This window comes from Nannobrachium achirus (genome assembly GCF_963921795.1).
Source record: "Nannobrachium achirus genome assembly, chromosome: 9".
Lineage (NCBI taxonomy): Eukaryota > Metazoa > Chordata > Actinopteri > Myctophiformes > Myctophidae > Nannobrachium > Nannobrachium achirus.
The window spans coordinates 29755292-29899470 of record NC_137818.1 but is presented as its reverse complement, the minus strand read 5'-3'; the positions used below and the strand labels follow the sequence as shown (position 1 = coordinate 29899470).

Genomic DNA, 144179 nt, shown 5'->3' with positions numbered 1-144179 from the left:
CATATTTAAATGTAAATTAATACCCTACTGGCCTACTCCATCATAACTTTTTTTCCCCCCCTCCACTATAGTGTGTGTATGTTGTTGTGTCTATAGACACAACAAATATTTTCCTCCAGTGACACCATCTGGAATAAATTGGTCAGCCCAATTTGGCAGTGTTTCAGATACGAACTGCTCAGAGGTCTGCACAGTCGGGCTTTGAAAATCCTGTGCATTTTAACCTTCAGTATCTTGATTACTATTTGTGGCATCCATCCACTCCTAGCATTTACCAGTGACTCTTCCAGATGGCCTTACATCATTCATTGCACTGTACCTGAAAGGGTGTCAACTGGGAACTCAGGCAGCAATAAATGTGACAGAGCCTGGGAGTCAGCCATCAGACATAGTAGACATTGGCCCAAAAGTAGCAGTCACCACAACTGACTCACTGGATGCAATTAATGCCTTCCCATCGACCCAACGCTCAAACAATTCCTGCTCGCCAGCCAAGTCCCCGAATTACAGGAACAGTTTGTGATAAACGTGCCCCCCCCCCTGCACACACACACACGCACGCACGCACGCACGCACGCACACACACACACACACACACACACACACACACACACACACACACACACACACACACACACACACACACACACACACACACACACACACACGTAAATTATTATGTAAAGGCCTTTTTCAAGTACTTACCCTAATCTCCTATATGGTGCTGGAACACTGACCACCCATTTTCCATATTTTTCTCACTTATCACCCTTCACATCCATGGTGTGTTCTCTTTTGCAGACCCAGAGCTTTTCAATGAGTCTATTGTCAGTAATTTACAAAAGAGGAAATGGTCATAATTCTTAAAAAAATGGCAGATTTCAAACATCTTCGGTTTCAAGCATTTGTATTCAAACTAGAATTTACATTTTTTGAAATGTGTCCCATTATTGTGGCGAATGCATTCAGCAATTAGGACAGGTGACACTGGTGGCTATTATTGTCACAGTGGAGCCACTCTGGAGCCATTTCACCTTTGCAGTGCATTGTAGCATGGAGCCAGACATAGCTTGTGCTAGTATCTCAGCACTGACACAAATTAGGACTCCTGCCAGTCATTCATCATAAAGTGTCAACATGTCCTTGAGCAAGAGACTGACTGAAAGGCCTCTCAGATCCTTTCCCTCAAGTTGTAGAAAAACCCACATTGTCCATTGTCCCGAGCAAGCCATAATACTACATAACAAGAAGGGAAAAAAGAAAAGAAAACATGACTTTAACCACTTAAACCCTATACTTTGTTGACCGGTACTACTAGGTGACCTACTTTTTCCCCTCTATATCAATGCTTTTTACCAAAATTAGAGCTTGTAGATTGACCATTTTCACTGAGTGTTTCGAACCGGAACAGGGACACTAGGTTTCATGTGTTTATTTTCATTTGGGAATCGTAACAATTCTGAAACAGGAAATGATTCTGCCACAAGCTGTGTGCGTAAGTGTCAACCTATTTATTTTCCCCAGCTGCGTCACACTTCCGTTCTTAACTTGACCGTCCTGTGTGCTTTGAAGCATTATCTCTGTTTTTGGTATCCTGTAAACAAATACATTTCCCACCACTGCTTCACCTCTGTCCCCCTTGAGGTACATAAATAGGCAGAGGTGTAAACTGTATACAGAGAGCACACAGGCACATGCACACGCACGCACGCACGCACGCACACACAGACACACATACACTGATGGCAATCCCATCTTCCCAGCTAATTACGCAGGATGATGTGTTGTCGTTCAGATGTTTATCTAGGCAGAACAGACGTGGCCAAGAAGCTGCTTCCCATTTTCCCACTGGGCTGCTCAACCATCTGAGTTAGGATTAGGAAGCGGCTGTATGTCAATGTGAGCGCACATTTTTCACACTTTGAGCACTGTGTTCCTGACAGGAAAGATTGTGGGGGCCCTCCAAGACGGAGGCCACCTGGTCCTCCTCAAAGTGATGGGAAACCTCGCCTCTTTATTTGTTTTATCCACAACTTTCCAACATCCCATTGTGCGTTGCGCAGAATGTGCAGGCAGCTTCCGACGCCGCAGCCGAGAGTGATCTACAAGCTCACAATGGTTGCATCTGCGACGCGACGTGAGCTTGTATGTCTGCTGTTAACCGGAAGTGTCCCGCAAATAATGCTACAGCAAATTATCGCGGAAACAGGTGGATAAGACTTGAGAATAGAGTGTTGCAGCGGAAGTGCGGTTTCCTGGTTCCACATAAAACAAACGTTAATATTAATTAGATATATGCCTACGTCACTTCACAGAAATAAAACAGAATGAGCTAATATTTAATGAGTGGCGCCAAAGATTTCTTTTCTACACAGAAACCGGAAGTTCACAGAAATAGCTACAGAGACAGCAGAAAGCTCTGAAACCACAAACATATGGGCCAATTGAAACATAATTATATAGGCCTATATCATCGCTCCCTATCACAAGTGACTCATTGATATAATATATATTTATAGAAGTGATTTTGTGTTTCATGACTCTTCAAGGCCTGTTCAGAGGCCTCACTAAAGACCAGTGGTTCTCAAACTTTTTTATTTTATTTCAAGGACTTATTTTACTAGACAACCATATAGGCCTACAGCTCTCTTCTGTGTTACTTGTGGGGTTGAAATCTCTGGGCTTTTCAGTAGAGTTTTATGACTTTATGTTGTTGATATGAGACAAAATGATGTGTGTTATTGTCAGATACTCCCCAGATTAGAAAGTAGTGAGTTGGAACTTGGTAGACACTCCCTAAGCAGGCTTCACGCGCGCTCTTTAAAATCCTCCCCGACCTCCAGTTTCCCCGCCCCCTTCCCCCACACCTGCTACCCCATACCTGCCCCATACTCTATGCTGCTACCTCTAAATATAACCTCCATGATTTTTAGAAGTTAAATTATATTGTAAGGCACCTCATATGGAAATAGAGTTGTCAGTGTTGTCACTTGTCAGGGAGTGGAAATCATAGGTGGAAATAAGTACCCTGAGAGTCACGTGTTACTGCTTTGGGAGTTTTGTTTACAACTGAGTTTACTCTCAAATGGTGAGTTAGCTACCCATAGCTGCTTAGCATTAAGACTTCTATGTAGGCTAATAATTACTATTTGTAAAACAAAGACTAGTCTCTGTCTGGATAAAACATGTTGTGTGCTGTGACAAAATTGTGTAGGCGTTTGGTTGTGTAATCTTTTGTAATGCCACCACCAGATAATGAGGACAAAGGAGGTAAAATATGGGCGTTCTCACCCCTACCCCCTGCACAATGTCTGTAGAGAGTCCGTATCTCATTTGGCTTAGAAGCAATAAAGTTGAGTAGCTCTGTGATGTATTATTAATATCTGTCAACTGTCAAATATAAAACTAACTTCACAGAGGCTACTTTGACTGGCTGGAAATTAATCCTGTTCACTTTTATTTAGACTGTCTGGCTCTGGAATACTGTAGGCTGTGTATGTTGTACGTGTACGTTACGTAAGCTATACTACTAGGCTCTGTATGTTGTATGTGGACGTAATATGATTACTAGGCTGTGTATGTTGTGTTGTGGCTGCTGCTGTTGAATGTATAGTTCTTGTGACAGGGTACATAATACATACATGTACTGTCTGTATGTGACGCATGGTTACTTCCATTTCTTTCTTTCTACAGACAGAGAGACAGACACTCAAGGCGTATGGTGTCCCTCTCATACCTACTAGGAGCCATGTACACAGGTACCAGAGCCAAGGCCATGACCCAGGGTTCTATCTCCTTATCCATGGGTTCCAAAGCTTGACACTGGCCATCACTTAACAACTGATGAAGTCAAATAGAAGACGTCTCAAGGTCGGAACCTTTTTTTTCTTCCTGGCTGCTGCTGCTTGTAAGATAAAACAAGATAAGATAAAGATCTTTATTTGTCACTGTATGGAATATTGACCAAACAAATGTGTTTAGTACATCCACATAAACAAATGGCAGCATCGACAAAGAAAGAAACATTGATAGAGCAATAAGAAATAACCTTTATTTCTTGCTAAGCTGCTGCTTGTGTTGTATGATGTGTATACAAATGCGATTCAAGCTGTTGTTCTATTTTGAAGGCTGATGTGAATCTACAGTGTGTTGTTTCTGTTGTTGAAGGTAGTGCATGCAACATGTAGGCCTAGCTCTTGGTCACTTTAATTATCCTATGTCCTAGACTTTAAACCATTGTGCTGTGTGCAACCCACACCATACAGTTGTTCTTTGTTCATTCTAGAATATAACGGCTTATTTGCCATAGTTGTGTGTGGTCTGTAACAGTGTTAGGCCATGGCTACACGGAGCTGGATATTTCATATATCCTGTTTTTTCAGATATCCACATAGAAAAATATCTAGGTCCACACGGAGCTGGATATTTTATATATCCCGTTTTTTCAGATATCCACATAGAAAAATATCTAGGTCCACACGACAAAGATATCTAGGTCTAACAAGCACACACACAGTAAAGTCTTCAGAGATATCCGGGTTCCCTGTCTACACGGATCCAATGAATCGGATATTTTTCAATGTCTTCACTTATTTATCTGGGTTAAAAAATATCCAGCTTCGCAGCCGAAATATCCAGCTTCATGTGGCTGCAAGCCCCAACAGCACAAAAAAATGTCTAGCTTCAGAAATATCCAGCTCCGTGTAGCCATGGCCTTAACCTCTAGGTGTGCTGTTTTAAATAGCGGACAGATAAGCGTTTTATCATGTTTTTGAAATACATAGGGCACACTTTTGTTGCTCTGGATGATGCCAATTTGGAAAAGGTTGTCCACGTGTCTATTATTAACGGTAGGCCTGATTGTAGCAAAGATTTTCGACAAAATAACAAAATCCATAGACTAGGAAAATCAGGGTAGGTTGAGTGTCCATGCCTTTGCTTTGCTTGTCAGGAGCTCTGACTTGCTAAATTAATTGGTATATCAATGATTTCCCCCTTTCTTGCATCTCTATCACCTGCCTTCACTGTATACTCACAACAAACTAGTAATCTTATCAGCATTTATGTGTAAAGTTTACTGTAAATGAACATCGCCCTATACATGAAGACAATCAAATAATAAATGTGTGGCAAACAAAGTTATAAAATCCAGCAATAAGTGGGTTCCACACGATACGCGGTCAGCCTCCTAGGGCGCTCTACAGACGGGCAGCGGTTGCCGCAGGGGCTCCCGCTTGGATCTGCGGGGACCGCGCCGCGATGATACACAAAAGGGCACTAAACACACTCACTCTGTGAGTTAACGCTGCGGGGTATTTCACAAAGATGAACACAATTCATCTCTCACCGCCCGCGTAAGCATGCACAAACGAACACGCTCGGCCGCTCGCGGGGATTTTCACGAGACTGCGCCCGCTCGCCTCGCCGCCTCTAAACTTCGCTGCGCGGCCGAAATAGCCACCTGCCTCTCATTGAAAATGAATTACTAGGAGGCGGTGACCGCGTATCGTGTGGAACCCACTGAGCCCCTGCGGCAACCGCTGCTCATCTGATTCTGAAGGGCCCTTAACTCTGTCCCAGTATATCATTGCATTATAAAGTGAATAAACTAATAAGCACTTGTGCAAATGGGTAGTACAATTATACCAATAACAAAAGCAGAGAAGTTTTATATTTCCTATACAAGAAGGTGCACATCTTTGTTCCACAGCTTGGTGGTTAAAACGGCTCCACCAGCTTTTGATTTATCATTTGTAATAAGAAACAGGACAGCTCTAGACGACCTGAGAGACTTAACTGACTCATATTTTATGAGCAAGTCAGAAATGTACTGTGCCAGGCTATTTAAAGCTGCATAGGCCAGACAGTCATTTTTAATTCTCACTGGAAGCTAGTGCAGTGATTTAACCATGCAGTTAAACCCTATACTTAGTTGACCGAAGTCCCTCAAGGCTCTATAATGGGGCCCCCTCCTGTTTTCATGCCACAATAAATATATTTAACCATAGAATAAGGTTAGGTTACATTTTCTCATTCCAGTAAAGACAAATATTCAGAATGAGTTAGTCCACTTTGGCAAAACAATTGACCAAACTGAAGGCCTTTGTGCCAAAAGTGAACAACTGTAGATGTGCTGGAAAGAATGTGTGAATGTGTGTAAGTTAATATGACTATGAAACAGTTTAGGTGAGGTAACACCAGTGCCTATGAAACCATCCCTGGCATAAAGGCCAAAACAACGTGAAACTATACTGTGCTCAAAGAAAGAAATGGAGAACTTTGATCTTTACATTTGTATGCAGTTATTGTGAAGTAAAAAACATTTGATTGAATACTTTATTAACAGCAAATTTGCAAATGGTACAGTGGTAGGATTTTACAATGATGATAAAAGTATAACACAAAAAGCCCTAGGGGCTTGGGGTCTAATAAATAGTGTTGCCTTAATTATTTTGAGCAGTATACAGTTTGATTTTAATTCCTTTAATGTTGTAGATCAAGACTGCACCTAAGGATTTTGTCTGTATTTGTGTTCAACCATACCACAATGCCAGTTCATTTGTTTTAACAGAACAATGTTAAAATTTTACTAAATTGAAGTATTTTAATAACACTGAGAGAATCATGGCAATGGCCTTGAATACTGCAGTTCAATGCCCCATTCTCCCATTTCGCAGAATTCTGGTGCCAGCTTATCGACAAAGCCTAGACGGAGACACGCATCAATAAACACACTTGCCCTTTCATATTAACCTGAAACCTAGCTTTTATTTAATGTCTGGCTTCATCACTTATCTCATTAGCTTTATCTCATTCAATATTGTTTTACTGTTGGCAAATAAATTGCTATTTGGAAAATATTATTAATACAGATTAATCATACCGTTTATTACTATATTATTCCATTGCTATATCATTTGATTATATTACTGTCTATTCATTGAAGACTGTGAGTGTGTATAACATGGCAAGAGAGAAGTGACTGAGTGGTACAGTTAAACAAACACAAACCGGTATAACGGGTCACACAGACGGATTGTCTGCTCCCTGTTATTCAATGTGTTTTTTCCTGTTGGATGAGCATGTGATGGGGAGGTCAACTGTCTCATGAAGTGACGGTATACAGCAGTGGTTTTCAACCTTTTCATATCAAGGTACATCATTTATTCAGGATTTGAGCCATGGACCAACATTTGATGAAATGTATCCCCTCAGAACCAAAACCTAAGATACGATTTTGCCCACAATTCCATGCTGTATTGATGTTGGTACCATAGGACTAACATTGATCAAAATAACATTTTGCAACATTCCCTAATAGTGTAGACTTATTGTAAATTATATAATGCAAATGGTACAATATAGGCTCCATTTAGCCCATTACAAGGACCACCTGCAGTAGATGGCTTTAGTGGCCATTCTTTCGTCCACTCCCTCTTTCGTATTCTTTACACTGGCAGATGGAAGGAATGATGAGAGTAGGCGATATAGTGAAAGTTCAAGAGACAACACCATGGATGCTAATTCTATTAAAATCCTATAGTGGGTCATGATAGGAACATGTATACAGTATGCATATGTACTGTATGATCAGAGAACAGCCTGAAGGTATCAACGATCAGCATATATGAAATGGTTCTTGTTTGGACTGTTTGATTTTGAAGGGGCGTGCCATGGTGTTAAAGTAAACGAAATAATCATGTTTACTTTTAACAGACATACAGTGCACTAGACAATATGAATCCTTAACGGTACTGTAAATCTATCACACCAATATTGAATTGTGAAAAAAGGAAGAAAAAAGGAAGACTAATTTGATCACAAACCGTGGAGGAACTGCAGGAAAAGTTCAAAGCAGAGGAACATGGACACAACCAATTATTTCCAGCATCTAACCCTGCTGAACCACAACTCCCCATGTCTTCCTGGATCCCAATTAGATTTTCGAGGCGGCAGTGGACAGATACTCGGTCACAACCAGTTTCTCTAATAACTGTAACAAAGCCTTGAACATTGACTATTTATATACTTTGTTTTCTCTCTCTCTCTCTTTCTGGAACTTAAATCAGCATGGAGTCAGAATATGATAATAATAACTTAATAATACTCCTTGGGTGTTTTTGTCATTGTATGTATTTTGTATATATGCAGGTGAAATTAGTCCTCTGCATTTACCCATCCTATAACTAGTAACACGCCTCAGGGCTTCAAGCGACCTCGCCCGCGCCATGTCTTGGCCATCTGGCCAGTGATCCATGGAGATATGCTGTGAGACCCCAAACATTCTTACTCAGTTATTTGTTATGTGAAAATCCTATGACGTCTATCACATCTGACATCATACAATCCCTTTTATGCCCATACATTGAGATCCCTGTATGAACCAGTCACACAGATATGGGCTGTCTTCCTCCTGGCTGGCATTCCCATATGAAGTCCTGTTAGATATGGGCTTAATATTGATGGGGATCATCAGGGATCTCCATATGGGCATAAAAGGTATACTGTTAGAGTGGTTCCCATGAGATCACAACATACAATTCCTTTTATGCCCATACATGGAGATGGAGATCCCTATCTGAACCAGCCACACAGATATGGGCCATGTCTTGGCCATCTGGCCAGTGATGTATATCGATGATATCAGGGTCCCTGATTCCCCAATTCATTTTTAAAAGATAATTAAGAGTCTTACTCAGGGACTTCTAGTATGGACTGAAAGTTATTCTTGTTTTTCAGCAAGAATTTAAACAGGATTTATCCTAAAAATGTCAAATGTACCGTATTTGTTCCCATACTGTAAAGCAGTGATGTACTGTAGCTGGACAGTGTGCACTGTAAAAATACAATGATGCATTTGTTCAACTTGTCAAGTTACTTGTGTGAAAACGAAGTACACTCACATGAAAAACTATTTATGTTTGACTGCTTGAATGGTCACAGGTAAACAGGAAACAGTTTGAAAAGCACCAGGAAAAGAGGGGATAGGAGAGGTCACAGAATCCATCCGTGACAACAACATACAAGCCCAAAAACAAACATTGCACTCATTTTTTATTTCTTTTTGGTATTTAGGATGGCTGCCTAGGGCAGCATCCTTAAATTACATTGTTACTTTTCACTCTACCATGTTATATTTATGACATATTTTACTACTTTTAGCATAACAGTATGATAGGCCCTACTATACCTATTTGTATAATTGCTTGGACCAGGTCCTGTCCGTCACTCAAAATCCCTCATTAATGTGTCACTCTTCTTTGTTGTCACTCTTCCTGTCACTCAAAATCCCTCATTAATCTGTCACTCTTCTTTGTCACTCTTCTGACATCACAATGGCATCACCTCATCCCAGCTCAGCAGTAGGATATAGGATATAGCCTGTATATGGAGAGCCCCATATTTGGAGATCCCTGATGTCATCAATATCATTCAGTAGAAGGATATAAGCTATAGCCCCATATATGGAGATCCCTGATGTCATCAATATCATCCAAGCTCAGTAGAAGGATATACTGTATGACATAGCCCCATATATGGAGATCCCATGGAGAAAGTTCAGGGGCTATGTAAATGCTACTTCTCCCCTACTGATAAAATCATTTTATAAGTGCTATTGGTTTAAATGTTGACTCCTGCTGTTGGGTAGAACACCTACTGCTTAAGTATCCCTGCCTGAAGCTCATTAAGCTCAGCATCGACCCTGGGTAAGCAGTGATCTCTCTGCCAGGAGAGGACATAAGATTTAGGATTACAGCTTTAATGATCAAAGCAAGGAGGTTTAGCACAGATGCTTTGGATAGTCAATATATGCAGTTAATTGTTCATTGATCACTTTCAAGAGGTGGACTTCTTAATTAGAACTGCATATCCTATCAAATGGTGTAGCTGGTTTTGGACAAGAGTCATTTAAAGGGAAATGGCATGTGAAGTAATTCTTCTGATTGTATACTGAAGCAAGCTTTCTTTTCCTGGGCGGGAACTACTTCAAAGTTATGAGCAACTAGACCTTACCCGTTCGAAGATATGTGCTGCAAAATATGTGCAGAGTGTGGGTTATGGGGAAAGTAACTGTAACTGCATGGTGCGTGCGTGAGAATATGTGGGAGCATCATAATGTAAGGAGCAGCCCATGGAGGAGTGTATATTTATGATGGATACAAATAATTTAAAGGTCAAATGACATTCTGTTTTTACCAATCATAAAAGTCTTTGCCCTGGTCCTAAAAACATGTTTTAAAATGTTTAAACTTGAAAATCCACTCCATGGAGCCATGGTCTCTCTCTCTGTTTAGGTGTCATGAAAAACGGTCTGTCACCTGAAATACTCTATAATCACCACCAGGGGAGCCTCTCTCTCCCACTCATTCTAACAAATATTAGTATAGCTTGAGTACAATTTTGAATATTTTTACTTTACTTGAGTATTTCCAATTTTCAATTCTTATACGTCTACTCCACTACATCTCAGAGGCAAATGCACTTTATCTCTCCACTACAATCATTTGGATTTTGATTATTAATACAAATCACTCACTTCAGCCCTTATAGGCCAGCAGTTCTCAAACTATGGTACCCAAAGTGGCCACTGGCCACGCACACGCACGCACGCTCACACACACGACACACACACACACACACACACACACACACACACACACACACACACACACACACACACACACACACACACACAGGTCCGCCCCGGCTCCAACACTGACCGAGAGATGCATGCTCGCAGACGCGATGCATGTGTTTCGCTGCTTTGCTTTGGTACAAGACACACTGTGACACACACACACACACACACACACAGACACACAGAGGCTGAGCTGAGCCCTGACGAGGCACACACAAACAGCATCGAGAGTCGCGAGTGTTTTTTTTCTTACCCCGGGACCGAGGTTACCGGATCTCTGTGTTTACATCTGTACCCCCGCGGAGTTCAATTTAGACCGTACGCGGTTTCAATAGCTCCGCTCCGCGCTGCAGAAAAACTTCGCGGTCCTTCTGTAGTTATTATAGTAACATATTTTGGCTAAATGCCTCCGTTTAGAGAACCACCTATTGCTTGTGTTATCATAGCGTTTTACTGTCTGCTCGCCGAGTCGCCGTGCCCGCGTGTGTGTGGGGGGGAGGACAGGGCAGCGTGGAGTTATAGTCGGCTGCTCCACGGAGCTGCCGGGAGCTCTGCCCCGGGAGTAGTGCGCTGTCCACGGACCCAGCCAGGGCGGAAAATACATAGCGATACACATAGCGATTTTCATTATTTCACAAAAGCATAAACTGACTACTTGATATGAAGAATATTGGATGTAAATAAGATATCCGAATGGGTAAATATATTTTATATGCCCATATTTACAATTAAAGGATAATATAATGTAAGAGGTCACTTCCTCAAAACTTGGGCTGTGGAGAAATACAGACAGGGAGACTGGGAGAGAGGAGGGGGGGGGGGGGGGTGAATCGACTGACGACGCATGAGTCCAGTAGCCAATGAACTGCGCGTTTGAGACTCATTATGCAGAAACCGGCACAAACACACAGATAGCAGGAAAACCACTGCATGTCAAAAGTTGGTGTTTTTTTTGTGTAATTGAGGCCAGGAAACATTAAAAAAAGCATAAAAAACACAACATTTATTTTTGGATGTCACCACCCCTTTAACAGCAAAATTAGGTGAATAGCTTGCTCCACATAATTTTTCCATACCCGTTGGAAGATGAGACACACATCACCCGTTGCATGCGTGACCCATGCAGAGAGAGAGAGAGAGAGAGAGAGAGAGAGAGAGAGAGAGAGAGAGAGAGAGAGAGAGAGAGACTGCAACATTCCTAACTGTGAGAGAGGTGTGTGTGGGCCCGGGGCTACAGATCCCATGGCCTGGAGGAACGGACCGTAACCCTGACAACAGGCTGTAGAGCTGTAGAGTGAAGAAACGCTAATAAATAGCTAGAATTTGGGAAAAATGAAATTCGGGCTCCGTCACCGTGTGTATAATGCTAATGGCCAATGCCATGTTAAATTTGAGATCAGTCGAGCGAGTGAATAGATAATGCATTGTGTGACCTCTGACTGACTGACTCTAATTATATGATAGATTACAAATTTGGTACAAAAACAAATAGAATGGCTACGCACATCACTTGGTTGAGTTGTTGGGGCTTTAATGACAACTTTTCAAGCCACGGCTCTTCACTGGGTCAAACTGGAATTTAATGTGTGATGTGCTTCTGTGGCTCAGGAATGTTAAACCCTGTGAAATTGAAGCATCCAGGCCGTTGTCCTTCCATTACCACATCGATCACTGCACCGATTGAAGCTTCTCATAATGCTGAGTGACCCTGGTTGGTTGTCATGGTTTCAAGACTATACCCATTGTCGCTTTTCAGTGCTGCTGTCTTTGTACTTGTACCAGGCAGGTTGAGGATGCTGGTTGTTCATGTGGTGATGAACAGAATCAACTGTGAACTTGCTTACCCATTATGTCTTTTTGGAAACTGTATTTATAATGTATTTTATCTTTAATTGGGAAGATGTGCATAACACCTGAGAGGCAGACGGTCTAGAGGGGGAGGCCCATGAGTGAAAGCCATCATTGAGCAAGAGATAAACTATTAGCTTTGTTAATTTGTGTTTATAATAGGTTATAAACATAATCCTGTATTTATTTTTTTTATGTATACTGTATCTTGAAAAGGGCACAAGTCAGACAGTGAGTCAAGTGGAGCATTATTATCAAACTAATTAAGGCCATGGTCAATTTCTTTTTAACAAAAGGTCATTACAGGGGGCACGGTGGCGCAGTCAGTAACACTGTTGCCTCACAGCTAGAAGGTCCCGGGTTTGATTACCGCCAGGGATGCTGTGGGTGCTGGGGGCGTATCCTCTCCTCCACATCAATGACGCGGAGAAGCCCATACCCTTGGTGGGGTTGGCGAAAGGGGCTTTCTGTGTGGAGTTTGCATGTTCTCCCTGTGTCTCCTAGAGTAGGTAACCTCGCAAAAAACATGCAGTAATCATGGTCTCTATACCGGTGGTTCTCAAACCTTTTCATGTCAAGGACACCACAATTGACACTTATTAGCCTTATTAGCCCATTTGAAAAAATATGCCAGGGACCCCCATAAGAGAAAGGTGATAAGAAGCGGCCTGCTTACTCCTCATGCACTGAAGGAAGCTCAGTTCTCCCCAGGTTGGCAGAGGGAGAGTAGCGACCAGGATTACGGAACTGGTGAAAAATCGGTTACAAAATCATGGAATAAAACATTTAAATAAAGAAAAAAACTGGGCGCTCGGAAGCATAAAGAAAAAAGTGGTGAAGGTGCTCTTGGTGGGGAACTGAATGATCATGAAAAAGAGAAAACCAAGGCACTCTTCTAAATGTTAAAAGCCTTTAATAAGTATTGGCTAAATCATAATTGAAAGAAAGGGTTAAAAGTGGGATCACCCACACGTTTCGGCTCTTTTGAGCCTTCCTCTAGTCTAATGTATTTACATACATTACATTAAGAAGGAGGGGAGTGCTTCTAGCAGTGGTCAGTGCTTTCAGGTACATCATGAGGTACTCTTGGTCTCCTTCTCTGATGGTGTCGTGGGAAATCACCCACATCCTGAACAACATTTGTCAGCTGATTAAAAAGTGGTTAACAACACCACTTGAGGTTATCTGAAAAAGTCCTGTTGTTTTCACCTTTGAAAGGGCTCCGCTCTGAGCAGGCCAGTGCATCACTTTCGCATGTGGCTGGATCCAGTAGGGGTCTTTATGTTTTAGATTTTTATAGTTTTTACTGAATAGGTGCTTGGTCATTTAACTTTATGGAGTGTTCTAAATAAAATCATAAAAAAGGGATCATTGTCTGCAAATTATCCACAATATTTCAAAGACAATGACAAAACAATAACTAACCAAAATGAAATAGCAACCGGCTTCAATAACTTCTTTGTCAACATAGGACCCACACTCGCAAATGAAATTATAACGTCATCAGAAGAAAGCAAGCCAGCCCATGAGTGGGGTTTCAGTAATAAATAATTCGATGTTTCTAAAAGCAGTGGAGGAACAAGAGGTTATCGACATTGTCAATAAATGCAACAATAAAACATCCACGGATCACAATGATCTGAGCATGTTTCTCATTAAAAAAATAATAGGTGTCATCATAAAACCTCTTACTTACATATACAACTTATCATTCAGAAATGGTGTATTTCCAAACAATATGAAAAAGGCAAAAGTAATCCCAATCCACAAAGCCGGTGATAAACAACAGTTTAACTACAGACCAATATCACTACTATCGCAGTTTTCAAAAATATTAGAAAAATTATTTGGGGACAGACTGGACCACTTTGTGGAAAAAAATAACCTCTTAACAGAGAACCAATATGGTTTCAGAGCCAACAGATCGCCTGCAATGGCATTGATTGAACTAACAGAGGAAATCATAAATAATATACATAACAGGATGTATACTATAGGAGTCTTTGTGGACCTGCGGAAAGCATTTGACACTATAAATCATGATATCCTTCTCAGTAAAATGGAGAAATATGGGTTCAGAGGGGTTGTGTCAAACTGGTTAAAAAGCTACATAAGAGACAGAGAACAATTTGTTCAAATTGGCAATAGTAAGTCAGGCTGCAGAACCATTACATGCGGCGTACCTCAAGGGTCTGTTTTAGGCCCTAACTGTTTAATTTGTATATCAATGATCTATGCCTTGTGTCAAATGTATTCAAATGTGTACTGTTCTCTGACGACACTAACATATTCTGTAGTGGGGAAGACATCCAGCAGCTTATAGAAGTGGTAACAGTAGAAATGGGTAAATTAAAACTCTGGTTTAACAATAATAAGTTATCTCTAAATTTGAATAAAACCAGATGCATGGTTTTTGGAAACCGGCCCATAAATATAGACATCAATTTGATGAAAGATAACATTACTATTGAACGAGTATATGAATACAAATTTCTAGGGGTCATTGTGGACCATAGACTGTGCTGGAAACCCCATGTAGAGTATGTGAGGGCCAAGATGGCAAAGAGCATCTCAGTTATAAGTAGAGTGAGAGACATCCTGAATCCTAAATCATTGCACACTCTATACTGTGCAATGATTTTGCCATACATGTACTACTGCTCTGAAGTGTGGGGTAACGCATACAAGACAACTTTAAATACACTGGTTATACTCCAAAAAAGAGCCATAAGACTAATAAGCATCGTTGGCTACCGAGACCATACACACAGATTGTTTCTCGAATGACAGGTTTTGAAGTTCAACGACATGGTTAATTACAAAATACTTCAGGTAATGTACAAAGCTAGATATAACCAACTGCCACTAAATGTACAAAATAAATTTCTGGATAAGGAGGGGGAATACGACCTCAGACGACCGCTTGACTTCAAAAAACATGTGATGCGAACCAATCTGGAAACAATGTGCATCTCCTCCAGTGGTGTAACATTATGGAATGGGCTAGAGGAGGAGATGCAGTACAGTAGGAATATCAAACAGTTCAAATATAAACTAAAAAAATCTATTTTTGAAAGATACAGATTAGAGGAGGATTCTTTACTCCTCAAGAAGCCAACTTTGGACCCCTCAGTTTTAGATAATTTTAGGCCAATCTCTAACTTGTCATTTTTATCCAAAATTTTAGAAAAGATTGTGTCCAATCAGTTGATCTCTTTTATGAATTTTAATAATGTATTTGAGAATTTTCAATCTGGCTTCCGTGCCTGTCACAGCACGGAAACAACTCTTTTAAAGGTCACAAATGACCTTCTTCGTGCTGCTGACGATGGAGACTGTTCGATTTTATTACTTTTAGATCTTAGCTCTGCGTTTGACACCGTGGATCACTCTATTTTAATTGACCGCCTGAAAAATTGGGTTGGCATCGGGGATACAGCTCTTGGCTGGTTGCGCTCCTACCTCACCGATAGGAGTTTTTCGGTGGTGATTGGGGAGGCAAAATCCTCTCAGGTCCCCCTGACCTCTGGTGTCCCCCAAGGCTCCATTTTGGGCCCGTTACTTTTTTCTTTATATATGCTCCCACTTGGCCATATCATCCGTAAACACAAGATTAATTTTCATTTCTACGCAGATGACTCACAGCTGTACATCCCCCTCAAACCTGACAGCACAGACAATATAACCCAAATACTTACCTGTCTCTCTGACATCAAGTGCTGGATGTCCCAGAACTTCCTCCAGCTCAATGAGGCAAAAACCGAAATCCTCCTCTTTGGCCCCCCACATTCCACCCCCTTTTTTCAGTCACAGCTTGGCAATTTGTCACAAAATGTTAAAAGTGCTGGCCGTAACTTAGGCGTTATGTTTGACTCTAATTTATCTTTTAATGTTCAAGTGATGTACAATCATGTTTTTTCCAGCTTAGAAATATTGCAAAAATTAAATCATTTCTCTCATATTCAGACCTGGAGAAGGTCATTCATGCTTTCATTTCATCACGCATAGATTATTGTAACTCCCTGTATTCTGGTCTCAGCAAAAAAACAATCTCCCGTCTTCAACTAGTGCAAAATTCCGCAGCCAGATTATTGACCAACACCAGAAGACGTGACCACATTACACCTGTCCTTGCCTCCCTTCACTGGCTGCCTGTAAGTTTTAGAATAGATTTTAAGATTTTATTGATTACTTTTAAAGCACTACATGGCCTAGCCCCCAGCTATATTGTTGATATGCTGGAGGACTATAACCCAGGGCGCAGCCTCAGGTCCTCAAACAAGGCTCTTCTAAAAGTCCCAGAAACGAATCTTGTCACCATGGGTGACCGTGCTTTCTCGGTCCGGGCACCCAGGCTCTGGAATGCCCTGCCTGAGGCTCTAAGATTAGTTACGTCACTGTTTTCACAACTGAAAACTCACCTGTACACCAAGGCTTTTAATTAGCCTTTTATGTATTATGTTCTATTTTCTTTTATTATTTTATTTTACTTATTTTGTTTAGTTGCCATTGGAAAGCACTTTGTAACCTTGTTTTGAAAAGTGCTCTATAAATAAAGTTTATTATTATTATTATTATTATAATCTATGATTACTATTGTTATTATAATTGTATTTTTATATGGTAGTGATAATGGTGTTAATAATCTAGGTCATATATCATTTTTATAATATAACAAAACAAAAATATAACATAGTCTACTGTATGGATGGATTATTGACACCATTATCATTATTGATGTAAGTGCTATAGCAGCTTTGAAGATAAAACGCCTTCTGGCGTATATATATATATATATTTTTTTCTCTATTTTTATTCTTATTGTGACAGGGGAAAATAAATAAATAAATAAGTGTAATAAAAAATGTAAGAACATTATCAGGGGTAGGGCCCGACAAGCCTCGTTGCTTCTCTCTACCCCCTTTTCAGGGACTTGGGCAAGTACTGTGAAATGTATGTACAGAAACTTTTGTATGCATATTTATACTGATACTTCTATTTTTTTGTTCTACTTTTTCAATGTATATTTGTACAATGCACCAAAGAACTGAAAATAAACTGAACTGAACTGAACTGAACCTACTGTACATTTTTCTTAGATTACTATTTATATGCATTTGATGAACTGATGTTGATGTATTGATGTATTACCTTGCTTATTGTAAATTGCTCTGGATTAAGAGCGTCTGCTAAATTGTAAATTGTAATTGGGTCTCTATAAACAAGATGTATAACGGCATTTTTGAGCGTTTCTCATCCAAATCTCCACAAACCACAGTTTGAAGATCGATTAGCTACCCATGCGCATCATCGCAGGTTATTAATGGTACCCAATCAGTGAATAGATTAACCCTGTCTAACATTTAGTACAGAGGCACCGCTGCCCGGTTGAAGCGCATGCCACATTTGTTCTAATGCAGCCTTACAGCAAGTCGTGGGTTCAATTCCTGAGCCTGACGACCTTGGCTGCATGTCAGTCCCTGTCTCACTCTCTGTCTTTCTCCATGTTTTGTCTCTCTCTCTACTGTGAAGGCAAATTTCTGCCTACTGTGTAGGCAATTTCCGTAAAGGAAGTATAGTGCAATTATTTTTTGAACAACATAGGCATTTTATTTGTAATTAGTTCCTACCTGTACCTGGCTATGGCCTCATCTCTAATGCATTAGACACTTAACCTGTGAAAGTCTCAGTCAACAGGGATTTATCCATTCAACAAACGTCAGTGTTGTTCTCATAGGTCCTGTTAAAAACGGCTGAAGGGGAAGTTGGCACTGATTGGAGGACAAGCATCCATAAAACACGCTCTAATTCATTACATGTACCCCTGTATTGATTTCAGAAAGATGTAGAGGACCTTTTTTTCTTTTCATACATAAGTGATGATCTACCGTAAGGAGAAAATGGAGTCATGACCATACAACATAGAGGTGATTAATATTCAATACTTCCTGGATCTATCTAGCTGCCTCAATGAGCTCTATTTCCTTTCAATGTGTCAGGAAGTGTCTGTATGGGAATGTTTCTAAATGGACCCTTTACTCTGTATTGTATGTCAGAGACTTGAAAAGGCTTAGTGAAGAGGCAAATGCACATACTAATGGCTATGTTATTCTGGCCTGTCTTTAAACATAATTGCCCAGCTCTTACATAACAGCATTCTCTCTAACAGGATTTTCCTAAATGGTTGTAGAGCTGTTCCTGCTTTGTGAGGTTCATTAAAAACATTTAAAAATCTGTCATATTAAAAATGTAATTCAAAAGTGGTGGTGAAATGGGAGTCAATACATTACAGTTGATATAAAATGACTTGATAGAAGATGATAAAAACAGCTATACTGTATGCAGACTCTTGAGAACAGCTGTGGGCAATTCGGTTGTGCCAGGCTAGGCCAGTAATTTGTTATTGGAGATTGGGAAACCAATTGTGTGTTCAGTGAAAGAACGAACATGTTGTTTCTAACTATATTGAGGAAAAGGTAAATTGACTGTATAATTCAGTGAAGATTGTGTTTCATTACTGGGCAAAGTTACAAATGGAACCTATGCTTAATGAGATCTAACTCCTCTACACTGGCCCACTCCTTCCTGACCGCTCCACTTGGCTGTAGCCTGTTTCATAAAGTACTACCGACTACCAATTGCAAATACTTCTCAGATCCACGTAATGGTAAAAACTGCATTTCCACCAATGTACAATGTACAACATGTTTATCTAAGAAATGTGTTGGACAAACAAAGTTTTACTTTAGTTTTTTGCAGATCATAGTAAATGTTGTTTTGTTGGTGTTACTACAAGTTAGTGTTGTCCCAAAAGGGAGAGGTAAAGGATACATCAATTTCAGTAAATGGCATGCACAGTAGCTACAGGGTCTTATTCTTTTTTCTTTCTTTTTTTTAAAGATTTGTTTTTGGGGGTTTTATGCCTTTATTGATAGGACAGTAGACTGACAGGAAATGGGGGGAGAGATGGGGAGTGACACGTGGCAAAGGTCGTCCGGATCGGGAATCGAACAGGCGACTCCGCCAGGCATCCATGCCTATGTGGCAATGCCTAAGAGGTATGCGCCTGGACCAGTAGGCCAGCGGGCGCCCCAGCTACAGGGTCTTATTGATGATGTTTCCACATCGACCCTTAAATGGGAGTATTATTAGTTCTTAAACTAGAATTATACATTGTTATAAGCAGATTATAATGCCTTGTTTAACACGGGATGCATAGCAAGTATTACCGTATAGGTAGGATCTTTCCCATCTTGCTCCCAGTTGTCTTGAACTCAAAATCCCATTGGAAACCTGCTGTCATTTCCATCCTCCATACAAAATGTAATTTCCACTACAACAAACAGCTTACTTTAATGATACAATAAATAACAGGGTTTGCACCTGCAGGTGCACTCTTTTATTTGATACTTTGATCAGTTTTGTAGCATGTACTGTAGGAATACAGGGTTTTTGTAATCAAAGCTACGTAGAAGAAGGGGCTTTTCCTATATTTCAAAGACAAATCTGCTTCCCCTTTGTTGATTAATTATGCAGAGTCATTGTTGTGACTTGATGAGTATGATTGCTCTCTTGTTTCTTCTGAAGCATTACATGCAACATCGCTATACTTATAGCCTACTTCAGGTTCAAAGCATGTTCTCTCTCATTAGTGGGCACCTGTTCCTTCTTGTAGCTAACCTCACATCTGTCTTCAGCCAAAGACACATTGACCCTTAAATGCATTAATGTCTATTAGGCCCCCTTTATGCTTCTGGCATAATGTAATGTTTTTTGATTAGATCCTGTATTTCCGGTGGGTGTGGCCTTGTGGAACACTTATGTTATGTTGGTCTTGGCTTTTGTGTCAAAGGTACAGTAGCTGGGGGAAGAGAGAGTAGGTGGCATGGAAACCTAGAGTCAAAGGGTAATATTCTTCACTCTATAACACCCTTGCTCTCCCTCGTAGGGGGAACCTCTTACCACTCTACTGTCCATCTGTGTGTTTCTCTTTAGGTTTGTCTGTCTCATGCACACTCAGGCAGACAGAGAGAGAGAGAGAGAGAGAGAGAGAGAGAGAGAGAGAGAGAGTGAGTGTCCAGATGAGAACAGGGAGTGTCCATTAGTAGTAGCCCCATAGCGGCTGGCTTTTTGTTGAACACAATAATGCTTCTGTGGCAGAGAGATCATTTTTTTGCTCTTCATGGATCATTACGCTTCCTTCCCTGTTCGCACTTTTGTCTTGATTTCACTTATTTTCTTGTTTTGCTTTTCTCTTTATGGTTGTCATGTCCGCCAAGGGCAATCTGCCTGAACAGTGATGAACAGTGTTGATATTGATATTTTCTACAGTCTCATATGAATCATCCATACCTCATTGGTCGACTCTGTTCTTTTCAATCCAAGCGGAAGATTTTTCTGTTTCTTTTATTGTGGTTTGTGATAATGTTTTTGTGCTGCACTTTTTTATTTTACATCATTCTTATTTTCCATTCTCTCTATTGCTCTTGGTCTTAATGCGCCTCATGTTTTTTTGTAAAGCACTATGAGTTGCCTTGTTGTTGAAACGTGGTATGAACTTACAGTACCCTTTAATCTTTTTCAAATGTTTGCACGATGGAGCCAATTATTGGAAGAGGCTGGAGCCATGTCCCAGCCACAGTTAGCTCAAATTCTCACGTGTAGAATCTGGGAGGGGAGTTTAGTAGGAAACATTCTTCATTACCTTACTTGATATTGTTGTATGCATGCCCTTGAGGAACACCTTCTGCAGAATGTGAAGCTGGGAAAATATTACAAACAGCAGAGAAGATCAGCAAAACCCCTTCCTGGGAAAAGGACTAGTGAAACATATTTTAGACATCCTTTTTTAAAATAATGTTTTGATATATTTTGCTTTTATTTAGTACAAGAAAGACAGCAATCCAAGTACTTGGGCAGGGCATTAGTAAAAAGACAGCAATCTAAGCAGGGCAGAGAGGAGGTAGATTCAAGGCAGGGATGTTGGGATTACGTGGTCGCTGTACTGTCCAGTCAACTAGGGCGGAGCGCCCCTAGTTGCAACAGCAACAGTTCTTAATTGCCCTCTGAATCGATTGGAAGAAATGTGTGAGTTTGGCCTGGGGGCTGGGGAGCAACATGACACATGACTCCCCTCTTCACATAATGCTGTGGATAGTGAGTGTCAGTGTGGCTACAGGCTCCCTAACCCCAGTTTATACTTGGTTGTGCTCCGTTGTTGCACACCAAAAATAGCAGATCTACAAGCTCAAAATGTGCCACGCTGCGACGCGTTGTGAGCTTGTGTTTGGCTATTTTTGGTGTGGGACACCAGCACATAACCAAGTCACACTTGAGGTCCCAGAGGCTAATGGGTGTTATCTCTCCAATGGGTGTACTGCTGTAGGAATAGAGAGAACAGACAGACAGGACAGAGCGAGAAGAAATAAATACCTCCAACACCTTAAAAGCATTGTCACCATAGCAACCGTATTGCACCTCTTGTTTCCTCCCTCCATTCGTCTGTGCCTCAGTCAGATGTGGGGAACTGTGTGTGTGTGTGTGTGTGTGTGTGTGTGTGTGTGTGTGTGTGTGTGTGTGTGTGTGTGTGTGTGTGTGTGTGTGTGTGTGTGTGTGTGTGTGTGTGTGTGTGTGTGTGTGTGTGTGGGTGTGTGGGTGGGTGGGTGGGTGCGTGCGTGTGCAGTGCATGCTTGTGTGTCGGGCGGGGCAGAGACCAATTATACCTGATTCTGGTAGTGTGCCAGAAAAATCCTTTGCACATAGTCTGGTTGTTTCAATTTGTCAGACAAAATCATGCCTTCGCCATGGGATTTGTAATGAAAATAAATTTGCATGTGGTTTGCCAGTGGAATACTCTGGAGTGATATGAATAACAACAAAAATGTGGTTTTATGGGAGGAGGATTATTTTCCTAAGTACTTTGTTTACCAAAGCATTCAGCACCACAAACAGTGTACTTATAATGTGGAACGAGATTATGAAAGAGGATTCCCTCCACTTTGTTGTTTTAATGTCGAAGGAAATAATTAAAGCTATCAAAAATGTAATCCTGAATTCTAATCGAATCCTTGCACAATAAAATTGTGTGTTGATTCTAACTTTGTGTATCCAAATTGTGCGCATGCATAGTTAATAAATGAACACTGAGGATTTTACTGTGTATGGGTGTCCTGAAATAAGGGTTAACTTTGGATAGTTATCCTACTGTAGTTGAACCAGACATTTTTTTAGGCTTACAAATCCCTAAAACTGCAAATACCACCTAACACACAGATGTCAGTCTTACTCAGGAACACATTGGCGCGTAGATATGTCGGGCAGGCCTGGAGGCGAACCATTGACCATGTGATTTTAAAATGGTCTCTCTCTCTCTACCATGCAGGGAAGCCAGTGGTTCCCCATCCTTTTGGATGCTGTACCTGAAGACTCACCTCTTCAGACTCCGCCTTGGCCCGTAGCACGACCTTGCAGGCGTACGCACAAGTCTAAAATGTAATTTAAATAGTATGTTGTGTAGAGACAGATGCCAGGTCATTGTTGACCTGGCATCCTATAGTGCAGTGGTTCTCAACCTTTTCAGGCCACGCCCACGACCCCCAAAATAATCATATTTTAACCTGGGACGCCCCACCCTGACGAGCACGAAGAGTTGAGTTACATTTTGTATAACACAAATTGTCACTTTAGAAATGTGCAAATACCATATACACTTAAACGTTATGTTGGTTTGTTTACTGTTGAGAGAGAAATCAATGTTGCACATTAAATTAATCATCTGGGGACCAACCAAAATAATTTGAGGACCGCCCTGGGGGTCCCGACCCACAGGTTGAGGACCACTGCTATTGTGTGTATAGTTTCAATGTACAGATTTATTTTCTTTGGTTTACCTATGCTCCTGGATTACTATTTCTATGCATTTGATGTATTACCTTGTTATGTCCCTGCTTACTGTAAATCGCTCTGGATTAAGAGCGTCTGCTAAAACATTTTAATTTGAAATCTTTTTAAATTAGATTACTAAAATCTGCTTTTAGTATGAAAGCAGGACATGTCATGTGCTTTCACACTCACACAGGCTTTAAGTTTGTGACACACCAATGTCATCTAATCCCTGCTGTCCCCACTGTGCACTCTATACTGTACTTCATCTCTGAACATCTTACCATTTGCCAAAGTGCGTTTTTGTGTGTGTCTACGTGCGTGCGCAAGTGTGCTCACTCACTGGTGTCCTATGTGTGATGTGTGTGCGCACGGTGACATTTAATTGTGCATGCATGTGGCATGAGTCATTGAATCAGTGTGCGTGTGTGGGTGAGGGTGTGCTCATCTGAAGTGTCAGTGTGAGAGTGAGAGTGTTTCTGCATGCATTGCATGTCAAATACAGAGACAGCTGAGCAGTAATTAGCGTTGCCCGCCGTCCCAAATCTCCATGGAGACGCGTTGTGTTCCATCTCAACACCTTCAGTACATAATCATGCAGACACGGGGGAAGCAGGAGGCATGGCTGCAATATCCCTTCTTACACCACTCTGGATCAACCACACTATAGGTGGGCTGTCTCTTTGACTTGACGTGCACAGTACAATCCCGAGTGTTCATTTAAATCAATGGATGAAAACACTCACAGAGTTAAATTAACACTCCAGATTGTACTGTGTGTGTGTGTAGTTCACATGAACCCTACCGTCTCGATTCTGGGCACGTCACAATAGGCGAACATTTGAATGAGATGGAAATGTTCTAACAGGGTGAAAAATGTAAGCCATTTACCATGAGAGGGAATGGGTTGTTGGCTGATTTACCACTGTTTCAGGGTCTGAAACAGTGGTAAATCAGCCAACAACCCACGACCCTCGAATGGTAAATTGCTTTTCTACCACTTCTACCATATAAATGAAAGAAAACACAGTTGTAACTTGGAAATGTTACAACTGCAACACAACAGTGGGCGGGGTCCATGAGCCAACTCAAGGTTGTTGACTGATTTACCACTGTTTTAAGCCAATCAGAATCCAGTATTTGAACATGTGACCACAAAAAGTGGTAGAAATGCTGCTTTAGAACATAAAATAATAATACACTTTGAATCGACACCTAAGGGGAAAATCAGATTTTATTTGCATTCCTGCATAGAAACAAGTGCCTACGTTACATGAAACAAGATAAGATGTCCAGTGCTTTGCACCAAACACACGACATCTGACAGCTTGACAGGGATTCAATCCAAGACATCCAAGACAACCACTTGTTCCATACATGACCCATAACCAGGACATCTGAGACACACCCCCACCTCCTTCCCCTTTGTCCAAAATAAACATTAGTGAACAATTTACCATTCCACCATTGATTGATTATAAAGATATTTCAGAATGTGTCATGTTAATAGCAACTGGTTTTCTTTTCAGTCACTTAATATATTTTATTTTGCTACATACAACTGTGCTTTTCTTAAAAGACTTCTGTCAGCATTAAAAATGGGGCTGAAGTCTAATTGAGACAATAGATTTCCCTTCGTTTATCAGAACATAAGGCAACTATGGCAGACATGAGGATTATACGTATTAAGTCACCAGTGGAAAGAAACCACAGCACTTTTGCTCCCTCCCCGGAAACATGTACTGTAAAATGGCTTGTACACAACTGACAAAACTTCAAAGTCTTCAACAAACAAAACAAAACAATTACTGTACGTGTAGCTGCACATGTTTAAGCTCCATTACTGAACATTAGGCACAAAACTGGAACCGATGCCATAGTATGCATCCTTACTACAGTATACATATTCACTAATGATGGTAACAAAAATCTACCATGTTATCTACTGTAATAACAGCTTAACATTTGGACCCTTCTCAACCAGGTAGGCTGCATCGATGGTATAGATCTTATGCAGTTGAAAGACAAAAAACATCCCATAGACTCTCCCTCTCGTAACAGCCACGGACATTATTGTGTTGCCTGGGTGGCATTCATAACATGCTGTCTGTTGATTAATGTTTGTCTGTTGTCCCTGTGGTCTGTGTTGAATACCTCTGACATGATGGAAGGCAGAGACAGACCTGTTTGGTTTGAATCAAAACACACATTAATCGGGCATTCTGTTTTGTAGATCCATTTCACAGGGAGACGTCTTTGAATAACAACTTTAAGTTTCTAGTCTAGTTCACAGTAACGTGTTTACGGTACAGTGCCATCTAACATAACTGGCATTTTTAGTCAACATTTAGAACATTTATGGTTAAAGAGGTGGATTTTACTGACATCAAAGTTAGCATTTTCAGAGTTCCAAAAAGAACTACATTTCACCGTCCTGTACACGTTTACATTTATTTTTTTATGTTTATTTTGCGTACATAGTAAAACCTTGTTCACAAATGCATGATATTGTAGCAATATCTCATAATGAAAAATATTGCCAGGTGATTAAAACCCCTGACAAAAACCTCTGACCAAAAACAAGTGGACATATAGTATATGTCCCTGAATGTTAAGCATACGGATGTTAGTCATTTTCAAGGTACATGATCATAAAATGTTGTGTCATGCAGTAACATGCTAAATGTTTTTAAAACATATGCTGCAGGTGTGTGTGTGTATAATGTACCAAGAGGCAGCTGAGCAGAATGATATTCAACGACAAATAGTTGGCTGTTATTATGACACATTAAGTATTCTCCTGAATAAACAAAGGCCCGGTCTGTAGTTCATTCATTCCAACTATAGGGGTTTCGGAGCTCCATCTCCAACCCAGTCACCACTCGGTCAGTTCAACATTCTGTTTGTTTGTTGTAGCTAATCGCATTCAGGTTAGAGTGGTGACCTCTGGCTGAGCGTAGTTTCCTGTGGCAGTGAGGAGGTCCTTGCAGCTCTCTGTTGAGAGGAAACACACAGAACGGAAGAAACCAGATCAAACAATGTTGTATGATACACAGAAAGGTGTAGTGTTCCTATTCGGGGCATGTCATAATAGACGAATATTCTGGGAAAATATAGGTTTGGCAAAAATAGATCGGCGGAATTGACTGTGTATGAACTAGGAAATAGATCTGCGCTGTTCGTTGGATTTCGTGTAAGGTGCCGTTAACCATGCCCCTTTAACCTTCTCATATTTGTCCTAGACAAGTGGTTCTCTGCTTCTTTAGCACTGGGGCCCGAATTTCATTTTGCCCATGACCAAGTTCTGACCCCCTGCATTATGATACTGCTCTACAATATGAGGATAGGTTTTACCCTGACCATCTGTAAAAGAAAACATGAATGGCTTCAAGCCTTTGGAAGAATGAATGGAAGATCATAACCGCACAGATGAGCGGAAGCCTTTAGCTGTGACCGACCATGCTGCTAATGGAGGCCAATTAGTGGCAATCATCTGAAGGAGTCATTTGGGAATGTAGCAGCCCGTCCCTGTTCATAAGCCAATCACTGCATCTCCATAGATTTGCGGTTTTGTGAATGGTTTGCCACCAGTATACACTCATAAGGTAGTGCATAGGCCGTCGTTACATCACTGGGAGAACCGTCTTTGTAAACGCATTGTACTGTATCATTCATACAGTATAACTTGTGACAGGGGAGGCAAATGCAGTATTTAACAGGCAGCTTGTCACACCATTTATTTTGGCATTTCAACTCCGCCATCAATATTTGTGCTTCTACCAGAGGACAGGCTAGGTTTTCACCGCGACCACGGTTTTCCCGGTGAACCTGAGCGCAACGGTGGGGGCGCGGGAGTGTGGAAAATTCTAGAACACAGTAACACACCACTGACTATTGCCGATGGAGAGGTTAGCATTATGTATTGAGAGGCACTCTTGCCGATTTATTAAGAGACTTGTTGCCAATTGCAAGATATTTAAAAGTTATTTGGGGCCATGATGATAACCCACTACTAGACTAATAAGGATTTATATTGTCTGTGTTATTGTTTACAACCACAATTATTCACGTGTGGCAAGATCACAGTTCCACTAGTTTTACTAGTAGGCTAGTGTAGGCTTAGAAGCCTTTTCAGAAGTTAATTTAATGTTTTCCATTTAATGATTTCCTTTTATCCTCATCTAATCTTGCGTTAATGCACGCAACTGTTTTCGCCAGGTTTTAAAGCCGAGTAGGCTGTACGCTTTTCAGAAGTTAATTTAATGTTTTCCATTTAATAATTTCCTTTATCGTCATCTTGTGCTAATGCACGCAACTGTTTTCGCCAGGTTTTAAGGTCTTGTTTTAGTTGTTTCTCATAAGCTTGCGACCCTCCTTGCCCATCAGTCCCCACCGTTGTGCTCAGGGTGACCGGGAAAACCGCGGTCGCGTTTTCACCAGTCTGATAAACATCTAAGCATTTTCCGAGATGCTGAATCCATCTACCCTTTCCTCCTCCTGTCATATTGGCCTCCTTATATATCCTACATCCTATGTAATCCTGGAATTAGCCTGAACCCAACCCGTCCCCTATGGGCACAATCCAGTGAGCAGAGCCATAGTGTGTTGAACTAATCAATTTCCAGGGATCAAGACGTTTGTGGTTGTAGTGCCACTTCCATTTTTATAAACAAATCATTTAGATTTTGCAGTGAATTCTGATGTAATTAAACACTTTAATATTGTTATTCAATAATGTATAGCCGCTACCCAATCTCAGTTTTAACGTGCATGAAAATGCATTGTGTATGTGTGATATTCTCCTGTAATAGACTGGGATGTCATTATCCACATATTCGCCAGACACAAGGCTCAGGATTGAATTACACCTCCCCCTCTCTCTTTCTCTCTCTCTCTGTGTCTCTCTCTGATTACTTCTGAGGTCATCTGGCGTTGCTCAGATTTCCTGTCCTTTTGTCTCTGGGATCAGCAGAGAGCTAGCCTGGAAATGCCATAAACTGACCATGTAATTTGTTCTTATCATACATAAAGCCCACAAGTGTTAGCCACTGCAGATCCCATGCTTTCATTCATGTTGTTGTGTGAGTGGAACGGTAACAGTCAGTCAGCAATGATGCTCCCCAGTACACTGTATGCATGTCTGTCTGTCTGCCAGCATGCATGCATGATTGCATGTGGCTATGCATGTCTGTGTGCTAGATGGGAGGTAGCATAATGTTTTGCATTGCTAGTTTTATGACAGAGTGGCATATATATTAAAGCAATAAGCCACAAGAGGCGAGTGGTTACCGGGGTAGTATACACCGGCTGAGAGGAGTTGGGAAACACGAGGCGCTAGCCGAGTGTTTCCGACCCTCTCAGACCCTTTTCATCCAGATTTAGCTGTGTTATGTGGGTGAACATCACATCAAAAACGCTAACATAGCAACCTAAACTAACAGCCGAGTATGTGCCTGGAGAATAGAGGCGCTTTTCGCCTTTACAAGCCCCGCCCGGAGCCATTCAGTCACTGTCCTATGCATGCGGGCGGTGCTTAGAAGCACCCGCACGGCAGGATTTGAGAAAAAATCAAACGCTCGCTTCTCTAGTTCAGCCTCACGGCACAGTGGAAAGAAATAACGCACCTGGCTTTGATATAAACTGATTCAAGGTGTGGGTTATAGTCTCATATACCACGGCAACCAGCCAATCAGAATCAAGGAATGGAACTAGCCGTTTTAGAAACTATAATATATCACATCCTTTTGTATTGCTTAATTTTGTATCCACTGTTTACTTTCACTTGTGCAACCCTGTGCTGTCAATGCTTAGAGATCCTCAGCTACTCTGTATTGATTGCCATCAGAGTCAATCAGTCTCTGGACTGCCAAGGGGAATTACCTGTCTTCTCAGGCCCCAGCCATTACAGCCCATCACCACATCTCCACTCATAGCCCTTGTTCTTTTGCGGAGCTTCTGCATGTTTTTTTATCAGGGTATGATGACATGCCATTAACATACAACCGATCTACAACACTCAACACATTAGGGGACCATCGAGGCTTTTAAGTGACACATTGAAATATAATTACCCTTTAATGGGCTGTTGAAAAACATAATGGGATACCCTCGCCAGGAGCTCACTAAGTGCCCCATTTCTCTGTTGTTGTTGTTTTTTCTTGACAATAGCGTAATAATGAGCAAAGAAAAGTATCATGGGAACGTGTTACATGCTGGGTAAACAGTAAATCGTTAAGTCTTGTTCTTTGGCTAAGAGTCAAGGGGGCGAGATTGCTCTCAGGACGTGAGAAATGAATCCATCACTGCCAAATATAGTCACATATAGAGTCACTTCTCTCAAGAGGCATTTGGGGGGTTCAGTGAGCTGAGATCAGAGATCCAACAGGCCATTCAGGCAGAAAGTGATGGCAGGATGACAACAAACTGAAATGAATTAGTGAGAGCGTTGCCATTACGTCAAACTCTAATTCACACCAGCAGCACCGACACTAGTTCACGGCGCTAAATGCAATAAATTGGGCATGTCTGAGGTTATTAGTGACAGAGGCGTGCCCCTGTCTGACTTGTGTCTCATACCGAGGTGAAGAAACAGACTGTATGGAAGTAGCAGATTTTGATAAAAATCTGAAGAAATTAATCAAGATTGGCTAACTAGAGGGGCGCATACCACATAGACGTCTACCACCTGTGTCCCTCCCTGGTCTGACTCCTTACCAGCAGGGCCATTTGCTTTCCCCTGTTCTCAGTCCTTTCCTATCCCTCTCTTCACTGTGTATCTGAATAAAGCATGAAATGGCAAAAAGAAAATATCCAAAAAACGACATGACCTATTTTCTGCCTATAATTAATAGGTTGTGTGCAACAAAGCTACCAGAGACGAGCAACAATTGTCTTTACTTCACCTCTGCCTTAGAGCTTACAATCACTTAAGGCTTATTTTGTACTTTCAAAGATGTTCAAAAAGAGCGAAAATAGCCGATCTACAAGCTCAGAACGCAACCTGTTTGCTGTTTTCATTATTCTTGACATTTTTTGAAATATGATCACAATACGATATTATAGTCACAATATCGATAGAGGTATTTGGTCAAAAACATCTGGTCAAAAACATCACAATATTTGATTATGTTGATATTGCCAGGCCCAAATGGCCCTTATAATTCAATGCCTGTTTGAATGTGCTGACTCATTTACGAAAATATAAATGAAATGAAATATGATGATATCGATCGAGATGATTGCTTTGTTTGTAGCAGTGTAGGTTAATCTTGGAAAACAACTGTCATTGTTGAGTTCTGATCATGTCATAATCATGTCAATTGACTTTTTTTTTTTTTTACATCCCATATACAGTATAGGTATAAGAGAGGGTAGCTTTGGCTCAGAATTACAGTAGCTGTATATGGGATGTACATTTTTAAACATTTAAAATGTGTGAATTTTCATTTGACATAATTGTGCAGTTATTGTATCAGAAGTTCACTGCAATGAACCCTAGACTGAATTTCATATGTAGTAGTGTGTTTATTTGTATACACGTTTAAGTTGTACACTGTTCAATTTCAGTGTGTCATGTAACCACATTACCTGGGAATATACCCTTTGAAGAAATTACATACATGTAACAAAAGCTTGGTCCCTGAGAGCAGACAGACAGATGACGTAATTAGTTCTACAAAGCTCTGTAATTGATTTCCCTTTGAACTGTTCAATGAATCATGACTGAAAACATTGTGCGCCAGTCACCTGGGGGTCTGTGAGGGACTTGATAAACATTTGAGAAAAGAAAGTGGGTTGTTTTTTTTCCCTCTAGTTATTGACAAGCAGCCTCCAACACTCTTTTGGCATTGAGTCTATGCGTAGAAGCGTATGTATTTAATGCCATTGTATCTATGTATTGATATTTATATAACCTACCAGTGCGGATGGTGGGCGCCGGACAAGAGAAGTCCCCGGAGGTTAGCAGGAAGCAGGTGGCCTCTATCTTAGCCTTGTCGCGTCCTCGGGAACAACGCAGGGACCATTTGTCGCTGGGGGACAGTGGCTGCGTCAGGCTGCAGACCTCCTCCTCTGAAAGAGCCACATTAGCGTCCCCGTTCTGTTTGGAGTCTGACGGGATCAGAGTAACACATGGCAGTGTAAATGTCAAAGCTTTTACTGAGACCACCACCACCACGGCCCAGAGAAAGATGGAGGCGTATTACACGAAAACACAATTTTTCCGCTGTGAAGAAGCGGTAATTACATCATGCTGTGCTTTATGACTAAACTGCACTCCTCTATCAAATAGACAGTGAAAACCCTCAGGAGGTACAATATGCAGGAGTTGTTTGTTTTAACGCTGTGGCTCTGCAGCATGCAGCAGTCTAGTTGTCTAGAAGAGGGTCAGTCTCTGTCTGTGCGTAAAGAGACCTCTCAACATGTGACTCAAATTTGGGTATGATTGGATGTTGTGTTCCTGGTATATGGCGTTTTTGGTAAGAAATAGGCACTGACCAAGGCAATTATTAGAAAGTAGCTACACCCTGTTTGGTGGTCATTGTTGCATGACTCCAGAGAGAATGTCTACCGATTTGTGTGAGTTTTAGACAAACACTGTAGTAGTGGCAAAGTGTTTTTTGAAGAAAATGCCAAATGGTGGAAAATCGGAAATGGGCATGCATGGCCTATTGGCCTACAGTATATATGCAGAGTTGTGTCCTGATCCAAGGAATCCAGGATTATTATATTTTAATTGTATAATCTATGGTTCAAGAAGTATAGGTCAACACAAGGCTAATTTGAAAAGGTTCTTCCTTGGCCTAAAAGGAGTGTGCATGCCAAGTTTCATGCCAATCAGTTCAGTACACAAACGGTCACACAGACAGACAGAGACACAGATAAGGGCAAGAACACAGTCCCTGTTTATTGCAGTGCTGTGATGACACCTGCATTTCCCCACAAAGTCTGTCTGGATTCTGCCTGTCAATAATCTTAGTGTTGGATTACTTATCTTAAGTAAATGTCAAGTTTATTTTCATGGCATCCTCAAAAATAAAATTAAATACTGAATACCCATGGTATGGTCCTTTAAATAAGAACTACAGCTAACAATATGTAATGTACAATTACACTGCATTAGCAACTAACTATCCAATTAAAACTGTTTATTACACAGCTTGGTTGAATGCTTGATTCTGATTGGTGTTATTTCTTGATAATGACCACTCGGCTCTAAAGACTCCGCTTGATTTTATAACTGTATCCAACATGACAGCCATGTACTGTAAACAAACACACAATGTCATTTACAACTAAAGATTGCTCTCAAGAATGTTTTTGAAGCGAGAAATAGACAATGCAGTAACCGAAAATGTATTCTATTTGATCAACACTTATGGAATACTTTCATTACTCTAAGTAAGGAAATACCTCGTTTTGTTGTTACTTTTTGGGTCAATTTATAAATTAATTTATTAAGCAGCCGTGTAATAAGCAAGATAATTTATGTCTTATAAGCCTTATAATGCATTATTATAAGCACACTTATAATGCACAATAATTAGCTTAACACTGTAAAATTATAGCTATGAACGCAACACCTGTAAAGCTTTATAACAATAATCATGACACATAATCATATTGTTGCATTATAACAGTTATTATAATGTAATATAGAATCATTATAATGTATTACAACTTTGAAAATTATAATACACTATGATTCCTGTCCAGAAGAGTGATAATTAAGTCAGTCATTGAGTGACCATTAATTATGAAGTCTTATAATACTTGACCTTATGAGAGAAAAGGCTTTATAATTTGTTTTGATGGCATGATGAGTACTTTTGCTTATATCTATAATTATAATAGTGCTATAAGCCGATTACATTGCATTTATACTTGACCTTAAGTAGCCTAATTATAGAATGCTTTATAATGTTTCATGATCTTTGTTTTAAAGCATTATGAAAATGTATAACTATAAATATACAGTGTTATAAGCAGATTATAACGCATTATAAGTATGCTTACCAGAGATTTGGCCCATTTATTGTAAGATAATGTAAAATTGAATACATTATATACTGTATAAGAGAATGGATGAGAATAGATGATATGACCTGAGCGGTTTCTGCCAATGCTCTCTTCTGTAGCCAGTGGACACGTGTCACTCTGTGTGCTGTTCCTTGGAGAGTTGGTGTCTGACTTGGCAAACGACGCAGAATCAGTGGGAGCATCTGGGTTGGGGTTGTGCTTCTTCTTCTTCTTGGGTAACTTTTGTTTGGCCATGGCCAAAGAGTAGTACATCCCAAAGTTGTTGACAATAACGGGGACAGGCATGGCAATGGTCAGCACCCCGGCCAGCGCACACAGCGCCCCCACCATCATGCCCAGCCAGGTTTGAGGGTACATGTCTCCGTAGCCCAGTGTTGTCATGGTGACCACTGCCCACCAGAAGCTGATGGGGATGTTCTTGAAGTGTGTGTGCGAGGCGGCCGTGGGGTCGTCGGGGTCTGCCCCGATGCGCTCGGCGTAGTAGATCATTGTGGCAAAGATGAGAACGCCAAGGGCCAGGAAGATGATGAGCAGGAGGAACTCATTAACGCTGGCCCTCAGTGTGTGACCCAGCACGCGCAGCCCAACAAAGTGTCGAGTCAACTTGAAGATCCGGAGGATCCGGACAAACCTGACCACACGCAGGAAGCCCAACACGTTGTTGGCTGCTTTGGATGACAGACCACTCAGGCCCATTTCCAGGTAGAATGGCAGAATGGCCACAAAGTCAATGATGTTTAGCATGTTTTTGATGAAGACAAGCTTGTCTGGGCAGCAGATGATGCGCACCAGGAATTCAAATGTGAACCAGATCACACAAATCCCTTCGACCTGCGTGAGGATTGGCTTGGTCACAACCTCCCACATCTCCACCTCCTTGGTGACATTTCCCTCCACTACCAGCTCAGTCCGGTTGAACATGTCGTTGAAGGCCTCGTGGGTCTCCAGACAGAAGGTGGTAATGGACACCAGAATGAAGAAGAGTGAGGCAAAGGCTACTCCCTGAAGGAGACAGAAAAGAAAAAAAGCACATTCAAACATCATGATGAACAGTGGATACCACAAATAGTATGACACGTCCATTTGATTGCATCCTAACCAACCAATTTATCTACAAGAGAGCGGGGACGAGTATATTCTCAGAGAAAATAGCCCCATTTCAAATCAATTACAGCTATTCACACACAGATTGAATCATGCTGTGAAACAAAAAGCGATTCCATTAGTTTCAGTCATCCGGCATTCCACCATTCAAGACAAGACAGCAGGGGGTTGCAGTCACATGATGCCGGGCAGCAGGAACTGACTTTTAAAGGTACGCAAGACATCTTATAATAGAGCTTGGTTTTGAGATGAGCTCTACAAAAGACACCATAACAATACAGAATGTTTTTCCAGACAAAAGAAGAATAAGAAGTCAAAATATTGTCTTCAATAGGGCTGTAACTTATCCATTATTTTCTAATTGATTATTCTATCGATTACTTTTTCGGTTAATGTAATTTTGTGACAATTTCTAACTATATGCTTTTTTATAATCGACAAAATCAATTTGTGTGATTAACCACTTAAGCCCTAAATTATTTTATACTGTTGTACATAAATAGCCAATTTTCAAGCTTGTAGATCTGCTATCTTTATAATGATTTAAATAACTGAGTTTACACCCTTGGTCTTCAACTCCTCATGAATCAACCACAGGCATATGTAGAGGAAGAGAATTGTTTTTAACATTTTCTTAATAGACTTTCACCTATAATGACATGCTCAAAATAGGGGATTATTAATCGATTATTTAATTAAATTATCGATTATCAATTATTTTTCTATAATCAATACGTTTGATTACTGTAACTGTTGCATGACCCCTAATGTCAAGTGAGTGAAATTATTTGACCATTTTATTTCCTCTTCGTCCTGAAAGATGTGGCCACTAGCATTCACCTGATCCTGAACAATGGCCATGTCAGTCTGTGTTTGTGTTCACATTGTGTGCCAACTAATACATTATCATTAGTGTTTACTATAGCCTGGATAGATTGTAAAGACTCTCCAATTCTACTCATCTCCCAGCTGGATAAATATTTACCTGTACCATGGATGCACTTATCAGTCATTTTATTCTGTCAGGCATCCCACAAATCAGTCAGCAGTATAGTGTTTGTGTCTACGATTAGAATAACCATATAAACCAGTCTAACATGTTGCTGTGTGTAATTGGATGAGGGATTAAAGTAATGGCCAATGTGCTAGTGTTATACACTGCAACAAGTACTGTAACTGGGTGCAGTCCATATCTAAAGCCAAATGTGCTCATACTGTATCAGTGAAGGGCGGCTCCTGACAAATCTTTCAGGTAAGGCGAATGTTGCTACGTGTGAGTTTGTGTATGTGTGTGTATGTGTGCATACTATACATGTACATACGTACATACATACATACATACAGTACATACTGTGAAAACAAGGAGCCAGCGTTGGGACAAGCCTAGCAGCATTGTCCCTGTCCCAAGAGGACTGAAATCCCCTGAGTGGCGATGGCCCTTTCCCAAGAGGACTACATAGTTTCCCTTGTTGCATGGACACTGTTACTCTGGATTGCATCATCATGTCTACAGTAGTAACTCATTAGTAATGCTCAATAACCAACCATCCAGGATACAAGGTAAACCTTAGCAACACTGGTTTTGAACCCTAGAGGACCACAGAGTTCCCCTTGTTGTGTATGGACACAGTTACTTGTCTGTCTGCCAGTCTGTCTGTGAACAACATAACTTGAAAGCAGATGGTTGTATGTTCAAAGGAATTATCAGTAGGCTGCGTCATATTTATTTAAATGTCGGGACCAAAAGGTCAAGGTCACAACCACGTTCAAAATTGAGAATGAATGGACCGATTCTTTCTGAAACTTGGTAGGAACATAATGGTCAAAAGTCAAGGTCACATTCTACGTCATGGTCAAAATTTACTGGTTATACTGTATGTGCCGGTCCACCAAAAAGGGTATTTTATGGACAGTGGTGCTTGCCAAAAGAGAAATCAAGATATAAAACAAAGATCCCATGTCATGGGAGTGAGTATTTCTTTTTCTGTTACTATTGTAGCCAAGCCACTGTACGCTGTTCAGCACAGTGAGAACAGAAGCACATGCATAAACTAGCAGAACATGTGATTGTCTCCGTAGTTGAAGAGTCCAAACCATTTAGTAAAGTATTTTACCATGCTTTCCCATTATATGGTTCAAAATGAACTAGATCTTGTCTTTTTAGATTAGATAGATCTAACAAGACATGTGAGACCCTCCTCGACCAGGTTGAGGTCGATGCATGACGGTGGTGAGATATACGACCGTCATGTTTCAGGGCTAAATCCCACAATGCAATGAAATCCTTGTGCACAACCTAACACACACATGCGAGTGCCACATGCAAACATACACTGAATATATTTCATTGTGTCCTTCTCACCCATTATTTCCAACCAGAGAGCTAACAAGACAAAAGAGACTGATATACAGCCGGTGCCAAATAGTAAAGGCAGTCCAGACAAACAAGTATTTTGAGAGGCTGGTGGGTGCAACTGTCTGGAGAGGAGGTAATCTATCACAGGTTTGACCCAAGACCCAAATTTAGAGTGAATATTTTTAACTAAAATCTTTGCTTCTGGGGTTCCCTGGAACAAAATATTTTGAGATGGGGTCCACGCGTGACAAAATTTGAGAACCACTGATATAGGCCGATTCTACAAATGTCTTCTAAATCCTAACAGTTTTCTGAAAAAAAGTATGTTGCTATATCAGTGGTTCTCAAACTTTGTCATGTCAAGGACCCCCAAAATGATATGTATTTGGCCGTGGACCCCCATCTAAAAATATCTTGTTCCAGGGACACACAGAATTTGAGTTAAATATTTTCTCTCTAAATTTAGGTCTTGCCTTAAGCTAGATGCAGAATAGATAACACACACCCAAACCTGTAATAGATTCCCTCCTCGTGTCTGTCAGAGCAGGGCAAAGGTAGACCTTTCTATCGCATCTCCCAGCACCATCACAGCAAATTCCTACTGTAAGTCAGTCAATCAAAAATGGAATTGCTTCTCAGAGTCCTCTTTCCTCTATGTGGATTTGTAGATTTACCCATGTCTTCTTGTCTGGTTTCTCACCAAACAGCCCAGCAGAAGTACATGAAGTAATGCTGCCAAAGAAAGGAGTCTGTGTCATAAAATGAGCAATAACTACTGGTGAACTTGGTCAAGCAAACTTGAAAATGTAACCACTTAAACCCCTCCTTCATTGACTGTAGTTCCCCGGGGATTTATACAAATCTAAATTGGTCTTGGTCCCCTCCTCTTTTCCCTCTACACCAAATCTCTCCACCAAAAATAGATGATCTATAATCTTGCAACGCTGCGTGTTGTGTCTCTCCTGCTATTTTGGCCTAATTTTCACCGCCGAATAGGGATGCTAGGGGTAATGTTATTAAAATTACACGCAACAAGGTCATGGCATTTATCATGTTTTTTTTCTGTTTGTTGTTTTCTCGAATGGGCTGTAACCAGTTGCGTCATTAAGCATTTCTTTATCCCATCTGACAGGAGTCAAAACGTTAACTGAGACTTTTGGCCTGTCAGTTAATGTAACATCAGTGCTAAAGGTCAATAAGCTGTCCACTCAGTAGGCTAGAGCAGCCTTTCTGCAAAGTGCACCATTCTGTAGGTTGTTGTACTGCTGAAGACTATGATAATACTAAACCATTTACTATGTTGACAACATATTTATGATGCCCCGATTTAAAATCCATCTCAGGATATGGTAAATTGTACTAAATTAACAATGAGGAATTTACTGAGTACATAATTATATAATATATTCTCTATCCATGGTATCTAATTGAAACAGAAATTGTCTTTAAAAAGGTGCAAGTCATTGGTCTTCTCATTACCTAATCAAGCTATTCACTGTAGCATGAAATTGTTTACGCTGGCATTAAGCACAGATGTATGAGTGGCATATTTTATTATGATAATGATGATTAGGAGCATATTCCACTTTAGTCCTGGGTTGTGCTGTGAAATTTCTCTGCTTGATGGATATTCAAAATAAATGACTTAATAATTTATTGTTGATCTATATTGTGAAGAATTTCTGTACTCCAGTCAGTTTTAAAATGATTTGAAACAAAGGAACCAAAACACAATTAAACATTATTCTACAGATCTAATTCAGTGTTGCTTACGAAACGAGTCACACAGTAAGGAATAGGTATGCCAAGTGATAAAGGACAGGGACAATAGAACCCTGGGAACATTGGATGACCCTGGTTAAAGCAATTTGTCATCATTCTAACTTAGGTTTTAGCTATGCACTTAACTAGCAATTTTTTCCTGGCTGAAATTTGGATTTCTCTTCCCTCACCCCTTAATCCCTGTGACTATCTAGAGACTTTGACATTGGGACAACATAAAGGCTACAGTATTAAACTCCAGTATGACAGATGTCTAGTGGCACCCAATAAAAGGTTGACACCACAAGCTCTGTTGTTCTCTCTAATGGTGAGCCCAACAGGCCCTGTGAACATTTGGTTTATTCAAAAACGAAACGGTTTATCCCAGAACTAAACAGAGATGAACATCTGCTCACAATCTTCTACCAGGTTGTTGCTGAGTCTGTCTTTGCATGTGAGGATCTGTGTCTTACTGTGTCTCTCACTGTAAATCTGTGTCCCTCAAACAGTGAAATTTGAGGATCAAAACACTAGCTGGGAGACATTTGAGTGTGTTTTGTATGTTTATGCCATAGCACCAGGGGTTACCAAGATAACACGTTTACGATTAGTATCAGAGAAGTTAAACACTGTCACAATATTGGAACATTCAGCTGTCTAACACTTCAGCATTTCTGTGTCGACTACCAGGACCCTTACTGTTATACACAAAGAAATTATAATGAAATATGAGACCAGTAGATTATCCAATAACTGAAACCAAATAGGGCATTTCTGCCATATCGAAATGTTCAATTTCAACTGCAAAGAACAATGATATGATAACTCATAATAAGTCATGGTTGGCGATGCCACATTGTTGGTGCCAAAAGGACAACATGGCAAAGTAAGGTGCCAGATTGCCAAAAGATTAGAGCCCCCAGAGGGGACAGATGCCTGGGCTCAGCTGGTAAAACAAGAGCAAAGGGCTGCATGGCATGGAACTCAGACAGGCAGCAGGCTGGGCAACAGTGTGCAGCAGCTGGGGACTCCAATAATCGTCACCTCCAGCAGTTTAGCATCATATTCTGGTAATAATTTTAGACTCTTTCCAATCATAACACCTTTTCCCTAGGACCGGGCAATAGAAACATCACATGCACTATATCTTTGACCAGATACCTCGATATTGATATAGTAGTGATGATATATAATAATAAAAAAGCAGGTTTCTTGCAATAATAATCCACAATAATCCCATCATTTTGGAAAGCACTAAAATGAAAACGTACATGAATTGAATAGTAATTTGTATTCATCTTTGGCATATCAACTTTCCAACCAATAAAAATAAAACGTGAGATTGCTTTATAATAAAGGAACACCGAAGACATTGATGTCTACTTGGCCAAGGTTAAGCATTTCTCACTGATGAAAATGGTCCCAGTGATAGTTGACTGGAATGTTCCACAGCAAGTTCACTATTTGACTAGTGAACAATCACACTTTTGTTGCCAGGCACACATTTCACACTACAGTAGGACTGGGCAATATATTGATATTATACTGATATTGTGATATGAGACTAGATATCGATATTGTATATCGTGATATGGTGATGTTGAGAGGGTTCGAACATGTGCAGAGGAGGGATGAGGGGTATATCGGGAGGATGCTGGAGCTGTCAGGCAAGAGAAGAAGAGGAAGGCCAAGAGGAGGTTTATGGATGCTGTGAGAGTGGAAATGCAGGTGGCTGGAGACTGGAGTGACCGAAGAAGAGAACAGATACAGATCTGATTAGAAAATGATCCCTTGACTCCCACGTGTCTTAGGTTGTGAAACCAATGCGTGTGCCTAGGCTAGTATTAATAATCTCATTCTCACATGCTGTGTTTGAATGAATCTCTTGCTGGCTGTCTGTCTGTCTCGTATTTGTTTTTTAATTTCTCTGCAAATAAGCAATAAGCATATTGGGCTTCTTCCTTTTGTGGCACAATAACTTGTTTTCTTTTGATATGTATTGTTTCTATGTTATCAACATGCTAATCAAAGCGAATGGGGTTAGGGCCCGGGATTAGAGTGGTTAATGACTTTTGTTCAGGTATGCAATTGTACTCCAAAATGTATGATTATTCAAATACATACAATCAGTTGTTGTGTGCACTTAATTAACTGATTTGTACTATTCTATTTGTGTTGTTGTTACATTCTATCTTTATTGTTTCCATTATATGTTTATTATTTCTGTTATTTCAGATAACATTCATCACAGTGTACCTGTATGTGTCTGTCAACTACATCTTCAGTCAATGCCAATATTTCATGAAGCATATTTATGAGAACATACATACATAATGTAGATAATGATGTTTGTAGACAAACAAAACAATGAACGAATGAATACCCCTTTTATTTTTGACAGATCTTTTTTTATATTTTTACCCCAATGGAAACAAGCCATGGTACTTTCTTGGGTTTATCCTTTTGTATGAAACTGTACCCATGTGCTTTTTCATACCATATATGAGTGGCTTCTGGGTCATTTCAGACGTGTCTGTTTCTGGGTCATTTCAGACATCCAGACAATCTCATTTGTCTTTCCTTATTCATCCATCCACTGACACATGTAATCAGTGGTGGACAAGGTACTCAATCCCAGTACTACAGGTGAAAGTTTCTCAGTCAAAGTACATTTCTTTTTAATATCAGTGAATAATGTTTCACTTAAACTTTTGACATTTTCCAAGGTTTTGAAATAATGTACTTTGAAGTGGACTCAAGAGAACAATATTTGTCTTTGCTAAAAATAAAATAAAATAAAGTACTCAAGCTAAGTACAGATACTCAAAACAGTACTCCAGTAAATGTACTTAGTTACTGTCCACCACTGCATCTAATGATCTTGCTCTGTGAGAGCCAATAACAGACTAGACATTAGCAGAATATACTAAGACCATGACTCAGCAATTCTTGCTCAAACATGAACGCTCTAAAATAACTCAGACCCCCCGCAAACTGTACACAGAGCTCCTAGAGACAGCCAGCCGATCAGAATGTCTCCCAGACAGATTTCCCTTGTTATTCTTGTACTTGTTTAGAATGACCAAATTGGATGTATTGTGCTTTTGTCTGCTTCCATCCTATATTTAAAAATGTTCATTGCAAAGGCCCATATAGACTGGAAAATGGTTGTTTATGTATCCTGTCCCCTCTGCCTGGAATATATTGCAGAATTACGTAATGTTCTTTTGATGAAACCTGCAAAAAGATGCCTTTAAATTAACTTGTTACTAACCTGTTAACTTGTTGGAAATGTATCTGTCAAACAGTAATGATTTTGTTTATTTGAATGTGTTTGTTTTAGGCTGCCGCCTGCCTTGGCCTTGGAGTGTTTTTCCACTCCTGGTTAAATAAAGGCCAACTAAATAAATGAATGAAATAAAGTTCCTATTTGTTCCAGAACCTGAATCTAATTGTAAGCATTTCAGCAGCATTTCAGAATACTCTTATTCTTTTTTACCCCAAATGCAATATCCTGAAATGGCTAACATGACATTTCAGTTACCAGTGCTAAATGACTCTTTGATCTGCCTGGTAGCAAATGTACGGTACCTTTCTCTTTTCCAACTGTGTCTGGCATGAGAGTACCATCACTCACTACTGAGATCCTCTCCCAACCCATTAGCAGAACAGTGATTAATTACAGCTACTCCTTCAATGTAATTAAATGTTGCACTGGCCACGTTTATAGAACATTTTGTTTGCAAAGCTTAAAGCTAACTCTTAATACCCCAGATTTTAAACCGGTTTCCTGTGCAAGTACTGACTATTGAGCTAAAAGAGCCTGACTACTTGCTCAGGGGATAGATTGAAACTTGAACATCAGGTCAAAATTTGTGTGCGATCTGTGTCTTGGTGAGACATGACCAATCTATGTAAATATCTCAATAGAAAAGCAGGGAGACAAAATACAACCCCCCAATTGTTTAAGTTAATATATATTGTATTAAAGGGATATTTCACTTTCAAAAAAACTTTTGGTAATAGTATCGTCTAATCAGGCTTTTATGAACACCCTGAACAGTTTTTAATTTGCTTGATTCAATATTTAGATATTTGATGTAAATGTTACCAGGCCCAGGGCCTCTCCCCACACACACCCATTGTAACTTCAAACTTCATTTTAACCATGATAGATTCATTAAAAACACCCATTATTTGTTCTCATAATTTGTTCTCATTATTTGTGACTCATAATACCCTCCTAATACGTGAGCAGACCGTGTTTTTTCGATAACTTTTTTCATTTATTTTTAATAATTATTTTTTGTATTTATTTTTTTTCATTTTCCCAAATAATTATTAAAACCACACCCGTGTGAACTGAGCGGTGGTTTACCCACCAACCACCCCCCCTCCCCCCTTCCCCCCTGTGTGTGTGTGTGTGTGTGTGTGTGTGTCTGGCCTGGCCTGAACAACAGCGCCCCTCCCTTAACATGTGTGGTCATAAAAGGTACTGCAGGCCTGCAGGCTACATACAGACAGACACACACGCACACACGCACGCACGCATACACACACGGCCACGTATAGGAGACGGTGTAACCACCGCTCAAAAATAAATGAAAAAGTTTATGGATAAAACACGGCCTGCTCACATATTAGGAGGGTAGTATGAGTCACCAGAAAAAATAATGGGTGTTTTTAATGAATCTATTATGGTTAAAATGAAGTTTGAAGTTACAATGGGTGTGTATGTGGAGAAAAGCCCTTAATGTGTTTCCCTGTTGAAAGTGGAATATCCCTTAAACATAATTATTCTACCACACAGATAGGACAAAATTACATTTTATTCCTTAAATTGTGCCACTTTATTGTCTGGCTCTATCTGCATGTGTCAAATATAAAATTATGTTTTAGATCTGTCATGATGCCATGAGTTCTCTATAATGCATCATGAAATCTTGACTTAGATACTTATGTAGTTACACAGTATTTTCTGAGGATCTTGAACCATGGCTTGAGACATGCTGGCTCCAGCATAAAGGCTTAACATACTAATTCAGATCTTTATACTACCTACACGCCATACAGAAGCGGATGTGGTGCAAATGATGGACAGATTAACTTCCCCTTGGCGTTTAAGAATTACATTACCTAGAATGAGTGGAGAGGCTTTCTGAAAATAAAAAAGCCATAAAGGTAATGTGAGTCCCTAAAAATGCACTCGACATGCCGTTGAATCCATACTGCATATCAAGCACACATACAGTACTGTACATAAATGAGATGGGGATTAAATGCAGATGGAGACTTGCATACACTGCAAAATATAGGCTGTGTTTCAAAAGCTATAGACCTGTGCTCGTCCGGCACCGGCCTACATGGGAATGATGCAAGTTGGGAACAATGCAAATAGGGAATGCATGGCCCACCCCGTTGTGCAATACCTATTATACCTGTCAGAGTACCCACTACCCACTGTAACCGTCTGTCGGTCAGTGACCTTTTATGCCCATATATGGAGGTCTCTGTATCTGTCTGTCTGTCTGTGTCCCTTTCATGCCCATATCCGTCCGACTCGACGCTGGGCACTGCACTGCCTCGGGTCGTCTGTGACGTGTGTGGCGAATGTGGAGTCAGGCTGTTTAACGGTTCTCGAGATACGTGGATTACAGGCATACATACGTATATGTGCGTACAGAGATTCGGTGCATTTAAGATGCTAGCCATGTTATAGTTGGACTATTACATGTGTATATAAAATAAATATCAGCAAAGAAATATTTTGACCCATGTAAATATATCATTTCACAAATATGTTTTACTTAGCCAGTGGATTTTCTTTTGCAGGCTTATAGTTTTTAACATTATTGGTAACTGGGTCACATCGCATCAGAGGATCAATCATTTAATTCTCTGCAGACCTTCCCTCTACCGTCTCTAAAAATCAAAAAGCATCTGTTATGATTAATTGGTGTGAAAACTGACTGGCACAGGTCTGATGGACTCTAGGGGGCATCAGGTGCATCAGCACAAAGGCAGCTGTTACTCGATGATGTCTGCTGCAAGTGACAGCCTGCAAATTCCCTGAAAACTGTCCTGACTCAAAATGCACTTGACATGCCTTCAGAATACACACTGTATGTCAAGCACACATACATGTATGATATGATATGGGGGTTAGATGCACAAGGACACTTACCCACACCAAAAAATAGAGGTGTTTCAAAAATGCTAGACATGTTATAGTTGGACTATTACACGTGTATATAAAATATATATTAGTGAGTATATTTACAGTACTACAAATAGGGCTTATAGTATGAATGGCATCCAATGAGAGAGCCATACAGAATACAAAGGGAGAATGTCTGAAATGGCTATTTGAATCCATTAAGAGACAAATACTGGAAGCGGTTATAATGAGGATCTGCTTCACTATTGTCTGAATTGAATGAAGTTCTAATGAATGCAATTAATCACAATGCAGCTCTGCTCTGCCATTTACCTGGAAACTACTGGTTGAATGACACTTGATACCTTCATTCACATTTGCTTCAATAAGCGCTCTGCTGCTGCCTTTGTTGCACAGCCATAGTGCAAACCACCTGAATTGCCCACAGCTGTCTGATATATTCCCTGAGAAGAGGGGAAACCACATAGGAAAGTAGTGTAGTGTTTGCATGAGGACAACAGTCATAAATCAAAGGGCACAAAGAAAGTAATTTGGTCAAATTGTTGTTAATAAGCCAAAACTAAAAAAATTACCTTAAAAAAAATAATATTCAACTATCAGCAATCTCTTTGCTAGTTTCTCTGTTTGGAAGAACTTCAAATCAAAACAAATCAAATCAAAACAAAACAGTATCTCTCAAAATACTATGCATGGCCATTCACCAGTACATTTCCAGGGTTTGTGTTTTACTAATAACCATAAAACTTTAAGTGGAAAAAAAGTATATTTAAAAATAATGATAATAAAAAGAGAACTGCTTTCAATACAGGTTTAGTATCCTTGTGCATCCAGTACAGTGGGGAAAAGTAATAAGCCATGCTTTACCGGAACACATAAGATAGAGGGCTACATTAATAGTGTTTGGGAAGTTATAAATTGGTGTATGGAAGGTGTTCAAACCAAAGGTGAAATTGAACTGATTCAGACAATTATTATAAGTAGTGAATAGAGTCAGACCGATAGACTGGTTTGGCTGATATATTAGCCATTATTTGACATTTCTGATGACATCAGTATTGGCATTTATGCAGCCAATGTGTCCCGGATTTTACCCTTCAATGTTTTTCGAAAATAGCAAATATAAAAGCTCACAGTATGTCATGCTATAATGCTTTGTGGGCTACTGGGCTTGGAGGTTCTGAGATTTGTTGTTTTGCTTATAAATTATATGTTCACAAATACAAAATGTAAGACTTTGATAAGATATCAGTCAGAACATTGGTAATCGGTGGTCTAAGACAATCCAATATCAGGATCGACATGGGGGACCCCAACCCCATCCACTCTTGAATGACACAACTCTACAGTATAGAGCTGCTCATGTTCAACAATAAGACTGTGTTTGTTGGTAGCTCACAGTTAGTCTTAGAACTACTGTAAATGTGAAGCAGACTGCTGCTGTGATCTCCCAAGTTAAACAAAGGTTACAAAAACCACTCCGTCCAGTTTTTACTCTGTTTATGCAAACAGAGTTTTGTTTACATTTGAATGTAGTCTAAATGAATCCATGGAGTTTGAGCACATCTCTCTCAAAAGTGAAGAAATCTCTTACATAAAGTTAGCAAAACCTATAGCTACAATACTAGTAAGACGCCTCAGGACGACATGGGGCGAGGTTGCGCCAATTCTTGGCCATCTGGCCAGTGATGTACTGTATATTGGACCAGTTGTCAACAATGTGATGTCAGAACATGCACATATATGGGCATTACCAAATATGGGCATTCCCACATATGTGCTTAATATTGATGACATCGGGACAGAGATCTCCATATATGAGCATAAAACGGACACGGATGTAATTAATTTGCAAGTGTGACTCGTGATGACATCAGCGATCTCCATATATGTGTATAAAAGGGATATCAAGCCAGAGCGTGATGTAAGAGCAGCAAACCCATAGAATAGAACCACAGCATCAGGCGTGACAGACAGACAGGGATGCACACATACGGACAAGCTGTGACTGTTTACATACTAATCTGCGACCTATGGTCGTAATAACTGAGTATACATTTCTTTCTTGATTTGGACAAGCTGTGGAATCAACAAGGCTGCAGTTCAGAACTGAAAACCAAACCATATACAACATATACTGTACCACAAAATGTCCGTCGCCTACATTTCTGACAAACTAGAAGTGGCTAACTGTCTTATCACCTACTTTACCACCATGGCCGCATCACTGGTTGAAAAACTGTCCGCCCCATCTGGACAGTATGGTGAAGAGCACGTCAATAAATACTATACAGAAATATAAAAGCAAAGATGATTTTAAACTTGCCACAGTGACAACTGACGAGGTGTTTAAAAGATTGAGTGCCCTACATCAACACAAGGCCACTGGCCATGATAAGATTCCTGCTAAATTTCTCAGAAACTCAGCAACCTCCATTGACCCAATCATTACCCACATAATAAACCTATCTATCAAACAGGGTCATGTCCCCCAGGACTTCAAACTGGCAAAAGTAACACCCCTGCACAAAAAAGGTATAGCAAACTAGACCCTGGCAACTACCGCCCCATTTCAATTCTTAGTTTCATCTCTAAAGTCATGGAAAATGGGCTGATGCTTCAAACTGGGGGTCTAGACACACTTGTTGATTTTGGCAGACATACTGTAGGCCTATACTGTATTTACAACCAATGAAAATTGTACTAAACGTTTTGAGGTGTTTCTTTGTTTTTGCAATGTCACCTCTGAGGAACCACTGGGAACAATGCATGCCAGCAGGTTGTGAAGTCAGTGGTTCTCAAAGTGGGGTCTGGGGACGCCCAGGGGTCCTTGAGGGGGTTCCAGGGGATCCCCAGCTAAATTAGTTAATATAGCATAAAAATCAGTTGAACCACTTTAATCCTATAGTAGGCCAAGCATACATACATCAGCTATTTAAAAATTCTATTTTAGATTTTTATTGTATCATATTAATTTAGCCCTGAGGCCCAGATATTAATCTGGCTGAGGCCCAGATATTAATCTGGGGGTCCTTTCCTTGACATGTGAAAGTTGTACTATCATGACTGACTTGAACTTACCCTCGCTGCCCTGGATGAGTATGGGTCCTCAAACAGGGCCCACATCTTTGGCTGCCACACCTCGCAGCAGCCTCTCGACCTGTCCGGGCAGTCCTCGATGCCGAACCGCCTGGGCACCTCCTTGTCATCGTCCGTGTCGTCCGGGTCCGGGGGTTCGAAGATGTCCAGGGCCTCCTCTGCATCCCTGTGCTGCCTGTAGGTCATCCAGCAGCACGGCTCCACGTCCGTCTCGTCTATCCCCCAAAACGCCAACTCCTCCTCAAAGAGGGGTCCGCACACGTCGGCGGGGCAGTGGAGCTTGCCAGTTCTGTAATAGTTCAACACGTAAGCAAAGATACCGGGGTGTCTGTCGAAAAAGTGCTCGTTGCTGTTGGCACTTGTTGCGGCGGCGGGGGCAGCTGCTGGGTCCGTGTCTGGGTTGAGCTGCAGTGTCTCCGGGTCTGCCAGCCATGCCAGGCGGGTGCCCGGCAGGGTTCTGAGGGTGCTCTTGTAGGTCTCGTGTCGGGTGCCGCCGACGTTTATGATGATTTTGTCCGAATCCTCCCCCCGGAACATCTCCTCCTTCAGACATGATTTGGATGGAGGTTTGTTGCCCGACTTGCGCCCGCGGTAAGACGAGACACACACCGAGCTTATCATTTAGATTGAGAGCGAGAGAGAGACCTCTCGGGTCTTCTATAATAATTATCTGGGTTGTTGACTGCTGTTCGCCGCTCCAATATCAAACCAGAAACGGTGAGTGAGCCGTAATTGCAGAGCCCGGTCCTGGTAGTCACCGGTGAGGCTCATTTATCCAAATGATGCTTCGGAGACTCCTCAAGCACTTCAGTGAGAAAACTGGCCTAGAATAAAACCACCTGTTAGCCCACAATAAAACTCCACCAGACAGAACAGGTGTTTGGCAGCATACGAGTAAACTAAGCCTTTGGGTATAGCTACTCTTGAGCGTTGTATTCAAATAAATAATACTACAAATAAATATGCTATATAGACCCTATTAAAAACGATAGCTGTTAGCCTATTACTAAAACTGTTCTTTTGTGGGCTGTATAGGCTATTATGTTGCACTTGCCGAACTTCGCCTGCAGAGAGGCAAAACCAAAACACAGCTAGAAGAAAAAGAAAATACACTCCTCCTCACCTTGCTTTAATGTTGCCAAATAATCTGCTCCAATTTCCTGTGCAGAGTAAAAATCCAGTTGAATAGAAATGTGCCTTTTATTAGACTACTATAATCTTAACTTTTATTTTATTCTAACAAAGGCGAAGAAAGGCGCGCCTTGAGATGATCCAATGATGAAATGCGCGTCACTGACGTGAAATATTCCTTCAAATGTCAATGTCAAAAGGCTCGTCTGGGAAGATGTGAGGTTGTTTTCCTTCAGAGAATCTGTTGCATATCCCCAAGTATCCTCCCTTTACCGACTCAACCCAGATGGAACAGCCTCGGCTCTTTAACCCTTTGGCCGCTGGTTAAGGCTTTGGTGCATTTTACCACTCCCTTTAACCAGATAGAATGGTAAAAAGAAAATACCTGTGTGCATGATAAACAACACTGTGTGTGTGTGTGTGTGTGTGTGTGTGTGTGTGTGTGTGTCCATTGAGCCAGAAGTGTGTTTTCAGAAACCAACTGTAACATTTATAATAAGCCTTAATTAGCCTATTCTACAGGGTCTTCTATCTATTATTTAAAACAATATTATTTATGAACATAATACTGTAGCTATAAATTGAGTGACAGGTTTCTGTGATGAAAAGACAAATAGCCTAACAAATGACTGAATCATTCTTGATGAATTGAATAGCCTACACAGGACCACAATGGAAACTTTTAGCAACATTGTTTAATCGTTTGCAAACTGTTAATAAAGTAGGCTAGTTAATCAATCAATCAATCATTACAATAATGTTACTTTAAATAACTATTTAATTAGGCCTACTTTAAATCATGTGCCTATAATTCAATGTGCCCATATATAGGGCTACTGTATAGCCTATATATATTTTTTATTTGCATTATAAGAAACCATTGACCTTGATTTCTTATAATGCATTGAGTCCTTTTTGCTGTTTAATACTAATGCATATAGGCTGCTTGAAACATGACCTCATAGTGTTATAATGGCTCATGGTGGCCAGCTGCTGTGACATAAGACATCATAACTCACAAGATAGATTTTCTGAATTCATCTATTTACTGCTTTTCTGAATTCCCTCAATACTATGCTGGATAGTGTCCAGTAGTCACTCAACAGGTAGTTATGAAGGTTTTCACTGCCTTGTCTACTGTTGTGAGAATGTAGGTACAACTACAACATGAGGTTGCCACCTAGTGTACACTTCAGGGCACAGCAGTTTAACAGAAGCCTTGATTAGAGTGAGCAATACAGTGGTACATTATTGTGTGCGTCTGGGATGTCAATGTTGCTAAATGAAACATAATAATCTTCAACAGAAAAAAGTGTTAAATTGTAGATGTACTCCATTGGGCCATTCAAAAAAACTCACTTGTGAATACTCTGTCTAAATTGCATTAAAGTTAAATGATAGAAGATTGTAATTTCATAATCTGAGGCTGAGACAATAAAATAAATTCAATAAAAAATTACCCATACAGCTTGCACAGTACTTGAAGTTATTTATTGAGAATGAAACAATGTTTCGGTCACACTGACACAACCTTCCTCAAGCATGATAATCTGAGATTTTCAGATGTCACTTTTATTATTATAAAACATACACACAAAAAAAAACATACAGTATTTTGCTTGGCAAATCATTCCTGTAAATGTGTGAGTGGGTAATTTAGTGTCTCACGACTTGAGTGAAAATCCCATTTTATTTTCATACATTTAAAATGTATATTTCAAAGGATTTTCCCCTCCCCATTTTTTTTTATACATTTTGAAACAAACAAACCAACACCTCTAAGAAATGTAATAAAATAGCTGATCTACATGCTCACAACATGGCTTTGTTTGCGACACCTTGTGAGCTTGTAGATCTGCTATTTTCACTAACTATTTTCACTAGCTATTTACACTAAATGTAAAAAAAGAAAAAGAAAAAAAGAAAAAGTTTGGGAACCACTGAATTAGTCCACCTCCTCAATAGTGGGACCCTTTGAGTTGCCTCCCGCTTGACTACCACAGCTTCCTGGCATGGGGCCTGCTCCTCCCTGGTACAGCTTGGACACAATAGGATTGCACAACTTCTCCATTTCCTTTTGCTGGTGCTCAAACTCTTCTTTCTCTGCCAGCTGGTTGTCATCCAGCCACGAGATCACTTGATTGCACTTTTCGATTACCTTCTTTTTGTCCTCCTCACTAATCTTCCCTTTCATGTTCTCGTCCTCCACAGTGCTCTTCATGTTGTACGCGTAGGACTCCAGAGAATTCTTGGCTGCTACTTTCTCTCTCTGTAAGTCATCCTCTTCCTTGTACTTGTCAGCATCCTGTACCATCCGCTCAATATCCTCCTTGCTGAGGCGGCCCTTGTCATTAGTGATGGTAATCTTGTTTTCTTTGCCAGTGCTTTTGTCCACCGCAGACACATTTAGAATGCCGTTTGCATCGATGTCAAAGGTCACCTCCACCTGTGGTACACCGCGTGGCGCGGAAGGGATTCCTGTGAGATCAAACTTGCCCAGGAGGTTGTTATCCTTAGTCATGGCCCTCTCACCTTCAAAGACCTGGATTAGCACACCTGGCTGGTTATCGGCGTAGGTGGAGAAGATCTGGGTCTGCTTAGTGGGGATGGTGGTGTTGCGCTTGATCAGAGCTGTCATAACTCCGCCTGCGGTCTCAATTCCCAGAGACAGGGGAGCCACGTCCAATAGCAGCAGGTCTTGAACGTTCTCTGAGGTGTCGCCCATGAGGATAGCCGCCTGGACAGCTGCACCGTATGCCACTGCCTCGTCTGGGTTGATGCTCTTGTTCAGCTCCCTGCCGTTAAAGAAATCCTGCAAGAGCTTCTGGATTTTGGGAATTCTTGTGGAGCCACCAACCAGGACAATATCATTGATCTGGGACTTGTCCAGCTTGGCATCTCGCAGAGACTTCTCAACTGGCTCGAGTGTTCCCCTGAAGAGCTCGGAGTTGAGCTCCTCAAAGCGTGCCCTTGTGATGGAGGTGTAGAAATCAACTCCCTCATACAGAGAGTCGATCTCAATGCTGGCCTGCGTGCTTGACGAAAGGGTTCTCTTGGCTCTCTCACAAGCTGTGCGCAGTCTCCTCACCGCCCTCTTATTTTGACTGATATCCTTTTTGTTTTTTCTCTTAAACTCTTCGATAAAGTGGTTGACCATGCGGTTGTCAAAGTCCTCACCTCCAAGGTGGGTGTCTCCTGCGGTGGCTTTCACCTCAAAGATACCATCCTCAATTGTTAGGATGGACACATCAAAGGTACCTCCACCAAGATCAAAGATCAGAACGTTGTGCTCTCCTTTCTTGCTTTTATCCAGGCCGTACGCAATTGCTGCCGCTGTTGGCTCATTAATGATCCTCAGAACATTCAGTCCAGAGATCACACCTGCATCCTTGGTGGCCTGCCTCTGAGAATCATTGAAATAAGCAGGAACAGTGATGACAGCATTGGACACCCTCTGTCCAAGGTAGGCCTCGGCTATCTCCTTCATTTTCACCAGGACCATGGAGGAAATTTCCTCGGGGTAGAAGGACTTCATCTCCCCTTTGTACTCTACTTGGAGTTTAGGCTTTCCATTATCACTGATCACTTGAAAAGGCCAGAGCTTCATGTCAGACTGTACGACGTGGTCGTCATACTTTCTGCCAATAAGGCGTTTAGCATCAAACACTGTGTTGGTGGGGTTCATGGCCACCTGGTTCTTGGCAGCATCTCCGATGAGCCTCTCTGTATCAGTAAATGCTACATAGCTGGGAGTGGTCCTGTTGCCCTGGTCGTTGGCAACAATCTCCACTTTGCCATGCTGAAATACACCCACACAAGAGTAGGTGGTGCCCAGATCAATGCCAATGGATATTCCTTTTGCTGATCCTTTTGCTGACATCTTGGTTATTCCTCTAGAGCCCCTATGAACAGATAAGGGAAATGCGGTTTTAGATTTATAATCAAATATCAGTGTCTGTAATTAATAACAAAATAATTTTAAGCTACAATCCATAGGTTTCATATCTGTTTTATATATTTATATGTGGATTGTACTCATTGTAGCTTTAAATTGAGTAACAATGTTGACTGAAGCACTTGTTTATAAGTCAGAAAAGGGTAGTCGAAAACAGAATGGACATTGGACAAGACTGCAAATTAGAATACTGAAATCACAGCAAACATAATAACTAATTTGATGCATAGCAAAAGTTCCATATTGACTTTCACTCTCCCAGAGTTTCAAGTGGTGTGCCATGTTAACAGTATGATACATGTGTTAGCCATATGCCAATTCCTTCCCTATAACATTTCAGTATATGATTACAAGTTAGCCTTTAATCTGATATTGGCATCCAAAAGGCCTTTTCATCACTATCATAAAGTGTGAAGCCTCATATAACATGGTGTTTTATAGCAGGGTTTCTGTTATTTCAGCCACATTCAAAACTAAAGCATTACTACTTATCATTTAATGGTACTTACTTTGAGTAATCTGTCCCTTTGAGTTTTCGACGGATCTCAGATGAGTCCTCTTCGACGGTTTCCCCTGTGTCAGGTCCCTTGCCCCCGAGTTGTGTGATTCTTCAACAGTGTTGCCTGAACTGACTCTGACCCAGTGCTTATATAGTGAAATGCTTGTTTCTGGAATGTTCACGGTGAATCCCAGCTCCCCAGTCACCACAGTGAGTGTTAATATTAGTAACTGAGGCAGCGGGGAGGTCCACAGGAGCTAATGAACATTCTAGACTAGGCTCAAATCACTGTGACACCCGGGAACATTCTGGAGCGGCAGAGTGCACTTTCACACTCAGCCAGCTGAGCAGTTGAATGACGGGGAGCAATGCAGAGAATGCAAACACCAAACATGCACAGCCACAGACATAAACACGGGTGTAGACTTTGTTTAAAGTTAAGCTTTCGCTGTTAAACAGGGTTGACTTTATTGCTGATTTATGACATTTTTCCACATACTGTAATACATAGTAGACGTATACATTCTAAGCACATTGGAAATATAAATGATTAAAGTGACAATGATAATCATATGGCAAAACATAAATATTGTCTATTAAGTAAAATCTATAACATACTTCATAATAATTGATAACAAAAGCAATAGAAGGAAGACACGCCACTTCTATGTGATATTTAAAAAAGATAAAAGAAATATCCAGTAATGTGTAATGATATTTACTTACAATAAATGATTGTAAAGGCACATTCATACCATGACCATTTAAGGTATTATCCAGTCAAAATAATATACTCTACTGTACAACTCTTCTTCATTGCGTATTTCATCTGAGAACTTCAGTCTGAAATTAGAATGTGAAGAACAACAGTGGAGGATGGAGGTACAACCATTTGAAAGGATTTTTCATGTAATGGACTATGCCTCTATCGATTTTGAATTGAACTGTGATGACTGGATGTTAACTTTAAGGTCCAGTATGCAAAATACCAGTAAATAAGATTCATCAATGTGCATGATTATGAAACAACAGAAACACAGCGTCAACACAGAGTTCATTATGGGTCAAACCTCCCTCATGGAATGTACGTACTTATGATTTAATGAAATTGATGGACCAAAACACACTGCTCTTCAATATTATGGCCATCATTTGGCACTGTGTGTGATAATAGAGTAAATAGACAAATCAACAACGGTGTGATCTAGCAACGTAAGCAACAGCAACTAAATTAATACATAGACATGAGCATGCAAGCAGGCAAGTGACAGACATGTTAATGTTATACTTGAGTCACTTTTTACATATATGTTTCTTCTATTCTGAAGTGCTAATATCAAGTTACATTCAGCATAAGTAAAATAATTCTTCCATTCTTTCTGTTTAGCAATGTTTACAAAATAAAGCGATATCTCTGTCTGAGGTCCATTGTGTGTTCAGACTCACAGCATCAGACACTCTCCATTAATACCTGAGGAAAGAATATTGTTAAATAAATATGATGTGCTAAACATAGTAATTTTAAGGATACCTTGATTTATAAACAAAAAACTATTGTATGGAATGACAGATTTATACAACCACTATTGCTACTTCTACAAATAAAATGACAACATTATTGAATTGTTATTGAATACACAGAAAATACATTTTAGAGGGGGGAAAAAACGGTAGCCTACAATACCTGTAATAGTTTGGTTTGAAGGGACCATTCTTGTTCAGGCCCATGTACTTGGCCTGCTCATCGGACAGCTCTGTCAGATGGGCGTCAAAGTTAGGTAGGTGCAGGCTGGCCACATACTCATCTGGAGAAAGAGACAGTCCCATTTACAGCACTTCATTAACATGGTGCTATTTATGCAATTGGATTTATTCATGTTCTCTAGTTGTGTTGGTTTGAATATACATTTAAGGCCACAAGGTGGCAGCTGAAAACGGTAAAGTGAGCAATAAGCAGTCTCGTATGGAACAATGAGACTGCTTTTTCCATATAATATTCTGTACTGTATGTATTATCAGTTGGTTAGTGAATATCATATCATATAATATGCAAGTTGCTCTACTCTGTCTTGTGAGTAGAGGTTGTGTAGTAGTATTGAGAGCTCTGTAGTTACTTGCGCCAGCAGAGCGTGCAAGTACTGCGTTCGGCTGCGTATGTAGGTATGTAGGTATGTAGGTATGTATGTAGTTATGTCGGTGTCTGTGTGTGTTTAAGCCCGTAGCCCAATCAGGACCAGCATTTCTGGCGACGCCAGTGACTTTTGTGATCATCGTGTGTGTGTGTGTGTGTGTGTGTGTGTGTGTGTGTGTGTGTGTGTGTGTGTGTGTGTGTGTGTGTGTGTGTGATTTGTGTCAATGATTGTGTGAACTAAGGTTGTAATTAACTAGTGTCCTATAACATGCAGCATCATTTGTGATGGAGTGGTGTATCTTTCGTCTCATTTTTAAACAAAACTGCCCATTGTTCTTACCCATCTTCTTTGGCAGGAGATACACATCTTGTTTATAACGGCCCTCTGGAGCGTTAAAGAGCTCAATCAGGGCCAGGGCCTGGAGATAGATCATAGGTCAGGGGAAAATGATTTTGTAAAACCTATTGGTACAGAGCAGGATTGCCATTTGATTGTAGGTTACGAGGAGTGAGATCAGTATTGTATTGGTCCGGTCACACGTGTAGACTCCGTCCAGTATCTTTTTTGAGGCGCATCGATGTAAAACCTTTAAGTTCTTACGTCGACAACGTTTACAGTACACCAGGGTGATTTAACAAAGGAACGAGCCTGTATGCATATCAACAGACCATTGTCTGACCGGTTGACCCCTGTAATGTAGGTGTTAAGCTACATGCGCGTGACGTCATTAAAATTGTGTCCCCCCCCAAACATTGAATGACCAATACAACACTGAGTGAGACCACAAAAATTTCCTTTTCAAATTGAATTAAAATAATATTTGAATTCATGGGTTGCATTGTAGTCCTAAACCGGCCATATTGAGGACCAACACAGGTGTTCAATGTGTCTGATTGGCATAGCACCAATGTTCTACGTTAATCAAAACACCTGTGTTGGTCCTCAAAATGGCTGGTGTAGCCTGTAGGACTACAAATGCAACCCATGAATAGCCATGTATCTTTTATGTATGTCAATAGTCAAATATATAATGTTTCTCTATTGGCATACATCAATTATGTCTATTCTACAGAGAAGAGAATGCTAAGCCTCAAACCTGAGTTGTAGCAGTGATGGACAATACAAACGTAGGTACAGTGGAGCAGCTCAAATTCAGAAGTCGGCCCTGAGAAACAACACATTAGAATAGTTTGATTCTAAATGGACTACAGTTTACAATTTAGGCATTTAGCAGACGCTTTTAATCCAAAGCGACTTACAATAAGCAGGTAATACATCACTTTAATAAGCAAGATAATATGTCAGTACATCAACAATAATATAACAAATGCATAGGAATATCAATCTACAAAACAATAACATAGGTAGACCATGCATTAATTAATCAGTAAAAAACTTCTAAAACCTAAAAAATGCTAACTAGCTTCATGTATGGTCAATTAGTGTTACAGTAGTGCTATGGACTAGAACAGTGATTCGCAAAGTGGGGTCCAAATGGACCCTTACGTGTCTGTAACTCTGAGGGCTGTATTTTGATTGTCTCAAAGTTCCAGCTCTTATGCCTTAACTTAAAGGGGCCCTACCATGCTTTTCAAAATATATATTTTATATAAATATTGGTCCATAATACGGTTTTATACAGGTTTTAGCCTAAACAACCACTCGGATATTGAAATTTCATGTTCTGTCTGTCTCTAATTCCAAGCCGTTTCAGATGCAATACCAAAATGCCCTTTGTTGGCAACGGGGCGCTGTCTTTGGGCTAGACACTGGGAAGACCAAAAAACAAGAAAAAAAAATTACATTTTGAAATTCACGGTGGGGTCCCTTTAAAGGCCTGTCCATACTGTCTCCGACCACCAAACTTTTAGTTGGAGAGTTCCGAATTTTTGACGTGCAGCATTCCGAAACTCTAATTCTGGGTAATGCTTTTCAGAAGATACGAGTGACATCATTTTGTAGTTGAACCGGACCTTTCAGACGAAATGTTTGGTGGTCAGAGACAATATGGACAGGCCTTTGAGTTAAGGCATAAGAGCTGGTACTTAAGACAATCAAAATAGAGCCCAGTCTGAGAGTGTAAACATTTCACCAAATGGACCTGTATAGACTCTCAGAGTTATGGGGTCCTTCGCATGTAAAAGATTGAGGACCACAGGACTAGAAATTCACATCGAAACGGATCTTGGACAGGAAAAAGCTTGAAATAACAACAGTTATAAGTGATACTGTCTGGAATAATACACAGATGTCCAACTAGGAGAGTGCACCACAGGGCAAACTGCAGGAGATGGGTCCAGGGAAACAAAGCCTTGTGTTACACACTATGGCAATGCTGTGTGGGAAAGCACATTTTATACTGTAACACCTCCAAGCTTTTAAAAGACACCATTTTGTCGAAGCAAAAGACCTGTCACATTTCAGTACCTCTGCTAGCAGGACAACTCTCTTGCCATCGGGCCAAATGATGTGGTCCACCTGGGAACGCACCCTCTCCCAGGTCAGCTCTGGGCTACGGAGACTTGCCTGAAGACATAGAACAGGACAGTCATAGAAAAGTTTCATATACAACAAGGCAAAAACTGATGGTTAGTATCAAAAACAAACAATTGAACAATCAATTTGTTTTGGGATTATCTGCCAAATGTATGCAATTAATTTGGACCATAAAAGTATGGTAAAACAATGTACTAAAGCTCATAAGTTCTCTGATCCTGAACCGATGTCTTGAAGTTACTTAACATGTTTACGAGGTGATCAAAGATTTGAATTGTAAATATCACAATTATACATTGCTACATCTATTATTTGATTAGTAAAGTTCTATTTGATTAATTGTGTCAAACATTATTTTAATGAACATTTCATGCCTAATTACTCACAACATCAATCTCAGTATTAGAGTGTCCCATGTTGCAGACAATGGCACCATTCTTCATTCTGTCAAGCTGTTCTCTGGTAACAACATTCTTATTACCTGAATTAACAGGGGGGGAAACAATAGCACAAATGTATATAGTAGCATAGAATATAAACTAAGTGATGGTAAATTCAAGTCAAATGTTATGCTTCAGTTTTAATGTTTTGTGTGTCAGCTTGCTTGACCAAAAATATATAATTTTCTGTCAAGGAACATCGATGCCTGCCATCAAAGCTGAATTAAATAGGTGTCACTGCGTGAGGCTTACCAGTGCAGGTTATCACCACATCCATCTGCCGAATGACCTCATTCAGCTTGACCACACGAAAGCCGTCCATGCTGTGTGGACAATTTTGTTATTTCATTTTCATTATTTCTCCTTAAGTAAACCGCAATACATGATTTAGAAGTGAGTACTGTAGGGGCGCCTGGTGGCCTAGTGGACCAGGCGCATACCATATAGGCATTGCCATTTCGGCATCAATGCCTGTCGGCGTTGCCGGTTCGATTCCCGATCCGGGCGACCTTTGCCGCATGCCACTCCCTGTCTCTCCCCCATTTCCTGTCAGTCTACTGTCCTATCCAATAAAGGCAAAAAGCCCAAAAAATAAGTGAATACTGTAATAAGTATCTACTTGAACCCTTAAATATCTACTTATTGGCCTGAGTACCCCAGGGTCTTATTCTTATCCCCGAAGAATAGAGTCCGCAACACTGGCAAATACTTCTTCAGGAATAGTGGACTAATAGTTGACTATTCCTGAAGAAGATCCAAACGGATCGAAACGTTGAAGCAATAAAACAGAGCTGAGTTTTTACCAGTGTTGCGGACTCTATTCTTCTCTTGTATTGCCGTTTGTCCAGCACCTGGGCTAGAGTGGATTTGTGCATGCACTATCACCCCTCGGCCTCTATCCTTATCGCCCTCATTTCCCCCCCTTTACTCCAAATCTCATTAACTAATATAGCATATTTACAAGCTTATAGATCTGATAATTTCACTGAATTCTCACTCTAGAATAGGGACACTAGGGTTCCTGTGATTAAAGGAAAGGCTTAAATAATTTAAACTATACCTTAAATTACAAAAGTGAAATGCATGAAAATAAACAGTATTCTACTGATTGCCAGCCTTTCAGCATGGCCTAATCAATGTTCCTATAGATGAAGGATAATTGAGGTAGCACATTGATGTACTAAAGGATTAGCAGAGTAATGGGCACTCACCATGCCTGCAAGGCACAGATGGGGTCGATCTCTGTGATGCACACGATTCCGCCAAGGGCCTTCAGAGCAGTACAGCAACCTTTCCCCACCTGACCAGACAACACAACACTGTACATTTAGCATAAATGTGTGTCAGAAAACGACACTGACCAAATTCAAGTGTTGAGAACTTTGTTTAATCAAAGAATGACTCTGACCTCTCCATAACCACACACAACAACTTGTTTGCCTCCAAACATTACATCAGTGGTCCGTTTCAAGCTGGCAATGGAGATGAAAGGCATCAGCACATTAGATATTGACACATTCATGTAATGAGACAATACCATTTAACATTCACATGATTCACAATTCTTGGCATTAGATAATACACTCCACTCACCCATCTAGGATAGATTCACGGCAGCAGTAGAGGTTGTCAAATTTCTGTTTGGTGACTGAGTCATTCACATTCATTGCAGGGACGCACAGTTTGCCAGCCTTGGACAACTGGTACAATCTGAGAACACACATGGGAGGGTGAGCATACAGTATATACACACACACAAACCTTTCCATGATGTCTGGCTAATTGGTTCCATGGACAGCTGACCTTGTACAGCTGCTATAGCTCATAGCGTAGGTCTATCATCTCTGCCAGCAGGACTACAGTAATATCAGGCCTATAACCTTTTCAAACCAAAATGTCAAACTGAACTAATACCAATTTGACCCAGGGTCAAATTTCATACATCAACAATTTCTCACTTCCAGCCAGCTCAGTTCAGTTCGGTTCAGTTCAGTTCATGTCTACATCACAATAAAACTTTGAAAATAAAAGTCTGACATCTTCTCACACTAGAAGACTTAGACAATACATCTGAAAGACAGTTAAAAGGGAAAGTCCTATGTTAATTAACTATGGATATTGCATTGTCACTATTTGCAGGAAGTAGGTTGTGTCCGAAATCTCATACTACATAATAATATCAAAACTGTATAGGTGCTTTTCTAAGTACCCAAAGACGCTTTACATGCTACATACTAATCAAGCTATTTATCAACATACATTTCATATGAAGTACTGTTAGGATTGCCCCATCTTGTGACAGAGAAGAGGTACTACATATAAATAGTAAAGATCGTTGCTTCCTCCTGTTTGGTGCTGGAGAGAGTGTACCTATTGGTTGTTGAAAAGGTTCAAAGTATTTATACGCCTGGGTTCCCCACGACTAAAGGTTTTGATTTGATCAGAACTGTCAAGATGAGGAAAAAGACTGGCTTAAGAAATGACCTTACACCAAATGATCGAGATGGTGGAAGCAAGCCACAACATGTGCAAAAACTGTCCAATTCTTTTTGTCCAATGTCTGACCAGAAGGTGACAAGTCCATTCTAACCTATGCACTCCAGTTACACTCTCCTCCACAATGCCCTGAGCCTTCTTGAATACACTGGGATACTTCTTGTACACCCAGTGGGTCAGGTCTCCCCCATCATCCAGGATCTAACAGTGGGGGAAAAAATCATCAGCAACAAAATGTAGATTCATACTAAGATTTGCCTTTTAATGATTATTATTTTTTTTACAATTGTTATTGTTGCTCATTAAATGTTATCTGACCCCAGATAACGGTATGTGTGTGCATGTGTGTCTCCGTGGGACTGCTAATATCAGCACAACTGTAAAAACTGTCAAACAGGGGTTTGCCTGTAATTATATTTAAAATAAAATGTGGGTGGGACATATTTACTACTGTGTGGTTTGTGTTTATTGTGCAGCTTTCCATTGTTATTGAATGTGATGTCTTATAGTTGTGTTTTATTTTGTTTGGTGTCTCATAATCCCATAAAGGATGGGTCTCATGGACAAGACAAAACAAGACAGACAAAAAATGCATTCATTCATACACATGGGTGTTAAGTGTATAATGGGATTTTCATGCTCATACCATGTTGGCTTGCCAGCCCTCTGTGTTGACACAGCGGTCGATGCACCACCAGAAGTCATCCTCTGACTCACCCTTCCATGCAAACACAGGTATTCCTACATGGGAATAAAAGAACAACCCATGTAGAAACTCATACCAAAGCACACATGTGTACACACACAGAAGTGCATAATAAATAGAGAACGAGAAAAAGTTAGCAGTATGTTAACTGAGTATGGGCCTTCACACCCATAGTTGTTAACCCATGGCTTAGCCTTAGAGTAAGCCCTGAGTTAAGGATTCAATCTTTAAAATCCTAAGGTTTGTTCCAGAGTGTGGTTAGGAAAGCCCTGGTCTAAGGATGGGGATATTCCACTTTGTTGTAAGTGTGAAAGCACTGTTAGCCCAGGGCTAATGGAGCTGTAGGCCTTTGCATAAAAATCCTCAGGGTTCATTTATGCATTTGTAACTCCTAGAATGTACGATACAAATGTAACCAAATGGACTCTTTCAGTTCCATTGGGTTACAGCCTTACAGGTGGTTACGTACACTCTCAGAGTTAAATTAAAAGCTAATAACTGTGAATCTTACCACTCTCAGCCAGCGCAGCCGCCACTTCATTCTGAGTGGAGTAGATGTTACAGGCTGTCCAGCGACATTGGGCCCCGAGGGCCACCAGAGTCTCAATCAAGACCTGACAGAGAGAGAGAGAGATTGAATGAAACGTATAAAAAAGGGACAGAAATCACGCTGACAGTGTAGTGACATCCAGGTATCAGAGTAAATGGACGTACAGCCGTTTGAGCAGTGATATGGGTGCAGCCTACTATCTTGGCCCCTGCCAGAGGTTTCTCTCCCTGGGCTCTCTTCCTCAGGGATATCAGGGCTGACATATCTATATGTGGAGAAACAGAGGGATTACAGAATAAAAAAAACTGACATAAAATAAGTTAAGGATTGTTTTTTTCATTGTGTACGTAATGCTTAAAACAGTTTTTTTAAAGGCGCAGCTGCAAATAAGGAGAATAATGTGCATAGGTGTGCAGGTAATGGCAAATGCAGATTGGCTGAACAACAATGGCAGCATCAGTTGTTGGGGATTGAGGCTGGAGGAGCACTTAGGCCTACTGTAGTGTACTTTAACACCCACCTGGGCACTGGATACAGGCAGAGAGAGAGTGAGTGAGAGAGGGAGGGAAGGAGTGAGTCTTCAAACAATGACATGTGTACCAAACAAAAGCGAATTCTAAGATGGAAACAGAAGGAGAGAGAGTTGAAGGAAATGGGAAAAAGGTAGCTTATAGGTGAATAGAAGAGAGAGGAAGATGCCCTGATCATGTTTCCCAATGGAGAGTACTGACAAAGCCCCAGCCTGGGGTCATGAACTGTTTGGGAGCCGCCAAGAGAAGGACTTTAATATCAAACAATGCCAGAGCAGCAGAAACAGACACCATGTGATACGTATCTGGGAACAAAGTGGCCACAGGGAGCTCAAAGCCCTCTCTGTCTTGTTCACAGTGGTGCAGAGTCTCTAGTTGCTCACAGCAACTCGTACAGAACTGTTAAGCACGGTCCATACTCCTTCTGACCCTCCAAACTTTTCTTGTATGAGTATGTTTAGGCTTTAAGTCAGACTGTCAGAGGCTCTGTGTGATTCTACATTTTTGTATTGTATTTTTATTACATTTTTCATTGCATTACTATTCACATGGCATTTGTCCTTTCTTGGTACCCTAAAGCAATATGAGTCTTCATTGTTAGCTTTCAAGGTGATGACAGTTGTCACCTGATTTAAATTTTACTTGATTGCAACACTTTCTATTCATGAGGCACCCGCTGGCCTAGTCTTCCAGGTGTCTCATGCTGTATAAATGTGATTGTGGATCTGTATATTGAAGATAAATAAAAAGATTTAAAAAGAAAAACGTGGTCCAGGTGCATGCCACATATAGGCTTTGTGCAGCCTGCAGCGAGTCGTGAGTTTGAGTCCAGCTCCTGACGACCTTTGCTGCGTGTCTCTCCCCATCTCTCTCTCCCTGTTTCCTGTTTATCTGCACTATCCCCTATAAATAAAGGCAGAATAAGGCAAAAACACACACATTCTATTTATACCTCACTTCCTGTTATCTTGTCACAACGCTGAGGAAGACATTGATTCTGTCCCTAAGAGGTAAATAAACCATGTAAAAAGGATTCCTTGTGTGCATGCTACTTCTCCTTTTACAGCCTATCGCCATACTAAATACATTAGTACAAGCACAAATAGATACCACTATTTCAACAATCGTGTGATGTGACAATAAAGTCTGAGATGCAATGTTCCTGTAATGAGACCAGCTCTTGATTTCATGGGCCTGTGAGGAGAAAACCGATTAATATATACCTTGCTCAGCGATCTCGATCTCTCGCCGGCCGAACTCGGCCTGTTTGACGTTCTTAACACAGAAGTCGGTACTGCCCTGGGTGTTGAGTTGAGCCTTGTCCCGCGGGGAGGTCTCATCATCAGAGCTGTCTGAGTAAGAGGCGGCTGGGAAATGCAGGAGACCACACAAAAAGCCACCATTATGGCGCGCACACAAAGGATACAATTATGAAACTAATACCTTTTATAATCATTATATATAATTACTTTTTGTTTGTGTGTGGGTTTGTACGTGCGTTTGTGTGTGTGTGCGTGTGTGTGTGCGTGTGTGTGTGTGTGTGTGTGTGTCTACTAGTTGTACCTGAGCTGTAGCTGTCAGTCGAGGACTGCGAGATGGACCGTGACAGAGAGCGTCGGCCAGCCTTGGTGGGGTACTTGCTGAATTCCTGTTTATCCTCTGTGTTAGCAAACTGGATCTGAAAAGCACACCAGAAACAATGGAAAACAACAGGGTCAGTGATTGCGACCATAGGACGCAGTTAACTATGAAAACCGGCACATCTTGTTCACGTATCCGCGTATCTCTGTAGGTCACGCCTGACACTGTGGTTCCCCTGACGCATCACTGTGACATCACAGGTCTATCGGCTTGCTGTGATGTCCCTTATGGCGAGGTCGCATGTCGCCCTGAGGCGTCTTACTAGTATTAATAGACTACTGTATATAGATCATAAACAAATTGTAGACAATAGACATGAATCACTTGATGCCAGGCAGCGAATGTCAAGATTGAATGCTTTTATTTGAGTTTTTTTCTTTTTTTTTTTGACCGGCCAGACAAAAATGTCACCTCGAAGATCTGGGTACTTCATCATCATCTGAGCCTTCTACATTAACACAGAGCAGATAAATCACAGGTGGGTCAGGGGCGAAGGGAGGTGGGGCCTGTCTATTTTTAGAAACTCCCTTCCAAGTCTGTGATGTTTGCTTCATTCAAACACAAAGGCTTGAGCTGTTTGCATGGCTCACCTCCATGTCAACCAGACTCTTCTGAGGGCCCAGAATGAAAGTCCTGGATGCACAGAGAGGGAATGAAATACTGCTGACTGCATAGTCGGGAAGGCTAGGCCTGGATGTTTGCAGGCATGCTAAAAGCTAATTCGTACTACATGTCTCATGATGAAAGTGTCTGTCTGTGTGCCTTGTTCAGTTGAATATACATAATTTTATCTGATATGGTTGGTCAATGGCGTATACATTTGTGTGGGGTCACAATTTAACCTCACAAATGTTAATCCAATTGATTCTGTAACAGTGCAACAGGGCTAATTATAGAACTCAAGACTAGTTAGTGGCTGATGTGAAATTGGCTTTCTTTAGCACTCTGTGGGCTAGAATTAGCCTCAAGATCCAAGAAATCCACTGACTGCCATGCACACGCTGAGCTGAGAACAGTCTGGCAGCCCTAGCAGCCAGACAACACTTAGATGTCACCATTAGAGAGATTAAGGAGAGTCTGACAGATGTCCCATTAGGTCCTTTAAACTGGGTCATCAGGGGCAGTGGGAAGCTGCACAGTACCGTTATGCCTGATTTATACTTGGTTGCGTGCCAGTGTCTCACCCCAGAAATAGCAGATCTACAAGCTCACAACGCATTACACTGCGATGCACTGTGAGTTTGTAGATCAGCTATTTGCTGAAATAATCCCAAGATGAGCAGGCTGTACGCTATCTAAAAGGAAGTGACACATTCAAGATCTGCAAGAATGTCCCTGTGAGAAGGTTGTTTCTGGACTGAGTAGCAGTTCACTGAAACTGAATGGCTGCAGGTGAGCATCAGGTGTGGGCCTCATGATGTGTGATTCAGTTAAAGACCTCCTGGCTATGGCTCTCACCGGTAAAAAACAGCCACCCGGCTCCTTTATCCATTAAAGAACTGACAGCGACAGATCAATTGGGACTCGCAAGTTACAACCCAATTGATCTAAGGTTGGCGGCGGCGCCATATAGTAGAAGAAGAAATAAATTATACATTTACAGTACCTCCATAAAAGATGATGCTCGCAAGGGAAAATGAGTTGGGGACCCCGATATCGGAGGCGCTCTGGGATGATGGCTTAGAAGAAGTTAACTATTGCTCCATTAACTCTAGACACTGCCTTATTCAATTTCGAACTATACATAGGCTTCATTATTCCAAATCCAAATTGCAAAAGATATTCCCAGATATCTCCCCAAACTGTGACAAATGCAAGGCACCGGAAGCAAACTTATTACACAGCTTCGCACTATGTCCTCAAATACAGAGATATTGGATTAAGATTTTTGAGGCGCTCTCTGATATTCTGGACACCCAAATTGACCCTGACCCAATACTAATTATCTTAGGCACATCAGACCCCATTTCCAACTTGACAAGTTCACAACGACATCTCCTTTCATATGGTCTGAGCTGATTACAGCAAAGAAGCTGATTTTAACTCATTGGAAAAAAGAGGAAGCACCTGCATTTAAACACTGGCTTAATGAAATGACTAGTACACTTCACCTTGAGAGAATACGATATTCACTTAAAGACAGACAGGCACAATTTGATAAGATCTGGCTGCCCCTTGTCCGTTACCTGAGTAGAAGGATGATGTTATTGTAAACAGACTGTTTATTCTAATGCATGTCCATTGAACAATTCATTCTGATTCTCTATTATGCGTTTTGTCACTGAGCAGTAGGGGTGGGAGGGTATGAAGGGGTTGTTTTGATGCCATATTGTATTTTATTTCTTGTTTGTTTTCAGCTCTTTCCTCTTTCTTTTTTCTTATATATGCTAAAACAGAAAATTGTTAATCTGATAACTGATACATCCTGTTGTTGATAATCTGTTGGCAATAAAACTTATTTGACAAAAAAAAAAAAAAAAAGATGATGCTCAATGATGGTGATGGTGGTGAAGGACAGAGTTCACAAAAAAAAAAACCTTACTTGTCCATCTCTTCTTGCCCTTCCAAGAAAGCAAGTGTAGTACAGTATGTCCATTCCAATATTCCTTCTCATAAAGCCTTACGTGGCTTGTTCTGATATTTTAGCTGTCCATAGAATGTGTTTGGAGTCAAAACGAACACGTCTGCTTGCTGCGTTGACACAACACACAACTGATAATTCCGAGAGAACATGAACGCTTGCTTGACTAAACACAGTTGGATAACATTTGAGTGTGATGTGAGCTGCACAGCATGGTGTTAATGCAGACAGAGTGGTAATATAATGACAGAATATGACACTTCTACATTATAGAATGCAATATTCAATAGTCATATACCATAATGCCTGTTTAGTATGTTTATGCAGGCTGACTTCAAAGTGGTAATGATAAAATACTAACTACACTACACTGTGGCCTATGCAATTCTCAGTAATCATATTGTACATGCAAACTACAGTTTAGTCTGTTTATGCTGTGGCAAAAAATATTACTACACTTGGTAAATATGCAGTAAAACACTGCATACTAATGATGTTATATATTACAGTAGGTTTGATATTAGTACTGATTTTCACATAAGATTGAGAGTGTTGGGAATTTGTGTGAAAATGGAACGCCTGGTGTAACTCTGGTAATTGCTACACATTAAGATGCTAGTTATTCTGAATTGAAGTGATTCACAAGGGCAACTACAAGATTGTACTTTGTGGACAAAGTGCATAGAAAATACAGATTTGAAACAAATCTCATGATTAATTTAGTGGTCTTTCACATAAAATAAGAAATTAAGTTTTCAAACATGAACACGATGCAGCCAAATGTCACTCACTATACTCTCACAACAACACGTCATTCCAAGGGCATTTATACAGTTTCAGTAAACAATAAGGTCACTGCTTAATGAATCAATTTGTTGGTTCGTTGTTCTATGTTCTAGCTCATCTTTTTTTGCACCAGTTTTAACTCCAGAGGATTAAGACTAAGTTCTGGCTAGTGCATTGCATTTCAGTGTGTTTTAGTATAGAGACGGCATAAGCAGAGACTCATTCTCCTGTGGTCAGAACATTTAGGACAATAGAGATTTACTGAAGCCAGTGTTCTACTGTTGAGGTCAATGGCTTGCTCCAGAGTTCTGCCCTATTAATAACTGTGGTCTTTTGAAGAGATGATATTGCAACTAATTGACAGCCCAGATAATACTTGATGGCCATTAAAACCATACTCAATAGCTTGCAGGGGTGAGTAATTCAGGATTAAGAGTTGCTCAGCCCAAATACAAAGACATCATTGAAAACTTGCAGAGCATACGAGAACCCTGACACTGACGTGTCTGTGTCTGTCTGTGTGTGTCAGTGGTAACCAAGCTGCTGATTAAAGTTACGGTATGAGGCCCTGTTGATGAGATGGTCGTGACTCACCCGCTCCCGCCCATGGCCGTGTCTGTGTGCCATGGTTGCCCGTCAGTCCCTGGTCTTTCAGGTTTGGTTCTGTCTCCCTGTGTCTGTGTGTCCTCTGTGTGATGGTGCTAGGTGTCCCTGATGTTATTATCCCACAACCCTCCCCAGGCAGAGGTGGGGGGAGGTTCCCAACTATTATCATCATTTCTAATGGCCAACCTGGAGAGAGAGAGAGAGAGAGAGAGAGGGGAGGCCGACCCAGCCCTCTCTGTTCCTCTGTCTTTCTCGCCCTCTCTCACTCTACCCTTGACAACTAGCTGCTAGAATCAGTGGGTTATAGTCTATGGCCAAGCTGTTAATGTTCTGAGAGTATATCATGTAAGGACACAAGTTCACACAACACACACACACACACACGCCCACACACACACACACACACACACACACACACACACACACACACACACACACACACACACACACACACACACACACTCTAACACTAACAGCGGCTTAGAGTACTACAGAGTCACTAGTTTGGCCATACTAATAAGAGGGGATTGACATGGGAATTATACTCTCTGTTTCCATTAGGCTTCGCTTCTGTAGTGTCTACAGATCACCCACCATCTTAAATCTTAAAGTACACTTTCTGTCTTGGAAGCATTATATTTTAGCCATGTTGTGAATGGGCGGTATAAGGACAACATGCAGGCTGGACATATAGCGACATTAAGCACTTCACCCACTGAGTCAGAGATGGAACACTCTTTGAAATGTGGCTTCAAATATGACTCATCTTAAGTTATACCGTACAGTATACTTACAATGACAAATCCACACTGCAAAATGACTACGCCTTCATTGGCCTCTCTCACAGACGGGTGTCCGCATACTGGTGCCATGTGATTTAGATCAACATCAACACAGACGCGACGGATTATATAGTGTTGTGAAAAAACATACATGTTGGTAATCCCTTCCATTTAAACTATGACCTTTTATTTGATAGTAAACCTTTTGACGACTGTCTGGACATGACTCGAAAAACCCACAGAATTACAAATAACCAAGAATTCTATAATCTGTTTGTTGTTCCCAAGTGTATTGTTGTAGGAAAGCTTTGACATTGCAGTATGAAGAATTTGAATGTCAAGGTAGAAATTGCACAAACAGAAATACTCCAGTTAAGCTATCCAAAACAGTCTTTCTAAATGTCAATGGCACACGGGGGAAATAATGTAGACTAGACCAGTCCATATGGATGTGTAATATTTCTCATCTTAAAGCGACTTTTCTCCTGTTGTTGCCATAACAACATGAAAGATTTTGTGTCCAGAAATAACAGAGGGAACCCATTTTCCAAATAGTTTCAGAGACTAGTTTGACCTTGCGCACTAAGTGGCAAATGTGTCTGAGTCTGTTTCTGTGCTGTTTCTTTCTGGAGAATGAGAAGGCTCTTTGCTCATATTATTTCATCCTTTGTCACTCAAATAGTCCAAATATTTACCATGAAAAACATCTGGTGGATCTCAACATCAGCCAGGCCGGGTTTCCGCCTACCCAGGGTTGTGTTGCGACCTTTTGCACTGCTACTATGAGGCTGGAAAACTTTATAGTGGCAGCTCTTCCTTGGCCTAGTGGAATGGTACGTGCTAAGTTTCAAGGCAATCGGACGTTACGTTGTGTTCATGATTTGTGGCAAAACAGGCCACTGCCACAAACTTTGGAGGCCAATCGTAATGGAATCTGAAAAATCTGACAAATGTATCTTGATCACACATGACTATAGAGATTTGCATGAGGTTTGGACATAATCTATAGGAGTAGTAGCAGCAAACAGATATAAAAGTAGTAGCAAACATAAAAAGCTGCTTTTTTAAAAAGACCTTTGAAAAACTTTGGGGTGGCCTCTCTGGAGTGTGCGTGCAAAGTTTCACACCGATCCTTCCTGCGGTGCCCGAGATTATTTGGTCACAGACGGACAGACAGACGAGGGAAAATATAATTCCTTGCCTTGGCCACTCCGGCCTGGCGGGGAAGTATGTCATACTACTAGACCTAGATAAAACAATCGGATGATAATCGTTCTGGGTTATGTAAAATTGCATGCAGAGATCTGACGCGAAAGATTATGCATGAATACATTTACAGTGACTGCCTCCATCTCCCAGGCGGTGTATTGTGTAACTGTTGGATGTATCAGTAGGGTTGTTCTACTCATCCACACAGTTGTGTGGACTGAACACACGCATGCACACACACATGAAGTGGAGGAGGGTCATCTCTACTCCTTGAAATATATTTGCTTGTAGTACCTGTTACTCCAAAGTGCAACTACTGTATATTAATATAGTAATGTGTTCCCACTTGAACTGCATCATCTTAACCGTTTTCATACATGGCATTTGCTGCTACACTTTGTTTCATTTTCCCTGTATCAATCCCAGTATCTCTTGGGCCCATCGCTGTTATTTGTCTTACACAAACAGGTGGCACAGCTTGACCAGGGGCAGTCACAGGGCTCTCACATTTATTCATAACACTCAGTGTTTCATAAGAACGGTCCACATTCCTGCCATCCAATATGTTTTACATCAGACTCCCTGGGGCAGTGGGCTGCTCCTACTCCCCATATTATTGCCCTTTCAGGCAGGGGGGCAGACAATGTTCAGGGTTCAATAATAAAGCTTTTTTCTTTTTTCTTCTTCTTTTTTTACTTGTGGACGAGAGAAGATTTACCTTTTGAGTTGAAATAATAATGAAAGTTATTATAAGCATTTACTATTAAGTCTGCAAATGCAGATGTTTATTAGTCAGAGGGTCATGGGATCTAACATCCCTTTTTGAGAGGAAGGAGGAACTATAAAGGAACTTAGAATGATAAAAAGTCTACACAAAATACCTTTTAATCAAAGTAGTTAGTTGCTTTGCATCAGAGATTGATATGTTTTATGTAGCCTACAAGTTCTGCTTTCCATAAAGCAGAAATTGTTGTATTATTATTATTTTCTCTCTCTCTCTCTCTCCATATTTTAGTTTTCTCACATCCTGTGGGATAGAGTGGCTCTATTGGCACTGGGCTGCGGTATTCCATCTAGCGCATTATGAGATGTTCGTGAACTGTTGATGACAACAGTGGGTGCACAGACTGCACACTATGCCGACTTAACGGTACACTGGCACGGGTTGTACAGTACCTCGGCCAGAATATGCAATGTGTGTATAATTTACAGTGCTGCAGTACTAATGCGCATCTACACGAATGTATCACCTTCGCACTTCCGTTCGTTATACAACGCGCGCGCACACCACACGCACACGCACACGCACACGCACACACACACACACACACACACACACACACACACACACAGTGTCAGTGATGATGAAGAGCATCATACCTTCTTGACAGACTTGAGCGTGGGGACCGCGGTGAACGCTGCGGAAGGCAGCTCCCCCACGTTCATGTTCATGTCGCTGTTCTGTGAGTATTTCTCCGCAACGTTCTCAGTCTCTTTGACATATTTCGTGGCTTGTTTGACCTCAGACTTGCTGTCCACCACCGAGTCGGTCATGATGGCATTCAGGTGATATTGACCTGTGATCACTGCTCAGGATAGCGCGTAATGGTTGTCCTCTAACAGTGCAGACCACTGTCGTCTTCTTCCTCTTCTTCTTCTTCTTCTTCCTCCTCGCGTTGCCCTGCTTGCGTCCCGATCAGAAGCGCTTTCAAGATATTCCCTTGAGACACTGGAATTAAACTAAATGAGCAGATCTGCACTTTGACGCCATTACTTTAGAAAGAGCACGAATAGAGCACACACTGTACATCGTCGTCCAGGTCAGCTGCCTCCCTGCCATCCATTCCACAGTCAGACAGACAGTAGCATCTAGACTAGAGAGAGAGAGAGAGAGATGGGGGGCGGTGTGTGTGGAGGCTGTCACGGTGTCACCTGAACAAGTCGGCAGTGTGTGTGTGGGCAGCGTTTGTCCAATCAGCGTCGGAGGAGAGAAGGACCCGTGGTCACTCACTGGTCAGACCGCTACACAATGTAACTCTGACTAACATCGCGTCACTAGACCTCGGAGGAAACTCTGAGTGCACTGCATAGTGCATACTGTACATCAGTGTTTCTCAAACTTTACATTTCAAGGTCTCCCCTTAACTCTGGCAGTAGCCTAAATAATCATATTTTAACTGGAGACCCCTGTCACCCCTCCACCCTGACGAGCACTAAGAGTTGAGGAATTACATTTTGTATAACAGTTTGTGAAAATAGAAGATCTACATTTTCACAATTTCTGCCTCTAATATTTGACAATTTGGCCAATGTTTATTTGTCATTTTAGAGATATTAAAAGTCCTTATATTGTCACTTTGGAAATGTGCAGATACCCTCTATACACTTAAACTTTATGTTGGTTTGTTTACTGTTGAGTGAGAAAACAATGTTGCACGAAAAGTTAATCATCTGGGGACCCCCCCAAAATCATTTGGGGGATCTCAACCTGGCCTATATACAAATGGAACCAAATGGATCCGTTAGGTTCTGGTAGGTACAGCCTTGTATGGGTCAATTTAGACACCCAGTACATAAAGAACCCACAAAAGTCCCTGGAATCCACTTTGAGAACCACATTATTACATTATTATGTTCGCTGCAATGTTGTGAATGCAACACATACTGTGCCAGTATTCACACAATTCTTTCTCTTTTTCACACATTTTATAAAATACTTAATAGTGCATTGTTTGGTCAGTACTACTTTCTCTCTTCTGATTCTGTGTACTACTAACAATAACATGCTAATGTAAAAAATATTAATCACCAAATCATTGCAGAAGCTGAAGAAATTAATAAAGATTGACAACCATTTTCAATACACTTATTTCAGTCAATAGAAATAATAATCGGGTTACAAGATTCATAATAATCGTAACCAAACAAATATTAGGCTCTACATTTAGTTAATTATTGACTTTGTGGGTTACTACTGCTAAAATTATGCCAAGGTCAGGTTGTATACATGTACATAGTGTTTAATTTGACAATCAATTGTTTCAAACACAGCTTGTTAGAAGTTAAGGAACGACCATCAACTCAAGTCACTTTCATAACATTTTATGAACGCATGTTATCTACGGTTCACGGTCAAACGTTTCTTTAAAAATAAAGAAAATGAAATAATGGGCGACTGCATCATAAGTAAAAAAGAAAAAAATCTTTTTCTATAATTTAAATAAAAAACACCTAGCTAGGCTTTACAGGTGATGAATAAGTAACTACACAAGTACAATGTGCTGCAACATGAATGAATTGTCTATTTTTCTCTACAAACATCATGAAAAAAGATAATAGAAAATATGCCTGTATAGATTGGGCACATCATTAAGTACAACTGTTACACATTGGGGCACAAAGAATCATACAATGTCATATTTCTTTTTCACATTTCAGTCCAAGGCGGTACCTACATAATGATAATTTTTTTCTCCCATGAGAGCTGAAAGAATTCCAAGAAATCTCAACATAAAAGACATCACATAAAATATAAAGGGTACAGGTGTACCACAATTTTCACTTTCACATGTAAAACTGTGTCAACTATCTTTAGTTAGTACAGCTTTTATCCTGTACCAATTGCCAAAAATAGTTAAAGCAATGAGCATCCACTGGTGAAAAATCCATCCTTAAGGATTGACCAGAGTCTGAAAGAAAATGGCTTTACATAGCGGTCATACGAAAGTTTGCCACTGCTGGTTCCACGTGTCTTCATATTTCACTGCCGTTCAAATAATATCACAGGAAAAGCTGTTCGTAAGTACTGATTGAGCTGAGCAATGAGGAACCCCTCCCCATTTCATGAGCGAGGAAGTCCAAAATCATCTACGGCAAAGTGGGCAGCTTTTCTGGAAGACTTGATGATGGAGGAACAAATAACGGAAGAAACCAGTGAGTGGGTTCCTGGTTTGTTGGAGGAGGTGAGAGTGTGGCGGGCTGATGGGTTAGCTGCAGGGTGGTGGTGATGGTGTTCTCAGGTGGAGGTATTATATGGTGCTACGACACCCGGATCATCTGTGCCACCGTCTCATCGGCTGCTGCCTGGGCTGCTTCCTGCTGTTGCTGAGTAAGATATATTAATATTAATATTCACCACTTGAACCCTAGCACCTCCTATTCTGGGGGAGGGGACATTTGCCAGAAATAAGCTCATCTGTTATTCTGTAGAAGAGATTTTATGTCGAGGGAAACAAAGCTGACCAAGTACAGAGTTAAATCAGGTTAGAATAGGATATACTTTACAAAATGACTTACAGAACGCAGTGAATCACAGTTACTTTTTGAATAGTAGACAATTCCCCTGTCATTTGCTATCCAAACAAGTACGTATATTGTTAACTCAGGTTTACCTGTGCCAGGGCCAAAGCCATCTCTTCCTTCTCCTTGGGTGAAAAGAATCGTCCGCCGTCTCCCCGCTTGCGCTGCATGGCGTGACGGTGGCGCGACTCATGTAGGTATTTCTGGCAGAGGGAGAAAGTGGTTAGAGGGACCATGGCCAATTTACTGTTGTGAACACAGAGTGTGCTCAAGTGAACCACTTTCTCCCAACATCTGCCAACGTTGGTTGGATAATCCCTACAATACACTGGGGGCTTCATCACGAGTCAATACAACCAGTAAGACTCCCTAATCGGGAGAATGTATACACAAATTGGCCTGTAAGTGACATACTGTCTGTGAACCGCTTTGCATGATTTTAGGGCAAAATCTGTAGGAGCACGGAGCAGTGTCCAAAAATGTGTTTGAAAAAATCGGCCAAATGGTGGCACTAAAGGGGACATATGCATGTTGATGACATGAGTGTAGACATACTGTGTACCAATTTGCGTGATTTTAGGACAAAATCTGTAGGAGCAGTGTCCAAAAATGTGTTTGAAAAAATCGGCCTGATGGTGGCGCTATATGGGACAGATCCATATTGATGACATGAATGTAGACATACTGGCCCTCATTTATCAACGTGGTGCAGATCAAAATTTGGGCGTACACCGAAATTTAGGCAAGTCTCTGCATTTATCATTTCAACGTTACTTTGACGTTGGTGTAGGGTAGGATCAAATCTCACGTCAGGTTCTGAGGTGGTGTAGGATTCATCTTACACCTCTTATTCCATTGTAGACATGCGGAGCAGCTGTCTAACTATCTGACACATGTATCCACTCCAAAATGTATATTTTACAGTAACACACCAATAAATAATCCCTGTGAAAATATAACATTTTATAAAAGCATATAGCCTAGGCTATCATGGACATGTACGCCGATTTTATTTCCAAGTTACAATGACAAGCAATTAAAATCTAGCGATATGGAAGCAATCTAACGCAAGTGCTTTAACAGTCATTACGATTCCATTTTGCGGAGTTGGAAGCGGCGCTGCTTCTTTTCGTGGACAGTGAGGTATTCAACTTATAGCCTACAGTGAAGTGTGTCCTATATGAGTTATACATTAAGGTTAAAACCCGACACTCCAAACCTTCAGATTATGGTTGTCTATCTCTCAGTAAGCATGCACGCACAGCAGCCCGTGGTTTATGGGGAATACATGATTGCTTTATTTCTTGTGTAACACTGACTCAAACGCGCACTGCATCCGTGCGCCGTCGGCGATACTGGGTTAAATTAATATATTCCATTCATGACAATGACTGGTGTGGTGTCACTCATGTAAACTGCAAGCTTAAATGGTAGCCTAATAATGGTTCCACAGTGAGCCAAAATGCTACTGAGCTTGGTGGTGTGTGTGCGTGCGTGCATGTGCGTGTGGTCTGTGTGGGACGTGGACATGGGATTGAACTTGAAGCGTGCAGAGTAAACGCTTTTCTATTGGCTTTTCTTTCGTTGTTAGGTCGTATTCGGGTTGTTCTAGTTGTAAAATCGGGGCGTTTCGAGAATAATTAAGTGTTATTTAAATTTCAGCCTGCGATTTATCAACGCTGAGGTGTGTCTATTTAGGACGTGTTCGTAAATGCCACTTGAACATTGGCCTAAGCAAAATCTGGGGGGAAAAATACACTGTTTACACTCCATTGATAAATGCGTGATTTTAGGGCAAAATCTGTAGGAGCAGGGTCCAAAAATTTGTTTTGCAAGAATCGGGGCCTCATGGTGGCGCTAGAAGAGGGGCATGTGAGAATTGAGGGGTGGAGGTTGTTGTTTGCCAGCCAAGGAGTGTGTGTGCAAAGTTTGGCATGGATAGGGGCAACAGTGGAGGAGATATGAGTAGGGCAAAAGTGTGATGTGACGTGACGGACAGACGGAGGAACTGACAGGGCGGTGGAGGTTTAAGTCAAACCAACAACAATCCTATTCAATTTGAGATCTGATCCGTGTTTGATAACAAAAAAAGGGCCCCTTACCCTCCTCTCCTTTGGAATCTTGCCCTCTGCCTCCAGCTTGGCACGGGCCTGTCTTCGTTTAAGGATGCGGTGGTACTGCTTGGCATTGACGTACAGAGGCTCTTCTTCCAGCATTTCAGCCCCTGGCAGGGGGATACGCTGCATGGCTGGCACAGTGCCACCTCCAGGCACCATCTGACAGTGCAACACATACAGAGGCAAAGGATCAAATCTGTGGTGGGGAAAAGGTAGTGAATATTCATAATACTTGTACTGAGGTACGAGTATCTGTAAATAAATACTTTGGACACAGCAGGTTGTGTATGCCATGTCCAAAACACATACAGTACAATCACTATGACTTGAACTACACATATTAAACTTAAAGCATAATTAAACTTTGGTGGAGGGTTGGCTTATGTAGTTGCTGTACCTTGCCATGATGTAACTCCAAATATTGATGAGATATCTTCTATTGTAGCTCCGTATATTATGAGTTGATAATAAAAAAGATATATAAAAATCTCTACATTGACTTACATTGCTCAGTGAAATAGATGTTAAAGTCGGCACACCAACAAATGTGAACAAAGCTGAGCCCATGGATAACATTACAAAACCCAGTTAAGCAATTTTTGCGAAATAAAAATGTGAACACTGTGTTTGACTATTTTAGGCAGATGCTTCAGCGACCGAATCACCACATTATTGCACGTATAAGAAACAACATTATCATTTTTTATTTTTTTATATTTTTATCCCACGGTTTTGCAACCCATTTTCTCACCCAGTGCCAACTACCCAACCTGTAGTCCTGGTTTCCGCTCTCCCCCTGCCACGCCAGGGGAATTGGGGAGCACCTGGCTGGCTAGGGGGAGGTAGTATAGAAACCAGGACTACTGCATGTTTTTGTGAGGGCATCTACCCTCGGAAACACGGGGAGAACATGCAAACTCCACACAGAAAGGCCCTATCGCCAACCCCACCTAGGGTGTGGGTGCTGATGATGCGGAGGGAGGAACACGCCTCCAGCGCCCCCCGGCGGGAATCGAACCCAGGACCTTCTAGCTGTGAGGCGAAGCGCTAACCACAGCACCACCGTACCCCTACAAACATTATCATTTTAAATAGAAAACAAAACACAGAAACGAGTTATAACATATACTTTTTTAGCGTTCATTGTGTCCTATAAGTGAGACCAGTTTCACTGTGCAATGTATTTTCTTACTCTATGGAGCAACTATTGAAGATCTTAACTCTACCAAAATGTAATTGTGCTTTAAGGTAAATACAAAAACATGATTGAAATGCTCAGCTTCCAGATATGCAAATTTAAAAACTGATCAAAGACGAGGCCCGTCAAAATGATCCAGGCATGCAAAATGCAAAGTGTTGTATTTAGTCTCAAAATATTTGAGGCTAAATACAGGATTATCAGTACAGTATATGGTGCTCATTAGAAATAAGATTTATTTTCAATCTGAAAAAATAGGTGACACCGATTAATGGTGAAAGGGAGTTACTTTGATTAATTTTCCTCCACCGCACAGCCCAAGAATTAGGTACTGTAGGTACAGTAGATAGCTAATATAGGATGCTGGGTACCTCTGCAGTGGGTCTTACCATGACCATTCCACCTGTATTGACCATGTTGCCAGAGACAGGCAGGGTTACAGTCACAGTGCCTTGGCCACTGTTGGTGGTGTTGGTGTTGTTGCCAGCCTGTACAATCTGGGCACCGGCCAAGCTGGATGCAGGGATGGTGATCATTCCTGTAGAGGGGTTCATCAACAAGATCATATACCCATCACTCAACATATACCCTGTAGACACTTTGCATAATTAGGACACAAATGGAGAGTTGGTGCGTACTAATGGTACAGTCTTCTAAGTTTGGTGTACAGTGGTTTGGTTGCACTGCTGTGTGACCCAAACCATAAAGTCATAGGAAAGGACGTTACCTTGCTGGAGGACAGTGCCGTCTGCATTGACGGGCTGGTAGACTATGGTCTGTCCATCAGCTGTCTGGGCCACCTGCTGGCCCTGTACACTGATCTGCTGGCCCTGTACAATGAGTGTTTGGAAGGAACTCAGTTTGGATGCAAAAAGAATCCATTCATTTAATGTACTGTAAATACTCATTCATGCATTTTCTTATTGCTGCATTATTCTCTGCTATGCATTATTCTCTTGCTCTTTTCCCCGTTTTGTCCATTTTTCCATGTGTAATTAAACTAATCCTAAAACCAGTCACAGCTGCCACATTAAGCCTTTGTTACAGTATCACCTACACAAAGGGCTCATTTGTTTCTGTCTTTCTAACAATTCAGAAAGTTTCCTTTTACTTGAATAGTATATTATTGTACTAATACACTATTAGAAACTAAACTGAACACCTGAACAATCTTAAACCCGAACACCTCCTGAATCAAACTTAGTTGCACAACGTCGTCACGCGGCAAATAAATACAATAAAAAAAAAAAGTGTTGCTCGGCACCTTTTGCATTTGAAAAGTATGTTCACATAAATATGTCACTATCGTGCGACTAAGTATAATAGATGACTGAGTGACCTGTTGATTGAGCAGAGTGACCTGCTGGTTCTGTCCCGCAGTGAGGGCTGTCTGGGGCTGCTGGATAATGATTTGCTGGGGCTGGCCCTGTTGGCCCTGGAGCTGCAGCGTCTGACCGCCCTGCAACTGGATCTGTCCTGGCTGCAGCAACTGGATCTGTGCAGGCACAAACACACACAATCAATACTAGATGCCACCATCTCAGACACAAAAACGATAGATAAAGACAGATGTATGCACACAAGAAAATGCTCCCAGAAAAATGTACCACCGCCTGTGACATTTCGAGCATAAGTGTGAGAACTTTACAAAAACAGACACAAATAGTTAGCCACAGACGGGACGATTTCATTTACTCATTAATTCATGCAGCCTCTAGGATTTACTTCTGATATCAGTTTTTCTCAGTACTTCCATGATAGGTGCACCGACAGAGGAGGTTTGGGTGCAAGACTCCTAGCCAGTCATTCAGAATACAAACTCGCCGGCCACTTTAATACTTTCAACAATATAAGATTGGAAAAACAATGCCAAATGTGATGCATTCGCTGAAAGATAGAGGCTTCTGCGTCAACCTTGCGTACAGCCCCTCGTCACATACTGTGATTTTGTTTATATTTTTTCTTTCATAAAAGAAGGAAAACTAAAAAAGCTTTTTTTAGTTTCGGTTACGTCATCAATGTGTCAGGTGACGTCCAGGGAACCCAAGAAATAATTCAAATTGGTGACCCGTAAAGGCTACCGAACATCACCATCCAGCGTCAAAACAAGTAACTTGTCAAACTCCTCCTGTGGCGTTCAACACCCTTGGTGCCAAACACGAGTTTCCCGAGTTTGTAATAGGCCTTGCCAAACACAAGTTTCCCCGAGTTGGCCGTTAAAAAAGAAAAAGAAAAGAAATCCCATGGCATCCATGTTTGTTTACATTTGAAGAAAACACTATAGCCTCTATCTTTTGATGCGTGAATGGATTTCCACACAGATTTTTTTGTTTGAAAGCTGTGAATGGCGTGCACGCGTGTGGTGCATCATCCGTGGATGACCCGTGCACATCGTGAACATTAAAAGGTAAAGATTCTGGCAATGGAAGATTGAAATGCTTGGCAGAAAGCACGTTAAGGAGCAGTTGGCCGGTGAGTATAAAACTAGCATCAATTTTTAAGTCAAATTTGTTGATCAGAGGAAATTAGTTGAAATTGAGCAGTTGTTAGTCTAGATGCTGTGCATACTGACCAGTGCATCTGGTCCTCTGGTTTTACTTTGTTAAGCTAAGCTAAAGAATGTTGCTGCGGAGTTAACATTTGAATACAGATGTAAGAGTCACTCACCTGTTGAAGTCCCTGGGTTCCAGACACAGGGACCTGCATAATTGTTTGGCCCTGGCCCCCTGACATGGCTTGCACCATGATCGGTTGTCCAGATGAAGTGATGAGCTGGCCTCCACTCACTTGGACCATCAGCGGTTGCCCCTGGACCTATAGGCAAGGATATAACAGTTATTGTAACCCATTAGGCGCTAGTCAAACCATAGTTATGGCTTAATCTACAATGAGCAAAGGATGCAATTCAGGACCGGTCCCGAACCCACATCTTCTTCTTGGGTATTAGCATTTGATGACTTGCAGCATTTCCTACCGTTTTTTGAGGGAATAGGAAATAAACACAACATGATGCCAAGGTGAGTGATCCCACTGTCATATTGTAAATAAGACAACTAGACAAGACAAGACATGGCATGAGATGAGTCCTAAATAACAGCCCAAAATGACTATTTGAATCTTATGTACAGTAACTATGCAGTTATTACTAATTATGCAGTCAAAACATTCACTGTCCACCTTGAACAACACAAGACCCATGTTTCAAATAGATGTGTCCTCATCTCTGAGCAAGGTCTGAGGTGAGTTCTTACCGACCCACCTTTCAAGAGCAAAAGATAGAGAGGAAAAGAATATGAACAACTCAGGCAAACAGTCGTCTATCAACAGCCATGAGTGAGGAGGCGAGAGACCTGAGACATGAGACACATGACACATTGGGCTGAGTCCATTTACATGCAGCTCAGGCAGATACAGGGCATGCTAGGAGAGCGAGGCTGCGTCAAACGGCTCTGAAATGGATCATGAACCACAGCGACTTCATGCACACTCAGACTGTGATGCTTGTAGTGGCACAGGGCGGAGGTCACACCACTACCTGGAGAGTCTGCACCTGCTGGCCAGAGGCCGTCACCACTGGCGCCTCGGTTTGCAGTTGCACAGCCGTCACTGTGCCTTGCGTCTGCAGACAAGGTAGGACAGCTACAGTGTCTGGCTAAGAACTACACAGAAATCGCAGCACTACCAGCAACGTTTATTTGTTCTAGCAACTACATGGATGGATATATCCTCAGTATGCCCTACCGGTTTTGTGCTCTCAGGCATCTGTCAGTGTCAACTGTAATTTACTCAAATGCTGTAGCAGACTAACAACCTTGTTATTCTCACCTGCTGGATCTGTCCATTGGAAGTCTGCACAACTATCTGCTCCCCAGTCGTGGTTGTGGCAGTGGTGTACTGCTCCATATCTAGTTAATGACACAATCCTCTCTTTAGAAGTAGAAGAGAGAAAACAGACAGGGGACTGTCAGTAAAACCTTCACATTTGACATCTATATAATAATAATAATACCTCGCCCTAAAGAAGGGCGTGTGGACGCAACAGCCTGGGTGACAGCAGACTGCTGGGCGAGCGCTGGCGCTTTGGCATGGGATGAACTTTGACCAAAACAATTCACAGACTTGGTTGGTGTTTAAATATGGAGATGACTGACATCATAGATGTTTGACCAAATATGCCCACAATATATCCATATATGGGCATTGCCAGATATGGGCTTAATATTGATGACATCAGGGATCTCCATATGGTCATAAAAGGGACAAGGACGGAATTAATTTGCAACATCATTGTGATGTCAGAACAGGTCAGCTATATCCTTCTGCTGAGCTGGGATGAGGTGTCACGCACTGTGACTGACGCACGCACAGGATCTGCAGGTTTTTATAGTACATGCGACCTACGATACGGTCGCAATAATAATATAATAAAGTTACATGGTGATGGTTAATCGAACGTGACAAACCAGTGTCAAAACACGAAATGTAATGATGTCAGGCCATCTCTGAACGTTTAAATGCCATTTAAAACAAAGGCTGCTGGCTTGGATGCACCACATGATGGGACATCATGTTTGTTGTTGTCCCTCCTTATTGACTATGTGGTGTAAAACATTGGTTCTCAAAGTGGGGTCCGGGGACCCCCAGGGGTCATTGAGGGAGTTCCAGGGGGTCCCCAGCTAAATGATAGTTAGGAATCAAATGGACCCTTATGAGTCTGTAACTCGCAGAGTGTACAAATGGAACCAAATGGACCCGTTATGGTGGTCCGTGGTCTAATACAGGGGTTCTCAGAGTGGGATCCATGGACCCCCCAGGGCCCTATAATATATAAGCTATTTTCAAAACATCTTGGCGTTCTTTGAAAATGTTAACACCACAAATCTTGTATGGGGTCCCTGGCACACACACACACACACACACACACACACACACACAAAAAAAGAAATCAGATGGGGGTCCTCGGGCAAATACCGGTACATTAATTTAGGTGTCCTTGACATGAAACAGTTTGAGAACCACTGGTGTAAATAACTGTCAAGTGTCAAGTTATTTTTCTTGGGACAGTTAACCAGGCTAACATTAGCATGCCAGCTAAATAGCTGAACGTTTAATTTAGGTCAGGAAAGGAACACATGAATAAGATAACTAGCGAATTGACATTAATCCACCCACTAAATCAGACATTGGTTGTTGTGGTTAGTGGGGTAAAACGTACAGCTCGGCTTCATATAAAAACAAGCAATCGCCCCTTTGTTTGAGACTCGACACGTTTAGCCAGCTAGCTAACGCTCACGGTCACACTGTAGATCACGTTTCCACGCAAAACAACAAGCCTTGCGTGGAAAAGAAAACAAACCACGCGTGTGTTATTTATCTGAGGTCGTGACAGTCGGAATCAAACTGCCGTTCGATTTTTGCATTTTGTAGGGTTGGTAATTTGGTTGGTCCGTGACAAACCAATCCGTGCTGCTGACAACAACTACCAATGGCTTCAGTGGGCTCTGCCTTACCGTCTCTCGGCCGTCCGGTTCCCCTCTGATTGGCTCCAGTACAGCCTGCTAAAGTCCAATCACCAAAGTGAGCGTTGGACAAAATGGCGCAAATGAAACAACGGCGACGGGGAGGAGGAGGCGCGCGACGCGCGTGCATGAAACACGGTGGTGTAAGGTACCGGTAACTAAAAGTACATACATTTACAAGTACTGTGCTTCAGTTTTGAGGTACTTTTACTTTAGCCTGGGGCCAGCCTAGATACTAATGCATCTAGCTAACTAACTGCAGTAGGCCTATCTACCTTGTTTTAACATGGCTGGGATGTCTAGCTCAGCTAGGCTACTTTTACTTTGCTGGAGTATTTCCAATTTTCAGTAATTTTACTCAACTACATCTCGGATTCAAATATTGTACTTTTACTCCACTACATTTATTTGAAAACTTTTGTTAGTTACTTTGTAGATTAATTATTACAAAACATACATTAACCCAGGGCTGCCAAGTTCCAGAAATTTTTAAGAGTGAGACATTTTTGGGGGGGAGGTCGTGCCCAAATGGGCGCAATTTTTTTTGGCCTTTTTAATGTCGATTTAGAGCGATTTCGTGGTGTGTTGGTTGGTTGGCACAGACGGGGTCACTACCTCATGCTTATAAAGCATTCAAACTGAGTGACCAGCACAAGTAGAAATAAACTTGTAACAAGAATGACCAATAAATATACATTTATTAGTAAAATGTCAACCAATAGCACACCTTATTCAGTTCAAGTTTCAAAATTATGACCAGAACAAAATTTGGGGACCCCCCCTGGGGGTCCCGACCCACAGGTTGAGAACCACTGGGCTACTGGTATTCTTCCCTCTAGTAGAGTAGTGTTGGTAGTGTTAAAACCGCCCTATCTCTTCTAAAGTCCTCCTCAGAATATGGGGATATTTAGGGTTCAAGACAAGTGGATATAGTAACCCATGAAATTATTGCGCGTGGGCTCTTTCGTGCATGCGCTCGCGGGAGGCAAGAGCTGGATTGTGGTCATCTTTGTGAAATAACGCCCAGCGTTTTGTCCCGGAGCGAGTGTGTTTCTCCACCGCGGGGGCGGCGCGATCCCCGGCTCCGCAGATCAAAGCGAGAAAGCATCGCAGCCGTCTGTAGGGCTCTCCGTCTCGCTGCGTCGCCTGCATGTGTGTATGTGTAGAGGGGAGAGAGAGTGGAGGAGCAGAGCAGCTCTGCTGCATTCACTGCGCTTAGAATTCTCCGTGCGACTTTTACCAAGTGAGAAAACCCCCGCAACTTTCGGGAGAGGTCGGTGGGATGGCTGTAAAAATGCGTGAGAAATGGCATGTGTGGCGTGTGGCGTGAGAAGAGGTTAAATTGCGTGACTCTCACGCTCAAAGCGTGAGACTTGGCAGCCCTGATTAACCTCTTCAGCCCTATTTAAACTTTTGCTATCTACAAGGCAAGCTCACAAAGCGTCTCGATGCGACGCATTGTGAGCTTCTCTAGGTGTGCTCTCTTCAAAAGATTTTTATACATTTGAAAACTTGTGAGAAAAAATGGGACATTCTGCATACTTTTACTTTAAGTACATTGATGCCAATATACTGTTCCTATTGAAATGCATTGGCACTGGCAGAATGAATCCACTCTCATAGATAGAATATTATAATGTGCGGCTTGACCGTGCCCCAGAGTATTTCTCCATTGCAGTATTTATACATTTACTTGAGTAAAACATTGAGTACTTTTCCCACCACTGCAGAAAGCACATTTTTGTGACGCATGCAAGGCTTTTGACTGACCAGGAGATGACGCCATTGCCCACTTTTCTAAGCAGGTGTCGTTTTTCATGTGAGCTTATGGCTCTATATGGTTTATAATGTAAAATCAAGTTGTAGAATGTAATGTTTGCTAAACATTAGGGACAGAACGAAATTTATGGAGGGGGGTCACTGGAGGAAATGTATATGCCCTGATATAAAATGCTATGACCCTCCCTCTGTATGTGGGAAAAAATCAGTGGCCCTCCCCAACCAAAAAAAGAAAAGAAGATGGCCCTCCCCTAAAACATAACATTTTATACATGAGTAAAATGATCCCTAAAAACATAAACTTATTCATAAACGCAACTGCAGTAATAATAGCACTATATACGAGAACATGAATAAAGCAAATTCACCTCCCCCTATGAGACTCGAACCGGCGGCCCCACGGGACGAATGGATCGTTAGCACAGTGACTAATGCACAGCTATCTTCACAGATAACATTTTAGTGAATAAAAGTGAACTCTAGAACTTAAGCTACCACTTCTATATCATATGATGTTACAGGACTTAGGAGAAGGCTATGAATGTTTAATCTGTAAACTCACCGCTTCATCTATCTGTCTGGGAAATTTTATACGCAAATGTGAAAGTGAAGAAAAATGCTTTCCATTGGAACACTGCCATCCTTTAAGATGATCCACTGCCGGCCGAACTTAACCCTATATATTAAAACAGGGATGCCATATGTTTCATCAATGAGACTATCCCTAAAAGATTCCCGTTGTGGTGGAGAAAGAAAAAAAGACGAAAAAACCTCGAAGCCAAAATCAAAATCCAAACAGCCACACACACGCAATTCCAGTAGGACTTGCCTAACCCCTCTGATCTTCTTGTTGTCCGTGCTCTTCTCTAATTTAGTTTCGAGTCTGACAAGACTCTCCTCAGCAGAGAGGGTCTGCAGCGAAGCTCTTAAATTGTGATCCAAGTAACTTTTAGTACGCACATTTGTTCTCTTGATGTTGTAAGACGCCATGTTTGTTGTGTTCTGAACTTTTCCCTCTGACTAAAAGTATTGTCGCTGCCAGGAAGAGCGTCAGTGATTGGCCAGAAACTGCACACGCCTACTGGCTGGATAGGCCAAGCTAAATGATTGACACATAGAAGGAACAATGGGAAAGGCTCAATAGCCCAGCTGTTGGGAAAAACCAAGATAAGCAACGGAGGGGTGTCAATGACTATTGTTGTACTATTATTCAGGAAAGCTGTAAAGAAAATATGCATATAAAATCCGGGCTCATTTTAAAAATAAAAATTGGATGACCCTCCCTTGGACTCAAAGTAAAATTTGATGACCCTCCCTAAAACTAAAAAGACATGACCCTCCCCTATTTTCCTCCAGTGACCCCCTCCATAAATTTCCCTAGGTCCCTTATACGAGGGCTTAACTAAGTAATCTGAAAATGAACCATTTTTTATGTTATCAAGTCAAGTGTGAGTGTGTGACCATATCTCTCTGTCTAGACTAACCTCGCCTACCAGGCTTTCAGAGACTAGTCTAGACTAGTGAGAGTCTAGTCTACTGCTCTAGACTAGAGATTCGCAACCACCTTGCGCCTCCAGTCCAATAGGTGGCAGCACAACATATTTGTGCCCTACAATTGTACGTCACAAGTGGGAAGAAGTTATATGCGGAAGTTTGTACAGTACAGCAGCACATGATGGAGTTATAAACAAAAACAAGTAGGACGTGCTTATGGAGTGTTATCTTGTGTGACGACAAGTGACGTATATTTTTTAATTGATCTATTTACTTTGATTGTACAGCTTCGGACGCTATAGTAGTGCAACATGGCCCTGACTGTACGGCTGCTGTCCTTGGTCTCAAGGCTCGCTGCTCCATCAACAATGGCCGCATTATCTGCAAGGAGCTGTCGTTTTAAAAGCCGGGATGCTGCAGTCTGGCTGGACCAGAGTCATTCACACAGGGCCTCAGACACAAGACCAAGACGGCGACAACAAGAAGTGTTGTTTGAAGAAGACGCTGATATGGAAGATGTAGATGATAAGCTGCAGGCATTAATTGAGTGAGAATAATTTATAGCACTGATTCCTAAACAGTGGGTCGGGACTCGGGACCCATTTATGTGGGAACCACTTATTCATAACCACTCATTTGAAATAACTATGATTTTTGCTCAATATCATGGCATGATGTGACATGTTGGTCTTTCATTCTCTAAACATATTTCAGTGAGGAGAGAAAGCGGCAAACGACTGTGAAATACCATAGAATTAAGAGGCAAATGACTCCCTCAGGAGCCCCAGAGAGGAAGCTGAGCTGGGTTTCTATGGAACAAATCAGGTAAGAACCACTGTAAACCATTTTTTTTTATTTTTTTATTCAACCTACTGTCTTTATTATTATTATTATTTTTATTTATGTTCTTCATCCCTCAGATATCTCAAGAAAGAGCAACCGGAGGAGTGGACTGTGGAGCGTCTGGCTGAGGGCTTTTCTGTCACCCCTGATGTCATCTTAAGGGTTCTCAGGAGCAAGTTTACCCCCATGCCTGAAAGAAAAGCCAAGCAGGATGCAAAAGTGATGGCAAGACTCAGTCCGAAGGCCCTACCTCCAGGAAGAGGACAAGGACAGGACAGAGTGAGACCACAGCTGCCAAGTCTCAGCACGGCAGCTCTGCTGCCTGCAGAGAGTTCTGCAAGCGCGTTGGTAACTCTGACATCCAAACAAGAAGGCTCAAGAGCTCTTGCTGCCAGCTCAGGTGGCCCTGACGCCCTCGCCACGCTGCCCACTCAGCTCTCGGTGTCGCTAACAGTTCCCAGCCAGCCTGCCCCATTGATGTCGAGCTCAAATGCGAAAGACAGTGTTGCCAAGGACTGCGCTTTTGAGGACGGTGAGGAAGAGGACGGCTGGGATGGGGAGGTGCTTTCAGAGGAAGAAATTGAGGAACTTATGCTAACAGAAAAGCATTCTCCCATGGTGCGAGTTGGAAATGAGTTCTTTGACAACAATGGCAATTTTCTGTATAGAATTTGAGAACTTCCTGCATATAATTGGTTAGCTGTGAGCTTACAGTTGGCCTTACACTTTTTCACTCCAATGTGCCATTATTTGTAATGTGTGTACAAAATAAAGGAATGGAGCATTGGTGCATCTCCTTTTTTATATGTATATTTGACTTTGTCACATCATTTGCTCAAATTATTTGTTTAAACTAATTCACCATCAGGTGGCAGTTGATTGCTGTTTAATGGACTTGAATTAGGTCCACTGTAGTTTAGTAAATTAGTTGCATTTACAGTTGCTATATTTCCCAATGTTTTAAAATTAGTAATGCTCAGTTGAGATGCAGACTACAAACTATATACTGATTTATCAATATTTCTACTGAGCATTGTGTTCTTTTTTGCACAAATCATTGTAATACTAATGTCTTACACAAAGCAAGTCAAGAGACAAGTTCAGAAATTGAATTTCCAGAACTACAGGAACAAGTTAATTTATTGGTCACCCAAAGCAAATTGTTTCAAATATACAGAAGAAACGTTGCAGATACAAAGATGTGACATTGTATATTTACAGAACCATCACAATGACTTATTAATTTATACAGCATTTCAAACTGCAAGAAAAGTGTGTCATCACCACTTTACCAGCAAACCTTCATTAAATAACAGTTTTACAGGCATCCACTCTGTTTAGCAGCTACATATCCCTGTATACACTCTCGCCAGTTGAGGCCAAGTTTACTCTCAATTCAGAAAACATACAAGTCAGAAGTCAGTCAGTCCTTCTTGGATGAGACATGGAAAAATTGTGTTGAGAATTTTGGGTTATCGACGACGTAGCCTATTTTCTTTCTCAAGCTTAATGGATCAGATAAAATGCGTGATCAGAAACAAATCTTGATCAATTATAACTGGAGTGTGTAAGAAATTTGAGGAAACTTTCTATTTCTGAAAGATTTAACTTTGGCAACAATTTCAACTTAGGAGGGTTATTGACTTACTGGATGTAACAGTGGTTACACAATAGCCGACAGACAATTATTGAATACTTACTTGCCACACGAGGTGTGGGCACACATCATATTCTAGTACCAGGCACTTGTATAACCACATCCAAACTATAACCACATCCAAACTATAACACATTTACTGCACTCTGAACCTGCTCATCATAAATAAATATAACCTGAATGAAAATTAATTGAACACAAAAAAAGAGCAAAATAAAAAGAAAACTGTTGTGCAACAAATGTGGAAAGAAGCACATGTGGAGTTCAATTGATGGACAAGACATAAATTAAGTCATTGGCCAATCCAATGAATCCAATTGAAAATATTTGCCTAAGTTCAGGAAGATATATATTTCTTTACATTTTTACAGTAGTTTCTTAAGCAATGGCATACCCCAGTTAGAAACATAAAATGTCCCTGTGGTTCTGGAGAGAGTCTCACCATAAACATACAAAGTGTCAGCATATACAGCCAGTCATGTTGGTTAGTCAACTCATATCTGCCAATTTGCTAGCATCAGTCAATCATACTAGCCGCATTTACATAATGACTTTTTGTGTAGCTTCAGTGTTTCTGCCTTATAGTTAATTGGTGCATTGCAGTATAGAGGGTATGCGCATGCATGAAGTGAATGGCAAATCGAGAGGCAACGTGAGTGGCAAAGTGAGTTTAACGTTGTTTAATGCAATCAGATATTTGGATGTATGGGCTGTCCAGGCCAGAAAGTAGTTATTTTCACTCAGTAGGTGTTCCCGCATAACCTCCGGGTATGATGATGATGTCACACGCATACCCTCTATTTCATATAGGAATGAATCTGGTATGTAAAAAGTAGCTGTCAATATATTCACTATCAAACTAGATATTTATTCAGTTGTCTAATGATACAATTTTTCAAACCAAATGGATATTATTCACATTGAATAATGATGTAAATTAAGTTGAAAAGTTCTTATTATCTAATTATAAACATGACTTTTACTGTATATGCAACAAAATGGGATGTTAGAATAATGGGCAAATCTTTTCATTAATTTAATATGTAGGAAACCTGTTAAAAAACAAACCTCGCCTACAAAGGACTTTGTGCTTTTGGCAGTCACTACTGCTCTCATTAGTTTTTGAACAAAACGGCATCATGAAAGACACTTTGACCTCTCCTCTTCCATTGATGTTAAAAATAAGCATGGGCAATGAATATTTCACATCTCCATTCATCAAAACAAAATACTTGGAGCTTCTATAGATATTGCCGCAATTAAAGTGTTACAGTGAATGTGCCCACACAAAGTATCTTAACATGTTATTGCTATCAAATCGAATGCAAATATGGCAGTTGCCACTTGCATTTTATTACTTGTTACCACTATTTAAGTGAAAGTTAAGATGAAATGAGTAGCTTCGGAGACTCCCCAAGCCAGAGTGATCGACAGCAGCCATATGGCCATATTACCAAAAATAAATTGCATCACTAATGGAAAAAGAAAAGGTTTATGTACAAGTGTATTAGGACGAGGGAAGGACACACACCTTTGATACAAGTAGATAGTATTGCAAGGAACACTCCCACACGATGGGAGAGGCAGAACCCATAATGCAACGGTGGAATGCGACTACAATTAAGTTGCTTTAAAGCAGGACTCTCTTACTCTGGTTCTATCATCAGTCCAAATTCACTGTATCTTTCCTCTGTTCCAAAAAGAAAGAACTTGGAAATTAGAAACTCAGCCGACAGGATCAATAATCAACGTGCAACACTACTTAAGTCCCTTCAGTTTTCTTCAACTGCGGCATTAGTCCAAGGGAAGCCTCTGTACATTCATTGGATACCTCATGGATGACGGCAGTGACATAGGCTCTTCACACAGCAGTGGAGGCCAAAGGTCACACTAGAAGGTAAAAGGAGGAAGTAGCTGGAGGCAGAACAGTGGCCAGCCGCCAAGTTTGACTGGAAGAAACCTCCCTCTCGATTGCAGCATGACAGGTTGTGCCTGCTATTCAAGGAGGTCCTGTGTACAGAGAAAGAAACAAGGTCAGCTCCAAGCGGAAGATATCCCTGTTGTAAATCCCACCCCAGAAAAAACACATCCATGTAGTTCTCTTTATGACTAGTTTTTATCATCCTTCAGCTATGAATAAAAATCTCTTTCAAAGACATACTTTTATTTAGCTGGAATCCTTATACTAGATGTAGTAGTAAATTGGTCTAAAATGTTTAATTGAAAATGGCCCTGTTTAGTTATGTCTAAAACGTATAACTGAAAATAGCTGATCTACAGGCTGCCACTTTTAATCGTTTGGCAAGCATATCCTCCTACACCCAGGAACCAATGCCACTCACAGGCCAATTCATGTATACATGCGACCTGACGGTCACTTATCTCCCGATTAGGGAGTCTTACTGGTAGTAAATTGACTATTTTATACCGTTGTACGAGAATCAGACTTAAATATTAGTACCTCATCAGAGTCGTCGTGGAACTCCCTCTTGCCGTTCGGGGTGTGGTTGGTCTCCAGTGGCTCGTCCACCCCTTCAATACCATTGGCTTCAGCATGCTGCTGCTGCAGCACAGAGTACCTGTGCACCAGGAACCTGTAGGACACAGTCCAAATGTTAGCAGAAGAAGGCAGAGAAAAATGATTCCCTTGATCACAAATTCTTTTTAGTATGGGATCATAGGCTCCTAGCACACATTTTATTTAAGTGTGGACAGGCTTATTTTACAAAAAAAAAAGACTCAGTTCATGTTTATAAATCTAAAGCCTGATTTATGGAAATAACCGGTCTACAGGATCACAAAGTGTTGCGACGCAATGCATTGGGAGCTTGTACATAGGTTATTTTCGGTGCACGGCACCAGTGTGCAAATGAGTGTAAGCCAGGCTTAAACAAAGCGCTCCCACTGACCTTCCACCACAGACATATTTCTTGATGAAGAGAGCCCCAGCTACAGTGCTGAGCAGCATAATGATGACGACTGTCACCACTATGGGAACAGACTTGGAGGTTGACAACTCCATCTGCACAACAAAACAAACAAAAGCAAAACATTGAACAAGAGAATGTCACAAATGGTAATATAGACAACATCTGACATGTGAAATATAATTACACTGTAATACGACGCTTGGCAGCGATGTTAGCTTGTAGATTCTGTCCGGTATGCTGCAACATACCATCGTGTGATGGAGTATAAATGAAGCTTTACTCACCGTTGGTGTGTCCACCAGGTCACTGACACACTTCTTTCTGAGGTCTATCTCTTTTCGCGTAGGCATCTTTCCCCCTTCACATTTATCTCCAGGGATTTTTCTATAGCTGTATACCAGAGGGCATCGGTCATGTGATGGTCATTTATACTTTGCCGTCGACTTAACACATTTTTCAGTTGGAAATCAGTTGTTCAGCAACATGGTCACTCAACAGAAAATGTGTTTCTAATAATCAGCTATTTTCACCTAGCTCATGCAATGAAGTAAAAATGTGGCTTAAAAGATCAGCGCATGAAGGCACAAATCACATAAATTATGTGATGAATGTGTTTTATTGAATAAACACAAAGTAAACTGATCTTACCCACTAGTCTGCAGCTGCTCCTCCCTGCCATACAAGCAGAACTCAAGAACCCGCCCTATCAAATCCGGTTGCTCCACACACTCCGAGCTGTTCTCCTTACGGTAGTAGCCAAAGTCACTGCAGAAGGGACGGGGGTACAGAAGATGACAGGATAGTGTGGAAATGGGGGGTTTGATTGGATTGTACACTGAAATGTCTCAATAGTATCTGGAACAAACTACTAGAAAATGGCAGGTCTGCTCCAGCTCTCATTTCTTTTAAATCACACCTAAAAAACCTTTCTGTTGCCGCTGCCTTTTATTCTCTTTTTACTTATTATTCTGCAATTTTACTATGGTACTGTATTTCACAATTTTGTTTTTATTGTATTCAAATGTATTTTATATTGATTTTTCTGCTCTGTGCCCTGAATAGGTGTTTCCTATTAAGGAGATAGACCTATGGCCCACAGGTTAGGAATCGATGATCTATTGGAAAAAAGAAAAAAAAAGAAAGTGTTGCATGAAAGTTGAAAGCTCACCATAGGAAGTCATCCAGTGTGCACTCACAGGGGGTGGGCTGGGTATTGACCTGGTAATCTCTTCCGTTCAAGCAAACAGAGTCCTTCCTCAAACGGAGGAACTTCTCTTTGTAGCCCAGCATGCAGCCATCGTTGGGGTCACTGATGTCATCAGAGTGCGCCAACCACTGCACATAGTCCTTGTCATCACCTTGTGAAATAATGATATAGGGCTTTTTCATTAGTGGATATAGTTGGCAATATTAGCAAATTGCTTTATTGAATTTATTTTACGTCTACATTCTTCATTTCATATTTTCATCCTTGTCAGACTAACTGTATCAAAAGCCCAACTATCGATTATTCATTAATTATTAAAGTCTATTTAACCACTTCAGCCCTAATTATTCATAACAGTGTAGCGCAAAATGGCAAAAACTAGCTGATCTACAAGAGAAAATGGCAACATTTTATTTTCCACCCCCAAAATCGATTATATTTTATTAAAATTGATTCATTGGTTATTTTTTATAAATCAATTAAATCGATTAGTTTCGATAAACTGTTGCACCCCTACGACCATGTCACTCAGTCAACAGTCACTCACATTCTCTAGTGAGGAGCTCTTGGAAGTCAATGGTGACAGAGACCCAGTACTGGCTGATGAGTGAATCTCGGTAGCCCCAGACACTGACATTCATGGAACGAGCGCCCGGCTCTGATGCAAGTCCTGTGAAGTGGATGGGATCGTTGGTGAAGTTGTATACACCCCAGCACTGGCCTTCATCAGTGGAAAATCTAACAGAGGAGCAAAGGATATGCAGTCATCATGATTATCGTGTTCACAAAATGTTTTGCATTTTAACACTGGTGCAAAAAAACATACTGTACATGAGCAAAAGAAAAGCATTTTTTGCATAGTAAATGTAGACATCTAGGGAAGCTGATCTCATGTGACATTAGCAGGGGAAGTAACATTTCTGTGGTAACCCAAGGTCTATCAATCAGAGACACTGGTGCTACATATTTCTCCATGACGTAGCAAATAAAACATGATAAAACTAGATTGAACTATAGCATCATTTTGCAACTTCGTGGAAAGTCTACTGTATATTTGATTGTTATAACATTATAGCTGATAAAATAAAAGCTGAAAGAAACTGATGAGTTCTATTCTAGGGTGAAAGTGGTTATATACAAAATACAACACTAAGTATACTTAATGCATTGCATTTATACAATATTTTCATTGAAAGTGAAACACAAGTACCACAAGACAAAAATATAAACAAATAAGCATAAGCAAATAAGTAAAAAAGACAAGAAGTTCAGTGCAGCACAAAAGCACTGGTTAGTGATTAGGTTGAAATCTGGATATTTCGACGTGATTAGAATTGATCCGGCCCAGGCCTCTATACATTCCCTTCAGCTGTGACTCACTTGATCTGGTTGATGGGTTGGGTGGCGCTGTGCTCCACGGCCACCAGCAGGCCTCCAGAGTCCAGGATGGCATAGTGATGGGGGCCCTTGAGGGCCTTTAGCCAGGTGTAACCGCCATCATCAGATACATAGACATCAGCTTTCATCACAGAGATGGCATCACCAACACTTCCTGAAGATGCATAAGGCCAGAGGATAAGCTACCTCTACACACACCATATCAGTGGTGTTACAGTAGATATACTCAAACTTTGCAGAAACGTTTCATTTTCAAGATGGCTGCTGACACTTGTATTTCAATAAGTAACTTTTGCTTGAATAATAATTATAAATAACAAATGAGAATCTAGAATAATAAAAAGTTAACAAATAAACAGCCTCGTGGCCCGAGCGTGCACATGCATGATTAATAGAACAAAGTAAACATAATGAGAATCGCATTCCCGCCTGTAATTTCGATTCACTGAATTGAAAGTGAATTGAAATCAAAGATTTCAATTAGATTTTTGATTAGTATTGAAAAATCTAAAACAGCCTCAATCTTAGTAGTGTAAATCAGTAGCATAAAAACAAAAATATTTGCGCAGGCTGTAACTGAGCAGCGGATGCTGATGGCGGTCTGCGGGGACATTACCGTGAGCTATAATGAGGCCCACAGCGTTGGGCTCAGAGAGAGGGAGCATGGGGACGTTCAGTCTCACAGCGGTACTGTAGGCAGCGTGTATGTGGAGACTGCACTGTAGAGACACAAAGACAACCAACACGTTTCAAACTCCACTGCCAGTCATACGTAGTCTGTGTTTATTTATTGAGGTAAAGAACTACAAATTTAAACACTGGTGGAAACCTTGTATGTCCAAAACCGCTTGTTTTTTATTTATCATTTTAATAATGACTTAATGTGAGGCGTTGTGTGCTTGTAGATCGGCTATTGTCACTAGTCTTGTGCGACAGTCTTGTATGGTGAACTTACTTGCTTAACGAAAAAATAAACATACACATTTGAAACTTGGAGAAACAAGGTTTCTGTCCGACAGTGACGATATAGTACAGTACATACATTTTGGTCACCACTTGTCAAGTTGTCATACACTGCCATAAACTAATCTAAATTGAGTCTTTTCAGTTCAAGTTTCTCTAAAGTCTAACTAACTATCAGGTTTTTGTCCATCACCAGGCACACCTAAAACCAGTATTTACCTTGTCTGGGTCTTTTGCCGTGGCATCACACTTGGTGTTGGAAGGTTTCCGCAGTGGCACCCACTCCCCACCCTGGTCAAAGGACACCACAGACTGCACTGAGCCATCTGGAACAACAAGACAATGACTTCAGCAGCCAGCTCGTCCTCTCGACAGGCAGCTCATCTCACACAAAGCAGCTAATGAAATATTCACTTGAGGGGCCCACAGTTCAAAAATGAGAAGTCTGACACACAAGAAAGACACTATGTGCTTGTGTGTATACTGTACTGTACGTATGTGACTGAAACTGAGGTGCATGTATGTTTGTACATCAGAGTTGTAGGATGTGGGTCGAATATGTTTGAGTGCTAGCATGGTGGCCACAACCCCACATCATCACTTTATATATAAACGTAATTTATTTATTTGTCCATTCTTGTTAATTCACCTCAAATAGTGTTAGAATGCATTTGTGTGTTGCTACTTTAATAAGTTTATAAGTTTGACACATAGCATGTCCGTGTGTAATGCATGTGTGTGTCCAGGACAGTGACAGTTTCAACAGTGTCATTAGCCGAAGAGTGACGCCGTGTTACGACAAAGCATACATTTAGTATCATAGCTACCTTCAGCTAGCACACTAGTGATGAAGACTCCCCGGAGAGAGGTGACATTAGTAAAGTCAGTGTCGCCCCCAGTGGTGGTGTAGAGGTGGCGCTCCAGGGACTTTGAGTACACAGTGCCGCGGTCGTCCGATACATAAATGGTGCCAAATCCTGTATCTGTAGGCATAAACAACCAGTTTCAATAAAGAAACAAATGTATTTCTATAACGCATGTAATGGGCGGGCTCTAGACCCCTTAGTATGTTCGACAACACACCAAAAAATAGCAGATATACAAGCACACAAGGCCTCGTGATGCGAGGCCTTGTGTGCTTGTAGATCGGCTATTTTCACTAGTTTAAATCATCTTAAAAATTATAAATACAAAAAGAATGATTTTGGACATACAAGGTTTCCACCCGGTAACAATGATATGCTCGATAAAATTGCAACACCAAAGGGTTTAAGTGGTTCAAGTGGTTCACTGACCTCCAGGTTCATCTACATGCATGAAAACCATATCATTGTTGGCTGCTAAAATGGAGTAGAACTGTTCATGGCCAACAGGGGGCAGCTGGGCCATGTTCCACGTCTCCCCCTGGTCCACTGACACATGGATCATCCTCAGAGTAAACTGCAGAGACACAGATGACAGAAAGGAAATGCTTTTTAAAAACAAGAAAGAACAACTTCAAAGAAACCTTCACACCCACACACCCATACGAATGTCAGGAGAGTGATGGAAAGGAGCTTAGTGTAAAAATAGCATACGCAAAGTAAACCAATGCAAATACTTGAACACAGGCTGACAAACAAGAGCGTAGACTAGAGACACACACATGCCAGCAAAACTCGAGGAGAAGAATCTGTTATCAGAGAGACACAATTGTACCAATTGTACTAAACCTGATCTACAATGACTAATTCTATTCTCGCAACATTGTCAAAACTTTATATTCAAAACAAATTACATACTGACATACCATCGTGAATTGGAAAATGTATGATGCGATGCTTTCACAGCCAAAAATACATAACTACGCAACCATTGTTGAAAGTGTCGTGACAAAGTATAAATCAAACTTTAGGATGCTGTGCAAACTGAATCCATTGGGCTAACTGGATCCATATTGAAACAACCATCAAACTACTGTCACTGTTTCTGTGACTGGCCAACCTTTCCATTATTTATACTACCACATCCTAGCATTCTTCTGATTTAGAAAATATATTGTTTAAATTAATTTAATTATAATGTTTTCAAATTCTGTACTTTTAAATAGCCTGATGATCTGTACAGTATTATGTACTATTTCACACCTGTTACTTTTCAGAAAAAGGGAAGTAAAAACTTAAAGGGAAGTAAAACCAATTTACTTTAGCTCTTGTTGATACTTTCAATATCCAATATTTATAAAACCCACAGACACACTTAACCACTTTCACTTTCTCTTGAAACATTTTCAAAAACAAGCTCAAGCTTTTTGCTACTTTTTGTATGACAAAGTAGTGCATTCATTTATACATTCATTTATAGAAAACATGCAAATATTTGTTGAATGGAATTGAAAAATTGAGAGAAGGTTTCTGCCTGACAGCAACGATATACAGAATCAATACTACGCCTCGGCATATAGCTCACATTTCCCCCATTTGCTATTGATGAGAGCTCATACCAACCTTGCCTGTCATTACAGAGGCGAAGATGAAGCGTCCGCCAAGCCCAAAGGAGAAGAGCTTAGTGGCCACGGTCTTGATAGTTTTCCCATAGTCTGTTGTCCTTCTCAACTCCAGCATACCACGGTCAGCTGAAACACATGGACTAATTATAACAGGGTCTTATTGTGCAGATGGAAATACAGTAGTGAAAATGACTTGGTGTTTGGTAATGTCAATATTGGGAAGAATTAGAGATCCAAACTTATAAAAATGGCAATATTGGGAAGAATTAGAGATCCAAACTTATAAAAAGGATAACATTTACTTGTTGCTCCTCTGTCTTTTTACATATGCTACCGTTTACCATTTATCCCAGGATTTCAAACAGTTAAAAAAATACTATCCTTGAATTGAGTTGCGTTATATTTGAAAGTCAATAATGTTTGTGGCATTGGTAAAGGTAAATATAAAATGGCTGGATGAGGAAAACATGATTTGACTGAGGTTTGACTGACAACGTTCAAAGTTGTAAAGAGATTTTCATTCACAGTTCCTCAGGGCTTAATGTTTTTTAATGACATTTTGCTTCACACACTCACAGCAAGATCCGTTGACATTCGTGCTGAAGAAGATGGTGTTTTTCATCCCCCTACAAACAGTGAAAGGAACAGGTATGTCAGATAAGCACACCCCCGCATATCGGCTCAGAGTCAAGGCTATATAAACAGAGGAGATGCGGATTTGCTTTGTTAATGAATAAGTCAAGTTAACCTACATCGGAATGAGGAACCTTAAGAATGAAAACATTCCTCGTCTTAGGGAAAAAACGTTAACCACTTCTTAAGCCCTATATATACTTTGTTGTAAATAGCAGATCTACAAGCTCACATTACAATGTGAGGAATTGTGAGCTTGTAGATACAGATGTTAATGTGGTTAATATTTCACATTTCGAAAAACATCTTCACATGCCTGATGAAGGTCTGAGTGACCAAAACGTTGCCTACCAATTAAATTGTTGTAAGTGAAGACAGAGTGCAGGACTTTTTTCTACTAATATATCACATTTGACATCATATTAAGCAACTACTGTATCCGTTTCCACAGTAGTCTTGAAAATTACCCTTGTTTTCTTCATGTTGTCCAATCACATGTTGCATAGACACTGGATGAGCAAATATAAACAAATCTCACTTGACTGGCACTTCCAACAGGCTTGTGCATGGTTTCTACTTGGTTGTAGGGATGGGACGATACGCGATATTATCGTTTATCGTGATAAAAAACACTCATGATAATTGTGTCGTGGAGATTTTATTCATCGTGATATCGTCCTCCGTCATGCACTGGGATCAATTCACCTTTTATTTGCAGAGCTGCATCCGATACCATTTAAACCCTCTGTAATTGGTAAAACATACTTGTGAGCTTGTAGATCTGCTATTTTTTTAAATGTTCCGCCCCAGGATAATGGATTTTGATTATCGCGATAATATCGTAAATCGTGATTTCTTTTGTCACAATAATCTTGATGAAATTTTCATATCGTCCCAGCCTTACTTGGTAGCGCATCATGTTGCTTCTACAACATGCTGTGAGCTACTTTCAGTGCACAACACCGACACACAACAAGCATAAATCAGGTCTTACTAGCGTGAAACAAAAATAGCACCTTAGCTTGTCATTATTTCATTGATTGTGTGGCGTCACATGCTATTGCTTATCAAATATAATCTGCATAAAACCTTGCCCTGCCTAAATATGTACTTTGCGCCAAGTGTTTTGACTTCAGAAAACTCCTGCCCTAGTTGAGATTGACCCATTTTGCCACGGACTGTTCATATCAAGGTTAGGCCTCATGAGAGAATACCAAAGGCTGTGTCAGAGAAAAGACGGAACAGTGTGTACAGCTCTCTCATGCTCAGCACTCTTGGCATTACAGACTTGAAAACGAAAGTCAACAAACATGTTTACCAAAGACACCCAATGATGCATACAAGGAAATAACTATGAGAAGAATAGTACTGCTGCTGGCTACAGCTTGGAAACAATCAGCTAGTCAGTAGTCACACACTAACCAATCTTGTTACAATCCAGTCTAGGGAAGGATGGAAGCACTGGAGCTTTGCCTATTTTGCAATTATGTAGCAATAAAACAAGCTTAGGTACGTTACGCCTAGTTCACACCAACAACAACAGTGGTTTTCCGCCAAATGACTGTGTTCAAAATGTCTGAAACGTCCTTGTAACCATCACGTGTACGCACCACTTTTGGCTGAAACCACCCCCATGTCACAGTTGAATTCTCTACTTGCCATAGACCAGGGGTCAATGACCCCCACTACACCCCTGGGTGTAGCATCAAGCATCATTTTGTCTATTTCAAAACATGAGCAAACAAACACATTTCTTGCAAATAAACACATTTCTTGCCATGATCAACAATCTCTCAAAACGAGAAATGGGAGTATCTTTCCCCATAGCTACAGTATACACATACAGTAATGACTATGACTGTAAGGGGAACACACAGAGAAAAACAGAGAAGCAGTTTAACTGATATATTATATTCCAGCGCAAAACACTTCCTGAATTCTTCACCCTGTGCCACACAGATAAGAACTGGGTTCTACTTCTACTCCATTTTCATATAGTTGTATGACAGTTCTCTCTCTTAAGTAACTTGAGTTAACTGGTAAACATGAGGACATTATAACAAATTTAATCCTGCACACCGACCAACTAAACATTAAAATGTAATTATTGTGTATAAAGATAACATGCAAATGGTAGTTATCTTTTTCCGTCTCTTACCATTTGACCAGGCACACCATGTCATGGATCTTTCGCCAGGTTCCACCAAAGTCCTCGGACAGCCACAGTTCATTCTGAGGGCATAGAAATAAGACCAGGTAGATGAGGAACTCATATTGCAATGGCAAAAGATGCCACCACTTACCTACTAGATGAGTATAATGTACAGCCCTCTAAATAAATTACAAATGTACATAAACAATAGTTTGGTTAACAGTGGGGGGGACCCTGCCGTGCACGCTTTGCGCTTGCGCCAACACATTTTAATTAATGAATTTGTTCATTCGATTAAATTAATTCCCTTAATTTTGATTAATTCTTATTTTTGCCCTCAACATAGGAGGAGAAGTTGCTTAAACAAGCGCAAAAGTATAGTTTGTTTTGCACGTTTAAAGGCCCCACACACGAAATGCGACATTGCATAAGATCAGAACTCGGGGCCGGGGGTTGATCGGTGATCATTTCAAACGACAGCGATCCTCTGTCTTGAAGGAATTTTGCATAATTTTAACCAGACTCTTGGCCAGGTGCTACAGATTTTAGGCCGGTGGCCCACCTGGCCAATAAAGCGCAGCAGGAAACCCTGCTGCTATGGGTACTGCACCGCCCTCAATGGTAAAGCGCTACAGAGGGTGGTGTTGATTCCCTTACATTATAAGTACATCCGATATCTGTTGATATTTGTAATAGGAGATGCGACACCTATTCATACTTAAAATCTAACAGCAATTTTTGTTGGTAGCTCGCACTAAAGAATCTCACCCACTGTTTTACACCTGTAATGGAGGTAACCTCTCTCTCTCTCTCTTATTCAGTTTTCTGCAAAACATTCCACGATCATGGAATCGTGGATTTCTGGGAGCATGATTAATGCAGTATATTATCATGATGTGAAGCTCCACTGGCGTGAAACTCATTAGCAACATTAGTGTCATGATATAGCGTACAGGAACACTTACAACTGTGATTCTCAATCTTCTCAATTTTAATCTCTGGGACTGGGACCCCAATCTACACTGTAAATTTAACTCTGATTCAGTTCAGCGTTTTCTTTTTTTTTTCTCTTCGCTTCTCAGTCAGAGAGGCTTCCATTTGAGCCTGATTTCCAAATGTCAGATGTCACCCCTTACGTAGGCACATAATATTTTATTGGATAGTGCTCAACAAATAGGAGGAAGGGAAGTGAGTTGAATTTTACATTGTATTGTCTCGTCCCGCCCACAGAACAATCAGAATCCTTGGCTCCCACATAGGAAGGGAGCGAAAAGTGGAAAACAAAACTAAACTAAACAGAGAGACTGGATTCCAGGCTACCTACAAGGTTCAATTTGGTTCTATTAACTATCAATCATTTAGCTGAGGACACCCTGGAACCCGCGCCAGGACCTCAGGTGGTCCTCAAACTGACAAAGTGACTTACAACATTGCTGATGACCATCAGGACATTGGCATCTTTTGGGTTGTAAGCGATCTGCATCAGAGGGATGAAGGGCAAGTCATGATGGTTGAAAGTCTTGCCAAAGTCTTCCGAAACAAAGATCCGAGATCCAAGGCTTCCAGACATTTCACCAGTGAGGATCACCTTGGAGACAAAATTGAAAATTCACGCTAATGAATGATTACCATGACAGCAGACATCACAGTATACTGCTTCACTAAATCAAGCTTTGTGCCCCATGTCTTGAGAATAGAAGGAGGAAACTACACTGAACTGTTTAAGTCTAGCTTCATGTTGTATCCTTGTCTTCTAGCTGTATAATAAGGAACTGGTCATACACAAGACACCAGGTGAGTGGTAGGAGAGAAAACCAGTGGGGGATGACAACACTGGTCTAGAATTGATTATAGATCATTGATTCTCAATCTTTTTCAATTCAAGGACTCCCAGTTTGAAATGCATTAGGCAATTGGAGCCATAGTTAATTCCATTTGTACGCTCTCTGTGTTACAAACCCGTAAAGAGTCCATTTGGTTCCTCCTATTTTCCAATTATGATCAATTTAGCAGAGGGACGCTTGGGACCAATGTGAGGTCCCCACACCTCACATTGGGAACCCGTGGTCTAGATGTCTACATGGCTGTAGGATGTGTGGTGAATTTTCATCAAATCATGACTCACTTTCCCAGAGTTCTCAGGACCGATAGCGATGCCAAACTCTGTTCTGATGAAGGTGTTGTTGATCAGGTTGGTCACATCCACGAATGTCTTCCCATAATCCCCACTGGAAGATAAATGTCACAGTCCAACTTAGATACAAATCAGCCATAGTCATTTCTAATAGATGTGATGATAAGAAACCAATTCTTATTATATCTATGATAGGATAATGTGAGGAGACATACCTTCGATAGAGTTTGGACTGGCCAAATCTTAACATGAAAAAGGGCACCTGAAACGTTGTCAAAGCTAGGATGACCTGACAAGAAAGAGAAAAGGTTCATCATCAGAAAACGAACAGCATGAAGCAAACACCTCCTATCACTTTTCTTATCACTAAGAGAAGTGTGACAATATGTTCAGTGTCACATTTCATATAGTCTAACCTAACGTGGACATTCTATGGCCCCGACAGATCTCATCGGCTCCTCCGGCGTCTCGGAATGGACGCCATGACTCCTGCTGCTGTCCGCTTTGAGTAAATGAGGAAGTAATCCGTGGTGGAAAACAAGTGATAAATCATAGCGATTTTATAATTATAATGGATAAACCTAAACAAACCAGTTCACATGAACAATACTGATGTAAAATAAGATATCTGAACGGCTACATATATTTTATATACAATTAAAATGTCATGAGCCACAGTTACGGGCGCTATCCCAGGCTTTTCTTTCTTGAAAAGTCTGGATCACAAGGCTACATTTCACATAAATTATGATAGATGATCTGCTAAGTAATCCTACTGTATGTCAGATTGCACTCATATCAGTAGCGAGGCAATGCGGTAAAGATTTGTTTAGTGCAAACAGATAAACATAATACTCACTCCTGAGCCATCGCCCACCCAGGCCAGCGATACTGATCCACTCAGGTCATTGAAGGCATACTAAAGAGAAAAAACATAGTGGAAAACAGTTTAATTCACAGTTTGGAAATACCAAAAACATGATGTGGTAGTAAATAATATTACAAAAGTAATAATAATATAATAATTAGATAATGGCATGCGAGTTTGAAAATTGCCTACATGTAAACGTTTAATAAGGAGGCACAAGGAGGAACCTAAATAATTTTGCCCTGCAGTCAATGGGAAGTAACTTCTCACACCATTGTGCATTATGTATCCACACACGCATGGTAAACATATTCATTAACATTCATTGTAGACAGTATGTTTGCTTTTGCTGGTATCATGTTTGTCTAGTACCCGACAGACAATATAAAATCACTTTAATGTGCAGCACTAAAGCTTAATTTTATACCCCCATCACGACGGTGTTGCTTGCAGCGGTTTGACGGGGGCAGACCGCTTTCAGGTTGCCCAACGGGGAAGTGTGTTTGAATGGGGAAGCAACAGTCTTCATTAAATATTATTGGTTATTCATGAAAGAACAAATAAAGCTACCTTTACAAGTAGCAGTTGTGCTTATTCAGATTTACTCGATGGTTATCAATTGGATTTAACATTGATTTACTTTTTGGCACAAGGCACAAGTGGGCATGAACTTTGGGCAAGTAGAACTTGACTTGTACTTGCCCGATGGGCAAGAGCCTCTAAGACCTTAGTGTCATCTCCTGGGCTTGTTTGCAAGCTATGGAGTATAATTAGGCTTTAGGCTAGACTGCTCATATGGCAAACCAGTCAAAACAAAACGGATGCCAGCAAACAGAACAACACTGACAGGAGCTTGGAGTGCATGGAGAAAACGAGGCAGTCTGGGCTATTACCATAGAAATCGATAAAACTATTATGAGGCAACTGTGTGCCAACAGGTTATTGATCAGAAGCACTTTTGCTTTCATTCTGAGCTACTCTGCTCGTCTTACACTTAAATCCTTTATCCCATCAAGTGGCTCTTGACTACTTTAACTATGGGTATATGTTGACATGTTGACAGTATAAGGGCAGACCATTTGATTTCTAGCAGCTACTGTGGGAAAAACAAAAGAATGTGGCAATAAACCTTAAGTTGAAGATGACATTTTAAAATATATATAAATTAACACTGAGAATGAATGTGGAAGAACAAGGCAAGTCTATTGGTATTCTAGCTCCCGCTTTCGATTACAGGCAACAATTCTACAAAGGCTGCAATGCACGGTTGAATGCATGAGGAATAATAAAAGTACAATGCAAATGAGCAATGCAAAATCCATGATCTGCATACATCTTGCTTTTAGCCTACAGTATGTTTAACTGGGGTTAATGCTTGCTTGTTTTTTGTTTTTATCTGCAAATTTACATTAAATACTTGTTTTAGCCAGCTGGTTTATGTTTGGTATAAACGCAACACGAATGAATGCTAATTAGTAATGACTTGGCATTTAGTTTGTCATCTGGTTCTACATGAATGCAGTAGCCAAGTGAACATCGGTCTGCTTTATCCTGTGCCAACCCACTTAAATCCTTAGCACATCTGGTGGTACCACATTTAGCCTACTCTCCACTCCAGGATTTTTATGTATCTCAGCACAAAGACCCCCTGTCTCTGTATGTCTTTTAACACAGACAGCTTACAAATTGTTACAATGATTTACATGATAACTACTGTGCTGCCAGTCACAAGGTTTCACCGGCTAGGCCTGTCTGGGGGGGGGGAGGTCTCACATTCAGAATCAGGGAGACAGAAAAAGATGGATTCCACAACGCAGAATATTACTGCATCCTTTCCATTAACAAAATATAGGTCAAAGCCTTGACTGGGGCATTCCTGTAGTTAGTAAACCTAGAAGCCCTTCACTGGACCCTTAGAATAACTTGACATTATAATGATGAATACAGGCTGTTAAGATTTTATTGGAGGATTCATTTGAGGGCTTGGATATCAGACTTCTGGTGTACACAGTTGCTATACCTTCCTGACGTGTGCAACCTCCAGTTCTAATATGAATGTGTCCATCATGTTTCTTTAAAAAAAGTTGTAAATCTTCCACCTAATGGAGACTTAACAAATCTACCCAGGCCATGGGAAAAGGGGCCTAATCTATGCTTCTAAATAGCCTATATGAATAGCAGATTAGGCCTATACGTGTGAACCTGATCACCACCTGCACACAGCCTCCCAGTATACGATATCATAATTACCTGGCTGTGAGGAGAACAGCGTAACAAGACCGGTAATATTAACTTACGCTGTGGGTGTTGTTGGCCAACTTGGTTTCATATCCTTGAAGGGCTTCACAGGTGTCCGCTTGGTCGGCGCTCCTTTTGTTTACCATATGCTTTGCTGGAACCAGCCATTCTGGAAGAGATCTCTTTGCGATGTTCACATTTCCCTGCTGTATTTTAGAATTCTTCACAAAAAATGTGGGCGATTGCTGGCGCGGAGATTCTAAACAAGCCGTCAAACTGAAAAATAAAAACAGAATGCAGTGCACTGGTCGTCCCATTCTCACTCTGAACCGCCGGGGAAGAGAATAATAACCGGTTGTATGTTTATGCTAATCTTTCCCAGAACGGTCGGTGTAGCTCTGCCGCCGATGACATCAACAAAACAGTCGTCCTGACAGCGAGGAAGCGCTTTGTATTCACGGCTCATAGACGGTGTGCTCTGCGCGCCTCCTCGTCCAAGTTCAGCGGAGACAAAAGGATCGCATTGTAGGAAAATCTATTTATTTGATAACACGTATCCCCGTTAATTCGTCATGCAATCGCTCAGTCCAACAGATACAATTGCAACGATAGCCGAAACTGTGTTACATACACCGCCCGCCGCAGGAAGACTGCACTGAGATTGGTCAACCTTCCATTTGACCTGCCCACACAGGCCGTTCTGATTGGCCTCAACCTGAGCGCATGAACTAGAGCGACTCAGTCAGCTGTCAAACGCTTTTTAAGATAGGTTGGGCGGAAGAGTAAATAGTTCAAGTCCACTCAGTTAATGGTGTGTGGTGATTGTAGTGTGTGAGCAGTGCCCCAGTCCACAACCTGTGAAGCTAATGCGTTGAGAGGTCACTTGAAAATGGTTTCAGGTCAAATCAACCAATTACAAAATAATAGTCTTTATTTAATCAACTAAACTAAACCCATCGCGGTTTATGTTATTGTATGTCACAGTTTATCTGTGCTGTTTTAAATGTTTGTAATGTTAATTTTATGCAATTTGTTTTAATTGATGTTTTTATTTTACTCTGCTGGTTTTATCTCTTTATTTTTTTAATTCGTTTTATTTATTTGTATCTTGTTTTGTAAAGCACTTTGTTACACTGTTCTGTATAGCTCTGCAAAACAAATACAATTATTAGGCCTATCATCATCACAGGCTATCACACACACACACACACACACACACAGAGCTGGAAAAAACAGCTTTGTTTGAGCTGGTAAAGCTGGTTGAGCTGGTCGGCCAGCTATGTTGTTGTCAATGCCTAACTAGACCATGACCACCTGAGCCCAGCTTGCAGCCAGCTTGACTAGCAATCAATCCTGCCCAGGTAGTGTAGCTCTGGTCCATATAGCGTAAAGCAGGGGTGGTGGGCAACTTTGATGATGGAAAGGGCCACTACATTTTCACACTCACTCCAGAGGGCCACAATGCATTTACATAGCAAAAATAGCCGATCTACAAGCTCAAAACGCGTCGCACTGTAGATCTGCTATTTTTGCTATTTTTGAATTGGAATCCTGAAAAGTAACTTCTTTTTGTTTTAATTTCAAATGCATTTATATGTTCTCATGTTAATTTATGAACTTAAATACAAATACATTGGACATAACAAATATAATAACATTTTAATAATAGTCATTTAGCTACTGATATAAACTGAAGTAGTTAAAGCGGTTAATTTTTCCATGTTTTGAATTGGAACAGCTGAAATCAATAATATATCAGTAGGCCTACTCTATCAACCTGAGGGCCGCATTAAGAGAAGGTTGGGACCGCATGTGGCCCTCGGGCCGCCAGTTTCCCATGTATGGCATAAAGGTTTATTCATATTGGTGATGAGCCTATATAGAAGCAGTTCTCCTTCTAACGCCTTCTAAGAGCTAATAGCTGGTGTCCAAAACCTCCCTAAACCAATAAACCAGCCCATTAAATCAACAAGACTGGTCAGGGTTGTTGAACAGCCTTGTAGCTGTTTTCTCTTTTTTGCAGGGTACAAAATGATGTGAGTGTATCACTCATCCTTGGCCTTATTGTGTTCTGACAATCAGAATATTATGGAATCAAGACGCCACTTCATGCTGGCCTGTATTTATTGTTATGAGTACTGCTTGACAAACGCACATGCTGCTGTTGTACAGTATGTTGTGTGTGTGTGTGTGTGTGTGTGTGTGTGTGTGTGTGTGTGTGTGTGTGTGTGTGTGTGCGTGTGCGTGTGCGTGTGCGTGCGTGTGTGCCAACAGAATATCCTTCAGCAGACATATGGCTCGCTCACTCTTATCCTACATATCACTTTGTGTACTTTGTATCTGAAAACTAGCTGGGATATACAGTATATCTTTTAACAGTATTCACAGATATCCCTTGCGTACTTGTTTATCTGTGTGTGTAAAAGAAATACAAGGAGTCTCAAAATGTATCAAATTTGTGGATTACAGTAAGCCATATTCTGTAGCTTAATATTAAAGTTGTATATTAAAGTATGTGATGGGATGGAGAGCCCCAGTGCTAAAGGAACCCATGACTACTGGTCATGAGGTGCAGGGGAAAACACCTAACAACCTACAGTATATTGCGCCATACATGGGCAACTGGCGGCCCGGGGGCCACATGCGGCCCCCACCTTCACTTAATGCGGCCCACCGGTTAATACTGGAATACTGATATATTATTGATTTCAGCTGTTACAATTCCAAACATGACCTGCTTTAATTCCGTCAGTCTATATTAGTAGCTTAATGACTAGTATAGTATTATTATTATTTTTATTTATTTTTATGTCCAATGTATTTGTATTTAGGTTCATAAAGTTAACATGGGTATATAACTAAATGCGTTTGAAATTAAATCAAAATGTTACATTTCAGGATTCCAATTAAAAAATAACAAAAAATAATTAAGGATTCCAATTAAAAAGAAGCAAAACTAGCCGATCTACAAGCTCAAACGCATTGCAGTGCAATGCATTTTGAGCTTGTAGATCTGCTATTTTTGCTTCTCTTGTATGAGATACTAGAATGACTAGAAAGTAGGACGTAGCAATATGCAATGTGGCCCTCTGGAGGTGGAAATATAGTGGCCCTCACCATCATCAAGTTGCCCATCCATGCTCTAAGCCAATGAAAACCCTTTACTTGTGTTTGACTTGGATTGCTGCTCGGACTAATGACAACCTAGGACCAGTTGTCCTGTAACCTAGGACAACTGTTACCCAACTCTAACTGGAACAAAAGTTGTACTGACTCTGACCTCTAAGGACTTTTCCAGGGAGGGTTACTTGTGGCGTCTTGCTGTGTCTCCCTTTCTTGTTTTTATTCTTGTATTATTTGCACTGATAAATGGACACTTATTGTTTGGCCCTGCACTATTGTTGTGTTGGTAGTATTGATGCTGTGTTTGACATGGCGGTGAGATACTTGCGTAGCAATGACTAGCATTGACTGTTATGAACACTTGCCACTGCATTGTTAAGTTGTGCTTTAAGTATTGCTATTTGTGTCGTAATGTGACACTTACACACGTTGAATGTTGTTTGACACTTTATTGCGACCGTTAGGTCGCAAGTTACTATGAAAAGCTCCACCGGCTGTCTGTCCATCACATCACTCTTATCTCTGGCACCGTTGGTCCTATCGATGCCAAACGTTGCACACACACTCCTTGGATGGCAAACCACAACCCCTGATTTCTCACATGGCCCTCTTCTAGCGCCACCATCAGGACGATTTTTGCAAAACAAATTTTTGGACCCTGCTCCTACATCTAAAGTCATGTCATCAACATGGATCTGTCCCATTTCCCATATTCCCTCCTGATTGGATACGATTGCCTTCTAAAGTTTGTGTATGTGATGATGACGGTAGCTTATCTCCCTATTAGGGAGTCTTCTTTTATTGTGACTGTTTTTTTTTACGGTATCTATATTAGGATTAGGTTTTTGGGTTAGGTTTAGGTTTAGGCATAGTTTTACTGCGGTTAGGGTTTGGCATAGTGGTTAACATTCACCAGGTTACATGCTCCCCTGCTGAGTCATGTTAGTTCTGGAAGATCTGCTGGCCTCCTAGACCTAGAGGGAGGGAAATGGTGGGAGAGAGTCACACATTCACACTAGCCAGATAATTGATAGCACCACTCTGGTGGTATCTAAGGAGAAGATGGAACTGTGATTGTCATGTCTTTAGCCTTTGGGGCGGTACCACCGGTCTGACAAGTTTTCTGTGATGACATGATACCCTACAGAAGAGGCTGCTGAAGTTGAGCCTACCGGTATTTCTATTAACCATGTATTGATCTCACAACAATAATTCATCATTTAAATGTTATATGACTATGTCAGAATATCTATCCTTTGTATCCCTTTAATCCTCTGTTCCTGCCATCCACTCTAGTAAGCAGTATTCTGCACAGCAGCATTCCTCTGCAAAGGGACAATGCAGCGGCAACCCCTCCCCCATGGCAGCCCAGCCAACTATTAAAAGGTGGAGAACAAAGGCACTCTTATTCCTCTGAGATGTGCTCTGTGATACAGGGAAGACTGGCTTTCTACAAGTGCTCAACTGTTCCTGCTCTGACCACTTGTTGTGTTTCAGAAGGCCCCAGATTATTATGGGATGGACGGAAGCAAGTGTTGCTTAACTTGCTCAGTGAGCCCCGAAAGAGAGCAAGGACTAATGCCATTGTAATTGTGTCAGAGAGGCCATCTAGTCTACTACATTCACTGCCTGTGTGAATGGGATCAGATTACCCTAATAGAGGGCACTATGGGAGTCATGGGATGAACAGCATGCGTGCACTTGCGCTGGGCGAAAAGGGCCAATTTGATGAGATGCATTATGAGGAAATGGCGCCCTCTCGTGGTATATGCCATGTCATGGCTCATGTTAATAATCCGCTCCCAACGGCAGAAGTTGAAATGTTAACGGATAATAAAGGATTATTTTGATGTCATGATGACAACACAATTGAGTCAGTCGTTAGTGCCTTATATTATTATTATTACTTATTTATAATATGGCAACTGGGGGTGATCTAACAAATATATACAAGGCCTGGCCTTTATCATTTGGTATGTAATGGTATTGGTAGCAATGCCAATGAAACATCCTCATATTTTATTTTTATCGTGTCTGACATGTGTCGATAAAATCGATAAAAAATACACCTATGAGATAAAAAAAAAAAAAATACACCTATGATTATGTCTGGGTCCGAGGCTATTAAGTTGACAATAACATTTAACACATTTATGTCACGAGGCACTAGAAACACTTGCACTGAATCAGACGCAACTTCACCATACTTTCACTGGCAACGCTCTGTAGCAGCGCCCCCCGTCCCCGTGCGTGTCACTTTAAGAACGCCAGTGATCACGTGTAAACCACTATGAAGCTGCAGAAGTTGGAAAAAAGTTTGACAAGCCCTAAAGAAGTACAACCAGAGAAGCGTTAAAGAAAACACATCTTCTCATCAACGGTTTTTGTCTGGAGAAATGGAAGGCGTCACCCAGGTAATGACAAATATTGGCGATTTGTGGCGCAAAATGATTGCACCCTTTTTGACAAGCACATTTTGTGTATGACTTATTAGCTGTAACATTATACCCTGACTGCCTTGGATTTGTGTATTTTTCATCATCAGAAGATTATGATGACCGGATTCAGTCTCGATCTGGGCCCGCTGAAAGAACCATTGGCATTTATCAGACTTCTCGAATGGGTGAGTTTCGTTTCTTTATATCTCTACCATAAAATATGGCCTATTATAGCCTATGCAGAGAATGTCCATCCCACACAGTTGAATACCTTCCAAATTGATTATCATGTTGGGTCTTGTGACGTAAATCTCGGACAGAGAGACTATTCTCAAAGTTTTTTTTTAAATGTTGTATCTGTGGTATTGTTGTAATGTTTTGGGCTGTACACAACATAGTTTTTTCATGAAACTATCTAGGTCAAATAAAATAGACTCATCTAGAAATGACTAGATGAGCATAACTGGCTTTGTGCTCAAGAATTATAAAATAAATCATCTAGTCGAGCACGAAAATTGTTGGCTTTTTTGTTGTTGTTGAAACTGAAACCTACTTTATATGTAGGCTATATGGACAGATAGATAGACCTTTTGATCCCACAGGGGAAATTCATTCACCAGAAGCAGCACAGCAGTTAAGGTACAGTACAGATACAGTAAGAGAAGTAGGCCTACTGCAAGATACAGCAAGGTAGCAATACAACAAACTAGAAATCAGAGTAAGAATAACATAATGGTAATATAATAACTTTAATGGTTTCCTGTGTAAATAAGCTTAGTCTTTTCTAGGATCTCTTTTTAGTAGACCTTGTACCAGTGAACTGTACCGTCATGAAACTGTACCTTTTCCTATGCAAACTTCTAATAAAGTCTTCAATCAATCACAAAAAGCACCATCAATTATGAACAACAGTAAATCAACGGCATATCCGTATAACCACACACGGATGACATCCTGTGATGGTGGATTTCCTGTCTAAAGCTCATCGTGCGTGTGTGCGTGCGTGCGTGCGTGCGTTTGTGCATGTGTGTGTGGTCGTGCAATGGCAACCTCAGTGCTATACTGCATTGATTCTCAACCTGTGGGTCGGGAGTCGGGACCCCGGGGGGTCCACAAATAATTTTGGGGGATGCCCAGATGATTAACTTAATGTGCAACATTGTTTTCTCACTAAATAGTAAACAAACCAACATAAAGTTTAAGTGTATAGAGAGGGTATATGCACATTTCTAAAGTGACAATTTAAGGACTTTTTAATACCTCTAAAATGACAAAATAAATATTGGCCAAAATATCAAATATTAGAACCGTGTATACAAAATGTGTTGTATATACAAAATGTAATGCCTCAACTCTTACTGCTCGTCAGGGTGGGGAGGTCCCCAGTAAAAATATGATTATTTGGGGGGTCCCGGCCTGAACAGGTTGAGAACCACTGCTATACTGTACCAAGAAACCTTACTTATTGTCTGTATACTGTATGTCTGCTTCCAGGTATTTTCTATATTTGCTTTTGCCACCACTGGGGGATATACTGGCACCACAAGCATTAATGTGCTGTGTAAAGAGACAAGCGGCAGTCAATTGCATACAATCACTGCAGTCTTCAGCTACCCATTCAGGTGTGTGCAAATGTAAAATAAATGTACATTTCATGGTATAATAGATGAAAATGGTACTTCAGATGACCATTTAAGCTCTTTATACTCGTACAATGAATAGCGATGCCCAAAATACGGACGGCAGGTTGAAAGTGATTTAATATTAAGGCGTCATTATATGGTTAATTGTATTTCTTGTCTTCACAGGTTGTTGGCGCATCCATACAAAGTCCCTGACTGTGTGGTCAATAGCACTAGCACCACTGATAACTACCTGACAGGAGATCACTCGTCCTCAGCTGAGTTTTTTGTCAGTATTGGAGTGTTCGCCTTTCTCTATAGCACAGCCACACTGGTTGTCTACCTGGGCTACCAACACATGTACAGGGAGTCTAGTCGTGGTCCCATTGTGGTAAGTCTGCCCTCAATTATTCTTGTTTTGATCATGTTTGCTAAGGATAGTTAGAAAGACATAACCTAAAGTAACTTTTCAAGCAAGCAAGCATAAATGTGTGAGCTTGTGCCAAGCTCCTGGCTGTGCAAATTCAGCTGTGGCAGTGAGTGTAAGTTTATACAAGTTGGCTAGCCCTTCTCGGACATTATTCGCAAATAGTGTTAATTGGATCTTATGCGTGCAATATTTGTTTTCTTGGTGTTGATTATGCTTCTGCTCTATCCTGTGCTTCATACAGACTGGAACCAGCAGTAGGTCATAGAAGGGGAATTAGCAGTGTTGTGTAAATGAAACACTAGGGGGGGTGTATTCCTCTGAACTCGGTCAGCCTTCACAGTAGACTGAAACTGTCACAGACTACTTTCTGCATTTAATTGATTTGTACCCTACCGAGCAATTTTTCTTCTTCTTTGCCAACAGGATTTGTTGGCCACTGCAACCATGGCCTTTCTGTGGTTGGTGTCATCCTCAGCCTGGGGCAAAGGACTGACTGATGTGAAGTGGGCCACCAGTCCTACAACCATTGTGACACTTATACCAGTCTGCAAGGATCTCTTAAATAAGTGCACCGCAGGTGCTGTACCTCATATGGGTCGACTCAACGCCTCTGTGGTAAGATATTTGCAACTCAGTCTATGCCAAGAATAAAGACACCAAGGATTCGTCAATGATGTCACAACTAAGTGTCATCTAGCAGAAGTGCTTCAGATTCTTGGGAGTCCTTGAACTGTAAAAACGCTTGGTTCCCGTGTGTAGCCTGTAGTTTGTAGTCATGCCAGAGCCCCATGAATCCACAAGCTACATGATGGATTGTGAAGTCACTGTCCTACACTTGGTATCTTCATTCTAGGACTATATGATTCAAAAATATATTCTTAAAGTGATACATATGCAAAATGGCTTCAGATGTTGGAATTTATCTGTCTTTTTGTTTAACCCCCTTTTGGCAGATTTTTGGTTTTCTCAACCTCATATTGTGGGGTAGCAACTGCTGGTTTATTTTCAAGGAGACACCCTTCCACAAGTCTTCTAGCCAGCCTGTAGATGCAGATGCAGAGGCAGAGGGAGGAGTCAGCCCATCCTAACAGCACATAGCTTCCTCATCTCATGTCACTTTCATAGTGGCACTCAATTGGTACTCCTAATCTCTTTTTAGGAAAATGTCCTATTATAAGGTATGCATTTCCAAAATTGACTCGCTTTCCTTGGAAGCGCTGCATTTTTGTATTCAGGGCTTTTTTTCACATACAGTATATGTTTCTGAAGGTATTGATTGAAACTCAATTTGGACTTAAATTAAAGTAGAAAAATGTATTAATTCAAAAGGCAGTCAACAAAGTTGTAATTGTAATTTAACCCTGAAAATGTCAGGGTTTAACACAAGTCAGTGTTAGTCTAATAGTGATATAACATGACAATGTCAGGTGAATACTGTTATTTGCATATGTTGTATTATTTGCACTTTCTATCAAATGTATGGTCTTTAGTGTGTTTATAATTTCGAATAAATAAAAAACAAAATACAGCTACGTATAAGAAAATGTTTTAATACTTTTATTGTAGACCCAAAATTAATGTCAACTAAAACATTTAACCAGTTCATTTTAAGTTGGAATTTGCAGACAAGTGTAGTTGGTTAACTAAACATATTTTGGTGAATAAAATTTATGGAAGAGTATGTTATTATGTAACTAACAACAACTACTGGTTGTAATTTGGTATCCCTGCTCTTCTGTTGAAAAATGTAGATCCTGTTGTAGGGTCTGACCACTACTGTTTCAGAAGTGTTACTGCCTGAAGGTCAAATTCCAATTTATCTCCTGAGTAAAAGTAGGTGTGTTCTATTATCTCCGTGGTAAAAATGTGAGCTCTTGCGTGCAATGGGGGACTGGGAATGGAATCTTGGGTAGGACCGCTGTGAAGTGTGCCAAGTGAGTATTTCCTTTTTAGTTATTGTATTTTGATCTATTTGCCCTACACACCCTCCTGTCTAGCATAAGGGTCTTGAGCTCTGCCGTTTTGGCTCTGATCTACATAGGATAGGTGGTGCGTGTCTTGCCTTTCCCGGCTTTACCCTGGGTTGTCTCCCACAGTGTCACTTGGTCAACTTTTTCTTTATCTCAGTGTTGGAGTAATTCATATTTGGTTGAATTAAAATGCAGTACATAGTCAAGATATCAGTTTAGAGAAAATTGGCCCTGAATTAATACATTTTACATATTGGCATACATTGTGCTTATTGAAAGAAATTTGCAGATTTTCTTTAACCAAATGGGGTTATTTTCAGGTCCGAAACTCTGGATGTTTCGCATCAGGAGAGAGAACTCATACAGGATATAGGATGCACAAGTGAAATTGGAATTATGACACAAATAAGCAGACACAATTGGAACTGGAAAAGTATCAAATTGAAGCTGATGGGTTCTCTCTCTCCTGACTGATTGAACATTTCCAACCCGGGTGTCGCTCTCCATTCCGACATGTCGCCACTCCGAAATTAATCTCTCGAGACAGCCTCAGACAGGCTCAGAGACAGGCCGAGTGGGCGTCGCCCTTGCTTTGATGATGTGGTTCCCAGATTGCTCAGAAATAGACTTCTTATTGTCGGAGTGGCGACACTTCCATAGGAGGGTAAGGGTTAGAGATAGGGTTAGTGTCGGAATGGAGACATGTCGGAAAGGAGACATAAGCTAAAATACCCTAGCCTGACTGCTAGCGTCCGTCTCAATCACACTTCGTTGGGGGTGGTGATGTGCGGACTGAAGTATCAGGCTAAAAATACCCATTGTTGGCTAGTCAACTAGTTAGTTATGAAGAAAATATAACTTGATTAAATCAGAACTATAAAATTGTTAGAAAATGTCACTATCAGAACCATAATATTGATATTGATAAACAGAAAATACATTTTAGTGATACAGGAAGGCAATTTTTTCCATGTTTGTAATTTAACTTCATGAAGTGCATTACCCATTGGTCTTTTTTTATGGCCTACTAGCTATAAGCAATATCTTTGATCAGAAGAACCTGAGTGCCGAGTCCATAATATGAAATCGATGATGTACATTATTAAAGGGAAGAGCAATTAAATGTGTGGTTTTCTGTCAAAGACTGGCCATTAACATTAAAATGCCGCTTTTAGTTTAATTATGGTGGCATATCTTCTTAACAGTGAAGCGAAAAGGTAACTGCTGGTATCTGTTGACACCTAGCGCCTGGAGTTCCAGCAAGCCCCAAGTACCTTGGACACTATCCAGTGTACAGACACATACAAACCACACCAGGAAGAAGTGGGGGCAAAGTGATATCAAGGGTCTCATTTTTATCAGCACAACCTGGGGTGTCTCAGACACTACCAATTTTCATGCAAGCCCTGGACTGCTCTAGCCTGGAGTAGAAGCACATATGTCAAGAAGGTTGACTGCCATAAATGATGCCAGCCAGTCCTAATGGGAATTGCCACGAAGGTCCTCCGACGAGAGGCTGCTAACCTCGACCTGGCAAGGAAAGCCAAGAAACATGACTGGCACATCCTGCATGAAACTACAACTAAGACGGTGCCTTCGAGCAGACTCGAGTCTTCAATACTGCTACAATAAGGCGGCACAAGAGATGCTTATTCCTGAGGAACTGTATACAAACGCATGGCTGGCATCCTGGAAGCAGACACCCCTGGGGCCTGGGCCCTTTGGCTGGACCAACATGTCTCGTCTTGATGAAGATCTAACACACAACCCTGCTGAACCACCTACATACATACTCTGGTGACGTGGGGTCGGCTGCTTCAAATCTAACGGGTCTATGAGGAAGTGAGGCCTCTCAGGCCTGGCAGACAGCGCAGCATATACAATTGCGGGGAGCTTGAACAGATTGCCATGCACAATCGCCACCTGTCCACTAGACCACCATTAGAGGAGGGATTCTTCCAAGTTGAGGGCTTGCCTTAGCTGCACACACAGCAGTTGGACATACAAAAGACAGTTTATCCTTATGCATGCATCCCAGATGCTCCCACTGTGTGTGCCACTTTTTTTGTATAGGCCTATGCCTATAATATATTTATAATATATGCTGTGATGATGATGTACACACACTGAATTGATTGATTAATTTATTAGAATAGGAAAAAGTACAGTTTCACAGCTTTACGGTTTATTTACCCAGGAACCACTTTGTGTACGTATCTCATATAACATTGAAAGATAGACAATATATCTCACATCGCAGCAGTGCACCGTATGTTTATCTTGCAGTTGCAACTGCTTGCTTCAGTACCAGTTCTGCTGCTTATTCCTGCATGTGCACGAATGTCATGACGCGGTTAGGATGCGCGTGCCGTGCTATGGTGCCGTGTCGTGCACTGATGGTGTCAACTCGTGAACGCGCAAGAGCAGCAATGGCCGCTTTGGATCGGCAAAATCCCAACCTCGACGATTTTGTTGGATTAAATTGGAGTTCATGGGTAGATGGGGCTAACATTTTATCATCTGAAGGTGAGTCACACCCCCAACTACACGTCGTCTTTTTGTCTCATTATGATGTCATTGTACTGTGATTTATTTCTGCAGTGATCGCACTGTACCCGATATAACATTAAAAAGCACAACCCAAACAAAAGACCCGCTGGGTCTTAGCGCTGGAGGAGTTTGATCAAAGGAAGCTATCCAGAATACAGATAGCGAGCCAGGCAACAATCAAGATAACCAACGACATGTTTTGCTGTGACTGATATACAGTAATAAAGAAAAAAACATACTCAACATACTGTACGTGTGACAATATAGTGAGTGCAGTGCAGGTGTAACTCGCTAGCAAATCACGTACACCATCAACAACAACACTGCTTTAGGGATTTGGCCAGCTAACTGCTAAACTATATTGTCAGTCAGCCTGGTCTCGGCTAAATCGTTGGTTATGTTGGTACAAAACCATCTGAAAAGGTTTTGTGCATATATATATAGGCCTATATAGGATATAGAGCCCTGGGGGTCCCCACTTTGAGAACCCCTAAAGACCTGGACCACCATAACTCTGAGAGTGTACAGTACACTTTGTTTCCTAACTACCGTATCCATCATTTATCTGGGAACCCCCTCAAGGACCTCCCAGGACCCCACTTGAGAACCACTTTGCTAAATAGTTGATGTTTTGCCCATTTGAGTGTGTGTCTTACAGTGTCAGTGGCTACCTAGTTTGTAATGGCATGGGTCCCCAGCAAAGCGAGGATCTTTTTCAACATAAAGCCCCTAGGCTAATTTGAAACTATTTAAAAATGCCAAATAGCCTACACATGGGGCCATTGGGGGGTCCTTCCTTGACATGGAAATGTTTGAGAACCACTTGCATAGAATGACATAATACAATTAACACTGATGTCTTTGCATCAAGCAGGCCTGAACGTGGAAGAATGCAGCAAGTATGGAAAGAAATGCACAGAGACCATGACACTTGGGAAAGAGGGTGAGGGTTCTGCTGTTGAAAGTCTTTCAATAACTTGGTCAGTACACCACTGGGAGTAGTATATAGGACCACTCTTAGTGGTGTAATCAGTCCCCTGACAAGCATTTAACTTCTGTATCTTTATATTTTCTTACATAGATATGCCCATATATGGCCAATGCCCAACATATGACGACTTCTACTTGGTGGTGTGCAGTCACTGTGGTCAGGTGGTCAAACCACAGGCCTTTGAAAGGCACTGTGAGAGGCGACATGGGCCTGTCGCTAAACTCTGCAGGCAGTACACCACCTTGGCCACTCAGCAGCGACCTAGGACTGGCCGGTCCTCCTCAATGCTGTCTCGCTCTGCGAGAGAGAGGCAAAAGGACGGCAAATACCAAGGGTCTGGAACCCCCTTGGCAGCGCTAGTTGTACCCCAAGACAGTCCTGCCAAAGTCCAAAAGGAGGTTGTCAGGTAAGTTCAAATTCTCCATCATTAGCGGGTTGTTTTATAGACCTGTTAGTGTTTTCCCAACACTAATTAGGGCTGGTTATTATATATTACAATATTGAATTATTAATAAATGCAAATACATTATTCTTCGTTTTTTTAAAGCCACGTCGATAGCCGTATCGATATGGTAGCCTCTGTATCGATGCGAGTATCGGCAAGGAATACGATTATTGTGGTTAATTGAACACACCCCTAGTTTTAGTCTAATATAATGAACCCTGCATTTTATTTGTCCATTTCCCTCTACAGTGTAACTCCAGTGGAAAAGTTCCCTCAGGAGAGCTCTCCATCACCTACACATTCCTCTGCTCCGTGTCCCAGAGTCCCTGCCTGGCACACAGAACCTCTACCTCCTGGCGCAGACTCTTCTTCCTCCTCCTCTTCATCCTCCACCTCCTCAGAGAAACCCATACAGCAGAAGCCTGTTCCTAGGCCACCAGATGTTCAACACAATCCTCTGCCCATCCCGAGGACTTACAGCCGCACTTACAAAAAAGTTTGCAGTAAGTTAACTGTGATTCACAAGGGCGGTCGTCTCGTTGTTTTTACATAGAGGTTGTATATAGAGTAAGGGAGGATATAAGGTTTGATCTTTTATCACAATAAAAGCACTGCCATTATTGGGATAATGATGATTATACATCTTAATCTAAGACACCCATTATGTATTTGATTACCTGCAGCCGTTTTGCTTACATCAAGGTGTACTATAAGGTCAGCCTTATGCAGTTATATTTTTACCCTGCTATATTTCACAAAATTATCTTGAAAAGGACCAACGCTTTATTTATATTAAAACATTTAAAACAACCAAGATTAACCGAAGTCCTCCTGGCCAAGGTTTGCCAGAATTTATCTCACTCACAGAATCTCACTCTAAGCCACAAGGCTAGCAGTACAGTTGGATGACATGAAACCGCCACAGTGTTGTTCCCATTTGTACTAAATGGGTTAATAATTGTTACAGGCTGACTCTATGCCACTATATTAGTTGGACAGAAAAATGACTCACACAATGTTGCTTTTTTTTTATTATTATTATTTTTATATATATATATATATATATATATCCCTTAATTTAGCAAGGAGACATTGTTTTTTGCATTCATTCTACTAGCCTTGCAGCACCCAATTTAATAATTATCGGGATAATATAATGACATGAAAATGTTCGATTGTCCCATGCCTCAGAGGCCCAACCCAGCCATTATAGAACATCTGACTGTCTGTGATGTCTTGTTGGTTCTGCATGCTGACTAGCTACTGTGTTTGTTTTCTTTCCCCAGAGAAAGAATGTGACCTGGACAAACACTGCGGCGTGTTGGATCCAGAAAGGAAGAAGCTATGCACCCGCCAGCTTATGTGCAATGTAAACTCTCTCAATGCCTCCTCACTTTCCCTCATGGCCTTTTTAACCACATAAACCTTAGTGTCCCTATTCTGGGCATGTATAGGCAAGTCGTCGAAAACAACCAATGTACAATCTCACATGTGACCAAAGAGACTTGTTGTACAGGGAAAGAAGGGGGGGGGGTAAAGGTAAAATGGGGGGACCCTGTTCCACAAAGTATATACAGTACAGTAGGGTTTAAGTGGTTAAACTCCAAAGTTAATTATGTCAATCGCAAAAAATAATAGACAGTTGAAAGCAAAATGATTTTGTGTACATGGAAAAATGGAGGCCATTATAGACCCTGGGGGACACTGGGCAACAAAGTATAATAGGGTTTAAGTGGCTAAACTCAAAAGTTAATTATGTATATTGCAAAAATGACAGATGTGGTCCCCCGCCACACACACTCACACAATGACTGACATATCGCTAATAAGAAGTGGTTTTAAGGAAGGACAAATAAACCCTGTCCCTATTTTCTCACCTTATTTCTGCCACTATAGATTCATTCCATCCACCAGCGGCGTAAAGTGGTGGGCAGGAGTAAGACTTTTGACCAGCTGGTAATGGAGCAACGGGCAGGGTCTAAAGGCCAGGACTCCCACGCAATGATAGACTCTCCTTCACATTCGGAGGCCCCCGAAGAAGAGCCATCACCACCCCAACTCAACAAACACAACCGTGGCAGCAGCTGCCCCATCCTCAGGTATGAGAGCTAACCCTAACCCGTGTCATCAGTAGCAATATGTAATGTTTCATTTGTAAGTACCACAACCCTAGCATCACTCTTCTGAGCTGAACATTCAGTGAAAATATCAGATCCCAACCCTTGTCATTGGGTCCCCTGGTACTGCTAGTTTTGCATCCTACCAGGGCATTAATTTTAAACGCACAGGAGGCGTCCTTGTAATTCTAGCTGTTTAATCTGGGACTAGTTCAACTTGGTGGCATTGAAAACCAACAGTACTAAGGGGAAGGAGTTGGAGAACTACTACACTAAAATTCTCTGTTACACTTGTTGGTCAGCATCTCCTGAATGATAATGTGCTGAATGCAGAAGAACATTTACAGTTGTTTGGTGTCATTTTGAAATTACACCAAAAAAAGTTGCCGTTAGAATGAAAATTCGGACCACTGTCTGACAAAGATGAATCTGTACATTTAATTCCATTGCAATCTAAAAATACACACTTCTGATGGGATAACAGGATCAGGGGCACCCTGCTAGCACGGTGTCCTACTGAATCCTGCCTCTTCATCCTGTGAATGTACCAGTCATAATTCTCTCATTTGCTCCCTGCGGCTTACCAGCAGGCATTCCCCCAGCAGGGAGTCACTGGAGAGCAATCCAGAGGAGGAGGAGGAGGAGGATGGAGACGGTGCTGTGGAAGTGGAGATACAGCCTCCATACCCCTTCAACCAGAGCCTCCTGTCAAGTGAGGAGAGCGAGGGAGAGGAACAGGAGGAGGCCAGGGACCTGCCCGCCACACCCTGGCACCCCAAACCTCTCGGGGTGGGTACCAGAACCTGCTAAAATACTTTTAATATGTTACAATAAATGTTTGGTACATTATAGCGACTTACAACTAGGCAATTGTTTTAGCTTCACATCCTGGATCACCTAAATGACATAAGTAAAAGCCATAATAAAAGCCATAGTGCCATGGCAGTAATGACCATGTCTTTAAAGTCTATTCAGTGAGTTTGGAGCAACACTTCAACATGAGACGTCACCCAATCTGATCACAGTCCGAACTTTAAGTCCTCCTCTGTAGAGGCCTTAAAGGCCTGCACACACCGGCCCAATGTTTGCGTTGATTAGTGTTGATAAGCGTCTGTTACATATTTATATTGCTCTCTTTGGCAGCTATGCACTTTTGGAAGCCACACCTTGGGTTGTAACATCTTCACCTTTGACCGGCGGTTGCATCACCTTCGGTTTGCCCTCAGTGCCATGGTGGAGCACCACATTAGCGCTCACTTGTGGAAGTAAGTGTTGTCTCTCACATCTGTTCATGAGAATGGTTTCCAAACGTAAAGGGAATTCAGTTAATTCAACCTTTGTCACATACAGGTTGGAATGTTAATGTAATTAAGGTGAAATGTGAAATGTTAATGTAAGGTGGCCCTTTTCGCAGCTGCCATTTTGACAGGTAAACATAGCTGTAGGTAATAACTATAGGTAATAACGTTAATTGTGGATATGATTTAGGTATTCCTGTGCTGTGTGCCACCATCAAGTTAACTATACAGGAGCAGGTCCATGCTGACACAGTAACACTTACCTGGAAATTAACCCCAAATTCATATTATCATCTTCAGCTGTGTTTACCCATCATAATTCTGATAAGGGGTTTATAAGTGGATATTTTACCAATTGACACAGATGACAATGTCCTGTATTGGATTATACCACAGAGACATTTTCATAATGAATATACCACATGGGTGCTGTTGCAGTTCCTAAAATATATAAAATATTCCTTGAATATCCAAACAAAGAAATGTATAGGTACTAGGGCATTCACGAATAGTGATTTTTAGTATTCGAATTATTCTACCTCAAAGTATTCGAATAGTCGAATATTCGACAGGGCTGGCCAAACTGTCAAATATTAAGCAAGAGGCGAACGAGCATGTAGATCTGCTATTTTCACAATATTTATCTGCGGACCTGAGTCACATTAAATGTAATACCTACAATTCCAAGTGCTTGTCAGGGTGGGGGTCACCAGTTCAAATAAGTTTATTTTGGGGGTCACAGCCAAAAAAAGGTTTGAGAACCCCTGGTATAGAGCATTAACAAAGTCATCCACCAGGGGCATTGACAACTCATTCTTATGACTTCCTATCTAGCCAAGCATTATATACTATATATTTTTTAAAGAGAAAACAATAAAAAATAAAATAAGCAGATTTTGGACTTCGGTGAACAACGTCGAATAGTGACTTTGATATTCGAATAATCGAATATTTGGTGAATGCCCTAATAAGTACGCCATGCTACATTCAGGCAAACATGGCTCCCCAGTTTCGCTAATATTCTGTGATATTGAAAAAGTTCCTGTAGATATGATTGACTTTCTAAAAAAACAAGACTGCTGAGAATACAGTTTAGCATGAAACTTTGTCTCTCGTGTGGTATGCAGAGAGCAATGCAGCATCTCATTTACCTTTCGTCTCCGCCTTTTATGTTTTTTTTGTTTATTGCCTTTAAACAAATTTAATTTATAGTCCATTAGATTGCTGCTAACCTTGACAGGAAATTGTCATCTGTGTTGATTGATAAACATCCCAATTATAGACCCCTTTTCACCTCAAGTATTATGATGGGTAAACACAGCTGACAGTTTTCATTTCCAGGTAGGTTTTACTGTGCCAGCATGGCTCCTGTATAGTTAACTCGATGGTGGCACACTTGAACACCTTAATTAATCATATCCACAATTAATGTTATTACCTAGCAGTAGCACTATGGTTATTACCTACAGCTGTGTTTAACTGTCAAAATGGGCCACTTTACATAACTATAATGGAAGCACTGATTTGTATGTGTGTGAAATTTGTGCTCCTTTCATAGTACTGTACTCTATTCCGGTGTGATTGGCGGGTTACATTACTTTTTTAGTCGAGCAGTAATGCAAATTGGCAAGTTAGCATTTGCTCTGGCAGCTACAGCCACTGGGCAAAGCTAGCCAAGAAGAGGTTTCTTTCTTCTCTTCCAAATACGTTTAGATTATTATACAGTATATCATTTACAGTATATAATTTATTTCTTTGCTTTCGCATACAGGAAAATGCCTCAAGTGTCAACAGGTCTCAGGCGACACAATACTACACCCAGCAGTGCTGCTGGGTCCTCTGTCAGGACAGGAGCCAGAGCATCCCCTCTCACTGGCTCCTCACTCAGGTGTCCTCCTCCCGCCTCCCACCTCCACAGAGCTGTAGCCAAGGACAGCTGCTCCTCCCCCTCCTTAGGGCAATCGGAGGCTAAGAGCAGTCGGAGCAACCTTCCTAGCACCAAACCACCCTCCTCCAGCCTTCTCTCTGCTAGCCACGGCCGCCAGCACAATCCCATCGGGCGTCCCAGCAAAGCTCGGCTGAGGGAGCTTGAGCTACTACAAGCTGATGGCACAGTGAAGAAAGCTGCTAAATCTTCACACAGCTGCGCCGAGGACCAGTCTTCCAAACACACCAGGGAGCAGAACCTCCATGAGAAGGGCACACCGCCCTCCCCCTCCAGGGCCTATCCCTCCCCCTCCTCTCAAGGACCAATCAACGGCACCATCTCGCCAAGAAAGAAGCCATGCCCCTCTCAGCCGCCACACTTATCAGACCGACACTCAAGCTTGCCAGGTGTGGGCAACCGTTCCCCTTTCCCCGCACCCTTCCATCCGCCCCACCCCTCACCGCGCCGAAGGGGCAGACCGCCAGGCGTTTATGGCAGAGTTGTGGGTTTTGACCACAGGCGGCTGGCCAAGAGGCGGAAGACCAGTGACGGATCACCACCACCTATTGCTTCCCTGACCAGAACCCCCAAGTCATCCACCTCCCACTCCAGCCTGTTCTCATGGAAGGGGGAGAACATGGGTGGTGTGCTGTCTCAGGGCTTGGAGAAGACCATAGACCCCCAAAGAGTGAGTGGACATTCTCAACTGCAAACTAAAATAAACTAAACTAAACTATTGAAGGTAAAGTATGGCTCTTACAAAAATGCTGCCTGCCCTACCCTGCACAGTACTACATTGTGTTTGGATTGAAAACTTAAAATTTAGATGCAGCATTCCTTCTGCTTAAGTTCATCAAACGAACTGCACAAAGTAGTAAAAGTATGTGTAACCGATAACTGTTCTTTCTGTTTTGGCAGACAAAACTTCATAATTAAGGGAGCCTGCCTTAAAATGACCACTTGGAGAAGAAGCCTATCCTGCAGGCTAAAGCTACTGCCAGCATTCGCGTGTGTGCGTGTGTGTGCGTGTGCGTGCGTGCGTGCGTGCATGTGCGCGTGCATGTGCGCGTACATGCACATGTTCTGGTCTTTAGGCACAATTCATCAGGAGCAACTGTTTGTCGTGTGTGTGTGTGTGTGTGTGCACTGTTTTATTACAATTGTTATCTTTTTGTACTTGGCTGAATGGTTCTGTTGATTACTGATTATGTTTGACAGAAATACCTCAACCTATCCATTATTGCTGCTAAATTGAAATGTCAGTATGGTAAATCCATTAAAACTCATTGTATCTATGAAACAGCTCTGGTGTGGTAATTCCGGATTTACAGTTATTACATTTTAATGTAGAACCTGTCATGATCAAAGGTTCTGATCACCTAATGTATTTACACCTTGCAACCACTAGATGTCACCAGTCCTTCAGTTTTAATTCAGGAATGGCAGTATACTGTATGCCATGAAGATGTTTCCAACCTAGACATTATTACTTTGCTCTGCCACGGGGTCTCATCCCAGTGGGACATGCATCGAGGACCTTCCTAGGAAGTGTTCATATTATTTTAAATGTTTCACATTTCAAACAATGGCCATGAATATGTTTTAGTACATTCAATAATATCTATGTACTGTATTTTAAGATACACCACTGATTGTTACCTTGTGGAATTTTGTAAACTGTTACATTTTGTTAAAATGTATTATGGTATATGTTTACAAATTCTAAAGTGTATTCTGTAGGCCTACAGAGTGCAGGTAGCAGGAACTACAGGCTGGGAAGGATAAGTAACAACTGAGAAGTACAGGTGAAGAGAAAACAGGTAACGACACACATAGATGTAAAACACTTTTAATCTTTTTTGTTATTAAATCAAAGTATATATATATATATATATATATTATATTCTCTACAGTATTAACTATTATGTTACACTTATTCCTGCAGTCAGCGAAGCTCTTTTGTGAACCATGCAAATTAATAACCAGGCTGTTTAGATTCTATAGCAGCCAGCTCACACTCTAACCCAATGCTTACATATGTGTATTTGCTACTAAGTATTGTGAGTGCTTCTTTCCCTAATAGTTTTTCCCAGAAGGGTAAGCATTGCGCAGTTGATGGAGAAAATGCTGTAATCCTGCTGTGTTGTTACACTTATGTGTTGGGGAAAAAAATGAAAGTCATAAATTCCCAAAGCATAAAACATTTGTTTAACTAGTGTTCCAACTTGAACATAATAGTTCAAGTTGCCAGACACATGTTCAACACCACATGAATAGGCCATTGGTCGGTCATTATCCACAGCTACCAATGTGTCCAACTGTGCACTTCTATAAAGCCTGGAGCACTTAACTTTACGGTAGCCTTAGTCCAGTGTATTAGCCTGAGTGATAACCTGGCAGCATTGTAAGCACAAAATAACAAATGGTGTAATAACATTGAAATTAACAATACAGTGTATAAAATGAAAGTATTGTCAAAATGGGTTGGGTATACCTTGTAAGTACACCATGTATCGATATGATTAAGTACGTTTAACTGGACTACATCATTTACTCTCATTACTTTTCCACCGGGTTAATACTCCAGACTCCAGAGTAAAGCCATTATAAAGGCAGGTGTTGCCTCAATGATGTTCTCGTCAATGACTCTTTTCAATTATAGTCTACAGCAGTGCAGTCAAATACAACTTTCAATATAAAACCATCCCAACCCTTACTTAGAAAGACACTCTGATAGCAAGACTGGGGGGGTTGACACTGAAATAACAATCACAGACAAAATGACCAACAACATTGGATTATACAAGAATACTGTTAGAATACACTGGCAGAACATAGCAGTACACAAATCATCAATACTGACAATACTACAATTTATGATTAATACATTATGTTCACCTCAGGAAGGCAGATTTGCTTTGAAGATAACAAACCTATTTCTTCTGTGCAATGCTACACAGTAAAATCATCAGCAGTGATTTGTAGAATTTTGTAAAGGACTGCAATGGAAATAAGCCGCTGCCTTTTTTGCGTTTATCCTTTTGATATTGGTGTGACAATCGTGTACGAATTTTTACAAAGATACCAAAAAGTGTGCACTCTCAAGAGTTACAAATGGATAAATGAACACTGAGAATTTTACTGTGTAGGAACCCTGACAACAGCACTGTACAAATATACAAAACGGACTTGTAGTTTGTGTGCATCAGGGTGAGGTGTCCAACCACCAGAGTATGAAGTACAAAATGACCATCCTTAGATTATGATATCTTTTAACCGAGGCAGATTCTAGCCTGACTTTGTGTTACTAAAGGACGAACTGGCTATTCTCATATCTTTCAATTAGAGGCACGCTGAAATAAAATCCATTCTCGGCCAAAGATGGGTATTTTCTTTTATTACAAGTCATTAGCTATTTCAGGTCGCCTGACATTTATTACCAAGACATTGCCTTTCGTAGGCTGGCCTTGAACCCTCAGGTAAATTACCTTATTACATTACATTGCTCAGCAGCTCATTATGTTCCCCCTGCACCACAGCAGGGGATAAAATACATATTTGACAAAGCGTCATGTAAAGGGGCAAAAATAGGATCTTAGAATTAGATTAGACCTAATGGCCTGAATCCTTACCAATTACCATCATTAATATGTGATAGAATATTGCTTTATTTATAGCGTGTACTGCGTTAATTCAGGTCCTCTTTCTCACTTTACAGCACCTGATATCCCCATGTGTTTGTGTGAGAGAGACGGGAATGATTCACATACAACACCTCTCTGACAAGTGTGACTTCCTTTTTTCACCCACACAGGAAAAGCCTCATTTAATACACACACAGCGATGGTATACATTCCATTATTCCACCCGGATAAAACACGCATTTACACTAAAACCTATATTATTAGAATAGTAGAACAGATAGTATTCAGTATTAACTGAATACTATGTATCTAGGGCTAAGGTGAATGCAGTAAATAGCCAGGTTTGAGGTTTGAATGGGTATGATTTCCTCCCATGACCGAGAATCTCAAATTTAGAAAAGTATTATTGCAACTGGAATGCTGCAATATGAAAAGCTCTCCATACACACTCCAATAAGATGACTGTAGGAAAATAAATGTTATTTTGACGCTCCAGGCATTTCCCTCAATTTCCTTAAACAAATTACGAAGTACTTAAAGGGCATGACATTCATTACCTGGCGGAATGATTGATCTCAAATTGAAGCAAGGATATCCTCATAATTATGGGCATGTACAAGACAATCCAAACAAATCTAGACTGAATTTGGGTAGTCACAATACGGACGGGCAGAGAGAATGGCTTTGTGTTGCTATATGACTCATTTCAACAGTGGTTAGCCAGCTAGAAGGAAGCAAGACTCACCTAATCAGAAGATGCAATTACCCTTTAATCATGGATCTCGTATCATGAAACAAAAGCTGAACCTCATAGTAAAATCTCTCAGTTTGTTTTTGTTGTTGTTTGTGCACAGACAGACTGGTTAATTCGGTATACACAGTATTAGGGGCACTCACATTCATAGATCCAATAAAGATCTCTGTCTTTTCTCAAAGATAACTGTCACTGTTATCTTTTGGTATAATAATAATATTAATAATATCTCAAATTTATAGAGCGCTTTTCTGAGTACTCAAAGACGCTTTACATAGGGCAAAAAGGGTTAAAAATAAACAGCTTTATTAAGGATTAAAAAAACACTAAGACGAAGGAATAAAACCATTTAAAAACAATTAAACATAAGGTAGTTTAGCTGGGGAAAGCAATATGAAAGAGGTGGGTTTGGAAGGTTTGGAGGGTTTTGGGGAGTGCATTCCAGAGGGTTGGGGAAGCAAAAGCTCTGTTGCCCCAGGTAAGTTTTTTGGTATTGGGGACAACAAGGGGCATAGGGTTCCAGGAGATCAAGGAGGTTTGGAGGAGCGAGGTTGTTTAGTGCTTTATAGGTGTTTAGGAGTGAATTGCAAACCATGCAATAGAAAAGGGTTCTGGCATATTTGCAAGGCAAACTCAACCTGTCAAACAGAATGCAATGGCAATCTTTTTCAGAGGGGATGGGATGTTCTCATTTTGAATGCAGCTCTCCCTGTTGCTCTGCTGACACCTAAGAACTCTCAAATCATGAACTGGCTAGCTCTCTGCTGTCAGGTTGATATAAAGCACAACCTCATACATTTTGAGTATCAGCCTCTGGTTATGTAATATGACAGCCAGAATATGACATTTATGTACCCTCTACAGTCAAGATCAGTGGTTCTCAAACATTTTTGTGTCACCACTCCATCTCAAAATAAGACCCACTTACAAGATTTATGTTTTTAAATGTTTCCAAAATATTGTACTTTTTTCACATTTGTTGAAGAGTGTTGAACATAGCAGATGTGCTATTTTCAAATAGCCATTGTGTTTAGGGTCAAAGTGGCTAAACTGTCATTCAATTCAATGCTATATTAACTCATTTTGCTGGAAACCCGCTGGAAGCCTCTTAACCCACTTTGAGAACAACTGGTCTATATCATTCAACCTACCAGGACAGGACAGTTAGGTTGGCTATCTGTGTTTACAATTTCATTTGAGAAGAAAGAAGAAAAATATACTCTAATCTATTACATACATCTCATATGATTTATGAATATACAAGATATGACTTTTTGACTACACATGAAAACCATGCACGTTTTGAACACAGGAAGAGAAACAGATACGTTTGCAGTTAGCTTCTTGAAAGTGATCCCCACCTTTTTTTTTTATTCTTTTTTTTTTTAAGAAAAACACATTTTCTGTGTTGACCGAGACCAGGAATGGCATCTTGCAGTAAACAGCACCTTGTGAATTGGTATGTTAAACATAAACCAAGCACTGAGTGGAGCACGGCACCTGGCCTGACTGTATACAGAACTATCACTACTTACTGATGGGTCCGTCCACTCCGTAAAGACTAAATACTAAGGCTTCATACAGTGTCTGGGCTATGCAGTGCTTGTGCAATAAGCACATCCATACATACAGTAAATAAAACAATGATCTGTCTTGCACTAGCTAGCTATTTGATGTCATAATTCTATGTAGGCCTACTATAAGTTGATCCTTCATATCAAAGGGGGAAATTTGCCTTGTGTATCATTGCAGCCGTGATAATACAATATGAATACAAGAAAAGGCAATTATAGATCTAATTTAGACTGAACTACTCCTAATTTAGTTTAACTCTGGATTGGCATCAGCTATGAAGGTGAATGAAAACTGACCAGCTATGATCTTCTCATTTTGGTGTTTGTGCTACAGCTATGTTGTTATAAGTCATTGAATAACTGACAAGAGAGAAATCCATGTATCTGCTATCTCATTCATATAGCCCTACCATGCTGGGGAGTAATATGTTTGTTTATTCTAATGGCTCTCTGTGGCTTGTGGATAATGATGACTATTCATAACCTGGAGATAATGACCATGTGTCGACAGAGGGGAAGATACATTTAAAGTCTAATGAGCATGATTTGAATACACTATTCCTGTTGTGCATCTTGTCCTATTTTGTCCAACTATCTACAGTACGCTTCCTGAGTATTGGTATCCAACAAGATGGCCTCTATTACATTTACGAGAATAACTTTCACTTCCACTGCCAGGCTTTCACAGTATGAATATTTAAGTGCTACACATTAAAATGCTGGAAAGGTCCTATTTATTTTCCTTGCAAAACGACAAGGCAGTTCATTTAGTGCTCCCATACCTCCAAGCGTAAAGAACTGTAGATCTACCTTCTATTCATAGACAAGTCATCTCACCCAATGTCAATGTCACAGTTTGAGAGACTTGCATCATACAATACCACAGTGTAATCATGGGACATCCAATCCCCTCCCGCCCGCCTCCAAAGCTGGATTTATACTTAGCTGTGCACTGGCGTTGCGCACTGACAATATCCCATCTACAAGCTCAGAGCATGACACTGCTGCGATTTCCGGTGTGCCACACCACGCGCAAAACAAAGTACAGCAAGCCCTTCATACCATCATGGGAGTATCTGAGAAAACGGAACTGATGGACTCTACTGATTTCTTTCTCTTCCCTTTCCCCAGTGAGCCAGCCACCTCATCCAGGTCATTCTCATCCCCATTGGGGTTGAGCTTGCCATTCTGGCCCTGCAGTTCCTTGCTGTCTATGAAGGCCACGTGCCTGTTGAGCTCCGCCTTGAGTGCCGGATCACCGTGGGTGGGCGTCACGCTGAGCATGGAGGAGTGAATGCTGTCCTCGCCCCTGGCCTTACCCTTGCTGGGGCAGCAGAAGCAGTGGCAGGGTGTGAGGTACAGGTAGATGAGAACCAGGACCACGCTGGACAGGCAGCCCACTAACGTCGTGTAAGCCGTGTTCAGGGTGTCGCCGCCCCCGTTCATGGTGAAGTTATGAACCTTCAAAACAATGTAGAGGGTCTCGTTTAGGGCCTCACTGACCGCGACGCACATGTAGGTCCCACCGTCGTCTGGCCTCACTGGGCTGATCTGGAGGCTCCCGTCCGGTAAGACCCTGGCCGTCTGGTTGTTTCCTGGTGCTACCATCACATTGCCCGGCATGAACCAGGTCTTTGTCACGTCCCTGAGCTTGGTGTCGCAGCCAAGGGTTAGCGTCTGCTCCAGAAAGGCCTCCTCGTCTTCCTCCTTGAACGTGCTGCAATTCATGTAGACGTCATTGAGGTCAAACACACCCACTTGGGTCTTCTGGGGCCCAGGCAGGACACATTTGAAGTCATCCTTGAAGTCCACGGCAGAGTTGAGCCTCCGAATATGCCAGTGTGCCAGGAGGCTATAGAGTCCGCAGTCGCAAAGCAGAGGGTTGCTGTGGAAGTAGAGGCCATTTTTAATCCAGGCAGGTAGCAGCTGGAGCTCACCAATCGGCAGGATCTTGATCTTGTTAGAGGAAACATCCAGGAGGCTGAGCTTCTCCAGGCGCGATCGATCCTTCACCAGCTCCAGGGGGAAGCGGGATATCTGGTTCTGGCTCAGGTACAGCTTCTGAAGGTTGCTCATGCCCACAAAGGCCAAGCGGTCGACCGTCGCGATTTGGTTGTTGTAAAGCAGGAGCACTTCCAGGTTGACCAGAGGCTCAAACTGGTACTCGTCCAGATGCCGCAAGCTGTTGGAGGACACGTCCAAGTAGCGCAGGTACTTGACATATACGAACGCTTCCACGGAGAGGAAGGAGAGTCCGTTGTGGCTGAGCAGGAGGTTGTGAAGCTTTGGCAGTTTGACGGGGCTCCACTCTGCAGGCATTCGTGTGATGTCGTTGTAGCTGAGGTCCAGCACAGCAGCGTAGAGTGGAATCCCTGTGGGTGCAATGGTCAGATTCATCTTGGAGCAGCTCACGATGTTTGAAGCGCAGATGCAGATTTTATGGCAGTTGAGTGTGTATCCTGCTGCAAGCGGAAGCTCAAGGACAGACACAAACAGGGAGAGGATGAACACCCATCTGATATGGTTCCTCAGACGGGGCGATGTTTCCAGCAGGCTGTCGCCTGCTCTGGTGGTCGGATGCATCATGCTAGCAGTGGGTTTAATGCCAGAAGAGGTCCTCTATTATCCCCTCATCTCAGGAAGTAGCGTGGGACCGCAGCTGGAGGAATCTCAGGCATCGCTAATAGAAGGCTGTCAAGGAAGAGAAAACATGGGTGTTGGGTAGAACCGCATAGCATCATGGTTATGTCCATGGGGCATTCATACTTGAAACAGTGTAGCCTACTGCACAAGTGCACAATAACACAAACACTCCTCAATTCAAAGGAGCTTTATTGGCATGAGAAAACATACGTTTACTTTGCCAAAGCAAGTGTCATGATATAATAAAAACTGTTAAAAAAGGGGAATATAATATATGCACACACTTCCTCATGAATTCACACTCTCAGAGAGTGTTTGTAGTTTGTTATCTTTCTGTCATTATGTTTCCCGTTTAGACACTATAGCAGACATACAAAAACTTTATAAATCTAGCATGTGTCTTAGAAATAACCACTACACACAAACTAGCAATAATCTTGAGCACTCAGCAGATGTAGCCCATATCCCGAATCCCCCCAGCCTGCATAACATGAGAATAAAATGTATACGAAAAATAGCCATGAAATTAATATACACATACCATTTAAAATGTAAGGATACTATTCTGGGTCTTATCCGTTTTCGAGGGTGATTCAAAAATGTTGCATTGCACCATTATTTTCGAAAATAAACGGCCCACTTCAGTAACATTTACGCAAATAGAAATAGTGATGGAGAGCAAGCCACCTACCTTTGGTCAGGATCAGGATGCGGCAATCGTTTTCATCAATAGAACCACCGCGTGTGTTTACAGTTTTGCTGCGCACAGTAGACTACAGTAGGATGTAAGGACAACAACGGATGCAGCGAGGGAGGAGGCAAGTGGAGAAAGCCTCGCCAAACAGTCCTTTTCATGCACCATCCAAGAGCCCGGTGAAAAACGCAACAAAAAAAAAAAGATTACGTAAAGACAAACACAAGTCACTGTGATGTGAGTCTACAACTCTAATTATCAACTGGATTTAGCGTCTAAATAATTTTACCGAACTATTTCAAAATTTCAATACTCTTCTGGCGTATATATTGCTCCAAGATTCAGGCGATTACGTCTTCTGTTGGGAGATTAGCGCTATTTGAGCGGCTCCAGTCTCATCAGCATCCGTGGAGATAAATTAAGCATGAGCGGCCTCTAGCCGACAAGATCCCCAGTGTTTTCCCCCCGGTTATCTTAGATAGCTGGATCCGCTCTTCGTGCAGCGCTGATGTTGCACCATTCATTTCGTGCCGATTGATAATGTTTAACGTGATTGTTCGACAGTGGAGAGCTACTGCGCCTGGGCCAGCGAGGAGGAGACGCAGTCTTCTATTACTGAAAGTAACCGCACGAGAGAAGTGGTGCTGGTGCGAAGATGTCCTCACGAGCCACGAGGACTGTCAGCAGCAGCAGCGCTTGTGTTGTGAATGGGCGCAGCAGCAAAACTACGGTACAAACATTATACAAAGTAGATGCAATATTGAGACAGGGCAGGCAATAACAAATAGCTATATAGTTTCTCTCAGGAAAGCCTGGTGAGGCGAGGTTAGCTATATAGTAGCACAAACGATAAGCATGCACCATTTGAAACTCACAGAATGTTATAGGTGCAGTGCTTCCAATGGACCTGTGGGGAATTAATCTTATTCTATCCTTCTCTAATATCTTATATTATTTTATCACAATGGTCTAAGAAAATAGTTGTTGTATCCAAACACTTCAAGTGGTGGTAGTACTAGTACATTTGGATTGTGTTGTTAGAACAATCTTAAACGACGTTTTTTGAAGTAAGATATTTCATATATTGTTCACTTTCTAGGATTTATAAGGCATGATGAGGTGAGGTGTAATAAGGTGCCAGGTGGTTGACTGGACTAGGATGCTTGCCTGGGAAAACAAGGCATTAGTCATACCTGCATTATGTTTGAATTTGGCTCATCATGGTACGCTGTCACACATCATCGCACTTCTCAGGGTGTATCACATCAGGGTGTGTTCTTCAAAATATCCATATCCATATATCAGATCATGGATATGTGTTTTCTCATAGGTTGTTGCCATAAACATGTAGTGTTAAAAGTGTTTTACTCTTGTCTTAACCAGTGTAAAGGCCCATTCCCACTGGGCCAGATAACAGATATCTGGAGATATTTCTCCAGATATCTGTTATCTGGCCCAGTGGGAATGGGCCTTTAGTTGTGTCGACTAAGACTAAGACTAAAAGAATACAACATTTTTATATTTTGTCGATAAGACTAGACTAGACTAAAACAAAAGACTAAGACTATTATGTGTTTTATTCAAAAGACTAAGACTAAATCTAAGTCTAAGACTGGCTGTGCTACATTTTACAGCCTTTAGGTAGATTGGTATGTAACTGTGCAATGAAATTAAAGCCAAATACATCTTTTATCTTTACATTTGAGAATGGCACTTATCTGTTCTTTTCAAATCTTGTTGGTTTTGCACAGAGAGTAGCAGTCGTCAGATCTGATTGATACTGTTACTATATTATTTGCAGAGCAGAGATTTTGTACCTGGCAGTGTGGCACTGTGGCATACACTGGGCATGTGTTTAGTTTATCTTTTTTTTTTTTTTTTTTAGATCTCAGAATCGCACTGTATTTTTAACGTAGGCTATAGTTGCCTCACACTGAGGGATTCAAGACTCTCTTAACCTTGTAGAAAAGGAGGTTGTTTCACTATATTCCTTCATAAGGATATATACTTGTGGCCTGACCTTGGTAACAACAGTTGATGGGATTTTCAACTGTAAATCAAAGGCCATCCCTGTCACTTGGCTTCAGCTAGACTGGCAGCCATAACTATCCAGAGGCTCCAATTGAGTCATCAATGACCCTCATAGTCACCCCTTTTGTCATAGTATAATTGACACCAATACGTTACCATGGGCATCACAGGTTTAATACCTGACATCCACATCCAGGTCCCCTCAGTCTTCAGCATTACTTTTTGAAATGTCCAATTCTGTCCCCATAATTTAACCCAGAATCCAGAAACATTTTAGACACAGACTTAAGCACTTAAACTTAAACCCTTATTTGAATGGAGTCCCCCCATGGGTCTCTATTAGGCCCAAATATCTTGTCTGAAAATAGCTGGTCTACAAGCTCTCTGCTATTTTTGCAGAATGTTCACCTCAGAATAAAGATGGTAGGACGTAGGGTTCATGTCGTTAAACCTTTACCTTTAAAACATGCAGTTGGGTTTAGCATATAGATGCATAATCAGTGAAATGTAATACTAGCTTGTAGTGAAGTGGGAGAACTAACAGTTAGTTAAATTGGGGAATTCACTTCATTAAAAGTAAACATACCAGGGAAAACAATCTGCACTTTCCCATTCAAAGTGACGCCTTGTCAGCATTTTGATCAATTCTTGGTAAACCAGTTTTATCTCACAAAGAAAAGCAGGTGCTTACTTTCCCTTTTTCCTCTCCTTTTTTTTTAATGAGAGTGACACAGATGGACTCGGCACAGGGGAGGTAGAGGAGAAAGGCTCTGGCAGGATGCGAGTGTATGGGGTGCATGTGAGGCCAGAGACGAATCCTGTTTACTATGCAGATATTTTTCACTTGTTTGAAGGGGTGTCTATGGATGGTTACTCTTAAGCAGGGGGAAACCATGTCATTTTTACTGAAGTGAATCTGCATACGTGCCGCTTTGATGAGATTTTAGGATCCTTTTCAACTGGCAGAGCCACAGCTGTGGGCTTCGTTTTGGCAAGGCTATGGGATTGTCCATTGTCAACAAGTATATACAATGTTCACACTAAAGAAGCCTCCCACTCAGAATAAGAGATGAAATCATGTGTCCATTGTGGTAATCGTATGCATCATTTTGTTGAAATTATCATCACTGTCTTTTTTATTCTAAGTCGAAAGCACTAGAGACATTATGGACAAGTGTTAATATGATGCCACTGAAATGGAGGTCACCTTGAACTCTAACTCAGTCATGTTAGCACTTTATCTTTCTGTCATATAGAACCACAGACTTCCTCTGTTGAGCTTAGGGCCTCTTAACCTTCTGTCTTGAGGAAATACATGATTTGTTCTCGCTGCAAGAGTGTCGACAATCTGACGGAGGGAGACAAAGATAACAAAGAATAATTAATTAGCAAAAGAACTGTTGACAATATTCACAATATTCAGACAAAATGTGTTTAGCTGAAGATGATGAAAAGGAGACAGAAAGTGAAACACCTGCAGGGATTATTCACGAGGAATGATGACAATATGTGAAACATTCAGTGTTTCTTTACCTCTGAGTGAGTGAGTGTACAGATGGTAAATGTCCCTTTGGTTACATGTGTACATTCTTAGAGTTAGAAATGGCTAAACTGGAAAGAAATCGAGAAATTGCTAGTGTGATTGCTCCGATTGAAGTTGTTTGTTGCAGCCATTGGGACCTGGTTAATCCATTGGGGAAATAGCGTTTTCTAATATTGTCCTACGCATCCCCTCTTAAGGTGGCACCCCATGCTTTTGGCAGTGTTTATAGAGGGAAATATCGAGGCAATTTGCACAGATGTTTCCCGGATAAAATTAAATTAAATGTCTCTATGGGCCAAGTTGATGTTTCATTAGATTGGATGTTTCATTCATGATTTAAATTTTTCCTTCTTTTTTTATAGTAAAATACAGCTCTAGATTTATTCTTGAACCTGATACATTGGTTGGTTGAAAATGTACTGTATGTAGAAGAGACACTTGTCTTGCACTTGGATCTTCAAGAAAATTAACTAAATCAGAAAAATCACTATGCAAATCAAGTGATCCACAACCTTTGGAATTATGATATACTTCTTACCAGGCACCAAGATATTGATGCAATAAGTGTTATATTTGGATATAGTCAGTGTAATGTGAAAGCACACACACACACACACACACACACACACACACACACACACACACACACACACACACACACACACACACACACACACACACACGCAATTACACAGCGTAAAGTGATTAATGTTCTGTTCGATGCCGTTTCCTGCTGTGATAGGCATTGCGTTGCCAGGCAACTGCCTGCGTCCTTTGGTTGGCTGTGTTGGCTCTGGTGGCCTTGCCTTCGCTTGCTCTACCTGCTCAAATAGGGTTTCTACTGTAGAAAACAACTGTCAGAACCAGGCTATCTGGATAATCACTGCCTCGCTGTGAAACACAGAAATTCAAATAACAAACAAACTTCCCAGGATGGTTTGATCCTTCCATAATCCATTAGCATGATTGAAAAACAGAATCCAAACTAATTGGGTCCGATACCAACCTCATGATTTACGGCTTTATGATCGGAGTCAATGACAAATTAGTCACAAGCAAAGATGAGGTGACCAATTTGGGTTGTGTTTTGGATAAGAAACTTTCAGGTGAAAAAAAGGCATCAAATGGGATCACGAATGTGAATAAAAAGAACACAATTTTTGGGCAGGATCTCTAGTCCGGTCGTTTCGGGCAGTATTTTGATGGAATCGTGCACTTTATGAAAGAAGCATGACATTTGGCACACAGTTAGAACATGCCCTAACATTTTTGGCTATAGGGACATCGCAGATTTGTCTTGGGAAACTTGTGGAAACCAACCAATCAAAGTTGGGCTCTCGACTTTACTATACAGTAAAATAATACAAAAAATAAATATGCTTTAAGTAGCATGTGAGGGGTCAAACTAGGTGTTTTTTCGGGATTCTGAATCCAATGAAAGCATTTGTTTTGAACGAAAAACATTCCTTGGGCTAAAACGGCCCCCATAAAACTATGGTTTAGTGATGAGTCATCACTTTTCACTGTTTTGTGGGGGCCGTTTCTCGGAAAGGAATGTTTTTCGTGCAAAACAAATGCTTGCAATTGGATTCAGAATCCCAAAAAACACCTAGTTTGACCCCTCACATGCTACCTAAAGCATTTATTTTTTGTATTATTTTACTGTAGTAAGTGTATAAGTAGTCTATGAGAGCCCAACTTTGATTGGCTCCCACAAGTCAAATCTGCGATGTCCCTATAGCCAAAATTTTTCCATAGGGCATGTTCTAACTGTGTGCCAAATTTCATGCTTCTTTCATAAAGTGCACGATTTTTGTACGAAACGCTCAGACTACTCCTTGTTTATCAACAGGAGTTGACTGAGGACTCTAGCTGTAGTGTAAGTTTGACTATATGCTTGCCCCTACACACACACACACACACACACACACACACACACACACACACACACACACACACACACACACACACACACACACACACACACACACACACACACACACACACACACAATACTGTACTAGCATCTAAAAAAAAAAGAAGAATATTGGCATTTGGCAACTGGACACCAGTACTTATTAATCATTCAGTAGCTGTAGCAACAGCATTATTCAGTCTATTTTAAGAGGGTCTGTCATTTTTCTGCTGTATAGTGTGATGATGCATTTTTGTAGCCAACATTTGTCAGTACAGTAGGCCTTTACTTTTCCTCAGATGGCCGGATCATATTTCACCCATGATAACCTATATGATTACAACAGACGGAGCATCTTCAAAGCCATTAGCTTACGTTCCAATGAGGGCTTCTGCATCATTGCTTCATTGAGAGATGATCTGATGTTCATATACCGGTAGGCTCGTTCGGTGCAGCACCTACCACATAGGCACTCCACAGTCTTGGTAAATATACAGTCTCTGGTCTGTGGTCTCAGAGCTATAAGCAGTTTACATACACAACATACAGCTTGCTTTAATTAGACCTCATGTGGCTGAGACATCAATACACTCCAGGTGGATTCCCTTCTTATGAAGTGAAAGTCTGGAGCCAGTCAGGAATGAATTAAACACAATATGAGAACATTCAGAGAATAGAGCAGAATTACAAGCTTGCAATGAGTTGTGTTGTGAGCTTAGACAGTCTATTTTCGGCGAAGACCTTTGGTGTAGAGGGAAAAAAGGAGGCGACTAAGTATAAGAAGTAAGAAGTATAGCCTATACTTTGTTAGGGTATAAGTGGTTAAACAACACCACGTGCCTCTAGTAAATTGAATACCAGTAGTTGTCTGCTCCGTGCTACCATTGTATGTCTCCTTGTGACTTACTTTTGGAGTCCCAAACCACGAGTTGCGAAACTCTGGCTCGTTCAACACTGAAGGAGCAGAGGTCAGCGCTTTGTCATCTGGATTATATTCTAGCTACACTTCTGATGGTGTGGTGAGTGATAGCGTAATGTGATTACTAGACTGGTTTGAGATTACAGATTATGTTAATGAGCCCGAACTGTTTGCGGTTCCAACAGCAGTTATGCTTTATTCCATAATTCAAAGGAGTTAATGGTCTGAAAAAGATGTTTAGAAGTCTGAGTAAGGACATTAATTGTGATTTATACTGTAGACTAGAGTATAGAGAGCACTGAGGTAGGTAATGTGAGCTAAGTGAGATGTTTAGCTCACCAGAGGTTAAATTACTCCTCTTGGAGTATCAATTTCCTTGGCTGGCAACAAATCTGCATTATACGTACGCACCTGCATGCATCAGTGGCCTCAAGAATAACCACTCTATACCTTCCATGTTCCTGATTTCCATGGTGAAATCAACAATTCCAATTAGTTACTTATTTTTTTATTTTTAAGTATAGAATTCATAGCAACACAGTTCTTCCTGGTCAAGCATTGAAGAATGGTGATTGATTGTCATCAATACAGGGCCCTCCCCTGTGGCAAATTATGGATTTTGCATGAAAAAGCCCAAAGCTTTCTTGTGGTCTTTATCCTTTTAGTTGACCTTGTATCAGTGAACTGTACTGTCCTGTACCTTTTCCTATGCAAACTTCGAATAAAGTATTCATTATTCAATCAATCAATCAGTCATTCAGGTGAATTATTTTCCACACACAACAGGGGCAAGGCCACTTATCCTTTGGTGGCACAAAGGCCAAATAAAACATGAAATAAATAGTCCATTGAAAGAAATTAATTGAATTTAAGGGCTAATGATTAATATAGACTATCTGCAGTGAAATACATAAATAATGGTATTTACAATCTGTTCCATCAATCAAAGTTACTGGATTGGTTTAAAGATGGGGACTCAGGGGAGTTAAGAATTCACAATCTCATTCTCAACAAAAGACACTGGTGTCTATATGACAAGAGATATACACTGGTGTCCACATATTGACAAGAAGTTGACAGAGGAGAAAGTGGTACAGTCAGCAGGCCACTGTGTAACTGTGGCCTGAGGGCATGCCATTTCTTGGCCAAACTGAGGAGCAAGGAAAGGATCATTGGGAGGTGTTCCGTTGGGAATTCCACCCTTCTATCCTTTTAGTGTCAACCCCAGCAAAGAAGGGGACTTGGAGGCGCTTATGATCTATACTATTTTATCTGTTTCACTGCCTGCATGCAGCATTTGCAGGGAATGAACTATCATGGGTAATGGCAAGCAGGATTTGCAATCCTAATACCTCTCTGTCTCACATTGCTTAGTAACAGGTTTTGTTTTAGCCATGCGTGTCAACAGCCATGAGCTCTGCTTTAAAAAAGACTAGCCCTTACCCGTTCAAAGATATGAGCTCCGAAATGATGTGCAGTGTGTGGGTTATGGGATGTGCACTGTGCACACAGTATATGAGGGATGGAAAGTAACTTTAACTGGTGCTTGCATGCTAATATGTAGGAGCATCAATGTAAGAAATACCCGTTCCATTTAACGGCTACAGAGATACTGTGTACCGATCTGCATGATTTTTGGACAACATCTGTAACAGGGCCAGAACCCCCCCCCCCCCCCCCCCCCCCGTGTGTGTGTGTGTGTGTGTGTGTGTGTGTGTGTGTGTGTGTGTGTGTGGGTTTGTGTGTGATTGTGCATGGCCTGAACAACAGCGCCCCTCCCTTAACATGTGTGGTCACAAAAGGTACTGTAGGCTAAATAGATATAGATACACCATAAAAATGCTAATATACAGCATACGATTTGTGAAAGTGACAAACGGGCTTCACAGTTATGTCAGGTGTGTTCATATGCTGATGGTGATGCGATTTCAGATCAATTGCTCCAGCCACCGAGGAGAAACGCTGTGACAGACAGACAGACATACACTCACTCACTCACTCACTCACTCACTCACTCAGACATTCGCAAAATTATAGTATAGACTAGCCCTTACCCGTTCAAAGATATGAGCTCCGAAATGATGTGCAGTGTGTGGGTTATGGGATGTGCACTGTGCACACAGTATATGAGGGATGGAAAGTAACTTTAACTGGTGCTTGCATGCTAATATGTAGGAGCATCAATGTAAGAAATACCCGTTCCATTTAACGGGTACAGAGATACTGTGTACCGATCTGCATGATTTTTGGACAACATCTGTAACAGGACCAGAACCCCCCCCCCCCCCCCCCCGCCCGCCCGCCTGCCTGCCTGCACACACAACCCCCCCCCCCCCCCCCCCCCCCCCCCCGTGTGTGAGCTCCGAAATGATGTGCAGTGTGTGGGTTATGGGATGTACACTGTGCACACAGTATATGAGGGATGGAAAACATCCGTAACAGGGCACCCCCCCCGTGTGTGTGTGTGTGTGTGTGTGTGTGTGTGTGTGTGTGTGTGTGTGTGTGTGTGTGTGTGTGTGTGTGTGTGTGTGTGTGTGTGTGTGTGGGTTTGTGTGTGATTGGCCTGAACAACAGCGCCCCTCCCTTAACATGTGTGGTCACAAAAGGTACTGTAGGCTAAATAGATATAGATACACCATAAAAATGCTAATATACAGCATACGATTTGTGAAAGTGACAAACGGGCTTCACAGTTATGTCAGGTGTGTTCATATGCTGATGGTGATGCGATTTCAGATCAATTGCTCCAGCCACCGAGGAGAAACGCTGTTTCATACAGACAGACAGACACTCACTCACTCACTCACTCAGACAGACATTCGCAAAATTATAGTATAGATGGAGATAGCAAGTGTAGCTGCTGGGGTAGCAGATGTCTACCTACACTAAAGTGTCTGAGCAAGAACAGTGGATACATAGCAAAATCATCAATGTTAATTCAGGTACTGTAAGTGATATTTGTTGTTTAAACAAAATGTTTTTTGTTAAAATGTAAAGCTCTATATTCTGATATACTGTAGTCTCCCCATCTCTCCAGCTCTACAGCAGGAGAACCGAAAATGTACTTTCTGCCTGGAGAAACACTGAACAAACACTATAGCAATGATTAGGTCTACTATGAAAATATATACTGTAATATTTCTTTATCCATTTGCACCTCTCAGAGGGTTAAATGGATAAAGGATTTCAGGCA

General features: G+C 41.1%; 9 protein-coding genes across 9 annotated transcripts; 3 read left to right on the top strand and 6 right to left on the bottom strand.

Moving 5' to 3' along the window:
• Nucleotides 1–26244: 26244 nt before the first annotated feature.
• Nucleotides 26245–48522, bottom strand: kcnc4 (potassium voltage-gated channel, Shaw-related subfamily, member 4; the record flags this gene model as incomplete). Its single annotated transcript, XM_080733368.1, has 4 exons — nucleotides 26245–26362; nucleotides 31286–31477; nucleotides 33472–34408; nucleotides 47884–48522. The coding sequence occupies 4 exons, from the start codon at nucleotides 48520–48522 to the stop codon at nucleotides 26295–26297; spliced, it is 1836 nt and encodes a 611-aa protein (XP_080589494.1). The 3' UTR covers nucleotides 26245–26294.
• A 2455-nt stretch (nucleotides 48523–50977) lies between these two features.
• hspa1b (heat shock protein family A (Hsp70) member 1B) lies at nucleotides 50978–52912 on the bottom strand (the record flags this gene model as incomplete). Its single annotated transcript, XM_080733239.1, has 1 exon — nucleotides 50978–52912. The coding sequence occupies one exon, from the start codon at nucleotides 52910–52912 to the stop codon at nucleotides 50978–50980; it is 1935 nt and encodes a 644-aa protein (XP_080589365.1).
• Nucleotides 52913–53771: 859 nt separating this feature from the next.
• Nucleotides 53772–72221, bottom strand: ahcyl1 (adenosylhomocysteinase-like 1; the record flags this gene model as incomplete). The annotated part of the gene is made up of 17 exons (XM_080732666.1): nucleotides 71822–72221; nucleotides 64400–64514; nucleotides 64060–64203; nucleotides 62471–62571; nucleotides 62268–62370; nucleotides 61697–61791; nucleotides 61145–61251; nucleotides 60148–60264; nucleotides 59963–60026; nucleotides 59766–59854; nucleotides 58807–58877; nucleotides 58501–58595; nucleotides 58046–58144; nucleotides 56715–56783; nucleotides 55958–56036; nucleotides 55171–55291; nucleotides 53772–53829 (listed from the first exon to the last, which is right to left on the bottom strand). The coding sequence occupies exons 1-17, from the start codon at nucleotides 71993–71995 to the stop codon at nucleotides 53772–53774; spliced, it is 1701 nt and encodes a 566-aa protein (XP_080588792.1). The 5' UTR covers nucleotides 71996–72221.
• A 1256-nt stretch (nucleotides 72222–73477) lies between these two features.
• nfyal (nuclear transcription factor Y, alpha, like) lies at nucleotides 73478–82027 on the bottom strand. The gene is made up of 9 exons (XM_080733647.1): nucleotides 81881–82027; nucleotides 81588–81674; nucleotides 80723–80869; nucleotides 79416–79550; nucleotides 78783–78885; nucleotides 78445–78644; nucleotides 76843–77016; nucleotides 74833–74943; nucleotides 73478–74545 (listed from the first exon to the last, which is right to left on the bottom strand). The coding sequence occupies exons 1-9, from the start codon at nucleotides 81956–81958 to the stop codon at nucleotides 74480–74482; spliced, it is 1101 nt and encodes a 366-aa protein (XP_080589773.1). The 5' UTR covers nucleotides 81959–82027; the 3' UTR covers nucleotides 73478–74479.
• A 5018-nt stretch (nucleotides 82028–87045) lies between these two features.
• On the top strand, nucleotides 87046–88367 carry ngrn (neugrin, neurite outgrowth associated). The gene is made up of 3 exons (XM_080733666.1): nucleotides 87046–87394; nucleotides 87562–87672; nucleotides 87768–88367. Exons 1-3 carry the CDS (start codon nucleotides 87159–87161, stop codon nucleotides 88363–88365), a joined length of 945 nt encoding a protein of 314 aa, XP_080589792.1. The 5' UTR covers nucleotides 87046–87158; the 3' UTR covers nucleotides 88366–88367.
• A 460-nt stretch (nucleotides 88368–88827) lies between these two features.
• On the bottom strand, nucleotides 88828–106969 carry sort1b (sortilin 1b). The gene is made up of 20 exons (XM_080733280.1): nucleotides 106418–106969; nucleotides 104112–104171; nucleotides 103468–103541; nucleotides 103244–103346; nucleotides 102545–102706; nucleotides 101125–101198; nucleotides 98910–98959; nucleotides 98332–98459; nucleotides 97141–97285; nucleotides 96673–96828; nucleotides 96065–96171; nucleotides 95499–95601; nucleotides 94865–95036; nucleotides 94032–94222; nucleotides 93446–93635; nucleotides 92926–93042; nucleotides 92562–92667; nucleotides 92257–92369; nucleotides 91809–91941; nucleotides 88828–91357 (listed from the first exon to the last, which is right to left on the bottom strand). Exons 1-20 carry the CDS (start codon nucleotides 106673–106675, stop codon nucleotides 91343–91345), a joined length of 2457 nt encoding a protein of 818 aa, XP_080589406.1. The 5' UTR covers nucleotides 106676–106969; the 3' UTR covers nucleotides 88828–91342.
• A 4800-nt stretch (nucleotides 106970–111769) lies between these two features.
• sypl2b (synaptophysin-like 2b) lies at nucleotides 111770–115231 on the top strand. The gene is made up of 6 exons (XM_080733296.1): nucleotides 111770–111895; nucleotides 112027–112104; nucleotides 113414–113541; nucleotides 113728–113932; nucleotides 114395–114586; nucleotides 114925–115231. The coding sequence occupies exons 1-6, from the start codon at nucleotides 111878–111880 to the stop codon at nucleotides 115057–115059; spliced, it is 756 nt and encodes a 251-aa protein (XP_080589422.1). The 5' UTR covers nucleotides 111770–111877; the 3' UTR covers nucleotides 115060–115231.
• A 3106-nt stretch (nucleotides 115232–118337) lies between these two features.
• atxn7l2b (ataxin 7-like 2b) lies at nucleotides 118338–126205 on the top strand (the record flags this gene model as incomplete). The annotated part of the gene is made up of 10 exons (XM_080732665.1): nucleotides 118338–118467; nucleotides 119366–119434; nucleotides 119573–119888; nucleotides 120177–120430; nucleotides 121214–121296; nucleotides 121824–122026; nucleotides 122632–122833; nucleotides 123188–123309; nucleotides 125114–125957; nucleotides 126188–126205. 10 exons carry the CDS (start codon nucleotides 118338–118340, stop codon nucleotides 126203–126205), a joined length of 2241 nt encoding a protein of 746 aa, XP_080588791.1.
• A 6092-nt stretch (nucleotides 126206–132297) lies between these two features.
• Nucleotides 132298–133824, bottom strand: amigo1 (adhesion molecule with Ig-like domain 1; the record flags this gene model as incomplete). The annotated part of the gene is made up of 1 exon (XM_080732664.1): nucleotides 132298–133824. One exon carries the CDS (start codon nucleotides 133822–133824, stop codon nucleotides 132298–132300), a length of 1527 nt encoding a protein of 508 aa, XP_080588790.1.
• Nucleotides 133825–144179: the final 10355 nt, after the last annotated feature.

Bases quoted from the DNA above. Each gene is read 5' to 3' on its own strand.
- sypl2b (XM_080733296.1), top strand. The intron at 112,105-113,413 runs GTGAGTTTCGTT...GTCTGCTTCCAG, and splicing joins TTATCAGACTTCTCGAATGG to GTATTTTCTATATTTGCTTT. The intron at 113,933-114,394 runs GTAAGTCTGCCC...CTTTGCCAACAG, and splicing joins CTAGTCGTGGTCCCATTGTG to GATTTGTTGGCCACTGCAAC.
- ngrn (XM_080733666.1), top strand. From the start codon at position 87,159: ATGGCCCTGACTGTACGGCTGCTGTCCTTGGTCTCAAGGCTCGCTGCT. The intron at 87,395-87,561 runs GTGAGAATAATT...AACATATTTCAG, and splicing joins AAGCTGCAGGCATTAATTGA to TGAGGAGAGAAAGCGGCAAA. The intron at 87,673-87,767 runs GTAAGAACCACT...TTCATCCCTCAG, and splicing joins GTTTCTATGGAACAAATCAG to ATATCTCAAGAAAGAGCAAC.
- nfyal (XM_080733647.1), bottom strand. From the start codon at position 81,958: ATGGAGCAGTACACCACTGCCACAACCACGACTGGGGAGCAGATAGTT. The intron at 80,870-81,587 runs GTGGTGTGACCT...CCTTGCCTATAG, and splicing joins AGGTGCAGACTCTCCAGGTA to GTCCAGGGGCAACCGCTGAT. The intron at 78,886-79,415 runs GTCACTCTGCTC...CTCATTGTACAG, and splicing joins CTGCGGGACAGAACCAGCAG to GGCCAGCAGATCAGTGTACA.
- sort1b (XM_080733280.1), bottom strand. From the start codon at position 106,675: ATGGGACGACCAGTGCACTGCATTCTGTTTTTATTTTTCAGTTTGACG. The intron at 95,602-96,064 runs GTAAATACTGGT...GTGTCTCTACAG, and splicing joins CGGCAAAAGACCCAGACAAG to TGCAGTCTCCACATACACGC. The intron at 93,636-94,031 runs GTGAGTGACTGT...TTATTTCACAAG, and splicing joins AGAGCTCCTCACTAGAGAAT to GTGATGACAAGGACTATGTG.